Genomic DNA, 107,399 nt, shown 5'->3' on the forward strand with positions numbered 1-107,399 from the left:
GGGGGCCGGCCCCCCTTCCTCCTCTCTCTCCTCTTCCTCCCCCCCCCTCCGCGAATCCTATTCCAACTAGGAAAGGGGGGAGTCCTACTCCCGGAGGGAGTAGGACTCCTCCTGGCGCGCCTCCTCTTGGCCGGTCGGCCCCTCCCTTTTGAACCTTTATATACGGAGGCAAGGGGCACCCCTAAGGACACAAGTTGATCCACGTGATCATATTCTTAGCCGTGTGCGGTGCCCCCTTCCACCATAGTCCTCGGTAATATTGTAGCGGTGCTTAGGCGAAGCCCTGCGACAGTAGTACATCAAGATCGTCACCACGCCGTCATGCTGACGGAACTCTTCCCTGACACTTTGCTGGATCGGAGTCCGGGGATCGTCATCGAGCTGAACGTGTGCTAGAACTCGGAGGTGCCGTAGTTTCGGTGCTTGATCGGTCGGGCCATGAAGATGTACGACTACATCAACCAAGTTAACGCTTCCGTTGTCGATCTACAAGGGTACGTAGATCACACTCTCCCCTCTCGTTGCTATGCATCACCATGATCTTGCGTGTGCGTAGGAAATTTTTTGAAATTACTACGTTCCCCAACACTATGTACCTTTACCCCTTTTATCTATTTACATGGGTTGTTGTGAAGATTACCTTACTTGCGACATTGCTTTCAATGCGGTTATGCCTCTAAGTCGTGCTTCGACACGTAGGAGATATAGCCGCATCGAGGGTGTTACACTTATACATGTTCCTATGACTATGAGATTATGCAACTCTCGTTTACCAGAGGAACGCTTTGTGTGCCACCAAACGTCACAACATAACTGGGTGATTATAAAGGTGCTCTACAGGTGCAAAAGGAGTTTTGCGGAGGCCAGGGGGCCAAACGTCGGAGACCCTGGTGTCTTGCCCTGGGCGAGACGCCGAGGCCCATGGCGTCTGGGCCAGACGCCAAGGATTGTGGCGTTTGGTCCTGGAGTCTGAGTGGGACTCTTGCCTTTCGGGCAAAACCGACTTTGAGGAGGCTTTTGCTCCAAGTTTCGACCCCAGGGCTCAACATATAAATAGAGGGGCAGGGCTAGCACCAAAGAAACATCAAGAAACACTAAGCCGTGTGCTGGCTACCCCGTTCCCTCTAGTTTATCCTCCGTCATAGTTTTCGTAGTGCTTAGGCGAAGCCCTGCGGAGATTGTTCTTCACCAACACCGTCATCACGCCGTCGTGCTGCCGGAACTCATCTACTACTTTGCCCCTCTTGCTGGATCGAGAAGGCGAGGACGTCACCGAGTCGATCGTGTGCAGAACTCGAAGGTGTCGTGCTTTTGGTACTTGGATCAGTCGGATCGTGAAGACGTACGACTACATCAACCGTGTCGATATAACGCTTCCGCGAACGGTCTACGAGGGTATGTAGACAACACTCTTCCCTCTCGTTTCTATGCATCACCATGATCCTGCGTGTGCGTAGGAATTTTTTGAAATTACTACGTTACCCAACACTTTGATAACTAGATGATGCCCCGCAGGTTGTTGCGTGAATATTTTGCAACATATTTCAATGTGATTCATTGTATGAATAATGAATAACTGAAGTAATAATATAAAAAGCTAAAACTGAAAATACATATAATTTATTATGTTTGATTACTATATAATTGTAATTTTTTTTATTAACAATAAATAGCATAGTAGAATGAAAATTCTTTTGGATGTTTGCATGTTGAGATGAGTCTTTTTTTCATGCATGTTTAATGATGAAGTGACATGCTTGCATGATGGGAGACATATGATAGTGGAGGTGGGCATTTTCTCATGCATGCTATGGGATGATGTGGCATGCTTGCATGTTGAGAGAAATAGTTAGTGGGGGCTAGCTATTTAGATATAAAAGATTTGGTATGTGGGTGGACCGGTGCTTGGGTATTGTCCTTACTTGGACAAGCATCCCACTTATGATTAACCTCTATTGCAAGCATCCGCAACTACAACAAAAGTATTAAAAGTATTAAGGTAAACCTAACCATAGCATGAAACATATGGATCCAAATCACCTCCTTGCGAAGCAACGCATAAACTAGGGTTTAAACTTCTGTCACTCTAGCAACCCATCATCTACTTATTACTTCCCAATGCCTTCCTCTAGGCCCAAATAATGATGAAGTGCCATGTATTCGACGTTCACATAACACCACTAGAGGAGAGACAACATACATCTCATCAAAATATCGAACGAATACCAAATTCACATGACTACTAATAGCAAGACTTCTCCCATGCCCTCAGGAACAAACATAACTACTCACAAAGCATAATCATGTTCATAATCAGAGGGGTATTAATATGCATATAGGATCTGAATATATGATTTTCCACCAAATAAACCAACTAGCATTAACTACAAGGAGTAATTAACACTACTAGCAACCTACTAGCACCAATCCCGGACTTGGAGACAAGAATTGGATACAAGAGATGAACTAGGGTTTTGAGAGGAGATGGTGCTGATGAAGATGTTGATGGAGATTGCCCTCTCCCGATGAGAGGAGCGTTGGTGATGACGATGGCGATGATTTCCCCCTCCCGGAGAGAAGTTTCCCCGGCAGAACAGCTCTGCCGGAGCCCTAGATTCGTTCCGCCAAGGCTCCGCCTCCTGGCGGCGGAGTTTCGTCCGAGAAGATGGCTTATGATTTTTTTCTCATCGAAAGACTTTATATAGCAGAAGATGGACATCGGAGGGCCACCAGGAGGCCCACGAGGTAGGGGGGCGCGCCCAGGGGGTAGGGCGCGCCCCCCACCCTCGTGGGCAGGGTGTGGCCCCCTGGTGAACTTCTTGCGCTCGGTATTTTTTATATATTTTGAAAATGTCTTTCGTGAAGTTTCAGAACTTTTGGAGCTGTGCAGAATAGGTCTCAAATATTTGCTCATTTTCCAGCCCAAAATCCCATCTGTCGGCATTCTCTCTCTTTATGTAAACCTTATAAAATAAAAGAAAATATGCATAAGTATTGTGACATAATGTGTAATAACAGCCCATAATGCAATAAATATTGATATAAAAGCATGATGCAAAATGGACGTATCACACCCTCACTTGTTGGATCAAGGAGAGGACACCGCCGAGCCGTACGTGTGCTAAACTCGAAGGTGCTGCACGTGCGGTACTTGGATCGGATTGGATCGCGACACGAGTACGACTACACCAACCATAGTCTCTAGATCGTTAACGCTTTCGGCGTACAAGGGTATGTAGACACCACTCCCCTCTCATAGCTTTACATCTCATCTTGGGTGTTTCATAGATTTTTTTTTTTGATTTTCATCTTTGTTCCCCTTCAAAAAGTTCCTCAAATATTCAACATGGCTCCTTCAGAATCTCTTCCCTATTCATCATCTTAATTGAGGCACTCGTAATTGGTATTGAATAAATAAAACATGTCCGCCTCCATTGCAACACATGGACAATTAGGTTGCTAATAATAATATATACTCCATACTTGACGAACAAAAAGAGAAATGTATATATTACTATATCATAATGGTTTTTTTCTCTTCTTGGGTTGAGATTTGTTTTAGCTTACAAATTATTATATTTTCAAATAATATTTTACAGACTCATTGTGAACACGAACAAGTTCTCACAAATATATTTTTTTGCAACTTTGAAGTATGCTTTTTGATTATTTTTTCTCTACTACTTCCTCCGTAAAGAAATATAAGAGTATTTAGATCACTGAAGCAGTGATCTAAACGCTTTTATATTTCTTTATAGAGGGAGTACTTATTTAAAACGAATGTAAGGTTTCGTCTTTTATTTTTGTTCCCACGACCCCTTCGTCCAATGTTTTCATCTAATAATCAATCATCTTAATTTATTTACCTTCTGAGCAAATTTCACTTTAATTTACTTTACCATATTTATATCTCGTTGCACGTGTGGGCATTGTCCTAGTACTTTTTTTGAAAAAACAGCGAGCCCGTCCTCAGTAACTTTGCATTCACGTATTGCCGTCTTAATTATTGACGAACGGGCGGGGGCTAAATCGAGCTGGGGTGTATCAGTACCTGGCCATGGGCCGGGCCGGGCCAGGCTTGGGCCAGGCCTTAAAAAGCCCATGGCAGAAAACTAAGGCCCGGGCCCTCCCATGCCCTATCACCAGGCCTACTATTCAAGCCCAAGCCCGGCCCATTTGGTAAAAAGCCTTAAAAAGCCCTTAGGGCTTAGGGCCATGGGCCGGGCCTCTTCCTTAAAATGCCAATATCCCAAGCCCAAGCCCGTCCAAGCCCTGCTGGTGGGCTAAAAACTCAGGCCCAAGCCCGTCCCATGGGCAAGCCCATTGGGCCTAGGCCCTGGATTTTAGGGCCGGGCCTGAGTGGGCCGACAGGGTTGGGCCGAAGATGGCCAAGACTAGGCGTATGCATGAGCTCTTTCCGTAATTTTCGTTTAACATGAGACGATCTTTTTTTTCGTTTGAGATGAGACGAGCACGAGACGATCTTAAAACCTAACACTTTTTTTGGAAGCTTCTTAAAACCTAACACCGGATTATTACTTCCAACTAGTAAGCGTGCACATGCAACGCACGTAATTCTTTAGCAAGGATGTATACAACTTTGTTTTCACAAGGTTACTTTAAAACCAACATTTCACAAATGATATGCTTTTTTATTGAGAACACATCTTATCTTGTTTCAGCATGCAAGGTTCCAGCAACAGATGTGCCTGGGTTAACTGTTAAAGTTGTGTAAATTCTCACTGCATTATCATACATTGTGTTATCTCTATAAGCTGGACATTAGTCTATAACCCATGTACTCTTTAATATATAAGCGTGCAAGTTACATTCAGAGTGAACATAGCCCAGCTGAACAAGAAAGGGGGCACTTAGCCTACCGAAAGAGTGCTATGTGTTTCAGCACTTATTGAATGCAAAAACCGTCTGCATAATTTGCAGACCATAGCACAAAACAAGATCAAATCTTTGAAAGGACTTAAATTTAGGAACGGATGGAGTATATTTTGCACTGCTGTTTTTAGAGAAGAATATAAAATAGGATTAAAGGAGACATGCAAGTAATGGAGCAGGGAAATGATCTTGTCCTATTCTATACAGCTTTGCATTGCAAGTGTAGACCGTACATAGTAGGAAAATGACCACAGTGCAAACACATATTCACAAAGGACACTAAACACATAATTCAAATACGTCGTTTGGATTAAAATATGCAAGTTCACATCATGATAGCCAACTTTCACTACAACTCTCTTTCAAATTGTTTGTCCTGTGATGTGGCAAAGATATTCTCATACGCTTGCAAGGATCATAAACCACCATGATTTCCCATCATCGATTAAAAAGTTCCTCTACAGTATTTGGTCATCCTGTGCACAAATCATATATATGTAAATCTCAAATGAATGATTGAGATGGAACTATAACATCAAAACTATAATTGTCGAATGATTGATAATGTGAATCGCACAATCAGAATAACAAAGGAGATAAAAAAAACATTCGACACTCGATACCCTTTAGGTACAAATGCCACCCGCTCATCACCCAAGTTCACAAGAACAGCTCCAATGTGTGACCAAACGCGACTCGGCTCCAGCCTGCAGGCATCCAAAGTGAGATGGTGTGACAGCTTCATGTTGCGGAAAGTAGTGGCTACTCTCGGGTGTAGTACACCCAAGTTAGCAAAAGATTGAAAAAATGTGATCAAACATTGTCCAAAAAATCTAAACTTTTGGGACATAAAACATTATCAGATGTGTGAGGTCCTTGCAAAATTTCATCTAAATATAACATCTGAGGAGCTCTCACCAAAAATAACAAAATCACTGCTCAAACAGTGCACAAAACTTTCAGCAGCGATTTTGTTTTTTTCGGTGAGAGCTCCTCGGATGTTATTTTTCGATGAAACTTGACACGAACCTCAAACATATGATAAAGTTTGATGTAGCAAAATTTCAGATTTTTTGGATTTCGTTTGATAAACTTTTTTCAAAGTTTTTGCTAACTCGGGTGTAGTACACCCGAGAGTAGAAAATCCAGTCTCTTCATGTTGCTGTAACTCTTCATAGTATACAACAAAATCTGATTCAAGCTTAACCACAACAATAGAAAACAATTGCTAGACAAAATATATCTTTTGCATAACCAGCAGGCACACCTCAAATTACCCAACTTTAATCAAAGTGATATATATGGTTCACGCTCAGCTCCCATAGCCATTCTTGTGCAGAAGAATGTTGGGCACATCACCTGGAAGGCACGGACATGCATGACTCACGGTAGTCTTGGTATATCAGTTTTTAATACTTTTGCATATAAACATCTTACTACAGTAAAGTGTGCTACCAAGTTATATTTGTATAGCTACAGAGGTTTCCGGTATACCTGAATATTTGCTTGGCCATTAGCATGTTTAGATGACGGAACATCTTCAATTAACTGTGCTAAGTCATGCTGAAAAAAAATTACAGGGATCCTGAAGGGAAGAACACTGAATATGTCGAAGATAAGAACACTGAAGACTTGGAAAATTTCCTATGATACAAAGTATTGTCCCAGGTTACATTGTCCATCTTGGTCAGATCCAGAAAAAACTTCACCATCATAGAAGTGTTTACTATAAAATTTAATTGTATATTATGAAAAATATTCATGTGCACACAATCGCCTATACAAACCGGGGACTTCCTTCGCCATAAGAACACTGAAGACAACGAAGAAACTGACTCCAATGCTGAAACTATTTCAGGGTCATTACAAAAAGGAAGAAAAGACTTGGAAAAAAATATTAGTGATTCGCACAAGGAGATGTGGAAACAGTAGCACACCTTCTGTTACACTTAAGTGCGCAGCAAACTGCTTCTGATAGAATATTGACAAATATGCAGGCATGTGCGTGCACCATGCTTGTTGTGCAGCAAATCCTAATGAGAATTATCGGTGGTATAATCCTATGCTACCTAGACAAAATGAGGAGCAAAATAATAATATTAAAAAATTGTCTTGCACTGAAACAAAAATCAATAGCTCACCCAAGAATGCTACCTGAATATGAGCATCTAAATCATGTTCATGCTTAACTACAAAAAGGATAATGCCAAGGAGGCGGAGATGCAAGATAAATTAACAACATCGGCAGTGAGTTGTGAAAGAAAGCCCTAGTGGATAACATCACCAATTACTTGTTTATAGTTTGGATCCTTTCCAATGTAGACATTAGCAATAATTTTCTATGATACCGTGCATATAGGCTAATAATTAAAATGCAAAATGTCAAGATTTGGAAAGTAAAAGGAATCTAATTAGAGTTTTCTGCGAGAGGATTGTTACCAATCAAACAATCAGGAGTATCGTGTTTTGGGTGCATCTCTGTTAGCAAGTGCAGACTCAAGATCGAGTGTTGCAGAAATGATTTCTTCAGTAATATCAGTGCCTTCTCAAATTACAGCAATCACACCTGCAAGAAATTTAGCAGTAAGCATGTTGGTTTCTAGCCACACTGAACATATAGAAACACAACACCATACTGATTCCTTTGGAGTTGTTGCCTCTGCAGCTTTATGTGCTCCCTTTCAGTGGTTCAACCTGGACAGGATTTGAACAAATGTCAGTGTTAAATCTAGCAAAAAACCGAAACAAAAAAAGATCATATATGGATGAACAAAGGCGTGGAATATATGAACACAGAGAGACTGAAATAGAGAGAGGGCTAGCTATATAGAGAAATCAATTAGGGGAACTCATCGAACATGTGGTGGGTATCCAGACGCTACATGGTGCAGTCCCTACCAGTGTGCCTCCCTGTAGGAACGGGCGCAGGGGCATTATGCATCCCTGGTGCGAGTTCGAGGAACAGATTTGCGGAGTCGATTGCCTAGCCGGAGAAATCCATCTTCACGGCCGAGCCCGGGGTGTCCCACGGCGTCGCTGATCGACGGAGAAGATAGACCCCGCCGCCGCCGACGCAATCTGAGCCCGCTGCCGACCGCCGCTTGTGCAGCCCACCTGGCCGAGATCAGCCGCCTCGATGCCCGGGCGCGCCGCCCCCTCCGACAACCGCCAGGCGCTCTCAGGAGAAGCGCCGCACACCAGCACCTCATCCACAATCCCGCGGCCGTGCTCCGCCTCCCTGTGCGCACCTCACCGCCCGCCGCGCCACCCGCCTCCACACCGGAGAGACCACCGCGTCGCCCGCATGACGCCACTCCCCCGCGCGTGGGAGGCCCGTCGGGGCGCACCGACTTCGCCCGCCGCCTACGACGGCCGGGCGCCGCCACCGCCGCCGGCGTCGACAGCCAGGGGAGCTCGGGGAGGGAGGCACTCACGGGGCTAGGGTTAGCGCCTTCAGAGCCGCCCACGCGAGCGGCACAGGAGGAAGGGGAAAAATCGGTCCTTGTCGATCCGGAAATTCAGGGTGTCGCACGCGAGGACCAGGACGCGGAGGACAAAAAGTGGCAGACCATCTGCTCGGCAGAACATTTGATCTCGGACGTTGATTTGGATGGCTCACTGTTGATGCAATATGGACAGTAGGATGAGTTTAAGTTGATTTGATTAGAGGGTTCTGATTATCCTGTGTACAATTTATTGTGTGGAGTTAGGGGAAATTATGTTTGTTCTTTTAATAGTAGTATAGATATAGATTAATAGTAGTATAGATATAGATATAGATGTGCCTGCAGACGACGACGACGACGACTATATAGCCGCCGATGCGGAGACATTGACAAGACTTTACGAGCCGATCATGGTCGCATCAAAGTTCGCCGTCGGCAAGGTACGAGATGAGGTGCACGCCGTCGCCACGTCGACCTTCGCACCGAGCAACGGCCACGCGCACGCAGATGGGGAAAGGGCAGATGCGATCGAGGCCTCGCTGAGCATCGACGTTGGGGCCGGCACTGGCAGGCACACCGGCGCGCTGGTTGGTGCGGCGGCGGAAGAGGAGGCGTCACAGAGCAATGTCTTCGACCCTGTCAACGTCTCGGCCGACAAACACGCACGCGCCTCGCCCGGCGTGGCGGCGAAAAAGAAGGTGCCGGCTGGTGCGGCGATGGAGGCGCGGACCAAAGCTCCCGACGCCATCGCCGCCGTGGAGGCCATCCTGGGTTACACCTTCGCGGACAAGGCCCTGGTAGAGGCGGCACTCACGCACGGCTCCTTCAGCAGGTTGCGGGCCGGCGGCGCGGGCGCGACGTACGAGCGGCTCGAGTTCCTGGGCGACCGCGCCATCAACGTGGTGGTGGCGAGCCACCTGTACAGTGCGCACCCGGCGCTGCGCCCGGGCCCGCTCACCCGCCTCCACAGCCTCAACGTCGACCGCGAGAAGCTCGCTCGCGCCGCCGTCGCGCACGGCCTCCATCTCTTCCTCCGCCACGCGACGCCCTTCCTCAAGCAGCACGCCAAGGACTTCGCGGCGGAAATCGCCGCCTACCCGGTCCACTCCAACGGGCAAGTCAGGGCGCCCAAGTGCCTCTCCGACATCGTCGAGTCGCTCATCGGTGCCGTGTTCGTCGACTCCGACGGCGACAACGAGCAGGTCTGGCGGGCGTTCAGGCGTCTTGCAGACCCGCTGATCGGGCCGGAGATGGTGGGGAAGCAGCCGATGATGGAATTCAACGAGCTATGCCGGGGCAAGATGCAGGCCAAGATCGTGAACAAAGACTGGGCCAAGAGCCACACTGTGAAGGTGGTCATCGACGGGGAGACGGTGGCGGTCGCGACATACGGCAAGAACAAGCACGCCGCGCGGAACCGGGCCGTCAAGTCGGCGCTGGACATTATCAAAGCTAGGAAGGAGAAGGACTCGATGGACACACTTACGTCGGCGCCGCATGATAAAGACAACAAGTCGGTGGGCGACCATTGCCCTCCGACGAATGAGCAGCCGGTGCTTCTGAGGAAGAGGACGGCGATGACAGAGGCTAGACAAGAGTGGAAGCCGCCAACCTTGGAGGAATTGCTCAATCGAGTCTTTAATTTCACTGGATAATTGCTCATGCGTTGCACGTGGACATACATATTTTAGAGGATCAACATCAATCGTGTTTGACATATATCTTGCATCCATCATATTCTAGATTTTGTTAAGATTTGATTTCATTATGGGTAGAGTAAGGTAATGAAAGTTTTGAATTAGTTGATATTTCGGTAAATGAGTATGAATAGGAGAACACAAGGAAAGTTTTGGTTTAATTAACATTTTGAAAGATTTTATTTGATATGATTGAGTTAGTGCAAAACATGATTTTGATAGGGTGTGTCTAGGGCACATCTAGATGTGCTCTAGTTATTGCACATCTAAATGAGTGAATCAAGTATAAAGAGGAAAAGAAAAAAGAAAAAGAAAAATATCCACACGAATCTCAACGCAAGATCAATGACATAGGACTTAGATGTGCAATACTTATGGCACATCTAGATGTGCTTTAGCAAAACTGATTTTGATAAGATTTGATTGAGTTGATGTAGAACTTAGTTTTCAAGAAAAGTACAGATTCAGTTTAGATTATTCTAAACCAAAGAAAGGGGAGGCGGCGAAACCAAATTTGGTTTGGTTTGATTATATGAGTAGGGGAAAGCAAAGAAAGTTTTCATTTAGTTCAGGTTTTGATATGATTTGGGTATGGATAGGGAAGGAAAGGAAAGTTTGATATAGTTCATGTTTTGAGAATATTTGATTTGATTTGATTGAGTTATTAATGTAGGACATGGTTTGATAAGATTCAGTTGAGTTAATGCTGAACATGATTTTTAAGTAACTAGCAAAAATACCCGTGTGTTGCAGCGAGAGAAAATTTAACTTCCCTAGCATAGACTAAAATATAAACCATTATTTAATTTATGATCCACGACAATTATTCCCAAGATGAAAAAGAATTATGCTTTCAATCATACAGTCTTTGCAAAATGATCATAGTTCAGTTTGCCGCTTCATAGTTTCATTCTCACCTCCATGCCACAATCAAATGGGAAGAACGAAAAGATTGTTTCGGAATAAGCCCATCTTGGCCGACTTAGGGGAGAAATAGAAACATATTATTTTTCGCCCCTCCACAATTGAATCGAAGAAAAAAAAGAGTGGAGCAGCCTAGCTTAGCCCACGTGTCTGAGAAATATAAACGGTGTGTGGTACATTCGTATATAGATGACGGCCGAAACTATAATTGGACGGAAGAATCCTTCCTTCCTTTAATATTAATATATAATAATTAGTATACATAAAATAGGATTAGGGCAAAAAAGTGACAGGAATTTTAAATCGGGGAAAATTTTCGAGGACCTCATCGAGGAGATGACGGAGTTTGCAACATCTGGTTCATGACCATGGAGGGCACGGATCATGTTGCGTGCAGCCAACAACAAAAATTAAACCATCAACAAAATATAGGAGGTTGACGGCATCTCGATGAATATTGTTGTCAGTAATTGGAGAATTTTCGTACAGAGCACGATGATTATTTTTTGAATGGATGAACATTTTTTATAACTCGTGAACATTTTTTTAAATAGGTACACATTTTTGGAATGGGAGAACATTTTTTGAAATTAATGAACATTTTTATTTGACAAAGATTATTTTTTAATGCATGAATATTTTAAATCAGCGAACATTTTTTGAATCGATAAACTTTTTTCTGAAATTCACGATCATTTTTTATTTTTGTGAACATTTTTTTAAAAATTCATGAACATGTTTTGAATTTGCAGAACTTTTGTTAAAATTCATAAACATTTTGCTACTTATGAGACATTTTTCAAAATTCAAAATTTATTTTAGAACTTTTCTGAAATCGCAAATTATTTAAAGAAGAAAAAAGGGGAAGTTCCTCCCTGCTAATGGGCCGGCCCAATAGGGCGCGCGGGAGGGTAGCATATAACATAATATTCCTCTATCCTGTTAAAAACGTTGTGGGTAGATGGGAATGTATCTGGTGCACCCGCACTTGTGGTGCTACCGGTGCACCGGATGCCATAGAATATTTTTTAAAATCTGAAAAAAAATTCTACCATGTTAACACAACATCAATGTATGATGTCACAAAATTTCGGATAAAAATTTGAAATGTTTTTTGAGATACAAAAATAACAAATTTGACACCAGTGTGATAATGGGCCAAATCTAAAGCCCAAGTTATGTTGTGTACTATTCAGTGTTGAATTTATCATTTTTGTTTTCCGAGTTATGTTTAGAATTTTGACTTGAAATTTTGTTACAACCTACATTAATGTTGTATGACTATGCTAATTTTTTTCAGAATTTTTTGAACATTTTAAAAGCACAATATGAGTCTGGTGCACCGGTAGCACCACAAGCTCCGGTGCACCAGATATTTCCCCGTGGGTAGATAGATTGGTTGTTGTGTTGTGGCTGAAAATAAGAGGGCTGGGGTTCGAGTCCCAGCAAAAGCATTTTTTTACTTTTAACATAAAACGGCAACGGACGGACGGACAAGATAGTGGGAAAACAATCCGTCCTTTAATATTATTAGGTATTAGGTATAAGTATAGATAGATAGATAGATAGATAGATATAGATATAGATATAGAAGTATCAATTTAGTTTGGATTGTTCAAAACCATGGAGGGGAGGAGAGGAGCGAAACCAAATTCGATGACGTTCAAACAGCAACTCTCCTTTGATAATAGAGAAGATTAGATGATCCGTTACATCCATGGTACAAGAACCCATTATTAGAAAAAAGTTATTTAATTATTGTAGTAATGTATGGTATTGGTAGCCCCAATGAAATGAAACAATAAGCACTATCGTGCCATTCATATAACATATAATCAAAGGCCACTACTAAGTGCCGACACTTTCGGCCGGTCGCCTGCCAGCCGCGTGATATAAGTCATGTGGGTCACACGATTCTTGTGTCATCCTTGTTTTACAACTGTTTCGCAGGCAAAAAAAACAAGCAAAACTGCCCCCGACCTCGTCAAACTGCCGCAAATCTGGGCTCGCGCGTGTTCCTCGCCGCCGCCTGCTTCCAGCACGTAGTGCGCCCTTATCGGCGCCGCACTTTTAGGCTCCACCATGCGTCGCTGAATCCGGTTGTAGCGCTTCGTGGCCCTCGCCGAGCTAGCACTATGCTGCTGGCGAGCTCGTTGCTCCACGCTGCCCCGGTCGCAGCACCCGCCATCGAGCCGGACGTACTCCATGGATCATCACCGTCCTGCTCCATTAAATGCATGCAGCAAAAAAGCTCATTAGTCCCAGCAAAAAAATTGTTAGCCGTCGCGGGTCAGAGCTGGGACATGAATGGTTGAAGCTTTCTTCATCCCCGGTTGTAGCTTTTGTCATCGACAGTTACAACTTTTCATCGTCATTCATAACTTGTGTGATCTATGGTTAAAGCTTTTCTCGTCACCGCTTGAAGCTTTTCCCATCACCGTTTCTAGCAAAAAAAAGCATTGTAGCATTTTCTTCTCCCCCACCCCAGTCATCGGTGGCAACTTTTTCGCCGCGGGTTGCAGCTTTTCATGTCGCCAATCGCAGCTTTCGCCATGCCGACTATAGCATTTGCGATCACCGGTATTGCTTTCCCCAGGTTGCCATTGCAACTTCCCAACGCCGATGAACGCTTCTGCCATCACCGATTGCAGCACCCTATGATGCCGCTTCCTGCAAATGTGCAGCTCGTGATCACCGCCGATGTAGCTCGTGGTCACCGCCAATGCACCCCATGACGTCAGTTGAAGCTGTTCTGTTTGTTGGTTGTAACTTTTCCCCTAGCCGGTTCCATCTTTTTTCGTGGCAGCAGCTTCCGCAATTCTCCGACGCAACAAAAATACTAGCCGGTCCCAGCAAAAATTCTTGCCGGTTGTAGCCCCGTGTTATGCCGGTTGAAGCACATCGGCTCGCTGCCTGTGCCATACAGCGTTCACGCTCCAGTCATCTACGGGTGCCCCTGTTTTGCAACTGCCAGCGGTCATCGTTCCCAGCTCCGGCGGGTGCTGGTCATCGTGTGCCCCCTGTTTTAGGATCTCCGGCTGACGGCCATGTCGTCCATAGCAAGGAGCAGCGCGAGGTGTGCGGGATGGGCACTGGATAGAGAGATTTGTGGAGGGGAAGACGAGACAGAGGTGGGAGAAGATAAGGCAAATCCGTCATTGTGTGGGCCTCCCCAGGGCCCCGCATGGGTGCAACCAATCAGGCGTGTGCGAGCGGGAGCGTCTGGCCGAGTGTTCCGCCGGCGCTCCGTTCCCAAACGTTTTCCATAATCAAATGAGAAACAAAATATATTTTTAGATAGCCCTTCTATATATTCAAAGTTAAGCTACCTTGGAGCATAAATTGATGCGTGCCTTAAAATTTTAAAGTTGTACTTCAATGTGGAATGTAAATAGGGCAAATCAAATAAAAGTATGCCTATCCTATTCGACAACAAAGAAAAAATAAAAGCAGCCAACCAAAAAATTAGTCTTGATGCGGTGGAAGCTATATTCTGACAAGCAACCATCAAAGTAGAACAAATTAAGATTTTTATGGGTAGAAACATAACATAGTACTCCCTCTGTTTCTTTTAGTTTGCAAGTAAAATTTGGTCAAAATTAAACTTTGTACAGTTTGAGTTTGACTGAGTTTGTAGAAAGAAAATATCAACATTTATAATACTAAAAGTATATTTTATTACTGATTTCATATTGTGAAAGTTGATATATTTTTCTATAAACCTAGTCAAAGTTGATAAAGTTTGACTTTGACCAAATTTTGTATGCAAACTAAAAAAACAGATGGAATACTACCTTTGTAAAACCAATTCAAACGAGATGGGCGCTTAGTAGTACCCTATACCTGTTCGACACTAATAAGAAAGCGTTGTATGTGTATATCATTGCCTTTATCATTATTTGTAAAAAGAAGATTATTGTCTAATTAATCATGAAAATTGGGCGAAAATCATGTAACTTTTTTTGGAGACAACGAAAAATCGTATAACTAGAGCCAAGCTCACATAAAACCTCAAACACTTGGGCTGAAGCCCACGACAAACATAAACATGAGACGTCCAACCAAATACACACACAAATCAAAAGGAACCCATACCGCCAAACTAGCCATCTATCCACTACCACCAAAAAGAGAAGTTGTGACTTCTATGGAAGAAGCAGCCCTGAAACACTCCCACAGAGGTGAAGAAGTCAACACTCCATCAGAGGCAGCGTCCAAAGCAACGCTTGATATGTCGACGATCAACATCAAGGACAACCTTGCTGCTCCACGACGCAAGGCGAAGTCCAACAATGCTGCCAAAGCCTTAAGCTGACGGAAGCGGATCCTCTAACATCCTCAAAGGATGTCACGAAGCTACAATGAAGTGCGTGTGTAAAGCGAAGAAGGGATGTCAGGTTACTATAGCAACTACTGTGTGGATTTATTGTAGCATGTAAAAAATAAATTAAAAAATAATTTTATTGCACCATAATTTTGTTTGTATGTAATTTTTGTAAATGTATACAATAGATTTGCAATTTGCAAATTAATTATAATCATTTTAGGCTTAACCATATGGATGCGAAAAAGGGATGTCACGGTTATTGTAGCTTACGTGACATCCCTTGAGGATGTTAGAGGATCTGGTTCCTACGCTGACACCCCTACTTCCAACCACCATATGCTTGTGCGTAGCCCACCGACACCACTTTATGCCGCCCTGACATACCACCACCCATCCTCGAGCTGCAACACCGCACAAGCAGTGACAAAGCCAGGAAATATAAGCGAGGGGAGCCGAGTATTCTTAATTCTTATTGGGGAGGGCCAGACCACTAAATTACACTATTTAGCTTGCTACGTAATAATCATCTATTCACATGTATAGTAGCCCTAACTCAGTGTTGTTAGGAGGGGCCAGTCCCCTGCCGATCCCCCACTGTCTCCACCACTGTGCACGACTCAGTTACCCGCAGTCCAAGCTACATAAGACCACGACCCTCAGACCATGGCGGTCGCACCACTTTTAGTGCCATCGCTCGACGTGTCGTCTGGCCGTTCCTGCTGGGATGTTTCGACGAGACACAACCTCACAGCCCTCGCTGCTCACGGTCACCACCCAAACCGTGCCGAGCAGAAGCCCTGCCCCATGGAGTTGTTCTCACGCGACAAATCCAAGACCGCTGCCTCGGTGCACATCAAACATCCCAGGCCGCTATCCTGACGCCCACCGACCATGACCGTAGAGGAAACCCACGCAACAACCACAAGTTGCCTCTCCAAAACGACGCCTTCAAGAAGGTCACGACGTAGACGTCGTCATGACCCACTGCAGAAAAAATGGTTCTTGCCCGACCAGCTTGTCTTAAACGAGTACTAATGAATCAAAAGCTTTAGAGGCACGACTTGACCTGCGAGAATTAAGAAAAGAACAAGTTGATCGTGAGAAAGAGACGGGAGATACAGCAGGTCGCCATCGCTCACTGAATGATTGCAGTAGTAGCTCCATTGCTCGCATCTTGTTCCACCTCTCATCTCGCTCTCCCCTCGCCCACCACCACCAGCCGCCACCGCTGCCACCGATGAAGCTCCAACCATCGCCCAATATGCCGTGTACAGCTCCGTCCCTGGCATGAATCAGTTTCACAACCCGGTTCAGTCTTGCTCTCGTCCACTGCAGATCAAGCTGCTCCCTCGACTCCGCTGCAGATCCCGTAGTTTCCATCAGGTACTCTGTTCTGAGCCAGAGAGTTCAATCACACGTACAGTAGTAGTTTCTCGTAATCCCACGGCTTCATGTCTTCCAAATAAGCTTTAGCTTTGGATGCTTGCCTGCAGTTTTGCTAGAGAAAAGGTTTCGCCTGTCATGCGTTCGACAGATTGTCCCACCGCCAACTAGAGGCCGAGACCGGCTGCCAAAATGGTCAATCTTATTGTACTACTAGTAGTATGCACAGTAGAGTGATCTCACCCTGTTCTTGCCTCTAGTGAATCTTGTGCATCTTAAAAGTCGAAGCTCTTAACTGCGCCTGCTTATGTGTCCTTGCCTGCATAGTCTGATGTTCGACTTCTCTCTTCTTATGCTGCAGAATTGATCGCACTGGTCGTTCATTCGGCATGTAAGCGCCGTCCTGCTCCATAGGCCACACACTACAAGTCTCTACAAGGTGAGTATTGGTTAGCTGATGATGTGAACCACCGGCATCAAAAGTTACCCTTTCGAAAGATAACTCTTGCCCTCTAGTTTATCAAATGTGATAAATTGGATCGGAGGGAATAGACAAATGGGTTAATTGGATTCATGCCACTACAGCTTTCATGACTTGGAAATATGCCATTACAAAAACCAAACTTGGAAATATGCCACTACAACTTTCCTATACCTCTACATATGCCATTTTCTTCAATACGTGACCAAATACTGCCCATATACCTGACTGATGCTCTGCCCAAATTATCCCCTCCTCTGCTGCCTACTCTCTCTCCTCGGCCTCGCCTACCCAACGCCGCCGCGAGCTCCGCTCAGCCTAGATGCGCACGCACCACTCGCCAGCTAGCTAGATGTACCTCACCGACAAGCATGAGCCAAGGGGCCAAGGGGTATAAACTACTTTTTGTTCATGCATGAGCTAATTCGGTTAATTCTAGATGGTTTTTCTACTCTGTCATGTAACATGCACTATCTTTGCTGAACAGCTCAAATGGCCGAGGCTGTACTTCTTGCTGTGACGAAGATTGGTTGCATTTTAGGAGATGAAGTCATCAAGGCCATCATATCTGAGCTCTCCGTAAAAGTTACTAATCTGAAGGAACTGCCGGTAAAGGTTGAGCAAATAAGAAAGCAACTGACTATGATGAGTAATGTAATAATGCAGATAGATACTGTATACCTCATTGACAAAGGTGTCAAGAATTGGATTGGGGAAGTCCGCAACGACGTGGCCTACCATGTTGAAGATGTAATGGATAAATATTCATACCATGTACTTAAACATAAGGAACAAAGTCGCCTGAAGAAAATATTTAAAGGAAAAGATTATGCAGTTTTCAGTCAAATTGCGGATGAGGTAGTTGTGGTAGAGGAGGAGATTGAGCAAGTTATAAAGTTGAAAGAACGGTGGTTGCAACCCTTCCAGCTTGTCCCTGACCCACTTACTGAGATGGAAAGACGGTGGTCCCAGGACAGCTTCCCTGAATTTGTCAAAGATCAAGATCTAGTAGGAATTGAAGAAAACAGGATATTGCTGACCAGATGGCTGGACACCGAAGAGACGGAGAACAATGTGATAACAGTATCAGGCATGGGCGGGTTAATTTCTTGATTTGGAAGCTGATCGTGCGGTAGACATGATCCGGCACATTGCTGCTGTTAAACCTATGAACGACTCGGAGATAGATGCGCTTGGGGTTAGGGTTCTTGATGGCTTGTGTGCCGATCTTGACCCTGCACTACACGAGACGGAGGAGGACACCATTCCTGAGGTGTCTCTTCATGTAGACGAGCCCGAGGCACTAGAAGCAGAGAATGACTGTGCTGATCGGGCTGATGGTCTCCCTAAGCCAAAACGGACGTGGAAACGGAAGGTTTATCCCGTCTCGGCAGCACGTAGGAGTGCTAGGATCCGCACTGCAAAAAAATTTCATGATGAATTATGAGAGGCATTTTCTGGAATAGCAGAGGTCTTAGGGACTTGGCTAAAAGAAGATTTCTAGCAGAGGCTTCTCTCGAACATCATTTGGATTTTATTGCATTGTCGGAAACCGGAAGAAGCAACTTCACTTCACAATTTCTTGCCACTTTGTCCGGGGGGGTAGATTTTGACTGGCATTGCCTCCCCCCTCGAGGAAGATCCGGTGGGGTTTTACTTGGGGTTAAGTGCGAAACGTTGGAAGTTCGGAGTGTAGTTTTGGGGGATTTTGCTGTCAAGTTTCGAGTTAGAACTAAGGCAGATGGGTTTGATTGGGCTTTGGTGGCGGTGTACGGAGCTGCGCAACCAGATCTCAAGCGAGACTTTTTGGCGGATTTGGTTCGTATTTGTGGTAAGGAACAGCTCCCCCTCTTAGTAGGGGGGGATTTCAACATTATCCATTGGCAGCATGTTGTCTTCAAGACAAAAATTAGATGTTTATAAACAAACGTACAATCAGCTTGGACACGAGTTGTCAAACAATGATCATGTCCGAGCAATTTTAAATCTGAGCTACCATGACCTTTCAGACGATCTCAGAAACTGCTTCTTGTACTGCAGTCTCTTCCCTGAAGACTACCCCATGTCACGTGACAGCCTTGTGAGGCTGTGGGTTGCAGAAGGCTTTGTGCCGAGTAAGGGAAAGAACACGCCAGAGATGGTAGCTGAGGGAAATCTCATGGAGCTGGTCCACCGCAATATGCTTGAGGTGGTGGAGTATGATGAGCTTGGCAGGGTCAGCTTCTGTAAGATGCATGATATTATGCGTGAACTGGCTAGTTCTGTTGCTAAAGAAGAGAGATTTGCTTCAACAGATGATTACGACACGATGATGGATATTCGTCGTCTGTCATCATGTGAATGGAAAGAGGACACTGCACGGAAAGCTGAACTTTCACATCTTCGAACAGTAGTGTCAGTAATTCCATCCTCGCCTGACATGCTATCATCAATTTTATCTGCATCGAACTACCTTACTGTTCTTGAGCTGCAAGACTCTGAAATAACTGAAGTGCCAAAATCGATTGGGTCTCAGTTCAATCTGCGTTACATCGGGTTACGGCGCACCAAGGTCAAGGCACTTCCGGACTCTATTGAGCATTTGTCTCGCCTCCACACCCTCGACATCAAGCAAACCAAAATAGAGAAGCTACCACGAGGGCTTTTCAAGATCAAGAAGCTGCAGCATCTTTTCGCCGATAGATATGTTGATGAGAAGCAGGTGGAGTTTCGGTACTTTAATGGAATGCAAGCACCTAAAGAGCTGTCGAACTTGCAAGAACTGCAAACTCTTGAGACCGTGGAATCCAGCAATGACCTGGCCGAACAGCTGCAGAAATTGATGCAACTAAGAAGTCTGTGGATTGATAACATTAGTGCCGCTGAGTGTGCAAATCTGTTTGTTACCCTTTCAAATATGCCGCTTCTTTCAAGCTTGCTTCTTTGTGCAAGGGATGAGAATGAGGCACTTTGCTTTCAGGCTCTCCAGCCAAGGTCTACAGATCTACACAAGTTGATTATCAGAGGGAAATGGGCCAAGGGGACACTAAATTGCCCGATATTTCTGAAGCATGGGACACATCTCAAGTATCTAGCTCTAAGCTGGTGTCACCTTGTGGAAGATCCACTGGAGATACTTGCGCGGCACATGCCGAACCTCACGTATCTGAGACTTAACAACATGCATGGTGCAAATACTCTGGCTCTTTCTGCAAATTCCTTTCCAAACCTGAAGACACTTATCTTAACGTGCATGCATGATGTCAGTGAGCTAAACATCAGTGACGGCGCTCTTCCATGCGTTGAAGGTCTGTATATCATCTCGCTACCGAAGCTTGACAAGGTCCCTCAAGGCATTGAATCCCTTCGCGCCCTTAAGAAGCTCACGCTGCAGTGCTTGCACAAGGATTTCAGAAGTCAATGGGACACCAACGGAATGCATCAGAAGAACTGCATGTTCCAGAGGTTCGTGTCTAGATGCAGCAGGTCGGTTCTACCTGCAATGTTTGTCTTGGATGGTGCATCTGTCATTCACAGTCGTGTGGTACATTTAATCATTCCAGTAAAATTTGTGATTATTCATACCATCAGCAACATTTTACGGTGCTTATATGTGTAACATATTTACTCAAAGTTTGGTTTCCATTGCCTTCTAGTGGCCCCCATCTGGTTTTATGTTGTTACAGTCATATGTGCTAGTACTGATTTCATGTAATGATATGTATCATTCTTATAGAACACCTTCTGTGAATAATCCTGTCAAACATTTCATCTTATATGTGGATATATCTTGATCTTTGTCACTGTATGACCCTATGGTTTGATTCACCAAGAGGTATTGCACTGTCATTTCAGCAGCTGATGCATGTGTGTGTTTTCCTGATTAGGTGCTCAAATTTCAGATTAACAAGATCTAGAGTTAGTATCATTTTTTAGCAGCACTTATGTGTCTTCCACGGGAGTTTGGGTCCTCCTGTTTGAAGGAGACAGACTGGTATCATTTTGGTTCATCTTGATATGATGTCGGATACTTTAGGGAGAAGTAACACAAAGTGGTATATGCATTTTATGAACATGTCCTCTATGTTGACAATATGATGCGGAAAACGGTTTTCCTGGACATGAATACCTCATCTTGTGAGATTAATTGATATCAGGGGAAATTGCAGTCGGAAATGTCAATGTGGGTATGTTGTTTCCTGCCCCGGTTAAGTCCCTGCTTCAGAGGCCAAGAGCCAGAGCTTGGTCGAAGTAGAGCAAGTGTGTTTTGCTGCCATATTTTAGAGGATACAAGGATCGAAAACTTGCAATAGCAATGCAATATCTGTCTTTTCATGACAGTTATGGTGGTCTGCATTTGATCATCTTGGTATTGTTTGAGTAAATCGGTTGAATTACACGAAACCGTGTGGCACAGTTAGTGGTTGGGGACAGTTATTCGCAACACCTGGTGAACCGAACCGAACCTATTAATCCACACCCTTTCTTGCTCTTTTGCCTTTCTTCTTTGGATGATAGGGTAGCTTGCAGTTTTGTTCATGCTGCAGTCAGTGGCTACTCACATGTTGCATTGATCCACAGCAGAACAGCCTGCATGCAGTTGGCTCCGGCCACTGCCGACGTCTGCGATTTTTCTTCAGCTTGTAAGTTATGTACCATAGTACCAGTGCCAACGGGGCGACCGCCGTTCCCACTCCAACTGAGTATCATTAGAACTTTGCCAGACGCGTGAAGTGGTCGTTCGACCGAAAACCCGCATTATGGCCAGCGCACGGCCTGTCGTCGGCCACCACGACCGCTGAAACCGAGAGAAGCAAAATCAAGCATCAGCTACAGCTAGTATAACAAGAAGCCAAAACTCATGTTGTATCCCTACCTGAACCCGCCATAAGGAGAACCACAAGCAGAAGCTAGTTAAGTTGATAAGTCAGGGGGCTATTGCCCCCCCCTGCTCCTCCCCAATTGTATATCTTCGACATTTTTTTATGTTTCAGCATTTAAATAGTAAGAAAAGGACACATTTCAATCTCGAATTAATCACTCGGTTTGAATTATAACCCTTATCTTCGAAACCGGGCGTATTGCACCCTCCACTTACCACAACGTTTAAAAGACAACCCTAGTACCGTTTTTGGGCTGGTCAACCAGTCTTGACTAAAGCCAAAGCTGACTGGTGGGTCAGAGCAGCTCGGGGCTGGAGATGGCTTGGGGGTGCAGCGCGTGCGGCCGGTCTACGGTCATCGCCGGCGGCGGTGGGCCTTGGCGATGGAGGAGTCCCAGGCAGCGGCGACAGGGGACTGGGGGTCGGGCTCGGAGTTGACTCAATCGTGATGAGAGAGAGGGGTGGGTTTAGATACTGCTTCACGTGAACCGGTTTAGCCCAGGCATGCGCATCTACTTTTATTTGGTCTATGCTGGTGGAGTGAGATGGTTGGGTGCCCTTGAAGACGCATGTGTTACGATTTCCAGATTGTCCAAGCTGTAAGCGCGATGATAGAGCACACACCAATCTACGGACTGGTTGGTGACGTGTGAGAAGCAGCAACCCACTAGTCGATGAACCCAACAGTGCCGCCGGGTGAAGCAATGGTGAGGCGCCACCAGTATAATATCTCGTGCCAAACAATACGAGAAGCAACACATCCAGAGACTAGATGGTTGATGGTTTCGTCCTCTTGGTCAGATAGGATGCAAGACTAAATGTGAGGTAGTCCATGGTGAGCAAGCCTCTCAGCTGTCCAACACCTGTCTAGGCTCACTAGATAGAGGAAGAACTTGACGCTCAGGGGAGCCCAAGGGTTCCATATGAATTGTTAGTGAGGCGTCATAGTGGAGCCATGAAACAATGCAAGGTAGCAAGACTTGACAGTGCAGGAAGTGTTGTCTGTCCATCTTCATTAGATGTTGTCAGAAGTTAGGGATAGAAAGTAGCCTCGTAGGCGTCACCAAATGTCGACGTATTGGACCCTAGCAGCCTGGCGGACCCATGCCACCATTGATGTCTTGAATCCACACTAGGCGGTGCTTGCACTGCCGCTTCAGCACCAAGTTAACCAGGTCAGGTGCGAGCTCGGTGATGAATTGGCTATCAAGCCAATGGTCTGTCCAGAAGTGGCAGGTGCGGCTGTCCCCAAGGGTCCACGTGATGAAAGCACGGAAAATTTGTCGCACCTTGGGGTCGGGGGAGGGATTGGTTAATAAAATATTGTTAATTTATTTGAATTTACGTCAACTTTGGTTAATAGTATGATGTTGACCGAAAATACAAAAATAATATATTGTATGTATGCCGTATTTACCGAGAGCCATACTACTTTACCGAGCCGAATTAACTTTTTTTTAGGCAACTGAACCGAATGCAAGACGGCACTACAACCAGCCCACCCCCAGCCAAGTGGGGCCACGAATAATAGAAGATGCCACTCTTCCCCACTCCACTCCGAGCCCTGTTCTCCCCCGGCACCGCCGCCTCCTCCACCTCCGCGCTGCCGCCGCCCCGTCGACCGCCGCTCGCGGGAGCCCTCCTCTTCCTCAGCCTAGGAGCCGTAGCGGGTTGCGCCCTCTCCACCCGCCGTCTCCCCTTCCTCCGGTAATCCACACCCCTCTCTCTTCCCCCCTCCCTCTGCCCTCAACTAACAATTCGTGCCTAGATTCATAGGATTTCGCAAAAAAGGCTGCGCCGGTTGGTTGTGAGCGTGTAGCGTATTTAGCTCCTCTGTTTGCTAGCTCGTAGGCTAGTTGTGTAGCTGCAACCCCGTCGATGAGCCTGGAAATAACCAATCAGGCAATCACGCGCGCTTCAATTTTACAATCCTTCATGGATTGCTGTTACCTAAAAGTCTGAAACCTGTGTCCCGCTCTGCTTGGCTGGATAAAACAATGCTTGTCTATGAAAGATAACACGGAGAACCAATGGACTGCAGCGTTACTTCAGTGAACTGGTACTCCCATATGTTTCCAACCATTAGTTCTGGTCCATACTTCTGCAAAATCATCGCACAGATTTTCAGATAAAAATTATGTGTTTCTGTGCTTGACTAATGCTAATAATTTGATAATCTAGAAGTAGTACTACATTAATATTTACAACACTGTGATTTCTATGTGAGCCTGTGGTTATTTTGTTTCTCCTAATGTAGAATGTTTTTTTTTTGACCCGTAATGTGGAATAGTTGGTATAATCAATCATCAGTTCTGAAACTTTACAGGGCAATAAGCTCTGCTCGAATGGAGTCTACTTCCACGACCGTACCTTCCATTGTTGTGTATGTGACAGTTCCGAATCGGGAAGCAGGTACTTTACCCATGCTGTTGGTCTTTTTTTATTACCTTTGCATGCTACCATTGCCATTAATTAATCACAGATACACGCCATACTATCAGTTGACCAACTGAACTTACTTCCACATCTGATAGTGCATTTGAGTTACATTTGAGCTATGTTGTTCAATGGTCCAATTATAGATGGCTGTATGGTATTGTTTTGGCGAGATTGATCTCTTTCTTTAAGCAGCACTAAGAAATCTAAAATGGCTGTTTTTTTTCTTTTCAATAATCTTATTATTATTTTTCCTTTGCTGCAGGCAAAAAGCTATCAGCAAGCATTATCAGTGAGAAGCTTGCTGCTTGTGTGAACATAGTGCCTGGTAGGAACTGTGTTCTCTCTCTCTCTCTGTTTATTCTGTGCTGCTAGACACTCAAATGTAGTAGATTCTTTTTTTGTTTTTTGCGTGGAATAGTTGATTCCTGTCAACTGACCATCTTCTACAGTAGTTTTCAGTTATCATTTGAACCTCGTCATCTCTTCCAGTTTCCATACATATCCCATGTTGTGCACTTTAGCAAATTGGCTTCTCTACCCCTTGCCTTGAATCAAATGTCACCACTCATCAGTGGACCAGGATGACCATTAAACATCTGAGTTTTCCAAAATGTGACACGGCTAGTCATGTGGCTGTGTACATCATCATTTGGCCTGTCAGGTGCAGCATCGTGAAATCACCACTGTTGGAACTAAACTTGATGAAAGGTATTCAATTGACGAAACTTATGGGGTCTCAACTGTCAAGTGAAAATCATGGTGAAAATGAAGGGCTGAAGGGAACTATCTTAATAATTATAGAAGTAGGGATTAGCGATGGTATTAGAGATGGAGTATAAACTATAAACATGTTATGCTTGATAGCCAACTCTACCTGGTCAATGATAAAAAATATTTATATGATAGAGCAACTTTCTGTAGAGGTTCAACATAATTACTGTTTGAGATTTTCTACTTGAATTAACCACAAACGTCTGACCATCATCAAGATCTTCAAGATCCCTTTAACAGTAGACTATAGTGAACTGGACTAGTTGTGGACATAGTGATGTGTGGGCAAGTTGACACATGGGTGACTTTCTTGTTTGTGTAGAACATATGGGTGCAATGATTACGAAATCTTTTATCAAATTGTACTCTTTACTAACAATAAAAATATGCATTAAACTGATGGATATGCATTTGGCCATCAACAGGTAAGCTACCTCATCTTCTCACACTCCTTCAACACCCACGTCCTTCATGCTCTCTCCTCTTCCCTCTCCGACCATTGTCCGCTACTACTTGCCGATGATAAGGGACCAAGGAAGCCTCGGGTCTTTAAATTCGAAAACTTCTGGGCATCCATGCCCGGGTTCCATGAGTTGGTCCAAAGGGCGTGGAACGAGAGGGTGGATCACACTGAGCCATATCAAATCCTATACTACAAGCTCAAGAAGACGGCTCTCCGCCTCGCAGAATGGAGTAGGAGACTTTTCTCAAAGGCCAAAATTCACCACCATGCCGCTCTTTTGGTGATCCTTCGCCTCGACATCGCCCAAGAGGACAGGCTCCTCTCCACCGAGGAGCTCGACCTTCGGGCCAGGCTTAAGAGAAGGGTCATCGCCTTGGCTGTGCTAGAAAGATCGCGCAAGAAACAATGTGCAAGAATTTCAAATCTTAAAGAAGGGGACGCCAATACAAAATTCTTCCACCGCCGAGTCACCGCTAGGAGGAGAAAAAACCATATTCACAGGATCAAGAACGATCATGGTTGGGTCACCGAGCACGGTGCCAAAGAGAAACTAATCCAAGACCACTTCTCCAATGTCCTAAAGAGAGGCCCCCTGAGCCGCAAAGATTTCAACTGGGACGAGCTAAACCTGGAACCTCTTGATTTGCACAACCTTGACTCCCCGATAGTCGAGAGTGAGGTCCTCGAAGCAATCAATGACCTGCCCAGTGACAAGGCTCCGGGTCCAGATGGCTTCACGGGCCTCTTTTTCAAGAAGTGTTGGGATATCGTTAAGCCGGACCTCATGCGGGTCATTAATCATTTTGACTCCCTTCACACCGCGAATCTACAGTGGCTCAACTCCGCGAATGTGGTGCTCCTGCCTAAAAAGGAAGGGGCGGAGGGGATCACCGACTATAGGCCCATTAGCCTCATCCACGCGGTCGCGAAAATTATTGCGAAGGTGCTCTCCACTCGGCTGGGCCCCCACATGACAAGCCTCGTCTCCAACGTCCAAAGCGCCTTCATTAAAACAAGAAGCATCCATGACAACTTCTTGTATGTTCGCAATCGCGCTCGGCGCTTGCACAAGAGCAAGACCCCGTCCCTTCTTTTCAAGCTTGATATTCGCAAGGCCTTCGACACCGTCAAGTGGGAGTATTTGCTTGATCTTCTCCAACGGCGAGGGTTCCCTCCCAAATTCAGGGATTGGATCGCTGCCCTCCTTTGCTCTTCATCTTCGAGGATCATCCTCAATGGTATTGCCGGTGGTCCAATTAAGCATGGCCAAGGCCTCCGGCAGGGTGACCCCATCTCCCCACTCCTATTCGTCATCGCCATTGACCCGCTCCAAAGAATCCTAGATGTGGCCACGAGGAAGGGGCTCCTACACAAGCTCAGGGGAAGGGGGGCAATGCTGAGGACTTCTCTTTATGCGGATGACGCGGTGGTTTTCTTGGCCCCGATCAAAAGAGATGTGGAAAATCTTGCATGCATCTTGAGAGGCTTTGGTGAGGTCACGGGCCTCTGCACCAACTTCCTCAAGAGCTCAATGGTGCCCATCCATTGCAACCACCTCGATCTGGGTTGTTTGACCCAAAGCCTGCCAGCAGCAAGAGCTTCTTTCCCTCTGCGGTACCTAGGACTCCCCCTCTCCGTATGGCAGCTGAAGTTGGTGGACCTGCAATTCCTCGTGGACAAGGTGGCGAGCAAGCTAACAACATACGAGGGTCAGAATATCACCACCATCGGGCGTACGACTCTTGTCAAGTCTGTGATCACCTCCCAACTAGTCTACCCCGCCACTCCGTTGGTCATACCGCCCTCCATCCTACACACCGTCAACAAACTTGAGAGAGCCTTCCTATGGTCTGGAACAGACAAAACGACAGGGGCGAAATGCAAAGTAAACTGGGAGATTGTTTGCCGGCCACTCGAATATGGGGGACTTGGGGTCCTCAACACCAACAAGTTTACACGCGCCCTCCGGCTGCGGTGGCCTTGGTACGAATGGAAGGATCCTACCAAGATGTGGGTCGGATTGGGAAACCCTTGTGACGAGGAGGACCTTAACTTTTTCTATGCTTCCACCACCATCTCCATTGGTAACGGCGCGAAGACCCCCTTTTGGGACTCCCCTTGGCTCCTTGGGCGCAAGCCTAAGGATATTGCCCCGCTCATTCATGAAGCTTCCATGCGTAAGAATTGGAAGGTGCGGGAGGCCCTCAAGCACAACGCATGGATCCTCAAGATCAATCCATCCACCTCTATCTCCGCCGAGCATGTCACGCAATTCTTCACACTTTGGATGCTCCTTCATGAGGTCCATCTTGACGAACTCTCCGAGGATGACATCCTTTGGAAGCACTCGGTCTCGGGGCATTACTCGGCGGCCTCTGCATATAAGGCACAATTTTTAGGATTGGTTCTCTCCCCCATGGACAAGATGGTTTGGAAAGTTTGGGCTCCCCCAAAAGTCAAGTTCTTTGCTTGGTTGGCTCTCCAAGACAGGATTTGGACCGCGGATAGATTGGCAAAGCGTGGGTGGCCGAACTGTGATCTTTGCCCCCTTTGCAAGAGGGAACAAGAGAGTGGGAGTCACCTATTCTTCAAATGCCGCTTCTCTAGAAGGCTTTGGTCCTTGGTCATTGACAAGTACCACGTCCCCGACTTCGTCATTTCCACCTGGCCCCTATTCGACTCGGTCCAATCTTGGTGGGCAAGTACTTGCGACGACGGCTATCCGCACAGACAAGCCAAGGCATCCCTCACCATGCTTGTTTCATGGACAATTTGGAATGAACGAAACGCGCGAGTTTTCAGGCATAAGTGTGCCCCTCCGACAGTGCTGCTTTCCTCCATCGCCACCGAGGCTAACCTTTGGATCATCGCCGGTGCTAAAAAACTAGGGTCTTTGTTATTGCGCGAGTAATCCGCATGCCGTATACTCGGGTTGTTTGCAACTAACTCTATTCTCTCTTATTTAATGGATGAGGCAAAGCTTTTGCCTCCGTTTCAAAAAAAAAAAAAACCTCATCTTCTCACGATTTCTGTTGTATGTGGCTTACTGAGAAATCTTCTTTTCAGTCATCATCATATCATATCATCTTATTTGATGATCGTTTCTGTTTCCAGGAATTGAATCTGTTTACTGGTGGGAGGAAAAGGTACATTTCTACTGATGCTTTCCTGGCCTGGCTAAGTTGCAGTGCCTGTTATTCATTCAACGCTTTTCACCATGAAACGAGAGAATTTCTGGACCATGGTCCACCCACACCTATGCTCGGCGTCGTTAGATGTAACACTACTACCATGTGGATACTAGATACGGGTCAGGTTAGGATTCAAGATTTGTAGATTATGCTAATTCGGACATCCGGTCCACCACCAGCTCCATGTGTAGGTCTGTGCACACTCGCCCTTTTTTGAACTACGTGGCTGGCACAGTGCGCTAAACTACTCTAGCATATGAGCCCAACCCTGAGATTGTTTAAAAACAATCTTATCACCAGCTCCTTGTCCTGCGCTAATGCCGACATTTTTAAAGTTTGTCTGCGAGGGTCACCAGAGGTCAAACGTTTTAGACACTGCATCACATGGCGAAACATTGAAAGTGCATTTAGGTACTTACATACATGCTTTTCAACAAGATAACAACAAAAAACAGACACCTTAAACAAACTGCTTAGGTCCCAATATACTAAAAATGATGGCATGCAAGCCATAGTGCCCTGGTTGTTGTGCATAAGGCGTGCAACAAAAATCTTAAATGGTCATACCGCATGGGGGACAGGATTGTGCACAACGACGCATCCCTCCTATTTTATTCCCCTATACGGAGTATCTCTCACCATGTAGTAGGTTGATTAAAAAAACCAGAGACCTGATAATCAGTGGTTGATGATTCCTGCCATATGCTAGGAGGGCAGAATGTCACATATCTCAAGAAATGGTGTGAGGCGATGAATGGTACCGAGCGTGGGTGCCGGTGGACCATGGTCTAGAGCCACATTTCTAACCATGAAACTCCTTTACATGGGATGTCTTACCAATCCATTACAAAAGTACATATATTTAGTAGCTCTCCACAACCTGTTGATTCCTCAGGTGCAAACCGATGCTGAAGAGCTGCTCATCATCAAGACCAGAGAATCTCTTCTAAACGCCTTGACTGAACATGTGAAAGCAAACCATGAGTATGAGTAAGTTCTGTCCTTTTTTATCAAGCTTGGTCTATTTGTTGGTACAGAGTATGGACCAGCAAGTTATAATCAAACATGTTGTCTGTCCTGAACGGAGGTTTGTACTGTCTGATCTTTCCATGCAGTGTTCCTGAAGTCATCGCGCTGCCCATCAGCGGAGGTAACCTCAAGTACCTGGAGTGGCTCAAGAACAGCACCAGGGAGAAGTGATCTGGCTAGAGCTTTCCATGGACCTCATCTGTGAGTAGAGTACCTAGTGGTGTGGATTGTGGAGTGTCTGTTCTGGTTTGAGACGCCGAGCTTGTTCATAAAGACTTTAGTAGCCTCTCTGCCTCGATGGCGTTGCCGTGACAAATCGGTCGATCTGTACTGTCTCCTAGGGTCAAATAAAATTCAGAAGCGTGTAGCGTCGAGACGATTGCACATGAAATCCTCACTTGGCGCCTGCGGATTATCTCATCATTCTTTTCATCTAATCTCTTAAAAAAACATACGTACTAGGTATTTTTTTGTCATGAAACTGTACTTGTGTTCCAAAGGGGGAATAGGAGCTGAAGGACATGGGCGTCATTTGAGCTGAAGGAGTAACAGTCAAGTATGATTGAGAAGGGAAGTTAAAGAAGCTACAGTACCCTAACTTCCCTTCTTTCTATTCATATGATTAAGGCTAAAATGAGTCAAATTAATTTGTAAATTGATGATCTACTGTGTACATTTATTGTAGTAATTACACACAAATAAGTTGATGGTGAAATAAAATTAATTTTAAACTATTATATCTACAGTAAATATCAACAGTAAACAAGTTGCTAACTACCTACTAACAGTCTCTAACTTTATTTTTTTATTTTACACTGGGCTAGCACTGTAGCACCATGACTTTCTTCTCTATGCTAGAGGATCCAGTTCGTAGTACTTGGCGTAAGTTGGAAAAAGAAGAGAGAAACGATGTGCGCTTTACCTCGTCGCTAAGCTACGAGAGTTCCATGTAAAAAGAGTAGAGATCTATCAGTAATCAGTAGGGTAGGCAACTGACACGAGTTTGCCGACCACTCCTACTACTGATGATTGCCTGATGGCTAGGCAGTAGGCACGGCAAGAGAGTTATCGATGCTGAGGACACCGTCACTGTGTGGTGTGTACCACAGTTATAAAAAGTCTCTCCAATAATGTATCCTCTTTTGGCTTTCTCTAATATAAGCCCTTTTACTTTGGAATGATAGTACTAGAGTATCTGCAGGCTGCACCACTGAGCTGAATCCGACATGTGGCTCGTCTGGTCTGGAGATCTGGTCACATGATGCGCTGGGCCAGCAACAGGCTTGCAGTTTTGTTCATTCCAAGGTGGTTAGGTTCAGTGGGAATCTGCCTACTGATTCAGATGCACCCCTACATTAAAATACTGATTCAGATGCACTTGTACCAACACCGAGATCGATAATATGATCCTACCTACCCACCCACATTGGCACATAGCTAACAAGATAGCAGTAGCAGCTGCTTAAATAATAAATAATCAGAGAAAGTTCAGTATAATAACCAAATCATCTGGGTATCTGCACTTTTGTGGTGCCGCAGAGATCACCCCAGAGAGAAGAACTCTCAGCTCACTGGTAACAAGGGGAGCAAAGAAGAGCAAGCACCTGTCAGACAGTCCCACACACACAACTGTATTAACGGGCAAGCGTGCGCACAATACACTGAACCATCATATTTTCAACCCAAAAACAAGCACACACGCATGTACTACTAATCGACAACAATTAACCTTAGCCAGTAGCCAAGTCACACGCCCTACTCCCCTCTAGCGGGAAGGGGCACACACATCAGATCAGATCGGATCAGATTCAGAGTCACACACACACCGGAACCGAGCGAACAGCACTCGGAGAAGATTCAGAGACGGCAAAACCGCTATTTTTCGATGACTATGTCAGGGAGAGTGGTGACAGCAGAGCCGAGCGAATCGTCGTCGGAGGCGTCCACCATCTTGTGGAGCTCGTCCGGGTTGGCGCCGACGATCTTCTTCACCACCTCCTTGCCCTTGATGAGGAAGAAGGTGGGCATGGCCTTCACCCCCAGCTTGGAAGACACGCCCTGCATATACGCCCAGCACACATCGTTGAGGCTTTAGCTTAAAGTAGGCCACATGTTCAGAACAGATTACAAACTTGAGTAATTCTTGTTTATAGAGAAACGAGTATGCCATAATCTTTTGAGATAATTGACAAAACGTCAAGTCAATTTATCATTTGATTGAGTGAGTAGGTAGCCCCTCTCTGTTTCTCTGAAGAAAGTTGAGTCTAAATCTTGTTGTCGAAGAATGATGTGATACTATAAACAATAATAAGCCATGAGGGGAGAATAATTAGGGGAATGAATGAATGATTGGTTACCGGGACATCATCGACGTCGACGAAGAGGAAGAGCATGTCTGGGTGGGTCTGGGCGAGCTCCTCGAACTTGTAGTTCATGGACAGGGACGTGACGCACCACGACGCCCCAAAGTGAGCGGCGACCTGCACAACATGGAGGGATAATGTAACCAAAGCCACCTTTTAAGTCTACGTAAAAGAAAGGCAATTTGAGTGCAGAACACAGTAATCATAAGCCCCATGCATTCCTCATCAATTTGCAGGATTTTTTGTTTTCTGTATGTAAAAGGCACACGAGCAGCAGAAGAACAGGATGGAACACGCAAAGGCAGTTAATTATGCCGCAAGATCTCCGGCTATAAATGCGGGATTTCGAGGATCCACGGCGCGAAAACGCCGAGAATCCGGGCTCAGAGAATTGAACGGAGTATGAACAAGAAATTGGGCCGAGAGAAGGGCGGCAAAGAGTTGGGGGAAGAAGGAGGAGGAGGAGGAGGAAAGATGAACCGGGGACGCACAGTGCGGCCTTCGTTGGCGGCCTGGGTGGTGAAGAGCTCCCAGGCGGCCTCCTTGTCCACCTTGACCACCCTGCAGCTGCCCACCTCCCGCGGCCGCTGGATCTCCACGTCCATGCCGCCGCCGCCTCCCTCCTCTACCTCCTCCGGCAACAAGAACAACAACAACAAGAAGGAAATCACAGGCTGTCTGTCCCGAGAGAGAAAAGGCAAGGAGGCAAGGAAGGAAGTGGCAATCCACTACGGCCTACGGGCTGCGCTCACATCAGATAAGCCGCACCGCGCAGCGCACAGGATTATATTCCGCGGCTGCGCGCCGGGTCCGGCCCGGTCCCGCCTCGCTTTGTCCGCTTCCGATATTTATTTGTTTGAGGCCTCTATTTGTTTTACTACCAACTAGCAGGAACAATGACCCCAGTACTAGTATAGCAGCTACGCAGATCGTGAAAGGGCGTCCCAACTCCAACACACGACCTCAAAAACGTCCGTTTTGTCTGAATTTTATCCGTTTGAATAGGACAATGAAATGGCGTCCAATCGTTTTTTTAAATGCACTGGCCGTGCGCCTAACACGCCAACACATCTCGTCCGGTCGCCTGGAATATTTTGCAAATGAAATTTTACCACCACGGCGTAGTTCATGCCAGTGGCCGTCATACATATGCGAGCCTGCAAACTGATCAACCCATCGAGTTTCCGCGTCGGCAACAAATCCAGAGGCCGGCACACCTGCCAGCCTTCAAAATGAACAACCTCCAAGTTTTCTCGCCGGCAACAAAGTTAGCGGCCGGCATACTTGCCGGCCTTCAAAAAGAGCGGTCATAGTCCATGGCCGAGTCCTCCCTAGTTCATGGCGTCTCGGTCAAACATCTTCTTTTGCCGGCTCTCGAACCAACTTCTTCTCTTCGGGGACATGTTGGTCACATCAACGCTCATGGTTACTAGCGCCACCTCTTTTGCCTTGGTGTCGCATTGGTGGCCTCGGTCGCGAGCTTCTTTGTTTGGACGACCTCCTCCATGTCGAGCTTCCTCCTCTTGGTGGCCTCCTCCATGTCAAGCTTCTTCGTTTGGAGCTCCAAGTATATCTTTCATTTGCTCCTCCTTTCCTTGTCGCTTCCTCTCGCCCCTTACTTCCTTTTGAGTCATCATGTCGTGCAAAGTTTCTTGCAAGGCGATAGATGCCGCATCACGCTTCTCGACCTTCGAGTTGGTCTGGCCCCTCGGCCTCTTCAACACATCTCCAATCCCAGCCACGGCCGCCGGCCCTCCTTTCTTCTTTGGAGCAACATATTGATCTTTGAACTTGGGGCAATCTTTGATGAGCGACCAACAATGGGTGTGAGTGAATGGCTTGTTTTTATGCCGGGCCTTGAAGGCTTCCAAAGATTGGAATGCCTGCACAATCAAAGAGAAGGCCACAAATGTAATAGCAAAGGACACAAGATGCAACAAATATGAACATGGCATAGCAACAAAATAGGAGAGGTCATATCAAGTCACCCACGCCAAGACCACTCACGGGACGATGCTCTCAAGCACAACACAATGCTGTTGCATTCTTTTTGAATGAACCCCCATCTCTTTTGGATTGACTTGATGCCACGGTCGCTCGCAAACTTGTAGGACGCAAACTTCCTCCGCTCATGAAAGGTTGTATGAACTCTCGTCCAAAAAACGGATCCTTTTTGCTCGGCACCGGTCTTGGGATCTTGGCCTATCTCCATCCAACTCTCGCAAATCAATATGTCCTCTTGTTTGGTGTATGACCCCGTGCGAATGATTTGATTCCTTATTTGTGCGTCTGCTCTTTGGGTGAGCTCATCGATAAACAATGGCTTCTCCGCAATGTTGACCTCTTCTTCCTCATCTTCGCAATACATGCCCTCATCTTCATGCCATGAGTTGCCATGGTCGTCGGTCTCTTCTTCTTCATGGACACTGTAGTGGTCGGCACCATCTTGGCCGCGGGCGTCTTGGCCTTGGGTCTCTTCGGGATCGAAGCCTTGGTCTTGCCCCTCGGTGTGGATGGCTTGGCCACGACCCTCGTAGATGAGTTCTTCATGGACGAGTTGTAGTCGGGGCCATCAGCCGCCGGCGTCAGGATTAGCATTTCGTCGAACAGGTTGCACGCGCCGGGAAGGTTGGTCGTAGGAATCGACTGGGGATGCTTCCTTTGCATCCCGTCGGATGACTGGCCAGCGCCACTGTACCCAAGCGTGGTGTTATACCTGGGCATATCTCGGCTGGGCCGAGCCAAAAAATAGCCCGGTGCTAAAAACCCAGGCCCGAGCCCGGCCCGGCCTGACCGCCAGGCCTACTAAATCGGGCATGAGCCCGGCCCAAGCCCAAGCCCAAAAAAGCCCGACATGATCTGGTCGGCTCGGCCCGACTACGGCTAAAAATTCTATTTTTCACAAGCCCGAGCCCGGCCTGATCTGCCCGTCGGGCTCAACTTCCAGGCCCGAGCCCAGACTAGTGGCAGGCTCGGGTTTCGCCCGGCCTGGGATTTTCGGGCCGGGTCGGGTCGAGCCATCCGGGCCGGGCTTCTCATTGCCAGGTATAGGTGAGGTCGATGACGACCGGGTGGACGTAGGTGTGGCCGGCGTGATCACGCTGCCGTCCGACGACGTGGAGAACTAGGTTTGAGCGTGCTGCGGCGGCAGATGAAAACCGGGCGTCTTCGATGTTATGGAGAGCTCGACGACTGGTACTGCGGAGGGCGAACGACCGGCGAGCCTGTGCTCGTCGCGGCCATGGTGGCGGCGAAGAGAATGGCTGGCTCGGGTCGGCACAACCCTAACATGATGAGGGCATGCGTTGCCACTGCCTGCATGGCCTTGGCGATGATGGCCTCGTTGTGGTGGACAATGGCCTTTGTGCGGCGCGGCTTGCTGCGCGGCCGCGGCGTCGGCGACATAGTCGGTATCGTCTTTCTTCTCTGCCGCAACGGTCCGTCCGGCCCTCCTCTTGGCCGATTCAATGTCGAGACGCGCGACCTTGGTCGTTGTCCGTTATTCTCAAACGAACGCGGTCGAATCATTTAGAGCCGTGCCTTGGAGTTGGAGTTGGCCTTATGTGTGTCGACCACACAAAAGATATGGCGGTAGAAAACAAAACCTGTGACTTAGGGAGGGTGGCAATGGCATGTCGACGGAGATGGCTGTCTCATTCGCGGAGAGGGAAAAAGGAATGGCTATCAGGTGAGAAGTAGCTTTAAAATAGCACCAGCAGCAGCGTCACATGGCCTTTGGCTGGCCAAATAGCAGGAGAGAACGGGCAGCTTGGGAGATCCGCGTCACGGTGCACCGGTTAGTGGTGACGCTAGGTAGCCTCTGGAATCTAGCTCGCTCGCTCGCTCGCTCGCCGCTTGATTTGGAGCTGGCCAAACTGCTGGCCGAGGCCCGAGAGGGTATGCTAGATTGTTTGTTTGTTTGCCACAACACTCTTATAGTTAGCCTCTCTCCGCTGTTATTTCTAGACTCTTCTAATGGGATACTGCTAGCACATGGTTTTGTGCGCTTCTTCTTCTTCTTCCCTTGTCGTCACCATCAGGCAATGCGTGTGCGTGCTTGCTGTATTCTCCTATGCACCAATACTTTGGGCTGTCATATACTTTTATAGAAAAACCTGGAATTTACCCAATTAATATGAACCATCCATTTCGTGTCATCTGATGGTTAGTACTACTCCCATTATCTCTTGAAAGGCAAGATATGGAGAACAATCTTGCAGGAGATATATGAACCTTTTGTTTCCGGATCTGTCTAGGACACATCTAGATGTGACATAGTTATGTCACATCTAAACTGACGTCCACTTTGTTTGTGGTTTATTTATTTTTTGTCCTAGTTTTTTTATTTCTTGTTGCTGCATTATATATTTATGGGAGTTTAGATGTGACATCCTTAAAAAACATCTAGATGTGAATTAGACAAACTGTTTCCTTTATATGCAAATACAGAAATAAATCATTTCGGCATTGAAACATGGTGCGAAACTAGAGAATATATCATGCATAGTGCAACAGTTTTCATGCCATTTGTCTATGTGCCACGTCTCCGCCATTAATACCCACGAGGTGCCACCCCTCCCTCACTCGTAACATAGTACTAGATCATGACACACGCTTTGCTGCGTGGTTCTTCCGGCGTGAGTGAAGTCTCGTCTATTTATTTTCTATGTGGTTTTATTACAGTATTAGTTAATTATCTTTCATAGTATTGTTGATCATAGGTTAAATTGTTACTACATAATGAAATGTGTCGACCAATCAAGTTAGATGAGCTATCTGTCATCAGCCTCTTGCATGCATTGCAAAGGACAAAGCCATCATCTTTTGGTATAAATTCAAATACTCCTTCTGTTCCATAATATAGTGTATATAATTTTTTTAAAGTGAAAGTTTGTGAACTTTGACCAAGTTTATAGAGAAAACTATCTATATCTATAACCCCAAATATCTAAAATATGAAAATACTTCTTATAATGAATCTAATGATATATGCTTGGCATTATAGATGTAAATGTTTTTCTAAAAAAACTTGGTCAAAGTTTGTTTCATTTGACTTAAAAAATATGCACTACATTATGAAATGGCGAGAGTACTCAATTCCGCTCTAGGGAGCATTTGGTCATGTTTACCGATTATTTTTTGTAATGATAAAAATTATTAAAAAAAATCAAACATGCACATATTCATGTATAAAATGCCAAAGTATTTCAATCTGTGTAAAAAAAAACCAAGTTGGATGACTAATTTTTGACATTTCTCAACTACTTAGCTTTATTTTTTCATGATGAAAAACTATTGTTCCATCTCTCGTGAAAATTTTCATGCATGTTTTCAACACTAACATGGACATGAAAAGAAAACTAACATTTTCTAAAGTGGTTTGCTATTTGTTTTTAATTTACTATCATCAACAAATGCTCCCTAGAGCGAAAACGCCATGCCCATCTCCAGTTCAGCTATACAGTAGGTTGCCCTTCCTTTTAAGGCATGTGATGTTGTGGGTAGCTAGCAGGAAAATAAGAATCAAATTGATGTTCTTATATACTGCATTTGTTTATTTTTACTCTGTATTAGATTTCTCTGAAGTCAAACTTTGTAAAGTCTAATTGAGTTTATATTTAGCAATATATTCCGCGATATATCTAACGATATTGTTTTCGTATTGTGCATGTTAATATTTTCTGAAAACTTGATCAAACTTACACTGAGTTTGACTTAAGACAAAGTGTATATACGGAGGAAAAGGAAATAAGAGTATAATATACATATACTTTTCATTTGAGAGATACAATAACATGTACTAATATACATTCACATTTAAGCAATGGACGCATATTGAAAAATGGGCCAACAACTCTCCCCTCAGCCCTGAGCCACAAGAGGCAATAAATTCAAGGGAGCTTAGTAACTAGAAAGATTTCTTGAGACAGATAGAAACAAGTCTGATAGGGCTCATGCTGATGCTCAAACCAAGAACAACCCAAGCAATTACCAATCACCTATATTCTCCACGTTTCTCCTTTAATCCATCCATAACAATAAATAAATAAAAGGGTATCTTTGTGAGTTTGAGGAACATGCTCATCGTATTTTTGTGCCACATTATATTAGATTACTTTATATAAATGACAACACTGACAATAGTTTTGACAAACAAATATATTACAATCAGTTCAGACTTAGACACTATACACGCTTGACTGCTTTGGTGAGGTGAATACATGGAACCTTTACCACAGTACATAGTTCACAATATCAACACACACCTACACACACAATCATAAAACGAGTCCGGTAGTCACATAGTACATAGGAATAATATAGCATGGTAAAGCATACCATTTTAGCTCATGATTGTCATTTTGAGTTGTCCATCAGATGTCAACACTTCCCCTTTTCAGAAGATCAACCAAATAGTCTTCTTATGATCGACGTTTTCCTTTCAACAATTTCCTTTTTGAGATCAACCATAAAATTCTTCTTATTATCTGTGTTTTCCTTAATAAAGAGACAATAATATTCACCATAGTGGGAGTGAATATCCAACTCTTTGAGTTTTGGAAGCGCATTGTTTGCCTCGACTCTCTTCAGTTCTTCCACATCCATCATGAGTTTCTTCAGGCAACGAAATCCACCAGCAGAGAAGACAAGATGGTCATCCTTGCAGGAGTTGGAATACAAGGAAAGGGTGGCAAGAAAGGGCAGCTCAGCCAACTTGTCAATGAATTCTTGAGATATACTTGTTTTCACCAGTGAAAGAGTAACGAGATTAGGAAGGAAAAAGACACCATCCAACTTAGATGGCAAATCCAGCTTTCCTTCTAGCACTATGAACTTGAGGCGGCGATGGGTGTAGCTAGTGAACACACTTGATGGAATATTGTCACCTTTTATGATCAGAGTCCTAAGGTTCTCAAGCCTATTTAGAGCATTTGAGAGAGACGCCACATTGACTTTTGGAGAATACCCAACCCTTAAGTACTCAAGATGGATCATCTCACCTAATGTCCCAACCAATTCTTCCTCCAATGTATCAATTTGTATGGAGTCAAGTGTCTGTAGGTGCTTCAACCTGCCAATTTTCTTAGGAAATTTCAGGAAACTACCAAAAACATGCCTTAGTGTCTTAATCATCCAGAAGGCCAATGGGAGCTCCCGAACTTTAGTTTCCCTCACATCTAGTGTTTGAAGACTAGTGAGCCTTCCAATGGATCGTGGGATTTCCTCTAATGAACAAGATGTAATTCCAAGGTAATGCACATGCACAACATTTCCTATTTCATCTGGCAACCTCTTACCAATCTCAATGCCTTGTAGATTGATGACACGAAGGAACTCAGATCTATGCAATAATCCTTGTATATGAGATTTGATGTCTTTGTTCCTCTTCCACTTAGAGATTTCCCTAATTTGAGGCGAGCAACATAAATAAGTTTTATTCTCTTTGGGATCTTTGGCATCTTGTTCAAAATGTGAGAAGATGGATCGTAGCTTCGGCAAAGAACTGGCTAGGACAGCATATTTATCTGTGGAATTCTGCAGAGAGAGGCGACGAGCACTTGTCAATGTGGGGATGTCATCACCGCTGTGGACTTCCACAAAACTTGCCTCTTGTGCTTCAAACTGCAAAAATTCATGGACTTTGTTCTGGATGGTGACAAAGATACTCCCAGCACTAGATGTATCTTCCTCATCCATATGCACAGGCTTAACTAGATTTCTTGCAATCAACTCATTCAAGTAGATGTATCCCACCTTCTCCATTGTCTTCCCCGCTCTTGGTCTTAGGAATCCCTCTGCCATCCACATGCACACCAATCTATGGGACTCAATCTTGATGTTGGCCGGCAATGCAGCAAAGTAGAGGAAGCAACATTTCAGCTCATGTGGAAGATCATCAAAGCACACAGATAGTATCATGTGTAGTCGCTTTGATTGGCTGGACTTAAGATAGTCAAATACATTGGTCCACTCACTAGGAAATTCCTTTGTTTGTACAAGACCTGATAAAAGAACAATACCAAGTGGCAACCCTTCGGTGATATTGTGGATTTCTTGGTGGTGCTCATGCAATTTTTCATCTTGTACTTCAATATGGAGTAGCCTCTTATGGAACAGTTCTATAGCAGTCTTCTGTCCAAGAGATTCTAACTTGATGATTTCATGATGATAGCTGACAGGTGGCTCTTCTGGTTTATGTTGTGTGATATGTAGTATTCTACTGCCTTCAGCACCAACTTTGAGGTTATGCAGAATGTTCTTCCAGTCAGTGCTGCTAACTTCACCATCTATCACTAGCAAGTATTTTTTTCCTCTTAGTTGATCTTTAAAAATTTTGTCGACATCACTTCTAGTGCAATTATCATCATCCTTTGCCAGCTTTTGAACGATTTGCCACATGATATTGCTAGCCGTCATATAGGGTGCAAAACTCTCCATAGCATGAACAGGGAAAATTTTCTTCTTAGCTATTTTATCATATACTTCTCTCACGAGAGTTGTCTTGCCAACACCGCTTTTTCCAAACACTGAGATCACGACCGGATGGTGATGTTGACTCTGTAGTTTCTCATGAACAGTGGGAGTAAGAAGAACATTCTCCAGTTGCTTTTGGTAACCTTCGTGTATTGGCACATGTGGTGGCAGTAAATCATCCCTTCAATTCAACCATTGTTACTTGTTAGTAATTTGTAGTAGTTAGGAAGTTAAATTTAATGGATCATTTTACATCTCAATATTATTGTAGTGCGATATAAATCATATCTACGGACTTGTAACATTCAAGGTTGAACCTAGGTAACTTTCCTTTCCAATAACCTACTCGTAATTCATATTGTGTATGGAAAAACCATGATTCGAATAATTATTAAGTATTTAATTTATGTACTTATAACGAGCATTTGTGGAATTTCAGATTTTCTCTTGATCACGTGCCTAATAAATAACTACTTCTTAGTAATGATTGCAACATTTTTTCAAGGCCCTCATACTACCACTTGGATCTCAAACATTACGTATGGTAATAATCCAAAGGAAAGGTAGAACAAATTATCAATATGAATTTACCGATAATTTGGATTGAGTTAAAAATGCTAATATTTTCTTCAACGTTATCAACAATATAACAAATCATCATATGTTTGCAACATATCCAACCTTTGGTCACAACAAAATCAAAATAGTATTGCACCAAAATTGAGTGCGGGATTGTAGCGTAATTGTCAAAGTGAATTACTATTACACATTTGAATGGCGTGTTGCTACACATATGATAAACCATATTAATCTTCATTCAGTATACTACATGGGATAAGTGTTGAAGATATGATGTCGTTGGTTCCATCTTAAGGTAAATGACCTTATATGTATCAGTTCTCCACATGGTTTGTGGATGTTTGGATTTGCCTAAGAGGCTAAGATCGTACTGGGGTATTGAGGACACATTTCCGTTGAAAGATATGGCTTGAGAATTTTCAAGTAGAAAAATAGATATGAGAAGGTAATGCCTTCAATTAACTATAATTACACAATTGTATGTGTGTTGTATGCTTGTATTATAATGTGTTTCCATATGGGTTGTTATCTATATTTTTTCAATGCATAATGGCACTCTGCTATGACGAGGACAATGCTCTGCTTCACACTAGCCTACATAAGCTTTGGGTGGTTACACAAGGAAACAAAAAAAATGATGTATCAAAGATGGTTTCACTATAAAAACCACTATAATAAATGTATCACATGCTAGAATTTGAATAACCGATGATGATAAGTCAACCACTTCACTAATCGCTACATCTCAGAAAATGTGTGTGTAATATGGTTTTAGAACCGACTGGATGTATATATGGGTGAGGGGAGGGGGTTGTACAAGCATTGGTGGAATGTCAGTCCTCATTAGGGTCACCTCGAAGGTTACATTTCACTCAACACGATACACCATGGACGAAAGCACACACCACGCAGGCACCACCACCATATGCAGCGGCAACCAACGAACCCATACCGGTCAAGGAGACTAGATCTGGCCGATAGCACCCTTCCCCATCTGCCTCCATCCTGCAACCCAAGCATGTGTGGTCACTCCGGTGGCACTCCAGCGCCAGCGAGGAGAGGAGACAACCGCGTCATGTCCACTACCTCCTAGGGATATGAAGATCCACAATGCTAGTAATCCAAACCGCGACATGCCACTTGATCCAGATGCCACAACCTCCCATGGAGAAGTAGCCTGTCGCGAGAACAACTCGCGCCGCCGGCCACTAGGATGGCTGGATCTCGTGTTCAACCAGCTGGATCCATGCATAGGTCGAGTAGAAGAACGCTAGAGAAGGATGGATGAGGGTATCGTGGCCGCCCGATCTATCAAGCCTGCCATGACACGCATCGTTGTTGCCCACAACTCCTCATGTTGCCAAGATAAAACCGCGACTCTTCCGCTAGCTCCTGAGGCCGCGCCGCCCTGCCCCATACTCAGTGGCATGCTGCCATCCGATGGCCTCGGCCCGCGCAAATCCACACCAAATGGAGGAAGAGGGGAGACCCTGCCAATGATGGCGTTGGCCGGGCTTTGCCTGCCAGCGCCAAGGCGGCTATGAGGGGAGAGCTAGGGGATATGATCGGCTGGCTAGGGGTTCCTCCCGCCAAGCACTCACGGGAGCGCCTAGAATAGACCCATGACATTATAGTCCTCGCTCTGATCATGAAACCTCAGTAGGCAGTACTTAGGCTTGCTACCCATCTGGGGAAATGACTTGGTAAAACCATCGTGTCACCACCATCAACATCAAGATCCCTTAGGGCACCACCCGTCCCTCTACTCTCTTCCATGACCTCTAGTAAACGGTACATTAATCATCGATACATGGTCAATGATTGCTATTGATGACCGGTTGATCACGATCTTACATATACCCTTGTGTATGTCACTGAGTGTGTGAGGTGTCGTGTTTGGAATATGTCGATGAAGACTCGAGACACAATGTATACATGTTTGAGCCTTCTTGAGGAGCATCTATATTATAGACATATCAAAATGGGTGTACTGTACGAGGCATGAATCTATTACCTAGGAGTTGAGAGGTGTTTTCCCATCCAACCTATATAGATCTAGGCTTATGAAGGTAGCTAGGGAAGAAGATAAATTAGATGATAAAGCCTAATGGTGTTGCTTGATGTGAGATCTTCCCCGGAGGATGCAAAACTCGTTGGCCTTTGCAGAGTTTATTGGACTCCTTATATAAGGTCAAAGTGTCATCAATAGTGGTAGGCACAAACTCCTCTAGAGCATGTCTCCTTTTTCCATAGTCGTAGGGACACCTTCCCTTATCCTTGTAGAGTCTAGATATCTATTTGGATCAACCTTACAGAGAATTTCCTGAGTAAACCCAACTAAATTATTGGCCATCAAAAAATATCCTTAGGCATTCTATATCAATATGGTCATCGTATAGTGGTAGTTACATGGTAGATACACATCACATAACGACAACATGCGAACAGGGTATCTAGAAAAAGGGGTGTGCCGCAATGATTATTTTGAGACAATCATTTTGGGCCATCTTATAGTCATAAATGTCATATATCTAGGGTGATAGCACAGTATGACAATGATACTTTAGTAAAATTTGTGGTGAGAGTCTGAAAGGACATGCGGTGCCCCCATGTGTGGTTTTGGTAATTGATGACAATCTCTATGGACTAACGGTTGCCTTGAGTTATATTTGAAGCATTTGTCCATAGGATTGTCTTGAAGTCCATGTGTTGGTTTCAAGGAGTTTATGAGATGGCCAAAGTGCTTTTCAAGGAATTATCCAAAGATTGGTCATGTGTGAGTTGAGATGGCCAAAGTGCTTTTCAAGGAATTATCCAAAGATTGGTCATGTGTGAGTTGAGCTTATTGCAAGCATGTCTTGAAGAAGAAGATTGTGTGATCATTCATGTTTACCTTCAAGATATCATCCAAATGAAGAGAGTTGGAAAGATTCAATGTTGATCAAGACTAAGTCAAGAGTGAATCAAGTTGATCAACTCACAAAGCGTAGAAGAAGTACCGAGAGGGATCAAGTGATCCCATGGTATGGTAAGCATTGTCCATTACGCTTTGTGTACTAACCCATGGTCTACATGAGAGTTCTTTGTGGGGTTAGGTATGTTTCCATGGTCTTGCGTCAAGAGGAAGATCTCATACAACCCATGGAGGATGACATCAAGTGGTGATCGTCATCAAGTTTGAAGTGTGCAAGTTCAAGTGGAGCAACTCGAAGAGTGGCTCACCCATAATGGAGTATGGGGGAGCAATCAAGCTTGAAGCTTGCCGTCCATTGTGGTGTCAATGGAATTGTGAAGATGTGCCAAAGAGTGTCTCACCCATAGTGGAGTATGGGGGAGCAATCAACTAGTCTTCATCGAGCCAACACAATCAAGAAAGGTGGTCCAACTTGAGGAAGTCAAGATCGTCATCATCTAGCTCAAGTGGACTATGTGCAAGGCAAAGGTTTGCCCTTGATAGGTTTTCAATTTTACCGGTCTCATAGTGGTAGTTGGGAGACCGGGTTGTAGGATCGATTGCCGTACTATCAAGGGGGGCTCTCTAGGGAGTAGCTTGATCGTATCATTAGTCGAGAGCTCAAACCATTGCATCCTTGCATCATCTTTCTTGGTTCTTGTTTGGTTCCATTTGTGAGTCTTAGAGCTTATGGTCATCTTCATGACAAGTTTGAGTTCATCGAAAACGGAGTTTGCATGCATCTTCTATGATGTTTTCGGTGTTGGAGGTTTTACCGGTCTTTTCCGAGGAAGGGTTCTCACCATTTTATTATGGTCCTTTTCTCATTTGCTTCTTATTGATATTTCTCTCAATATTGTGTTAGCCCTTGTCGTTAGCTTTCCAACAAACTTGGTTTCGTTGAATTCGGAGCTCATATGCAAAAGTTGTGGCTATTTTGATATTGCCTGTTTTACACAGAGAGGTTGTACCGCCCCATGGAGAGGTTGTACCGCTTGACCGGTACAACCGGTGTTTGGAGCGGTTGTACCGTTCCAGAATTGGTCCGGAGGTTGTACCGGTCATGTACCACTCTACCACCGGACTGGTCTTTGTTGTGGTGCGGTTGTGGACCGGTTGTGGGCCGGTTGTACCGCTTATTGCCTGTTACCGGTTGTACCGATGCTCATAGAGGTTGTACCGCTCCTATGTTATTCTGTACATAACGGGCAGATTCGTGGGGACCTATTTAAGAGGGTCTTCTTCCCCAATGGTTCCCCATCTCTTGAGCTCGTTTTTGCCCCCATTGTTGACCTTCTTTGAGCTTGCTAACTCTCAATCCCTCCATGGATTCTTGCTAGTTTTTGAGGGAAAAGAGAGAGGAGATCTAGATCCACATTTCCACCAATCACTTTCTCCTCTATGTGAGGGGAACCCCTTGGATCTAGATCTTGGAGTTCTTGGTGTTCTCCTTCTTGTTCTTCCTCTCATTTTCCTCCCTAGCATTAGTTGCTCTGGTGGGATTTGAGAGAGGACTTGGGCACTCCGTGTGCCCTTGCCATTGCATTTGGTGCATCGGTTTGAGTTCTCCACGGTGATACGTGGAAGTGAAGTTTGAGAAGCTTATTACTCTTGGGTGTTTGGGCACCCTAGAGCTTGTTCCTCTTGGGTGCCTTGGCGCCCTAGACGGTTGGTGTTGTTCGGAGCTTAATCATTGTGGTGTAAAGCTCCAGGCAAGCGTCGGGGTCTCCAATTAGGTTGTGGAGATCGCCCCGAGCAATTTGACGGGTACCGGTGACCGCCCCCAAGGGTTGCCAAAGTGTACGGGTTCGGTGACCGCCCCCAAGGGTTGCCATTTGTACGGGTTCGGTGACCGCCCTCAAGGGTCCCTTAGTGAAATCACGGCATCTTGCATTGTGCGAGGGCGTGAGGAGATTACGGTGGCCCTAGTGGCTTCTTGGGGAGCATTGTGGCTCCACACCGCTCCAAACGGAGATTAGCATCCGCAAGGGTGTGAACTTCGGGATACATCGTCGTCTCCGCGTGCCTCGGTTATCTCTTACCCGAGCTCTTTACTTATGCACTTACTTTGTGATAGCCATATTGTTTCTTGTCATATATCTTGCTATCACATAGTTGCTTATCTTGCTTAGCATAAGTTGTTGGTGCACATAGGTGAGCCTAGTTGTTTTAGGTTTTGTGCTTGACAAATTAACCGCTAGGTTTATTCCGCATTTGTTCTAGCCTAAATCGTAATTATTTTAAAATTCTTATTCACCCCCCTCTAGGCGACATCCACGATCTTTCAATTGGTATCAGAGCCTCGTCTCTCTTTATTAGGCTTTACCGCCTAGAGAGTAAAGATGTCGACTAGGGGATTAGGATTCTCTGACACTCTTAGTTTCGATGGCACAAATTTTGATGTTTGGGTAATTCGCATGCTTAATCTCTTTAGGGTCATGGACCCAAATTTAGAGCGAACTATAGATATGGGTTTTTCTCCTCCAAAGGATCCCCAAAGATTATCTTTAGAGGATGATAAAAACTCTTATCTCAATGCTTAAGCTTCTAATGTGCTTTTCGATGCTTTGAGCAATGTAGTTATATTTCAACTCATGCCGTTCTGGGATGCTCATGAGTTGTGGACAAAGCTTCAAGATAAATATGGCGTGTCCAAGTTTTGTGGGGATGATTGTTCTCCCTCCACATCTGGCCGTATAGTCTACTCAACTTCTTCTACTTCACCTACATGTGGTTTGCCACAAGGTAATGATATGGTGAGTAGTGTTGGTCATTGCAATGATGATAGTATGTTTATTGTGGATAATCCTTCATCACTATCTTATTGCAATGCTCATTCTTTGGGCTTTAACACTTCGAGCACTCCAAATGTTTCACATGCTTGTGTTGATAGTCCTTGCATATCATGTAGAAATTTCTTGACTAAATCTCATGATGATATGTTTACTATGTCTTGTTGCCATGATAAAAATGCATATATGTCCTCGAATTGTTGTGCTAACAATGTAGAGGAAACCCAACACCCCATGGAACAAGATGTGGTCTTGAATGGTGCTTCAACGGATCCTACATCATCATCTATTGCATTTTTCCTTATGGCAAGGCTTCAAAGGTATCTCCCACTTTGAATCCCAATATATCTTGTGATGATGGCAAGAGTGATGATGATGTTGATTATGATGAAGAGAATGATAATGTTGCCTCCTTAAAAACTAAGGGGGAAATGATTTTTAAAGCTCTTCACAAAAATAAACTTGCTCATCCCAACTTCATGGAAATCATGTCTATTGCCATTGAAGGCAAGAAATACATTGAGGAGTTGGAATCTCATCTAGAGGAGCATGAGGTCACCATTGAGAAAATGGAAGCTCATGAGCATGATTACGCAAATGAGATCGTGGAGCTATCTCAAGCTCTTGAACATGAACAAACCTCATCTGAATCTCTTGACAAGACCTTTGCTATAGAATTATCTAGAATAAAGGAATCTCATGATAGAGCACTCGAGGTGGCCAATGATTTCAAAAATAAAAATGCTAAGCTTGAAGTTGCTTATGCTAGACTCCTTGAGGATTTTGAGCACCTCGAAAATGGCTCAAGAGTCATCAAGGGTGAGCTCATCAAACTCACCGAGTCTCATGCTCAACTTGAAGCTTCTTACTTAAAAGAGCTTGCCAAGGTGTCCTCTCCTATTGTTGTTAATGATGATTCTTGGGATACTAACTCTATTACTTGTGAAGCATCCATTTTTAAGGAGAATGTCGAGCTTCGGGCTCAACTTGAGTTGCTATCTAGCAATTATGGGAAATTGGAAGAAAACCATGAAAAGCTCTCATGATGATCTTCTAGTATCCCATAATGAGCTAAAGATATCTCATGAGGCCATGATTTCTAAGGTAACAACTAGTGAGCCTCATGTGGATACTAGCACTAATTCTAGTCAAAATGCTATATTGCCATGTGCTAGTCCTTGTAATTCATCTACTCACAATGTTGGTACATCTTGTGACGAATTGCTTTCCTTGCCTTATTGCTCTAACGATGAAGTTTATACTTCCTCTAGTACTTGTGTTGAGACTAACCATGTAGAGGAAATCAAAGAGCTCAAGGCCCAAGTCACTTCTTTAAAGAAAGACTTGGAAAAGAGTCATGAAGGGAAATCCACCCTCAACAATATCTTGAGTGTGCAAAAATCCCCCAATGACAAAGGTGGACTTGGATTCAACTCCAACAAGAAGAAGAAGTCCAAGGTGAACAAAAGGAAGGGCCAAGAACAAGTCAAGAATTTGGCCAAGATTGTTTGCTTCAAGTGCAAAGTAGAAGGGCATCATGTTAGATCTTGCCCATTGAAGAAGAAGCCCATTAGTGACAAGCAACAAGGGAAGCGGCCACAAGTACACTCTCATTCTCAACCTCAAGTTGAAGAAAAGCCTCTTCCCAAGAAGACTCAAGTTTATGCTTCTCAAGTTGAGAAATCAAGTGAGAAGAAAGTGAAGAGTAGACGTTGCTACCTATGTCACGAGAAAGGTCACCTCGCCTCTTCAGGCACTAGTGGTAACTTATCCAACCCAATTATTATTGATGATGTCTATTCTCTTGGGAAGGATAAGGTTGGCAATGTGGTTGCCAAGTTTGTTGGTACTCAAAGTGGGTTGAAGCAAAGAACCATTTGGGTAGCCAAGCCTATTGTGACTAACCTCTTAGGACCCAACTTGGTTGGGGACCAACAAGCTCAAACTTGATCAATAGGTGATGTTGGAGGTCATTGGAGACTTGGCTACATTATGAAGAATTAAGGGTACTTCATCATTCTTATTGTCTCAAGCCAAGTCAATTGAATCATCAAGATTATATCTTATATCCAATGTGCCTCCTTGCGGTAACTTGTACCTCAATTGCATACATTGAAAGTTACTTGCCCACTTGCACGTTTTGGTTTTGTTCCTTGCATGTGTTTGTATATGTTGTGCTTCCAACTTGATTATCTTGAGCAATCAAGTATGTGTGTGTTGGTTTGCACATCATGTACGTGTGTGTCATGCGTTGAGCCTTTTGCATCTTGTTTATTTCTTAGTTGGCTCTTGTGAGAGATTAATGGAATATCCCATTATGGGGGAGTGATGTGCTTTGTGCACTTCACAATCCTATAAAGGTGGGTACATGGGGAATACCACTTAGTATTGATATTGCAAGCTTATCTAGTCACTATGTGGTATGTCTTCTCATGAGAAATTCAAATTCTTAATAGTCCATTAATTATCTCTTGTTGGATCCTTTAATTGCCTGTTGTCTATCTTTAATTGGTATCACATTATGGGGGAGTAATATGCTATGTGTATATTACTAGCCTAAAAATGTGCACATTTGAGATATTGTCATCTAGAGTTGATATTGTAAATTATCTTGTTCCTAGGTGGCATGTTAGCTCTACAAGTTGCAATTTGCTTTTTGTATGGTGTGAAGATGATGTCGGATATCCTTGCTATCTACCACCGGGAATTATTTACATTTACTTCTTGTCTTTTGACAATTGGTAGTCACTTTTGTGGTAGAATTTATTGATCATCTTTACATTGGCTTTTGTTTTTTATTTGCCTTTTCTCTTGCCAAGGATTGTATCATCTCCCTTTGTCTTCCATACCACTTGTGGATCTTGTTTAGTGTTTTCTAGATATAGTGAAAGTGGTGATCCCACCTTGTGCATTTTGTATTCAAATGCAAATTCTCTCAATGTACTAGTCTTGGGGGAGCTATCCTATTTTCTATAAAACACTCGTCTTGTGATCCTTATCAAGTGTGTGTTGGTGGAAGGCAAGCCATTTTCATTTTGGTACTTTGTGCCATCATGGAACTTTGTAGAGAGCTTGGTTTGTTTGGAACCATCCTCTCTTTTGGGAGTTTGATACCTTTTTTTTGAGTGTATCAATGGATATCTCATTCCTTGATGTATCTTTTATGGATATCCTCCAAGTGATGTTTTATTCATTTGGTATCTTTTCTTCACTTGGTTTTTCTTTTTCATTTGGTATCGGTTCTTGAAAGTCTTGAGCATGCATATTAACTTTATGTAGTATCTTTGGCATGCTTTCTTTCTTCGACCCAATATATAGGGGAAACTCCACCAAGTCTCAAATTGGATGAGATGTGCATGAATTTCATTTCCTTTTCTATATGCACATATTTATGTGGAGTTTGTCCTATGTATTGTTGGTGTTTCTAACTCTTTGGTCCCAATGAGTTTGGGTACCATTTTGTTTGTGTTGTTGTTCTAGGAACAATTGAAGATACATTGGATGCTCGGCTCACTCACAAGGAAGATGTTGTCATCATGTGCTTATTGGAGTCGAGCTAGGATGATCAATGAACTACTATATACCTTCAATTGGTATCTACTACATCCTTCCAATGTTAACTCGGTAACAAGTATCTTCATATTCTTCATGCACACATTTCTTGCATCAACCTTGTGTAGGTTGTATCATGGCATGTTATTCATTCTTTCTTGTGATACTTGTTTCCTTTCTCAAAGCATCCCAACAATGATCTCTTGTTGCTAGTTGTGATGTCTTTGTTGTTCGTGTGTGGACTTCATTTATATACAATAAGACCATATCTAGCCATGTGATATGCTCCCAAGCAAATATCTTATTGGTATATGTATGACCTCCCTTTGGATATCTTGTTCCTCATGTTGTAACTATTTCGGGTGTACATCCTTCTTTGTAGATATATATCATCATGATTTCGTCTACGTAGAATCTTATACACTTGAGATAAGTTGCATGTCTAGTTGATATCCTTTCTTTCACGTCCACCTTGTCTTTCTTATGTTATTTCCTTGGTGGCTCCGTGAAAACTTTTGCCTTGAGTGCGTGTCTTCTATCGTTGCATCTTGATGCACTCTTGTGTGGTGAAGATTATTTCCTCATGCTTATCTTTATGAGGCTTTTGCCATCTTAATTGGTATCCCTCGTGTTGATGAGGCTTTCATCTTCTATCTTCACGATGGGTTGTCACAAGCATAGGTTCTTTATATGCTTATTAGTAAGCTTGTGAACCCATTTGCTAGTTGTGTGTGGGAATGATAGGCCTTGCACCGTGTGCCTCATTCTTTCAAGACTTTATTGATGCTTAATACTCATCCGTACTTTAGTCTTCTCAAGTGTTTTGCCTTGACTCACACACATCATTTTGGTTGAGCCCTTTCTTAAGTTGCCTCTTTTACTTGTTTCTCAACCATGTGTTTGTTGCAAGTACTAGGTTTTGTTTCCTATATGCTCACTTACACTTGTTGTAAGTTTTTATTGATTTTGGGGGAGCTATGATCCTATTTTGTGCACTTTGTATCCAAATACAAAAATTATTGATGTGCACAAATCATGGGGAGCTTCTCTAGTTTCTTTAGCACAATCCTCTGCTCATATCATATTATCTTTATTCTTGTGGCACGTAGGATGTTTGGTCTAGTTGGTTCAATTGATATCCGTTGATTACTTGCTTCAATTGGTATCTTCTGATTGCTTGTGTCTCTCTTTGTTATGTTTTTGTGGCATATCTTCCTTTAGCAATCTTGGTGCCTTAATATAGTTGGTCTTCCTCCAAGTATTATCTTTGGATATGTGTATGACATTCCACTCTCTTGTTGAGAAATACACAACTTATGGAGGAACACAATTTATATGGGCCTTCTAAGCTTTTCGCCCATTTTGGCAATCGATGCCAATGGGGGAGAAGTTTCAGAGAGTTTTGTGGATAAGTTTAGAGAGTTTTTTCTTCTTGCTTTGGTTTTGTACCTAAGCATTTGCATCTCATACACATGCATTATTAGTTGTTGCATTGCATGGTTATAAATAATTCCTTATATAAACTCTCTTGAAAGTGATTGTCATCAATTACCAAAATGGGGGAGATTGAAAGGACATGCGGTGCCCCCATGTGTGGTTTTGGTAATTGATGACAATCTCTATGGACTAACGGTTGCCTTGAGTTATATTTGAAGCATTTGTCCATAGGATTGTCTTGAAGTCCATGTGTTGGTTTCAAGGAGTTTATGAGATGGCCAAAGTGTTTTTCAAGGAATTATCCAAAGATTGGTCATGTGTGAGTTGAGATGGCCAAAGTGCTTTTCAAGGAATTATCCAAAGATTGGTCATGTGTGAGTTGAGCTTATTGCAAGCATGTCTTGAAGAAAAAGATTGTGTGATCATTCATGTTTACCTTCAAGACATCATCCAAATGAAGAGAGTTGGAAAGATTCAATGTTGATCAAGACTAAGTCAAGAGTGAATCAAGTTGATCAACTCACAAAGCGTAGAAGAAGTACCGAGAGGGAGAAAGTGATCCCATGGTATGGTAAGCATTGTCCATTACGCTTTGTGTACTAACCCATGATCTATGTGAGAGTTCTTTGTGGGGTTAGGTATGTTTCCATGGTCTTGCGTCAAGAGGAAGATCTCATACAACCCATGGAGGATGACATCAATTGGTGATCGTCATCAAGTTTGAAGTGTGCAAGTTCAAGTGGAGCAACTCGAAGAGTGGCTCACCCATAATGGAGTATGGGGGAGCAATCAAGCTTAAAGCTTTCCGTCCATTGTGGTGTCAATGGAATTGTGAAGATGTGCCAAAGAGTGTCTCACCCATAGTGGAGTATGGGGGAGCAATCAACTAGTCTTCATCAAGCCAACACAATCAAGAAAGGTGGTCCAACTTGAGGAAGTCAAGATCGTCATCATCTAGCTCAAGTGGACTATGTTCAAGGCAAAGGTTTGCCCTTGATAGGTTTTCAATTTTACCGGTATCATAGTGGTAGTTGGGAGACCGGGTTGTAGGATTGATTGCCGTACAATCAAGGGGGCTCTCTAGGGAGTAGCTTGATCGTATCATTAGTCGAGAGCTCAAACCATTGCATCCTTGCATCATCTTTCTTGGTTCTTGTTTGGTTCCATTTGTGAGTCTTAGAGCTTATGGTCATCTTGATGACAAGTTTGAGTTCATTGAAAACGGAGTTCGCATGCAACTTCTATGATGTTTTCGGTGTTGGAGGTTTTACCGGTCTTTTCCGAGGAAGGGTTCTCACCATTTTATTATGGTCCTTTTCTCATTTGCTTCTTATTGATATTTCTCTCAATATTGTGTTAGCCCTTGTCGTTAGCTTTCCAACAAACTTGGTTTCGTTGAATTCGAAGCTCGTATGCAAAAGTTGTGACTATTTTGATATAGCCTGTTTTACACAGAGAGGTTGTACCGCCCCATAGAGAGGTTATATCGCTTGACCGGTACAACCGGTGTTTGGAGCGGTTGTACCGTTCCAGAATTGGTCCGGAGGTTGTACCGGTCATGTACCACTCTACCACCGGACTGGTCTCTGTTGTGGTGCGGTTGTGGATCGGTTGTGGGCTGGTTGTACCGCTTATTGCCTGTTACCGGTTGTACCGATGCTCATAGAGGTTGTACTGCTCCTATGTTATTCTGTACATAACGGGCAGATTCGTGGAGACCTATTTAAGAGGGTCTTCTTCCCCAATGGTTCCCCATCTCTTGAGCTCGTTTTTGCCCCCATTGTTGACCTTCTTTGAGCTTGCTAACTCTCAATCCCTCCATGGATTCTTGCTAGTTTTTGAGGGAAAAGAGAGAGGAGATCTAGATCCACATTTCCACCAATCACTTTCTCCTCTATGTGAGGGGAACCCCTTGGATCTAGATCTTGGAGTTCTTGGTGTTCTCCTTCTTGTTCTTCCTCTCATTTTCCTCCCTAGCATTAGTTGCTCCGGTGGGATTTGAGAGAGGACTTGGGCACTCCGTGTGCCCTTGCCATTGCATTTGGTGCATTGATTTGAGTTCTCCACGGTGATACGTGGAAGTGAAGTTTGAGAAGCTTATTACTCTTGGGTGTTTGGGCACCCTAGAGCTTGTTCCTCTTGGGTGCCTTGGCGCCCTAGACGGTTGGTGTTGTTCGGAGCTCAATCATTATGGTGTAAAGCTCCAGGCAAGCGTCGGGGTCTCCAATTAGGTTGTGGAGATCGCCCCGAGCAATTTGACGGGTACCGGTGACCGCCCCCAAGGGTTGCCAAAGTGTACGGGTTCGGTGACCGCCCCCAAGGGTTGCCATTTGTACGGGTTCGGTGACCGCCCTCAAGGGTCCCTTAGTGGAATCACAGCATCTTGCATTGTGCGAGGGCGTGAGGAGATTACGGTGGCCCTAGTGGCTTCTTGGGGAGCATTGTGGCTCCACACCGCTCCAAACGGAGATTAGCATCCGCAAGGGTGTGAACTTCGGGATACATCATCGTCTCCGCATACCTCGTTTATCTCTTACCCGAGCTCTTTACTTATGCACTTTACTTTGTGATAGCCATATTGTTTCTTGTCATATATCTTGCTATCACATAGTTGCTTATATTGCTTAGCATAAGTTGTTGGTGCACATAGGTGAGCCTAGTTGTTTTAGGTTTTGTGCTTGACAAATTAACCGCTAGGTTTATTCTGCATTTGTTCTAGCCTAAATCATAATTATTTTAAAACGCCTATTCACCCCCTCTAGGCGACATCCACGATCTTTCAGAGTCCATACTCCATATAAAGGAAATAGTCGCACATGGGTGTAGAATAAGTTATATTGCAAGCCACGTATTTTTATGCGTGTTTGAGTTTAAATTTATGGTTTATATATATATATATATATATATATATATATATATATATATATATATATATATATATATATATATATATTTCATGATCTTGTTACACTTGCATCAAAACATAACTGGACTTTTCTACATAAAAATTTAAACATGGAATCAAATTTTATTTATTCGTAATCGTTTAGTTCTCCTTTTTATCGTTTAAAGCCATCATAATCCAATGTCATTTACTTGATTCCTCCATATGTTCTTTGATAAGTGTAGATTTAAGTACTTGTGCTCTTTCTTTGAACAAGCTACAAGCATGGAACCAAATCTACTTCTCATGGCTAACATGACTAAACTCTGCTTAATTGATATTGTAGATCAATATAAGATATCATAACTCGGTCCTACTAAATTAATGTTTTGCCTTTTTGTCTTCACTTATTAGTGTCATAATTTTGTCATAATATCTCATACTTATATAATATAGAAAGATAGACATATAGGTAGATAAATATGCTACATACTCAAACATATACTCCCTCCAATTCTAAAGTCAAAATTTGTAAACTGTTACCAAGTTTATAGAAAATTTATCACCGTCTATTAGCAAACCAATACAATTAGATTCATTATGACATATATTTTCATAGGGTATACATTTAGTATTGCATATATAGTTACTTTCTCTCTAGACATTGTCGAGAAGCTTAAATTTTGAGAAAACTGATAAACACTACATTACAAAATGGAAGGTTTACTTTTAAGCATCTAATTTAACATACACACACACAACCATTGAGAGAATACCATAATGATGAGATATATGACCTCTGTATAAAATATAAGACGTTTTTGCAGGCTAAACTAGCCTACATAAACGTCTTCTATTTTGGTACGGAGGTAGTATATGATAAATGATAATCAAGCCTGAATTTTCAAACCTAACGGGAAGAGGTTATAATCACCACACTAACCACCAGCAAACTAATCATAGAAATTATAATTAAATGAAGGTTCAATTGCACTTACATATTTCTATGGGCATAGGATATTGATGTAGAAGCTTTCCATGTTAATTCCGACTTTGTGTTATTGAGCTCCATTTTGTATCTGTCTTTGTTTTCAATGATGTCCTCGAGCCTCGAGTTGATATCCTTTACTTTTGCAGATAGCTTGTGTCGCATGCTTACTTGTGTTGTAAAGGTTGCAACATATCTCATACTTGGACGAGCCCACCATGGATACCTTTACACAAAAATTTGCAACCAAAAATATTAGATTATATGTGAAAATTAGACAATTACTTTACGTTTACAACTTGTAGAGCCTATAAGCACTACACAAATATTAATTGTAATCCTAACATGGTAAAAATCTACATGGTGAAAGTAAACTAAAAGCGGAAATCTAAAGCATCATGCGTCTATATCAGCACTCCATAGCCACCGGTCATGATTCGGGCAAGTGTTCTCCTGTTATGTAATAATGGAAATGAGCGGTGTGCTATTCAACCCTAGAAAATAAGATGCATGTGACAATCCATAGTATAATGGGCCCGCACCACCACCACGCTTTCATTTCTCTTTCGGCCACTCTCCCTCCCTTAGCCATCTCTCCCATTTTCTTGATGCTTTGTGGTCTCCAGAGGTGGCGTAGATGGGCGACACGTAGCATACACACCGATGTGTACCTTCCCTACTAATGTGCAGTACAATAGTACAATACACATTATTGAGGAAAGTCTGCCAAGGAAAAGGGCACCTTGTGCAGCATGCACTAGATCACCATCACATGTTCCTTGTTCAATGTGATCAAGGTTTGCCAATATGCTATCTAATTTGATAGTTGTGTATAGTGTACTCTTCTTACCCACAAGTACACTCTAATTCTCCAATGGCATCGACCCCTCTCGTGCATTCCTTTTCATAGTATACATTGAACAATAGTACTATATATAGGTGCCCCTCCGAGTGTAGATTTTCTATCGTACTATGCATCTACACCTTCTATCTAGGCCATCTAGTTTCCATCAAGATCTGTGTTATCTTTATAAAGAAATTCTCTTTTTTGTTTCTTCCAAGAAAAAGAACATTTGAGCTTGAAACTTTGTAGGTTGAAGATACACAAGTGCCACTCTGTGCATATAATGTTCTTGACGAAACATAAATTTGTCAAATTACAAATTTTGAATAAATTGCATCATTTAAAATACTTTGTAGAGCCAAAAAACCTGGAAAAAATGGCACATGGTAGTGCTTGTGTGATATTGATATGCAAAGTTTTGTATCCAAATGGTTTTTCATTTGGGAGAAACAAAAAATAGAAACTTGTACACATGAACTTTGATGCAAAAACGGATGTTGAGGATAGAAGGTGCACATGTATGATAGTAGAGAGATAACTTTCCTTTCAAGGGGAAGAGTAGCACATGGTTGCTTTGGCTGTGTGGAGGCAAGAATTCAGGCGTGGCATCTAATAGGCATGGGGGCGTCAAGCTAGGCGCGATGTTGGCAGGCGTGGGCATGCGCCGCGTGGTGCTGATCATCACGCGCGTGAGCTAATCTCTGGGCGACCAGTGGTGTGATGGTGCAGCCATGGTGTCAGACTACATGTGGAGCTGCAGATGTGCAGTTTGGTGGGAATCACCTATGGCTGTTGGCCAGATGTGGAGCCAAGAAATTCATGGCATCTGAGCATATTTGGTGGTATAGGCTACTAGGTCCTTCTGTTTCACACATGACTATCCTCGACCAGACGGTTGTGTGGCAACAACCAGAAAAGATGGGATGGTGTATTCACTTCTAACAAACTTTTCTTCGGTCGGCAACTTCAATGTGAGCAGATTCGCATAGATGGGATGGTACTTGGTCATTGACATCTAGATTGTATTGTCTTCCATTGGAAATCCATGATTTAGCCTTTTGGAAAGATGGGGAAGCTCGATGTATGCATTTGTTTCCTTGTTCAAGGTGTAGTCTTGAATGATGGATTTTACGGATGATTATAGACGGGCTGACATGAGTTGTTTTGATCGGGAATTAGGAGGGAAGCCGGCCCACCCTGAATTCAGGGAGGAAGAGATTAGTGGAGGGAGAGTGCTGTTACTTCTGTAAATACTATGCGTAAGTCTAGCTTTTTTTGTCTCGAAGTTCTAATTTGACATGATTTCCTAAGGTTTGCCTTTGGTTGGAGCATCCAATGTTGACGTGTGAGTAATGATGCTTTCTTGAAGGTTTTATTTTGTAGTTTTGTGACTGTTGTGATCTCACATGTATCTCCACAAAAAGATTATTGTCCATGGTCTTCGGGTTTGTGGTTGGACTATGGAGTTTTTGCTGCGATGCAAATCCAATGTGTATGGTCTCAAGTTTTTTCTTTCTCCTCTATCTATCTCACAGAAATTGACATAAATTCATGTATGGAGTTCCGTTCTCCTAGGAGGACAATTCATAGATCCATGCATGGATCCTCTGTGGACATGTGAGGGATCTAGCTGAGCAAGAGGCTCCACCACTTTCCCCTCCCGATTCACCAGTTACTTTGGTGGCGTGATTGGGGGACTCCAGATCGAGACAGGCAACCTCTCCGGTGGCGCGTCTGGGACGCGTTCCTAAGGTCCATGCGTTGAACGTAGTTGGTCGACCTGGCCTGCTGGTGGGGTTGGAGCTGATACGTCTCCAATAAATCTATCTTTTTTATTGTTAAATGCTATTATATTATCATTTTTACATGCTTTGGCCATCATTTTACATTATTTTTCTGAACTAACATTAATCCAGTGCCTAGAGCCAGTTGTTGTTTTCTGCTTATTTTTGGTTTTATATAAAATTGATACCTACGAAGGTCCAAACACGACGAAACTCTTTGACAATTTTTTTATGGAACACAAGAGACCTAGAAGCTTCGGGGAGAGAACAGAAGACCCATGAGGGGCCACAAGCCAGGGTGCACGTCCTAGTGGGTAGGGTGCACTGGGGTGGCTTGTGGGCCCCTTGATGCTCCATTTGCCCTAACCTTTGGCCTACAAATTCACATATATTCCAAAACCCTCGGAGCGAGACCTGAATTTTTTTATTGCCACCGCAAGCCTCTGTTCTATCATGATCCCATCTAGAGTCCTACTGTGGCACTCGGCCAGAGGGGGAATCATTCGGGAGGCCATCTTTATCGACCTTACTACCTCCATGATGATGTGTGAGTAGTTGTTTAAGGACCTATGAGTCCATAGTAGTAGCTCTCTCTCTCTCTCTCTCTCTCTCTCTCTCTCTCTCTCTCTCTCTCTCTCTCTCGCGCGCGCGCGCGATCTTCAACACAATGATCTCGTCAGAGATCCATCCAATGTAATTCTTCTGGTGTGTTTGTTGGGATCCGATGAAATGTGTATTTATGATTAGAGTGTTCATTGAATTTATATGAACCTTTTGAAGTTTCTTTGTTGCTTAATTTTATAGCATTGTATTTCTCTCTGATCTATCTATCTACTTTGGCCAAGTTTGATTGATTTATCTTTAATGGGAGAGGTGCTTTGTAGTGGGTTCAATCTGGCGGCGATTTGTATATCCGAGTGACAGAAAGGGACAAGACACATCTTTGTATTGTTGCCACTAAGGATAAAACGATGAGGTCAATCTTATTGCTAGGTTTTCTTCTGTCTACATAATGTCATCTTGCTTATCGCGTTACTCTATTTTTTGTCAACTTAATACTTTGAGATGCATGCTAGATATCGATCTTGGGGTGGAATAATAGTAGTAGATGCAGTTGGATTAATGTCCTACTTATCACGGATGTAATGCCTATGTGAGATTATGTCATGAACGATCATAGTTATAATTTGCGCTATTTCGTCAATTGCCGATCAGTAATTTGCGCTATTCTGTCAATTACCCAACATCCTTCCGAGAGAGATGCCTCTAGTGAACATATGCCCCCCGGGGTCTATTTTCCAGCAGTAGAAAAACTCCTACAATTGCTTTTTTACTTTCTTGCCACTTTGCCCTGTCACTATTTGCTTTTAATTTTGTGGCTAGCAAGAACTAGGGGATTGATAACCCCCTTGCCATTGTTGGGTGCAAGTAATTTATTTGTTTGTGCATAGGTACTGCTAAACTTGTTAGATTAGTGACTCCTACTAGTTCGATAAACCTTGGCTCTTAACTGAGGGAAATACTTTCTATTGTTGTGCTACATCACCCTCCTCTCCGGGGAAATAACAACTCCTAGGAGAGTAGCAAGAGCCGAGGCCCGAGGCCTCCCTCTCATCATCCCCGGGTTAGACTCCTAGACTGTCTCTTGCTATACCGGCCTATGCTATGCCAATTGTTGTGGTTGCTTCACCGACACGTGCTACTTGGCCAGCCCCTATACTGATGGGTAATGCTGCTAGGCCGATAGCTGGTTCGGCTGCTACTCCTATGAAGATGACAACCAAAACAATGAAGACTTCAGGGCGCGTCGGCTTATTGGTGCACCAGCAGTTACAGAGGGTGTTGTGTGTGCGTCAGAACTAGTGGTATCACTAGTCTTGTCATAGATTGGTGCTTCTCCAGTCACCGTGTAGGAGGCAGATGTGGTGGCTTTTGGCAGGATCCCGGATCCACGTTCAGTAGAAAGGCGTGTGAGTCAATGGATTCAAGCGCAACCTGATGCTGACGCGCTACAAATGGCATGGGCCATGCAGGCGACCAAACTTCATGACATTGAAACCACCATAGGTATATCGGTCCATACAAAGTTTTCTGTTTTAAAGTTTTCAGAGGAGGAGCTTTTTCATAATGGAGTGTCTATTGGGGTTTCTCTTGGGTCTAACGGTCAAGAGGATGTGATGTATATTAATGAGTTATTAGATTCCGAGGCTGGTCAAGTTATGCTCATGCTAAAAAATATAGCGACAACGAAGCTCTTGCAGGAGAGTGAAGTTAGTGAGCTAGGTATTCAAGCTATTGAGTATTTATGTGAGGATCTTGTACCTAAGAGTCTTCAGCAGTTTTTAAGATCATGTGGATCTTTCCCACACTCATGGGGACACTAGTGATAATGACGGTCATGCAGACTTCCGTTTCGTGCATCGTAGTCAACACCTGTGCATACGCAAACATTCAAGGTTTATGATCTTTCCGTGGTACGGCGTAGTAACATGATTAAGTTCAAAAAGAAACCCCATGATGAAAATGAGAGGAATCTTTTGGAATATCAGATATCTTCTCAACTTGGCTAAACGTAGGCTAATAGCTGATACTTCTAGAGAGTAAAAGTTGGATTTTATGGCTCTGTTAGAGATCGGTAGATCTAACTTTACTTCTTGGTTCTCGAGTACTATTTTGGGAGGCCTAGATTATATTTGGTACCGCCTCCTTCGTCGAGGAACACAGGCGGAGGATGCGGCAGGGAGAGGTGAGGCGCTCGCCCTACCTTGATTTCTCGTAATTTTTATCTAGGTGTACGTATACGATCTGTCGATCGCTAAAAATCACAGTGAAACACTTTATTGGACCATGAAGGCATGAATCCTATAAATCTTATTGGGCCATAGCAACCAACAGGTCACGTTATTTCCCCCAAAAAACTAGCAGGTCACGTCATGGACTGGGTCACGCACAACCTTATGCCCCCGCAGATTTCTCAAAAAGAAAAAGAAACCTTATGCCCCCGCTCGATCCAATCGTTCATCAAGGAAACAACAACGCCATGCCAGTCTCCTGACTCTTGCTCGACACGAACCCTAGCGGCAGCCAGCATAGGCATTAAAGCTTCCTTATTGAGATCATATAAAAAATATTGGTGTGCAGTATTGGTGTCTACCTTGGTTTTGCATAAAAAATATTTTGCTTTATAGTTTGCCCCACCTCAAAAAAGTTTTGTCCTCCACCACTGTCGAGGAAGATCTGTCGGGATCTTACTTGGGGTCCATAAGGGTTTTCTTGATGTTCAAAAGATGGTGGTGGGCGAGTTTGCAAGCAAGTAAAATGTGCGTTTGAAAATTGATGGTTTTCAATTGCGTTGGTTGTGGTTTATGGGGTAGCACAACTTGAGCACAAACCCAACTTCCTTGCAAATTTGCCAGGGAATGGGTTATCATGGTTGAAAGGGAGGATTTCCTGGAAATGGTGGCCAGGGAACGGGGCAAAGAAACTAGAGGGGAGACTAATGTGGAAAGATGGCAATTTAAAATTAGGCATCTTAGACAATTTTTGCGGGGTTGGGCTAAGAGTGCAAGTGGTATTTATAAGATGGAAAAAGAAAGAATTCTCCTCCTGATCGATGAACTTGATATTAAATCTAAGACAAATCCTCTCCATATGGCCAACAACGCGGCCAACTGAGAAGCTGAAGAGAGTGTAGCTAAGCTTGTTAGAGAGGAAGATATTAAATGGGCACTACAAGGAAAGCTTAAATGAGTTACAGGAGGTGACAAGAACACTCATTTTTTCCATCTTATTGCGAATAAAAATATAGGAAAAGGAGGATTTTCCAACTTGAACAAGATAAAGGTACAATTGTAGGTCAAGAGAACCTTAAATTGTACATCTCCAATTATTATATGAAACTTTTTGGTGCTCCGGTGGATAATTTTGCTTCTTTGTATGAGAAATCAGTGGAGGATATACTGTAGTTAAGCTTGGAAGAGAATTAGGTGTTGAGTGTCCCTTTTATCGAAAAGGAGGTACACGAGGCCATTTTGCAGATGAAGAATAATAAGGCACCTGGGCCGGTGGATTCCCTGTGGAATTCTATCGGCGGGGTTGGGCCACTATCAAGGAACTTGATGCCTATGTTTCATGACTTATTTAATGGTGAGCTCCAGTTGTTCAAGCTTAATGGGATAACTACTATGTTGCCTAAGAAAGAAGAGGTCGTTAGAATTGTGCAATTCAGACCAAAAGTGTTACTCTAATATCAAGAACAAATGCACCCGCATGAATAGTAAATTTGGAAAAATAGTGAAAACAAATCTATATTTTGGACAGACATCAACAAGTTTTATAACATCCTACAAAATTCTGCCCTGAATAAAAACATCCGTAGAGGTGTATGCCAAAAAAACAAAAAATGGGTGCTCGAAAATGAGTCTTTTTTAGTCCAAAATTTTGAATATTTGTATAGAACCCACAGATGTCTTTTCAAAGTGATTCGCAAAAAAAGATGTATTTCCAAAGTGAAATTTCTGCAGGATGTTAGAACTTTTGTTGATGTTAATACACTAAAAACTTCAGATTTTGTTTTGATTTTTACTACTTTTTTCTTGAGAATTTATTGTTCATATATAGGGGTGCATTTGTGCTTGAGATTAGATACTCCATGTCCAATTCAGACCCATTTGTATTCCTAGTGTTTTATTTAGATTTTTACCAAAGTCAGTATGGATCGCCTAACGACGGTTGCGCATACTGTGGTTCAGCCGAATCAAATTGCTTTCATGCATGGACGCCACATACTAGAGGGTGTTGTGGTTTTACATGAAACTTAACATGAAATTCACTCGAAGAAACTTGACAGAGTTATTTTCAAAGTGGATTTTAAGAAGGCCTATGATAAGGTTAAATGCTCACTCCTTCATACAAGGAGGTAGCGTTGGAGTTAAGATTAATGATGACATGGCTCACTTCTTCCAGAAGGGACTGCATCAGGGAGATTCGTTACCCCCGGTCCCGCTTATTGTGGCTGATATGCTAGCGGTTCTAATTGGTAGAGCAAAAGAGAATGAACATGTAGGAGGGTGAATCCCACATCTTGTGGATTAGGGAGTCTCGATCCTACACTATGCTAGGGATACTATTATTTTTATGGAACATCATATGGACAAGGTGATAAATATGAAGATGGTCTTGTGTCTATTTGAGCAACTATCAGGACTCAAAACTAATTTCCACAAAAGTGATTTATTCTACTTTGGACACGCCAAAGAGGAAAAGAATAATTATAGATAGTTGTACGGGTGTGAGATTGGGTCTCTCCCGTTTAGTTATCTGGGGATACTGATCCATCACCACAAATTAACGAATAAAGAGTGGAAATGCATTGACGATAGGTTTGAAATGAAGCTGAGTTGTTGGAAAGGCAAACTTATGTCCTATGGAGGTAGGCTGGTCCTTGCACTCGGTTGCTTACGAGTCTGCCTGTGTTCATGCTTTCTTTCTTTGAAGTACCCGTAGAAGTCCGGAAAAGATTGGATTTTTATAGATCATGGTTTTTTTTGGCAGAGTGATGAGCATGAGACAAAGTATAGGTTAGCAGGGTGGGATATTTTGTTTACGAAAGACCAAGGAGGTTTGCGCATAGGGAATATGGAAATGAAAAACAAATGTCTACTTAGTAAATGAGTATACCATTTATCCTTTAAGGAAGATGAAGTGTGGATACAGTTATTGCATAACTAATACCTACACTCCAAGACTTTGCCTCAAGTTTCAGCTCAGATGAAACTTTCGCCCTTTTGGAAGGGCTTAATGAAGACTAAGGCTACTTTCTCTAATATAGTAAAGTTTATTATTGGAGATGGACGCACCACTAGATTTTGTGAGGATACTTGGTTTGGGATACACCTCTAGCTATACAATGTTCAATGCTTTGTAATATTGTACAACCTAAGAACTCTTATGAGAGCACAATATTGGGCTCGGTTCCCTTGAACACCTAGTTCAGACGAGCTCTCTGGTTGGGGACAGATGAGTTGCGTGGCTTAGTTTAGTTCGAAGGTTGATGGAGGTCACCTTATCTAACAAGCCTGGTTATTTCCGATGGAGATTAACTTCCTCGGGGTGTGTTCTCTATTAAATTAATGTACACGGAATTGATTAACACTGGACCTGTTGTCCGATCCCTGCGTTTATATAGGGAAAATCAAAGTCCCTTTAAAGATAAGAAATTTCATGTGGTTTGTGCATAAGGATGTGATTCTCATCAAGGACAGTTTGGCTAAGCGTAGATGGCAAGGTAGTAAACAATGTTGTTTCCGTAACCAAGAGGAAACAATTCATCATCTACTTCTAGCATGCCCGCTCGCCAAACTTGCCTGGTGTACTGTTCATGTGTCTTTTAATGTTTCTCCGCTGGCTAGCATATCAAATTTATTTTGGTAACTGGCTAGGTGGGATAGAGTCCAATATTTAACTTACAAAAAATTGCAGGTTATTTACAAAGCGTCTGGATGGATTCGTACATGGTCATTACTTTGATATGCAGACCTGAGGGCTTGTGGGTGCAACCACTGGGAGAGGAGACGGTAGCACGGGATACGTATAACCGGTTTGGATGGTTATTTTGTCCGGTTGTGTCTTTTGGACTTTTGTAGTTTTTTTTTTGTTGAAGCTTGCTACTACTCAGTATTTACTAAAAAATTGGACGTGTGCGTTAAATGATGCAGAGCTTGGGGGTATTTCTTATTTTTTTAAAGGAAAGGAAAATTCAGACCACATGAAGAGCGGAGGAGGCCTTCACTATATCTACGTAAATATCCTTACGAAACTTAAGTACGTAGGCGCTAATCTGGCTTGTTTTAGTTGGAAGAAAAAAGGGCTCAGACCCACCTCGTGAAATTTAGGGGGATAATTTGTGTAGGAAGGAAAGAAGTGTAGGAAGGAAAGAAATGTAACATTACGTAGCAGGTTATATAGGTGTAGCATTTTTGAAAGCAGAGTGTGTACGGACAGTGAAAATCACTATAAGTACATGCAGTATAACTGACACACTCTTTATATTCATAACGGAGGAAGAATTTACCTTGACATGTCGACCTGGAGGTAGTAGTGGTCGACCGCGTCCTCGGCGTCGAAGACGGCGTCGCGCGTCTGCTGCAGCCACACCCTGGTGATCTCGTCGGAGAAGAGGTGGCGCTTGGCGTCAGCCTCCCGGAGGAAGGCCTGCAGGAACATGAGCTTGTCGCGGAGCCTCCGGATGTCCTTGTTCACCGCCACCAGCGCCCGCGCCTGGCTCAGCGCCAGCTCCTGGAGCCTCCCCACCAGCGGCCCGATCAGCGCGTCCGCCATGGCCACAGCTTTAGTTTGGCGTGCGTGCTTCGTTTCCCCGTGATCTGTGAAGGATAAATATTATATTACGATGGAGAATCATGTGTGTTTCGCTATATGTAGGTGTAGGGCGAGCTGATGGGTCGCTTTGAGTGGCGCCGCAGCGAAGGATCTGCTCCTCTGCCACGCAAAAGAGAAGCAACGTCATGTGTTTATTCTTCACCTCTTCCTTGTCTCCATGCATATGTGCCGGTGCTTTCCCTTTCGTCGACACAGATCACTTTCGTAGCGCACGCAGGGTGGATGCTCACACCGTCGCACGTTATGTCCGTCCGAAAATACTTATCGAAGAAATGAATAATCCGAATGAAGGGAATGCATATCTTTTTATTACATCTTTATTTGCATAACATATTTGGCCCAGCCCATCAGGGATCCAGAATTGCAAGGGGCGGGGGTCGTGTGACTTGTAACAATCGATCTGCTGCGTGCCCTATACCCGATCAGATTTAGCCCAAAGGCACGCGCCGCTGCCGGCGATGGACTCACGGACGACATCCTCCGCGACGTTTTCAAGCGTCTGCCGGATTTCCAGGACCTCCTCCGCTGTGCAGCGACGTGCAAGCAGTGGCGTCAGCTCCTCACCGACCCGCTCTTCCTCCGGCGCCTCGGCATCTGGCCGGAGACGGCGGGCCGCCCCTTCGTCCTCGTCGGGGTTTTCTACCAACAGTAGTATCTGTAGAGAATTATGCAACTCACGATATATTGATCGGGTACAATATGCACATATATATAAGTACAAGAGGTAGCCACGTCCTCAACTATACATGAAAGAAAGATGGCTTGTTGTATAAGAAATACACATATATTATCTACATCTCAACACCCCCCCAGTCGAAGCGGCACCATGGTCGACGCAAAGACTGGATCGGAACTCCTCGAAGGACGCGGTAGACAAGCCCTTGGTCATGATGTCAACAAACTGTTGGGACGTAGGGACATGTAATACGCGTACATGACCAAGAGCTACCTGTTCCCGAACAAAGTGAATATCAATCTCAATATGCTTGGTGCGTCGATGATGAACCGGGTTGGCGGAGAGGTAGACCGCAGAAACGTTGTCACAGTAGACAATCGTGGCCTTGTCAACCGGAGACAAGAGCTCATGCAAAAGCTGATGAAGCCAGGAACACTCGGCGACAACGTTGGCAACGGCGCAGTACTTCGCTTCAGCACTGGAGCGGTTGACAACAGGCTGCCGCTTGGACGACCAGGAGATGAGTGATGGTCCAAGGTAGACGCAATAACCAGAAGTCGAGCGGCGCGTGTCAGGACAGCCGGCCCAATCGGCGTCAGAATAAGCCGTCAGGTCGAGAGAGGACGAAGCCTGAAGTGACAACCCAAGATCCAAGGTGCCACAGATATAACGCAGAATGCGCTTGACCGTGGTCCAGTGAGCATCACAAGGAGCATGCATATGGAGGCACACCTGCTGCACAGCGTACTGGAGCTCCGGACGAGTAAGAGTGAGATACTGAAGAGCACAAACAATCAACCTGTAGAACGGAGCATCTGAAGCAGGAGAACAATCTGTGGCAGGGAGCTTGGCCTTCGTATCGACAGGTGTGGCAGCTGGTTTGCAGTTAAGCATCCCGACACGGTCCAGAAGCTCATGAGCATACTTCCGCTGATGAAGAAAAAAACCATCTGCTCGACGAATAACCTCGATCCCGAGAAAATAGTGTAGAGGACCTAAGTCCTTAATGGCAAACTCAGCACGAAGACGATCAGTGAGCTGTCGAAGAAGGGCAGTCGAGCATGCTATCAAGATGATGTCATCGACATAGAGCAGCAGAAAATCAGTAGCATCACCCTGGTGGTAGACAAACAGTGAAGCATCGGAGCGAGTGGAGTGGAAGCCAAGTTGAGTAAGAAATGCTGCGATGTGCTGGTACCACGCGCGAGGAGCTTGCTTGAGCCCGTACAAAGACCGAGAGAGCAAGCACACATGATCCGGAGAAGACTCATCAACGAACCCAGTCGGCTGCTGACAGAACACCTGTTCCTCAAGATGACCATGAAGAAAAGCATTCGAAACATCCATCTGGTGCATAGGCCAGGAGCGAGAGACCGCTATCTGAAGAACAGTCCGAATCATCTCGGGTTTGACAACCGGGGCGAAAGTGTCGGTGAAGTCAACACCTGCTCGTTGACAAAAGCCCCGAACGACCCAACGAGCCTTGTGTCGGTCAAGACTACCATCCGGATGAAACTTGTGCTTGAACACCCACTTCCCGGTAATGATGTTAGCCTGAGGCGGACGAGGAACGAGCTGCCAAGTGTGATTGCGCTGCAATGCGTCAAATTCCTCCTTCATTGCGACGAACCACATGGGGTCGCGAAGCGCGGAACGGGCGGAGGTTGGCAGGGGTGACGGTGACGAGGGAGACGTCGAAGCCATGCAGGTGTACTCATCCGGAGGGTAGCGAGTGCTCGACCCATGGACACCCAGGCACGAGCGAGTGATAGGGCCAGCGGGCGGTGGCACCACAGCAGCCACCGGTGCCGGCGCCAAGCCCGGCGGCGAAGAAGCCAGCGACATGCCCAGCTGCGAAGAGGCCGTCGACACGCCTGGGGCAGAAGCTGGCGATCCTGTCGAGAAAGCCGGCGTAGCAGTCGGCGAGGCCGGCAGAAACCGGCGAAGAAGGGGCCGGGGAGGCCGGCTCGGAGGCCAGTGCATGACCCGGCGATTAAGCAGCCGGAGAGGCCGGTGCAGTGGCCGGCTCAAAGGCCGGCGCGGTGGCCGGCTCGGAGGTCGGCTCGGAGGCGGGTGAGCCTGGCGAAGCAGCGGGCAGGAGCCGAAGGGCCGCGCGTCCAGGGGCGCCCTACGTCGTTGGGCGAAGCCAGGGAAGACAGGGTCGGCCAGAGAGGGGCCGAGCGCCGATGTAGAAGCCTTTTGCTATTCCTGTTTAAAAGGAAAACACAACTCGTCGAAATAAACATGCCGGAATGTGATGACATGGTGGGAAACCGGATCATAGCATCTATAGCCCTTGATGTTAGCCGAGTAACCGAGGAAGACAGACGGAAGGGAACAAGGAGCGAATTTATGCGGAGAGGTGGCGGCAATACTAGGATAACAAAGACAACCAAAAATACGAAGACCGTCGTATGAAGGAGGAGGCCCAAAGAGGAGGTGGTGAGGTGTAAAGTTCCACCGGGTGCGACAGGGACGGAGGTTAAAGAGGAGGGTGGCAGTAGCAGAGCGTCGGGCCAGAAGCGAGGTGGCATGTATGCGTGGAAGAGGAGGGTACGGACGCAATCGTTAAGAGTGCGAAGAATGCGTTCCACCTGACCGTTCTGCTGTGAAGTGTATGGACATGTAAGGCGGAAAACAGTGCCATGTGTGGAGAGAAGATTGCGGATGGTGGTGGTATCGAATTCTTTCCCGTTGTCAGTTTGCAAAGCTAGAATGGACGACCGAATTGTGTAGACACGTAAGAGTAGAAGGCGCAAGAGTGGCAGAAACCTCGAACTTCTTATGAAATGGAAAGGTCCACACAAAGTGAGAATAGTCATCCAAGATAACGAGATAATATGAAAAATCAGTGTTACTAGCAACAGGAGAGGTCCAGACATTACTATGAATTAACTCAAAAGGTAATTGTTGTTGTCAAAACCAGCGGATCTCGGGTAGGGGGTCCTGAACTGTCCATCTAAGGCGGATGGTAACAGGAGGCAGGGGACACGATGTTTACCCAGGTTCGGGCCCTCTTGATGGAGGTAAAACCCTACGTCCTGCTTGATTGATCTTGATGATATGAGTATTATAAGAGTTGATCTACCACGAGATCATAGAGGTTAAACCCTAGAAGCTAGCCTATGGTATGATTATATGTTGTCCTACGGACTAAACCCTCCGGTTTCTATAGACACCGGAGGGGGCTAGCGTTACACAAAGTTGGTTACAAGGAAGGAGATCTACACATCTGTATCGCCAAGCTTGCCTTCCACGCCAAGGAAAGTCCCATCCGGACACGGGACGAAGTCTTCAATCTTGTATCTTCATAGTCCAACAGTCCAGCCAAAGGATATAGTCCGGCTGTCCGGAGACCCCCTAATCCAGGACTCCCTCAGTAGCCCCTGAACCAGGCTTCAATGACGATGAGTCCAGCGCGCAGTTTTGTCTTCGGCATTGCAAGGCGGGTTCTTCTTCCGAATACTCCATAGAAGATTTTGAACACAAGGATAATGTCCGGCTCTGCAAAACAAGTTCCACATACCATCGTAGAGAGAATAATATTTCCACAAATCCAATCTGCTGACACGTTTGACAGCATGACATCATGTCATGGTTCGGTCATTATTCGAACCGTTTTTCTCAACCAGCACCACACATATCGCGAAGCGGTTTTCTTGACACGTCTTGTCAAAGTAGAGATCGTGTCCCCCTTATTACGGGATTCTCATCAATACGGATGTGGGTAACCCAACTGTGCCATCAATTACGGTTCTTGGGGAATAAGCGATTTTACCAGGCAAGTGGGGAGGCGCATCGTCTCTTCCACCCTTATAAAGGGACAAGGATTCACCCCTTTTTCCCACGCCTTCTACCTCCTTGCTTATCCATTCTCACGCACTCGAGCTCCAGCACCCAAGTTCGCGTCTTTCTTCTCAAACCACTCCAAGCATGTCCGGAGCAGGAGGCAAGTGGATGGTCTCCTCCGTCACGGAGGAGCACATCGCAAAGTTATGGGAAGCCGGATATCTAGCCGCGGATATCGCGCACCGGCTGCCATATGCGGGGCAGATCATCCCTACGCCCGAACCCCATGAGAGGGTAGTTTTTCTTACCCACTTCGTCTGCAGACTGGGATTTCCCCTCCACCTGTTTGTCCGTGGGCTCATGTTTTACTATGGGCTGGATTTTCATGATCTGGCCTCCAATTTCATCCTCAACATCTCGGCGTTTATCATCGTGTGTGAGGCCTTCCTCCGCATCAGGCCCCACTTCGGCCTATGGCTAAAAACCTTCGATATTAAACCGAAGGTGGTGGTCAGCCAGCAAGCAGAGTGCGGAGGCGCCATGGTGGTCAAAATGCCTAATGTCACCTGGCTCGAGGGCTCCTATGTGGAGACCATAAAGGGGTGGCAATCGGGGTGGTTCTACATCACCGAGCCGCGCGACACCAACTGGGTGGCGGCCCACAAATTTCGTTCCGGAATCCCCACGCGGCTCACCTCCTGAAAAAAGAAGGGCTTGTCCTGGGGTTCTCTGATAGAGCTGATCGGACTCCAGACCTGCATCAGGAACATGATGAGCAAGAAAATCAAGCTCGTCAATGTGGTCCAGGTCATGCTCTTCCGCTGGATCCTCCCGTATCAACGACGGGCATTCAATTTGTGGGAGTTCGACCCGACCCAGCACCAAATGCTGCGAGAGCTCTTCGACACGACACACAAGGACGTCTGGAAGGTGTTGTTCAAGGGCTCCGAGGTACCTCCTCCCCTTACTGAGGACTGCGGACTCAGCGCAAAGCGCTATGCCAATCCGGTAAGTTTTCATATCTCACAGGATATTTATTTGCCCCAGTTTAATCATATGCGGGATCTAAGCTTCCACGCCATTAACAGGACTGGGTAAAGACAGCGGAGCAGCTTGATTGCCCAGCCCCCCTGCTTGAAGATCCTGCAGATGCTCTCTTAACGGAGATGCTGGCTTCAGCACCTTATGAGGTGCCGGCAAAGAAGAGCAAGAAGAAGGCCCCGGGGACCCAAAAGGGTCTCCGGCGCAAGGCTATATCGGACTCATCATCCGATCACTCCGACGTGCACTCCTCCCACGAAAACGAGGAGGAGGAGGAGGAGGAGGAAAGTTCCCCCCCCCCCCAGCTGGGGGAGACAAGAAAAGGAAGGCCGACCCAACCGGGGAGGCCGAAGGGTCCAAGAAGGGAAGGGCCCTCCTTCCGGACTGCTCCACGACGGCCGACTACAGCGGCGACGAGTGGTTACCCAGGGAGAAGCCCCTGGCGAAGTTAGTATTCGGACACCATAGTAATTCATGGTATGTTTTATTGCACTGTTTCTCATTATGCTGCATATGATTATGCAGTCTGTCTCGAGCTCATCTCGACGTAGATTCGTCGGACGGTTCATTGGACTCATTGGATATGAATAGTGATTCACTTCCGACCGCCTCCACCCCTTGCCCTACGGACAACGTCGAGGTTTTGTCCCGAAAGGCACCGAGCCGAGGGGAGGTAGTCCTGGGGGCGCCTCGAGGCGACCTTCCAGACCCTAGGCGCAAAGGGAGCAAGACTCCCACGGGCTCCAAGTTCGGCCCCCAGCCGAATACTGCCCCAGAACCTTCGGTGGTTCCGGACTCCGGCAGGTGATCCCCCGTTAAGGGGGCAAGCCGCCTGTGCCGGTGCCCTCTGTCCATCTAGAGGCACCGAACAACTTGCTGGAAGCGCTTCGCGGTGCTTCCATCGACGAAGAGCACCGCACTATTATGAGTGCGGTGATCGAGAAAGTTCAGTCCGCCAAAAACGGACTGACCGAAGCTTGCGCCAGCCTCCTAACAGGCTTTGAGGTAAGCAATCAAAATATAAGAAAATATTACCGCATAGACAGTAGCCCCTGATGCTCTGTTCGGCGTTCGCAAAGAAAGGTCGAATAGAGGATCAAATGATGACTCAGGAGTCTAATCAGAATATGTCTATGTGTATGTGCAGGCTTCACTGCTGGCCGCTGCCGCACGTACTGCAGAGGTCTCTGCACTGAAGCAGGACCTGGAGCGGTCCAAGGACGAGATCGGCCTTACCAAGAGGCAGCTCAAGGAGAGCAAAGGTAAGCAATACCTTGTCCATATATTTAAAAATAAGTTCGGGTGTAAAGTAATAGGATCATCATGAATTTGCCAGGGGCCACGACCGAAGTGGCGACCCTGAAGAAGGCGTTGTCCGAGGCTGAAGACAAAGCAGGCAAGGAGCGCATTGAGCGGGAAAAGCAAGAAGCCCGGGTAAGCGAGGTGCAACAAGAGCTTGAGGCTCTCGCCAAAAAATACGAGTCCTTGGAGCTTGACTCTAAGACGCAAGAGTCCGAGCTTGCGAAGGCGCTCAAAAGCGCCCGGAGCGCCAAGGCTGAAGCCCACAAGGCCCTCCAGGAGATTGATGCGGTGAAGAAGATAGCAGCGGGTAAGGCATTCATTATGCAAAGAAAGCATGTGAAGGAAACTATCCTTTTACTTACCCGAGTTCGGAGCTCTCCAGGAGCGTTCGCAGATCTTCCCTGTAGTGTACTGGATACCACGGAGTTTTACCTAGCTGAGGAGGGGAGCTCGACGGAAAATTTGTTCTGGTCTCAGTATACTGGGACCAAACACCAATGCCCTTGAGCGACCAGCGGAAGCAATTGGTCGAGCTTCACAAGGCGGCCGAACGGGCCTTGAGGGGTCTAATAGTCCGGATGTGGCCTGGTGAGCCCCTGTCCGGCAGCTACTTCGGTCTGGTGAGGCGGCTTGTGGATGCCTGCCCATGGCTTGAAGTCATAGGGCGGTCCGTCTGCATCGAGGGGGCGCGCAGGGCTTTTGCCCGGGTGAAGGTGCACTGGGCGAAGCTGGACGCCGTGAAGCTGGTGAAGGAGGGGCCGCCGGAGGGCAAGGAGCATCGCTGCCCCGAAATGTATTATGACAGTGTGCTGAAGGGTTCCCGCCTTGTGGCGGATGAATGTGCCAGAGATGTAATTTTTGAATGAACATGCTCATGTGATCCTATAATGTGAAACGAGTTCATTTGCGCTATGCAACACTTTTTTTAATTTAAAATATTACCTTTTGTGCAACCGTTTATAAAATCTGAGAGTTGGCCAGTCGTCGGCTTCTGCCCCCATGTAACTAGTACTGGGGTGTTCGGGATAAACCTGATCACTCTTTATCCAAATTTTGGGTCCTTAGAGGGAGGTGTTCAGCACAACGAACCAGGCAATCGGACTATACGGCTTTATCACTCTCACTTAGCCATAGAAGTCTACAATTTTAAATTTTGGCGAAGCCCCTAGTATTCAGAAGACCGAATTTGGGGTGCGATACACGCCTAAGTCGGGCAAGGCCGACTCCTCGCCCGAAGCGAAAAAAGTCTTTAAGGACTTGAGACCTCTCGAACAGCGACCAGCTTTCGCCTTATCATGACAGTCAGTTTTCGGCTTTCTCTACTGAGGTGCTCGTCTGGAAGAACCGGGACACAATCGTAGTAGTTCTCCCAGCGCTAGCTTAGCCGATATAGCGGAACGTAAGGTACCAAAGCATGGGAGCCGGGCAAACCCAACTATTAACCCAAGACATGATTCGGAGCTGATGCATATAATGCTATAAGTTCAGGGTGCCGCACTATCGAAAGTGTTCGGACTTCTCACACCGTATTATGGGGTAAACGAAAGCCCCTGGCGTACTGACCGTACCAGAGTGTACGGGTGCAAGTTGTCGTAAATGAACATATAGGAAAAAGGGGATGAATAGTGCGATAATAGACTAATGCTATGCATTGTTATTTAAATAATACGTCGAAGCCGCGTACTGATACTATTAGTGCAATAAGCAGAAAATAGGACTATTTTGACATGTCCTATCCAAGGGCAAGCTGCGTATGGATAGTAGAAAGCGGGTATATCGATTATTATTAGAGACCACCTGGGGGTTCCCGTGTACATCTTAGCTTCTTGCCTCCTTGGTTGTTCCTTCCCGTAATGTGTCCGGCAATCATACTGCCGGAAAGGGCTTCCAGAGAGTTAGGTCCTGAAAGAGAAAAAATGATAAAGGTATACAGCCCCTAGGGCGGTTAAGCCGCATTGTCGGTGTCAAAACCGGCGGATCTCGGGTAGGGGGTCCCAAACTGTGCGTCTAAGGCGGATGGTAATAGGAGGCAGGGGACACGATGTTTACCCAGATTCAGGCCCTCTTGATGGAGGTAAAACCCTACGTCCTGCTTGATTATACTTGATGATATGAGTATTACAAGAGTTGATCTACCACGATATCAGAGAGGCTAAACCCTACAAGCTAGCCTATGGTATGATTGTATATTTTCCTATGGACTAAAACCCTCCAATTTATATAGACACTGGAGGGGGCTAGGGTTACACAAGGTCGGTTACAAAGGAGGAGATATCCATATCCATATCGCCTAGCTTGCCTTCCACGCCAAGTAGAGTCCCATCCGGACATGAGACGAAGTCCTCAATCTTGTATCTTCATAGTCCAACAGTCCGGCCAAAGGATACAGTCCGGCTGTCCGGAGACCCCCTAATCCAGGACTCCCTCAGTAGCCCCTGAACCAGGCTTCAATGACGATGAGTCCGGTGCACAGTGTTGTCTTCGGCATTGCAAGGCGGGTTCCTCCTTCGAATACACCATGGAAGAGTTTGAATGCAAGGATAGTGTCCGACCCTGCAAAATAAGTTCCACATACCACCGTAGAGAGAATAATACTTCCACAAATCTAATCCGCTGGCACGTTTTGATAGTATGACATCACTTCATGGCCCGGTTACTATTCGAACCGCTTTTCTCAACCAGCTCCGCACATATCGCGAGGCGGTTTTCCTGATACGTCTTGTCAAAGCAGAGATCGTGTTCCCCTTATCACGGGATTCTCATCAATACGGACGTGGGTAACCCAACCGCGCCATCAATTGCGGCGCCTGGGGAATAAGCGGTTTTGCCAGGCAAGTGGGGAGACTCGTCGCCTCCTCCGCCCTTATAAAGGGACAAAGATTTACTTTTTACACCCACGCCTTCTTCCTTCTCGCTTATCCATTCCCGCCCACTCGAGCTCTAGCGCCCAAGCTCGCATTCTTCTTCTCAAACCACTCCAAGCATGTCTAGAGCAGGAGGCAAGTGGATGGTTTCCTCCGTCACGGGGGAAAACATCAAAAAGTTACGGGGAGCCGGATACCTAGCTGCAAATATCGTCCGCGGGGCAGATCGTCCCCACGCCCGAACCCCATGAGAGGGTAGTTTTTCTTACCCATTTCGTCCGCGGACTGGGATTTCCTCTCCACCAGTTTATCCGCGGGCTCATGTTCTACTATGGGCTGGATTTTCATGATCTGGCCCCCAACTTCATCCTCAACATCTTGGCGTTTATCGTCGTGTGCGAGGCCTTCCTCCGCATCAGGCCCCACTTTGGCCTATGGCTGAAAACCTTCAATGTCAAACCGAAGGTGGTGGGTGGCCAGCAAGCAGAGTGCGGAGGCGCCATGGTGGACAAGATGCCTAATGTCACCTGGCTCGAGGGTACCTACGTGGATACCATAAAGGGGTGGCAATCAGGGTGGTTCTACGTCACCGAGCCGCGTGACTCCAACTGGGTGGCGGCCCCCAAATTTCGATCCGGAATCCCCACGCGGCTCACCTCCTAGAAAAAGAAGGGCCTGTCCTGGGGTTCTTCGGTAGAGCTGACCGGACTCCAGACCTCCATCCAGAACATGACAAACAAGAAAATTAAGCTCGTCAACATGGTCTAGTGTAGCGACCCGACCTCAGATGGTCAAGTCTCTGTGCTTCAGTGTCATCCCTGGATCGGTAATGCTGACACACACAGTACTCGAAGGATTTATAACAGAGTAGCAATCACACACTTATTACATCGAATGTCTCAAGAGAGAACTTATTACAATAATATGGCATAAGGCCATCTAATACGATAACAGCGGAAGGCTTGGAAGATAAAGTGAGTCCATCAACTCCAACGGCATAACTTTGCTGCACGGCAACGACCTAACGAACCTTACTCCTCGTCTGAAAAGTCTGCAACATAATACGTTGCAGCCCGAAACGGGTCAGCACATGGAATATGCTGGCAAAGTAACACAGTAGAGCAAGAACAGAATAATGTTATCACTACATGCATATTTGGCTGGTGGAAAGCTCTATGGTCACAGTTTTGCAAAAAGCCAATTTTTCCCTACAACAAAGGAATAGAATTTGACTTTTACTATCATGGTAGTTGAAACATCATTGGGAAGGTTCCTCCAACTCAATCCCAATTAAAGTGATTAACAACCCAACAATATTAATTAAACATGATGAGATACATGTGATAACCCAAGTACTAGATACTCAAGAATTGTCCATAACCGGGGTCACGGCTAACCATGATTAGATTGTACACTCTGTAGAGGTTTGCGCACTTTTCCCCACAAGACCCGATCTCCTCCGTTGGATTTCTCGCACTACAGGGTGTTCGAGAAACGGATGACCGAGACACAGTCTTTCAGAAACATTAACTCTCTGTTGGGGAAGGTAGCAGAATTTTAAAATTTTCTATGCATCACCAAGATCAATCTATGGAGTCATCTAGCAACGAGCGAGAGAGGAGTGCATCTACATACCCCTGTAGATCACGAGCGGAAGCGTTCAGAGAACGGGGATGATGGAGTCGTACTCGCCGTGATCCAAATCACCGATGACCAAGTGCCGAACGGACGGCACCTCCGCGTTCAACACAGGTACGGAGTGGATGACGTCTCCTCCTTCTTGATCCAGCAAGGGGGAAGGAGAGGTTGATGAAGATCCAGCAGCACGACGGCGTGATGGTGGATGCAGCAGTGACCGCAGTAGGGCTTCGCCGAGCTTCTGTGAGAGGGAGAGGTGTAGCAGGGGAGAGGGAGGCGCCAAGGCTTGGGGTGCGGCTGCCCTCCCTCCCTCCTCCTTTATATAGGCCCCTTGGGGGGGCGCCGGCCCTAGAGATGGGATCTCCCAAGGGGGCGGCGGCCAAGGGGGGGTGGAGTGCCCCCCAAGGCAAGTGGAGGCGCCCCCCACCCTAGGGTTTCCAACCTTAGGCTCAGGGGGGCCCAAGGGGGGAGGCGCACCAGCCCACTATGGGCTGGTTCCCCTCCCCACTTCAGCCCATGGGGCCCTCCAGGATAGGTGGCCCCACCAGGTGGACCCCCCGAGACCCATCCGGTGGTCCCGGTACAATACCGGTGACCCCGAACCTTTCCCGATGGCCGAAACTACACTTCCTATATATAATTCTTCACCTCCGGACCATTCCGGAACTCCTCGTGACGTCCAGGATCTCATCCGGGACTCCGAACAACTTTCGGATTACTGCATACTCATATCTCTACAACCCTAGCGTCACCGAACCTTAAGTGTGTAGACCATATGGGTTCGGGAGACAAGCAGACATGACCGAGACGACTCTCCGGTCAATAACCAACAGCGGGATCTGGATACCCATGTTGGCTCCCACATGCTCCTCGATGATCTCATTGGATGAACCACAATGTCGAGGACTTAATCAATCCCGTATTCAATTCCCTTTGTCAATCGGTACGTTACTTGCCCGAGACTCGATCGTCGGTATCCCAATACCTTGTTCAGTCTCGTTACCGGCAAGTCACTTTACTCGTACCGTAATGCATGATCCCGTGACCAACCACTTGATCACATTGAGCTCATTATGATGATGCATTACTGAGTGGGCCCAGAGATACCTCTCCGTCATACGGAGTGACAAATCCCAATCTCGATTCGTGCCAACCCAACAGACACTTTCGGAGATACCTGTAATGTACCTTTATAGTCACCCAGTTACGTTGTGACACTTGGCACACCCAAGGCACTCATACGGTATCCGGGAGTTGCACAATCTCATGGTCTAAGGAAATGATACTTGACATTCAGAAAAGCTACAGCAAACGAACTACACGATCTTTGTGCTATGCTTAGGTTTGGGTCTTGTCCATCACATCATTCTCCTAATGATGTGATCCCGTTATCAATGACATCCCCATGTCCATAGCCAGGAAACCATGACTATCTGTTGATCAACAAGCTAGTCAACTAGAGGCTCACTAGGGACACATTGTGGTCTATGTATTCACACATGTATTACGATTTCTGGATAATACAATTATAGCATGAATAATAGACAATTATCATGAACAAGGAAATATAATAATCATTTTATTATTGCCTCTAGGGCATATTTCCAACAGTCTCCCACTTGCACTAGAGTCAATCATCTAGTTACATTGTGATGAATGGAACACCCATGGAATTCTGGTGTTGATCATGTTTTGCTCTAGGGAGAGGTTTAGTCAACGGATCTGCTACATTTAGGTCCATATGTACTTTACAAATTTCTATGTCTCCATTTTGAACACTTTCACGAATAGAGTTGAAGCGACGCTTGATATGCCTGGTCTTCCTGTGAAACCTGGGCTCCTTGGCAAGGGCAATAGCTCCAGTGTTGTCACAGAAGAGAGTCATCGGCCCCAACACATTGGGTATGACTCCTAGGTCGGTGATGAACTCCTTCACCCAGATTGCTTCTTGTGCTGCCTCCGAGGCTGCCATGTACTCCGCTTCACATGAAGATCCCGCCACAACGCTTTGCTTTCAACTGCACCAGCTTACTGCCCCACCATTCAAAATATACACGTATCCGGTCTGTGACTTAGAGTCATCCAGATCTGTGTCAAAGCTAGCATCGACGTAACCCTTTACGACGAGCTCTTCGTCACCTCCATAAACGAGAAACATTTCCATAGTCCTTTTCAGGTACTTCAGGATATTCTTGACCGCTGTCCAGTGTTCCGTGCCGGGATTACTTTGGTACCTTCCTACCAAACTTACGGCAAGGTTTACATCAGGTCTGGTACACAGCATAACATACATGATAGACCCTATGGCTGAGGCATAGGGGACGACACTCATCTTCTCTCTATCTTCTGCCGCGGTCGGGCTTTGAGCCGTGCTCAATCTCGTACCTTGCAATACAGGCAAGAACCCCTTCTTTAACTGATCCATTTTGAACTTCTTCAATATTTTGTCAAGGTACGTACTCTGTGAAAGACCAATGAGGCGTCTCGATCTATCTCTATAGATCTTGATGCCTAATATATAAGGAGCTTCTCCAAGGTCCTTCATTGAAAAACACTTGTTCAAGTAGGCCTTTATGCTTTCCAAGAATTCTATATCATTTCCCATCAACAGTATGTCATCCACATACAATATGAGAAATGCTACAGAGCTCCCACTCACTTTCTTGTAAATGCAGGCTTCTCCATAAGTCTGCATAAATCCAAACGCTTTGATCATCTCATCAAAGCGAATGTTCCAACTCCGAGATGCTTGCACCAGCCCATAAATCGAGCGTTGGAGCTTGCACACCTTGTCAGCATTCTTAGGATCGACAAAACCTTCCGGCTGCATCATATACAATTCTTCCTTAAGGAAACCATTAAGGAATTCCTTTTGACGTCCATTTGCCATATTTCATAATCATAGAATGCGGCAATTGCTAACATGATTCGGACGGACTTCAGCTTCGCTACAGGTGAGAAAGTCTCATCGTAGTCAACCCCTTGAACTTGTTGATAACCCTTAGCGACAAGCCGAGCTTTATAGATGGTCACATTACCATCCGCGTCTGTCTACTTCTTAAAGATCCATCTATTTTCTATGGCTCGCCGATCATCGGGCAAGTCAGTCAAAGTCCATACTTCGTTTTCATACATGGATCCTATCTCGGATTTCATGGCTTCCAGCCATTTGTCGGAATCCGGGCCCGCCATCGCTTCTTCATAGTTCGAAGGTTCACCGTTGTCTAACAACATGATTTCCAAGACAGGGTTGTCGTACCACTCTGGTGCGGAACGTGTCCTTGTGGACCTACGAAGTTCAGTAGCAACTTGATCTGACATTTCATGATCATCATCATTAACTTCCTCTCTAGTCGGTGCAGGCACCTCAGGAACATTTTCCTGTGTTGCGCCACTTTCCGGTTCAAGAGGTAATACTTCATCAAGTTCTACTTTCCTCCTACTTACTTCTTTCGAGAGAAACTCTTTCTCTAGAAAGGATCCATTCTTGGCAACAAAGATCTTGCCTTCGGATCTAAGGTAGAAGGTATACCCAATAGTTTCTTTAGGGTATCCTATGAAGACGCATTTTTCCGACTTGGGTTCGAGCTTTTCAGGTTGAAGTTTCTTGACATAAGCATCGCATCCCCAAACTTTTAGAAACAACACCTTAGGTTTCTTCCCAAACCAAAATTCATACGGTAAGAGACATCATAGATCGCACCATATCCAATAGAGTGCGATTACGACGTTCGGACACACCATTACGCTGAGGTGTTCCAGGCGGCGTGAGTTGTGAAACTATTCCACATTTTCTTAAGTGTGTGCGAAATTCGTGACTCAAGTATTCTCCCCCACGATCTGATCGCAAGGACTTGATTTTCCAGACACGTTGATTCTCAACCTCACTCTGAAATTCCTTGAACTTTTCAAAGGTCTCAGACTTGTGTTTCATTAAGTAGACATACCCATATCTACTCAAGTCATCAGTGAGGGTGAGAACATAACGATAACCACCGCGAGCCTCAACACTCATTGGACCGCACACATTTGTATGTATGATTTCCAATAAGTTGGTTGCTCGCTCCATTGTTCCTGAGAACGGAGTCTTGGTCATCTTACCCATGAGGCATGATTCGCACGTGTCAAATGATTCGTAATCAAGAGACTCTAAAAGTCCATCTGCATGGAGCTTCTTCATGCGTTTGACACCTATGTGACCAAGGCGGCAGTGCCACAAGTATGTGGGACTATCATTATCAACCTTACATCTTTTGGTATTCACACTATGAATATGTGTAGCATTACGCTCGAGATTCATTAAGAATAAACCATTCACCATCGGAGCATGACCATAAAACATATCTCTCATATAAATAGAACAACCATTATTCTCGGATTTAAATGAGTAGCCATCTCGTATTAAACGAGATCCTGATACAATGTTCATGCTCAAAGCTGGTACTAAATAACAATTATTGAGGTTTAAAACTAATCCCGTAGGTAAATGTAGAGGTAGCGTGCCGACGACGATCACATCGACCTTGGAACCATTCCCGACGCGCATCGTCACCTCGTCCTTCGCCAGTCTCCGCTTATTCCGTAGCTCCTGCTTTGAGTTACAAATGTGAGCAACCGCACCGGTATCAAATACCCAGGAGCTACTACGAGTACTGGTAAGGTACACATCAATTACATGTATATCACATATACCTTTCGTGATGCTGGCCTTCTTGTCCGCTAAGTATTTGGGGCAGTTCCGCTTCCAGTGACCACTTCCCTTGCAATAAAAGCACTCAGTCTCGGGCTTGGGTCCATTCTTTGGCTTCTTCCCGGCAGCTTGCTTACCGGGCACGGCAACTCCCTTGCCGTCCTTCTTGAAGTTCTTCTTACCCTTGCCTTTCTTAAACTTAGTGGTTTTATTCACCATCAACACTTGATGTTCCTTTTTGATTTCTACCTCCGCTGATTTCAGCATTGAATATACCCCAGGAATGGTCTTTTCCATCCCCTGCATATTGAAGTTCATCACAAAGCTCTTGTAGCTCGGTGGAAGCGACTGGAGGATTCTGTCAATGACCGCGTCATCTGGGAGATTAACTCCCAGCTGAGTCAAGCGGTTATGTAACCCAGACATTGTGAGTATGTGCTCACTGACTGAACTATTTTCCTCCATTTTACAGCTGAAGAACTTGTCGGATACTTCATATCTCTCGACCCGGGCATGAGCTTGAAAAACCATTTTCAGCTCTTCGAACATCTCATATGCTCCGTGTTTCTCAAAACGCTTTTGGAGCCCCGGTTCTTAACTGTAAAGCATGCCGCACTGAACGAGGGAGTAATCATCAGCACACTGCTGCCAAGCGTTCATAACGTCTTGGTTCTCTGGGATGGGTGCGTCACCTAGCGGTGCTTCTAGGACATAATCTTTTTTGGCATCTATGAGGATGATCCTCAGGTTTCGGACCCAGTCCGTATAGTTGCTGCCATCATCTTTCAGCTTGGTTTCTCTAGGAACGCGTTGAAGTTGAGGACAACGTGGGCCATTTGAAATACAAGACATATTGTAAAGATTTTATACTAAGTTCATGATAATTGAGTTCATCTAATCAAATTATTCAATGAACTCCCACTCAGATAGACATCCCTACAGTCATCTAAGTATAACACAATCCGAGTTAACTAGGCCGTGTCCGATCATCACGTGAGACGGACTAGTCAACATCGGTGAACATCTTCATGTTGATCATATCTTCTATACGACTCATGCTCGACTGACGGTGTCCTGGACTAGGGGGTACTCATCACATCGTCTTCCGTTCAGTTGGATTGGGCCGAGGACCCCCATGGCCGCATACTCATGGGCCAGTTCGGACAGCTTCTGCATACAAGGAAGATTCCACAAGACTTGGCGATCAAGACAAGGACTCCACCCCACCGGCGTATTCGGCTAGGACTCTTGTTATCCTAGGCCTCTGGTGCATTATATAAACCGAGGCCAGGCTAGTCGATAAACATACATAACAATCATACCATAGGCTAGCTTCTAGGGTTTAGCCTCTCTAATCTCGTGGTAGATCTACTCTTGTACTACCCATGTCATCAATATTAATCAAGCAGGACGTAGGGTTTTACCTCCATCAAGAGGGCCCGAACCTGGGTAAAACATCGTGTCCCCTGTCTCCTGTTACCCATCGATCCTAGACGCACAGTTCGGGACCCCCTACCCGAGATCCTCCTGTTTTTACACTGACATTGGTGCTTTCATTGAGAGTTCCGCTGTGTGATCGGCAAAAGGATCGATGGCTCGTCTGCAGGTCAACTGCGGTGTCGGCGTCTTCATCGCCGGCTCGACTGGTCACCTTGGCTCGACCAAGGACCGTGCTCCATCTCCGATCGTCATGTTCGGACGAGGTCCTTCATCAACATCAACTCCGATCTCTATCAAGATCATGGAGGAATCATCCATGGAGCTCGGGGCTCAACGTCAACATTGCCCTCGGGCGACCGTGCTGTTTTTCCGAACAGCAAACTTGTATCCGCTGCCATCACCTCTTAGAGCATCGCTTTGACGATCCCTTTGGTGGAATTGTGCGGAATTGAGTCTACAACAACCATGCAAAATTTCGTCGAGTTCCGATGGAGGAATCTCCGACAATCTACGATATACAGGAACCCTGTCAAATCTGGACGGGAATCTGGATGAGTTTAGGGCGTGGTGTCTAGCTTCTAGCTCGGACGTCCTTTGAAAGATCCAACCGTTGATCGGCAGCGGAAATCCCAAATCTACCACCCCTCCAAATTTCAGCTCGGTCCAACAGTTAAAACTCCGGGAAACTTCCGATGAGTGGACCAATTTTTGGATATGTTTTCTGCGCGAATATGGATCCGACCCGAATTCATGTTTCTTTATGAACGTGATATTGGACAACCTTTTTTAAGGAATTTTCTTCTATGGTATTGTGCGTTGTTTTTAAACACGTACCCATAAAATTTTAAGACTCCTTCGAGGTAATCTTCACCATCACGCTGGTGTCAAACCAGTCCGGCGGTATTGCTCCACGGCTGCTGACCTGCGCTACACACGTCACCGCTTTATTGAGCCGAGCTCAATTCCTTCGATCATCATCTCGGCAAGCCGAACAAGAGTTCGGCATCATGAAGGATAAATCATCACCAACATCGCCACCCCATGGATTACACGGAGCGGGCATACCGGCATCGCCCCACGGTCACTTCATCAAGCCGGCATCGACCACGTCACGACCTACATCGGCAGCGCCGCACTACGGTTTCTTCAAGCTGGTGTCCATCACGCCGACCTACTTCGACTCATCGGCTGACGTCGAGGCTTCGACATCTCGGCTGGACCGGGGGCTTCGCCATCTCTTCACCAACCTACTCCCGACACTTCGGCGTCACTAGCCGACCAGCTCCGTCACGTTAGCTGGGCCGAGGGCTTTGCCTCGGCAAGTCAACCTTTACCAGCATTGCCATGCCATCGTTTTATCGCCCATCAGGCAATGGGTGTGCGGAGCGAGTCCCAATTTCGGGAATCACCTTCGTTCGGATTGCTACAACAAATAAACCAGGTGCTATTAATCCCTGTATTTTTTGCTTGTGTGGGTTCATTTTTCCCAAGGAATTATTACTCTGATTTGTCCATGATATGTACATAGGTCTATCAAATGGTGACCGCATTAACGACGGTTGCGTGGTGGTTCGATCAGTTTTCGTACATAGTCCGGCGAACGCCACATCCGGAGCTTGGACCGACCTGTGAATTCAGGCTTTGTCACGCCTTTACTACATCACGCCGACGCCCTGCATCGACATTGACTTCGGCGCCAGGCCATATTTCTTCTATTCCTCACTTTGCATAAATTATTTATTATGCAACCTTTTTTTAATTATCATTATTACTATTATCTCCGGTTTGCACTATTTTTTGTGCACAGGAAAATGATCCGGGGACTTCCGCGTCACTCTGCCGGTCTGCATTGACCGTGCTATGTCACCACTTCGGCGTGTCGAGCTCTCCGCTCCGCCACCTCAGGACCAGCTTGGGGGATGGAACCTTGCCCCGCATCAAGCTCGGACCGCGTCATCAATACTGAACACATTAACCAGCTAAGTCGCTTTCATGCTCAAAGCTTTAATTTCTAACTTGTGTTCGGTTCGACCAAGCATTATACTTTTTTGGAAAAAAGTTGCTTGTAAAAAATTTCCTTGTCCAAATTTTGTTTGTGACACATAAATTCAAATACGCAATTCATTTGGGGGCTTCCTTCATGAAGCTTTTTCACTTGCATATGATTATACTTGTACGGCTTCGTTCCTTGTTCGTGTATTACGCCACAATATGCACCTTATTGACTTAAGCGATTTGCAAGCTGGGTTGCCTCGCTCCTGTGTTTACCCCTACGTTCCCGATTGTTCGGCTAGGGAGTACAGGGAGCACCTCTGCGATTGTCACGATCAGGTCGCCCGAGCCGGACCTCAGACTGGGTGAAGCCAAAAGCTAGCGCTCTTATAGTTTTCAATGATGGTCGGCACACAATGAAACTCATGAGTACAAAAAATCTATTGCACAAGTCTCATAATAACAATGAGCACCGAAGAAAGGTATCGGTGGGGGTACTATTTTCTTCGAAGATGCTTCTTACACTTCACGGTAATATAGCATAGGTTACCTGAGCGCGCTTTGTCTATTACAGCCTTATGGCCTGATTGCCTGGTTATTGGAAACACCGTCGATATTCTCGACCGATGGAGTACATAACACTTTTCGGTCCTTGACCGAAGAGGGAGAAGCTGACGGTCGGTTAAGACGTGTTTAAAGTTCGGTTGAACATAGATATGATATAAGTAGTTCGGTACATGCAATCATTCTTCTACCCAAGTCACTTGGGGGCTCTTAAAATTTCTATGAGCTATTTTATATTAAATGTGTTTTCTTCTTGGTCGTTGCAAAGTCTTTTTCTATCGCTCCTTTTTCGACGTGAGTGTGTGGTCAATAGCCAGATAACCCATTTTCTCGCTAGTGACCGCTCGAGTTTAGTTCGCTAAACTGGTCTAACGAGAAGCACTCCGCCTTCGGGATAGGAGGCTGCAGCCGTAGGCTGACCCGCTTGAAGTCTTGAGATCGGATGTGTAATGTTAAAGCACGACAGAAGCACTTTTTTTTCTAAGTCCAATTTTCGGATTGGCACCGAACACTTGATATTGTTCGGACGTCATGTTTTCACTGACGTTTCTTGGTTTTCCAAGCTTTTTGGCACTTTTAAACTATTTTTGCTTTTCCAGCATTAGTCTCGCAGTGCAAGGCCGGACACCTTTAGGGATTCGGCAAAAACATTCTCAGATATTGCTATATATGCATCGGTTTCGAATTGTGTCTTCGGTCAATAGTTGAGTTGCCCGGCTCCTGCACTTGCTTCCTATGTTCCGTTTTGTTCGGCTAGGCGTGCAAAGGGAGAACCACTGCGATTGTGCTTCTAGCTCACATGGTTAAGCACCTCAGTGGAGAAAGCCGAAAACTGACTTTCACAATAAGCGTAAACTGGTCAGCGATCCGATGACTATGTTAAATGATGGGCCATTCATAACATTGGCCGAAGTGTTTACGGCTTGACCCCGACTGTCGCCGAACACTACCGGGGGCTATTAACTGGCCTCCCAAACTAAATCCTCAATATTTTGCTCTTACATTAGAGCTGAGCTTTAATGATCATGCTTAGCATGACAACCCAAAGAAAGGAACCGTTAGCGGGACTATTTTCTTTGGAAGACATTTCTTCTGTTAAACAGTAATATAACTCTCTGCGTGCCTTTGTTTATAAAACCGTATGGCCAGATTGCCTTGTTTGTTGTAAATCTTTGCCCTCATAAAGGCTTCATAAAGTAGGACAAACACTCCTCGGCTACTGGCCGAGGAGGTGGAAGCCGATGGTCGGTCAAAAAAGTTTTGTACAATGCGGATCTGAGCATTAATGACGTAAAGTACTTGGATACATAGAGTCATTACATATAATTTGTGATTTTACTATGGATATTGATCCTTAATTCGGCCACCCGTGCCTGCATTAAGGCTCGGGGGCTACTGGGCTTCGGGCTTATTATTTACAAATATTAAAGGGGCACATTGATCCCCTGATCTGGTGTTACCACCCGATCAGTGTCTCGTGGGCTACTGCATTGCTTGTCCAATGCAGAAAATTTTAAGTGCAATATAGTTGCTGAGGAGATTTTGATCCTCAGGTTGGTCGGCCACACCCAACCTGGGTCTCAAGGACTAAGCACGCCACTTTTTGTGTCCCGAAGTATTCTGCCGAGCTAAGACTTGATCCTCAGGCCGATTTTGCAAATCAACCCGAGTCTCAGCGGCTACTGGGATCAGCGGTCTTACGTCATCCTTCAGGTGCATCTCGGGTTTTAGACCGATACACACCTTGAGGGCTACTGGCCATATATCTCGGCAGAGAATAAATTGCAATAATAATAAATATTGACAAAAAAACGTCCCACAGTCGGGGTGGTGCACCACCTCGGAAGCAGTCCGGCATAAAGCTCAGGAGCTAGTAGCTGGCTCCGTAGAGGGCATTTCCGGCATTAAGCTCGGCTAAACTCCTTCAACTTTTTTGAACCAAGGTGATATGACAGCTCGGATATAGTCCGGCGTTGGAGCTGGGATACTGTCCGGCGTTGGAGCTCGGATATAGTCCGACATTGGAGCTTGGACATAGTCCGGCTTTGGAGCTCGGATACATTCCGGCGTTGGAGCTCGGAAGCGGTCCGACATTGGTGCTCGGCCGCAAAAGATACCTCGAATGCAGTCCGGCGTTAGAGCTCGGACGCAAGAGGACATTGCCTCCCGGGAACAACTTCAAACCCGAGGTGTGGCATAAAAATAACAAGGCATTGATAAAGGCCGGAAACTTAAAGGGACTCCTCGGATACCCGACGTGTAAACTCGCCGAATGCATTTCGGCGATCCTCAAGATCGAAGATGAGAAGATTTTTTGAACCAGTTTTCAAGACCGTCAACTGAAGATGAAGAACAGTTTGGAAGAATCGAGGAGCGTCCCTAACTTGAAGACCGGTTCAGGGGGCTACTGACGGTGTCTTGGACTAGGGGGTACTCATCACATCGTCTCCCGATCAGTTGGATTGGGCCGAGGACCCCCATGGCCGCATACTCATGGGCCAGTTCGGACAGCTGCCGCATACAAGGAAGATTCCACAAGACTTGGCGATCAAGACAAGGACTCCACCCCACCGGCATATTCGGCTAGGACTCTTGTTATCCTAGGCCTCTGGTGCATTATATAAACCGAGGCCAGACTAGTCGATAAACATACATAACAATCATACCATAGGCTAGCTTCTAGGGTTTAGCCTCTCTGATCTCGTGGTAGATCTACTCTTGTACTACCCATATCATCAATATTAATCAAGCAGGACGTAGGGTTTTACCTCCATCAAGAGGGCCCGAACCTGGGTAAAACATCGTGTCCCCTGTCTCCTGTTACCCATCGATCCTAGACGCACAGTTCGGGACCCCCTACCCGAGATCCGCCGGTTTTGACACCGACATCAACCTTTCGATCTTCTGTCTTCTGAGGCCATGTCTGTATATGCTAGGGTCGTCAAGTCAACCTAAGTGTATCGCGTGTGTAAATCTGGCTTACACCCGTTGTATTCGAACGTTAGAATCTATCACACCCGATCATCACATGGTGCTTCGAAACAACGAACCTTCGCAACAGTGCACAGTTAGGGGGGACACTTTCTTGAAATTATTTTGAGGGATCATCTTATTTAAGCTACCGTCATTCTAAGCAAATAAGATGGAAAACATGATAAACATCACATGCAGTCAAACAGTGACATGATATGGCCAATATCATTTGCTCCTTTGATCTCCATCTTCGGGGCTCCATGATCATCGTTGTCACCGGCATGACACCATGATCTCCATCATCATGATCTCCATCATCGTGTCTTCTTGAAGTTGTCTCGTCGTCTATTACTTCTACTACTATGGCTAACGCGTTAGCAATAAAGTAAAGTAATTAGATGACGTTTATGTTGACACGCAGGTCATAAATAAATAAAGACAACTCCTATGGCTCCTGCCGGTTGTCATACTCATCGACATGCAAGTCATGATTCCTATTACAAGAACATGATCAATCTCATACATCACATATATCATTCATCATTCATCACAACCTTTGGCCATATCACATCACAAAACACTTGCTGCAAAAACAAGTTAGACGTCCTCTAATTGTTGTTGCAAGTTTTTACGTGGCTGCTATAGGTTTCAAGCAAGAACGTTTCTTACCTACGCCAAAACCACAACGTGAATTGCCAATTTCTATTTATCCTTCATAAGGACCCTGTTCATCGAATCCGATCCGACTAAAGTGGAAGAGACAGACACCCGCCAGCCACCTTATGCAACTAGTGCATGTCAGTCGGTGTAACCGGTCTCACGTAAGCGTACGTGTAAGGTTGGTCCGGGCCGCTTCATCCCACGATGCCGCCGAATCAAGATAAGACTAGTAACGGCAAGCAAATTGACAATATCGACGCCCACAACTACTTTGTGTTCTACTCGTGCATAGTAACTACGCATAGACCTAGCTCTGATACCACTGTTGGGGAACGTAGCAGAATTTTAAAATTTTCTACGCATCACCAAGATCAATCTATGGAGTCATCTAGCAATGAGGAAGAGAGGAGTGCATCTACATAGCCTTGTAGATCACGAGCGGAAGCGTTTAGAGAATAGGGATGATGGAGTCGTACTCGCTGACGGTGTCCTGGACTAGGGGGTACTCATCACATTGTCTCCCGATCAGTTGGATTGGGCCGAGGACCCCCATGGCTGCATACTCATGGGCCAGTTTGGACAGCTGCCGCATACAAGGAAGATTCCACAAGACTTGGCGATCAAGAAAAGGACTCCACCCCACTGGCGTATTCGGCTAGGACTCTTGTTATCCTAGGCCTCTGGTGCATTATATAAACCGAGGCCAGGCTAGTCGATAAACATACATAACAATCATACCATAGGCTAGCTTCTAGGGTTTAGCCTCTCTGATCTCGTGGTAGATCTACTCTTGTACTACCCATATCATCAATATTAATCAAGCAGGACGTAGGGTTTTACCTCCATCAAGAGGGCCCGAATCTGGGTAAAACATCATGTCCCATGTCTCCTGTTACCCATCGATCCTAGACGCACAGTTCGGGACCCCCTACCCGAGATCCGCCAGTTTTTACACCGACATTGGTGCTTTCATTGAGAGTTCCGCTGTGTGATCGGCAAAAGGATCGATGGCTTGTCTGCAGGTCAACTGCGGTGTCGGCATCTTCGTCGCCGGCTCGACTGGTCACCTTGGCTCGACCAAGGACCGTGCTCCATCTCCGATCATCATGTTCGAACGAGGTCCTTCATCAACATCAACTACGATCTCTATCAAGATCATGGAGGAATCATCCATGGAGCTCGGGGGCTCAACGTCAACATTGCCCTCGGGCGACCGTGCTGTTTTTCCGAACAACAAACTTGTATACGCTGCCATCACCTCTTAGAGCATCTCTTTGACGATCCCTTTGGTGGAATTGTGCGGAATTGAGTCTACAACAACCGTGCAAAATTTCGTCGAGTTCCGATGGAGGAATCTCCGACAATCTACAATATACAGGAACCCTGTCAAATTTGGACGGGAATCTGGATGAGTTTAGGGCGTGGTGTCCAGCTTCTAGCTCGGACGTCCTTTGAAAGATCCAACCGTTGATCGGCTGCGGAAATCCCATGTCTACCACCCCTCCAAATTTCAGCTCGATCCAACGGTTAAAACTACGGGAAATTTCCGATGAGTGGACCAATTTTCGGATCTGTTTTCTGCGCGAATACGGATCCGACCCGAATTCATGTTTCTTTATGAACGTGATATTGGACAACCTTTTTTAAGGAATTTTCTTCTATGGTATTGTGCGTTGTTTTTAAACACGTACCCATAAAATTTTAAGACTGCTTCGAGGTAATCTTCACCATCACGCTGGTGTCAAACCAGTCCGGCGGTATTGCTCCACGGCTGCCGACCTGCGCTACACACGTCGCCGCTTTATTGAGCCGAGCTCAATTCCTTCGATCATCATCTCGGCAAGCCGAACAAGAGTTCGGCATCACGAAGGATAAATCTTCACCAACATCACCGCCCCATGGATTACACGGAACGGGCAAAGCAGCATCGCCCCACGGTCACTTCATCAAGCCGGCATCGACCACGTCACGACCTGCATCAGCAGCGCCGCACTACGGTTTCTTCAAGCTGGTGTCCATCACGCTGACCTACTTCGACTCATCGGCTGACGTCGAGGCTTCGACATCTCGGCTGGACCGGGGGCTTCGCCATCTCTTCATCAACCTACTCCGGACACTTCGGCGTCAGTAGCCGACCAGCTCCGTCACGTTAGCTGGGCCGAGGGCTTTGCCTCGGCAAGTCAACCTTTACCAGTATTGCCATGCCGTCGTTTTATCGCCCATCAGGCAATGGGTGTGCAGAGCGAGTCCCAATTTTGGGAATCACCTTCCTTCGGATTGCTACAACAAATAAACCAGGTGCTATTAATCCCTGTATTTTTTGCTTGTTTGGGTTCATTTTTCCCAAGGAATTATTACTCTGGTTTGTCCATGATATGTACACAGGTCTATCAAATGGTGACCGCATTAACGAGGTCGCGTGGTGGTTCGATCAGTTTTCATACATAGTCCGGCGAACGCCACATCCGGAGCTCGGACCGACCTGTGAATTCTGTTGGGGAACGTTGCAGAAAACAAAAAATTTCCTACGGTTTCAACAAGATCCATCTATGAGTTCATCTAGCAACGAGTGATCGGATTGCATCTACATAGCTTTGTAGATCACGCGCGGAAGCGTTCAAAGAACGGTGATGAGGAAGTCGTACTCGACGTGATCCAAATCACCGAAGATCCTAGCGCCGAACGGACGGCACCTCCGTGTTCAACACACGTACGGTCAGCATGACGTCTCCTCCTTCTTGATCCAGCAAGGGGGGAGGAGAGGTTGATGAATATCCAGCAGCACGACGGCGTGGTGGTGGATGCAGGGCGTCACCGCAGCAGGGCTTCGCCGTTATACTGCGAGAGGGAGAGGTGTAGCAGGGGAGAGGGAGGCGCCAAGACTCAAGGGTGTCCTTGCCCCTCCCTCCCCCCCTTTATATAGGCCCCTAGGGGGGTGCGCCGGCCCTAGGAGATGGGAACTCCTAGGGAGGGCGGCGGCCAAGGGGTGGAGTGCCCCCCAAGCCAGGTGGGGCGCCCCCACCCTAGGGTTCCCAACCCTAGGCGCATCGGGTGGTCCTAGGGGGCGCACCAGCCCACTATGGGCTGGTTCCCCTCCCCACTTTGGCCCATGGGGCCCTCCGGGATGGGTGGCCCCACCCGGTGGACCACCGGGACCCTTCCGGTGGTCCCGGTACAATACTGATGACTCCAAAACTCTCCCGATGGCCGAAACTGCACTTCCTATATATGATTCTTCACCTCCGGACCATTCCGGAACTCCTCGTGACGTCCAGGATCTCATCCAGGACTCCGAACAACTTTCGGGTTACTGCATATTCATATCTCTACAACCCTAGCGTCACCGAACCTTAAGTGTGTAGACCCTACGGGTTCGGGAGACATGTAGACATGACCAAGACGGCTCTCCGGTCAATAACCAACAGTGGGATCTGGATACCCATGTTAGCTCCCACATGCTCCTCGACGATCTCATCGGTTGAACCACGATGTCGAGGATTCAAGCAACCCTGTATACAATTCCCTTTGTCAATCGGTACATTACTTGCCCAAGATTCAATCGTCGGTATCCCAATACCTCGTTCAATCTCGTTGCCAGCAAGTCACTTTACTTGTACCGTAATGCATGATCCCGTGACCAGACACTTGGTCACTTTGAGCTCATTCTGATGATGCATTACCGAGTGGGCCCAGAGGTACCTCTCCATCATACGGAGTGACAAATCCCAGTCTTGATCCGTGTCAACCCAACAGACACTTTCGGAGATACCCGTAGTATACCTTTATAGTCACCCAGTTACGTTGTGACATTTGGTACACCCAGTGCACTCCTACGGTATCCGGGAGTTACACGATCTCATGGTCTAAGGAAAAGATACTTGACATTGGAAAAACTCTAGCAAACGAACTATACGATCTTGTGGTATGTTTAGGATTGGGTCTTGTCCATCACATCATTCTCCTAATGATGTGATCCCGTTATCACTGACATCCCCATGTCCATAGCCAGGAAACCATGACTATCTGTTGATTAACGAGCTAGTCAACTAGAGGCTCACTAGGGACACATTGTGGTCTATGTATTCACACATGTATTACGATTTCCGGATAATACAATTAAAGCATGAATAATAGACAATTATCATGAACAAGGAAATATAATAATCATTTTATTATTGCCTCTAGGGCATATTTCCAACAGTCTCCCACTTGCACTAGAGTCAATCATCTAGTTACATTGTGATGAATCGAACACCCATGGAATTCTGGTGTTGATCATGTTTTGCTCTAGGGAGAGGTTTAGTCAACGGATCTGCTACATTCAGGTCCGTATGTACTTTACAAATCTCTATGTCTCCATTTTGAACACTTTCACGAATGGAGTTGAAGTGACGCTTGATATGCCTGGTCTTCCTGTGAAACCTGGGCTCCTTGGCAAGGGCAATAGCTCCAGTGTTGTCATAGAAGAGAGTCATCGTGCCCGACGCATTGGGTATGACTCCTAGGTCGGTAATGAACTCCTTCATCCAGACTGCTTCGTGTGCTGCCTCCGAGGCTGCCATGTACTCCGCTTCACATGTAGATCCCGCCACAATGCTTTGCTTGCAACTGCACCAGCTTACTGCCCCACCATTCAAAATATACACATATCCGGTTTGTGACTTAGAGTCATCCAGATCTGTGTCAAAGCTAGCGTCGACGTAACCCTTTACGACGAGCTCTTCGTCACCTCCATAAACGAGAAACATTTCCTTAGTCCTTTTCAGGTACTTCAGGATATTCTTGACCGCTGTCAAGTGTTCCTTGCCGGGCTTACTTTGGTACCTACCTACCAAACTTACGGCAAGGTTTACATCAGGTCTGGTACACAGCATGGCATACATAATAGAACCTATGGCTGAGGCATAGGGGATGACACTCATCTCTTCTATATCTTCTGCCGTGGTCGGACATTGAGCTGAGCTCAATTTCACACCTTGCAACACAGGCAAGAACCCCTTCTTTGACTGATCCATATTGAACTTCTTCAATATCTTATCAAGGTATGTGCTTTGTGAAAGACCTATGAGGTGTCTTGATCTATCTATATAGATCTTGATGCCTAATATATAAGCAGCTTCTCCAAGGTCCTTCATTGAAAAACTCTTATTCAAGTAGGCCTTAATGCTGTCCAAAAGCTCTATATCATTTCCCATCAAAAGTATGTCATCTACATATAATATGAGAAATGCTACAGAGCTCCCACTCACTTTCTTGTAAACGCAGGCTTCTCCATAAGTCTGCATAAACCCAAACGCTTTGATCATCTCATCAAAGCGAATGTTCCAACTCCGAGATGCTTGCACCAGCCCATAAATCGAGCGTTGTAGCTTGCACACCTTGTCAGCATTCTTAGGATCGACAAAACCTTCTGGCTGCATCCTATACAATTCTTCCTTAAGATGACCATTAAGGAATGTCGTTTTGACGTCCATTTGCCATATCTCATAATCATAGTATGCGGCAATTGCTAACATGATTCGGACGGACTTCAGCTTTGCTACGAGAGAGAATGTCTCATCGTAGTCAACCCCTTGAACTTGTCGATAACCCTTAGCGACAAGCCTAGCTTTATAGATGGTCACATTACCATCTGCGTATGTCTTCTTCTTAAAGATCCATTTATTTTCTATGGCTCGCCGATCATCGGGCAAGTCAGTCAAAGTCCATACTTCGTTTTCATACATGGATCCTATCTCGGATTTCATGGCTTCCAGCCATTTGTCGGAATCCAGGCCCGCCATCGCTTCTTCATAGTTCGAAGGTTCACCGTTGTCTAACAACATGATTTCCAAGACAGGGTTGCCGTACCACTCTGGTGTGGAACGTGTCCTTGTGGACCTTCGAAGTTCAGTAGGAGCTTGATCAGAAGTATCTTGATCATCATCATTAACTTCCTCTCTAATTGGTGCACGCACCACAGGAACATTTTCCTGAGTTGCGCCACTTTCCGGTTCAAGAGGTAATACTTCATCAAGTTCTACTTTCCTCCCACTTACTTCTTTCGAGAGAAACTCCTTCTCTAGAAAGGATCCATTCTTGGCAACAAAGATCTTGCCTTCGGATCTGAGGTAGAAGGTATACCCAATAGTTTCTTTAGGGTATCCTATGAAGACGCATTTTTCCGACTTGGGTTCGAGCTTTTCAGTTTGAAGTTTCTTGACATAAGCATCGCATCCCCAAACTTTTAGAAACGACAGCTTAGGCTTCTTCCCAAACCATAATTCTTACGGTGTCATCTCAACGGATTTCGACGGAGCCCTATTTAAAGTGAATGCGGCAGTATCTAAAGCATAGCCCCAAAATGACAGTGGTAAATCGATAAGAGACATCATAGATCGCACCATATCCAATAGAGTGCGATTACGACGTTCGGGCACAACATTACGCTGAGGTGTTCCAGGCGGCGTGAGTTGTGAAACTATTCCACATTTTCTTAAGTGTGTACCAAATTCGTGACTCAAGTATTCTCCTCCACGATCTGATCGCAAAAACTTGATTTTTCTGTCACGTTGATTCTCAACCTCACTCTGAAATTCCTTGAACTTTTCAAAGGTTTCAGACTTGTGTTTCATTAAGTAGATATACCCATATCTACTCAAGTCATCAGTGAGGGTGAGAACATAACGATAGCCACCACGAGCCTCAACACTCATTGGACCACACACATCAGTATGTATGATTTCCAATAGGTTGGTTGCTCGCTCCATTGTTCCTGAGAATGGAGTCTTGGTCATCTTACCCATGAGGCATGGTTCGCACGTGTCAAATGATTCATAATCAAGAGACTCTAAAAGTCCATCTGCATGGAGCTTCTTCATGTGTTTGACACCTATGTGACCAAGGTGGCAGTGCCACAAGTATGTGGGACTATCATTATCAACCTTACATCTTTTGGTATTCACACTATGAATATGTGTAGCATTACGCTCGAGATTCATTAAGAATAAACCATTCACCATAGGAGCATGACCATAAAACATATCTCTCATATAAATAGAACAACTATTATTCTCGGATTTAAATGAGTAGCCATCTCGTATTAAACGAGATCCTGATACAATGTTCATGCTCAAAGCTGGTACTAAATAACAATTATTGAGGTTTAAAACTAATCCCGTGGGTAAATGTAGAGGTAGCGTGCCGACGGCGATCACATCGACCTTGGAACCATTCCCGACGCGCATCATCACCTCGTCCTTCGCCAGTCTCCATTTATTCCGCAGCTCCTGCTTTGAGTTACAAATGTGAGCAACTGCACCGATATCAAATACCCAGGAGCTACTACGAGTATTGGTAAGGTACACATCAATTACATGTATATCACATATACCTTTTGTTTCGTCGACCTTCTTGTCCGCTAAGTATTTGGGGCAGTTCCGCTTCCAGTGACCACTTCCCTTGCAATAAAAGCACTCAGTCTCGGGCTTGGGTCCATTCTTTGGCTTCTTCCCGATAGCTTGCTTACCGGGCGCGGCAACTCCCTTGCCGTCCTTCTTGAAGTTCTTCTTACCCTTGCCTTTCTTGAACTTAGTGGTTTTATTCACCATCAACACTTGATGGTCCTTTTTGACTTCTACCTCTGCTGATTTCAGCATTGCAAATACTTCAGGATTGGTCTTTTCCATCCCCTGCAAACTGAAGTTCATCACAAAGCTCTTGTAGCTTGCTGGAAGTGACTGGAGGATTTTGTCAATGATCGCGTCATCCGGGAGATTAACTCCCAGCTGAGTCAAGCTGTTATGTAACCCAGACATTGTGAGTATGTGCTCACTGACAGAACTATTTTCCTCCATCTTACAGCTGAAGAACTTGTCGGAGACTTCATATCTCTCGACCCGGGCATGAGCTTGGAAAACCATCTTCAGCTCTTCGAACATCTCATATGCTCCGTGTCACTCAAAACGCTTTTGGAGCCCCGGTTCTAAACTGTAAAGCATGCCGCACTGAACAGGGAGTAATCATCAGCACGTGTCTGCCAAGCGTTCATAACATCTTGGTTCTGTGGGACGGGTGCATCACCTAGCGGTGCTAGTAGGACATAATCTTTCTTGGCAGCTATGAGGATGATCCTCAGGTTCCAGACCCAGTCCGTATAGTTGCTGCCATCGTATTTCATCTTGGTTTTCTCTAGGAACGCGTTGAAGTTGAGGACAACATTGGCCATTTGATCTACAAGACATATTGTAAAGATTTTAGACTAAGTTCATGATAATTAAGTTCATCTAATCAAATTATATAATGAACTCCCACTTAGATAGACATCCCTCCAGTCATCTAAGTATAACATGATCCGAGTTAACTAGGCCGTGTCCGATCATCACGTGAGACGGACTAGTCAACATCGGTGAACATCTTCATGTTGATCATATCTTCTATACGACTCATGCTCGACCTTTCGGTCTTCTGTGTTCCAAGGCCATGTCTGTACAAGCTAGGCTCATCAAGTCAACCTAAGTGTTTGCGTGTGTAAATCTGTCTTACACCCGTTGTATGTGAACGTTGGAATCTATCACACCCGATCATCACGTGGTGCTTCGAAAAAACAAACTGTCGCAACGGTGCACAGTTAGGGGGAACACTTTCTTGAAATTAATATGAGGGATCATCTTATTCACTACTGTCGTTCTAAGTAAACAAGATGCAAAAACATGATAAACATCACATGCAATCAAATAATAATAGTGACATGATACGGCCAATATCACATAGCTCCTTTGATCTCCATCTTGGGGCTCCATGATCATCTTGTCACCGGCATGACACCATGATCTCCATCATCATGATCTCCATCATCGTGTCTCCATGAAGTTGCTCGCCAACTATTACTTCTACTACTATGGCTAACACGTTTAGCAATAAAGTAAAGTAATTTACATGGCGTTTCTCAATGACACGCAGGTCATACAAAAAATAAAGACAACTCCTATGGCTCCTGCCGGTTGTCATACTCATCGACATGCAAGTCGTGATTCCTATTACAAGAACATGATCTCATACATCACATATATATCATTCATCATTCATCACAACTTTGGCCATATCACATCACAAAGCACTTGCTGCAAAAACAAGTTAGATGTCCTCTAATTGTTGTTCCAAGTTTTTACGTGGCTGCAAAAGGGTTCTAGCAAGAACGTTTTCTTACCTACGTAATAGCCACAACGTGATTTGTCAACTTCTATTTACCCTTCATAAGGACCCTTTTCATCAAATCCGCTCCAACTAAAGTGGGAGAGACAGACACCCGCTAGCCACCTTATGCAACTAGTGCATGTCAGTCGGTGGAACCTGTCTCACGTAAGCGTAGGTTGTAAGGTCGGTCTGGGCCGCTTCATCCCACAATACCGCTGAAGCAAGATAAGACTAGTAGCGGCAAGAAAGTTGACAACATCTACGCCCACAACAAATTGTGTTCTACTCGTGCAAGGAGAACTACGCATAGACCTAGCTCATGATGCCACTGTTGGGGAACGTTGCAGAAAACAAAAATTTTCCTACGGTTTCACCAAGATCCATCTATGAGTTCATCTAGCAACGAGTGATCGGATTGCATCTACATACCTTTGTAGATCACGCGCGGAAGCGTTCAAAGAACGGTGATGAGGAAGTCGTACTCGACGTGATCCAAATCACCGGAGATCCTAGCGCTGAACGGACGGCACCTCCGTGTTCAACACACGTACGGTCAGCGTGACGTCTCCTCCTTCTTGATCCAGCAAGGGGGAGGAGAGGTTGATGAAGATCCAGCAGCACGACGGCGTGGTGGTGGATGCAGGGCGTCACCGCAGCAGGGCTTCGCCGTTATACTGCGAGAGGGAGAGGGAGGCGCCAAGACTCAAGGGTGTCCTTGCCCCTCCCTCCCCCCCTTTATATAGGCCCCCTAGGGGGGTGCACCGGCCCTAGGAGATGGGAACTCCTACGGGGGCGGCGGCCAAGGGGTGGAGTGCCCCCCAAGCCAGGTGGGGCGCCCCCCCACCCTAGGGTTCCCAACCCTAGGCGCATGGGGTGGGTCTAGGGGGCGCACCAGCCCACTATGGGCTGGTTCCCCTCCCCACTTTGGCCCATGGGGCCCTCCGGGATGGGTGTCCCCACCCGGTGGACCCCCGGGACCCTTCTGGTGGTCCCAGTACAATACCGATGACCCCGAAACTCTCCCGATGGCCGAAACTGCACTTCCTATATATAATTCTTCACCTCCGGACCATTCCGGAACTCCTCGTGACGTCCAGGATCTCATCCGGGACTCCGAACAACTTTCGGGTTACTGCATATTCATATCTCTACAACCCTAGCATCACCGAACCTTAAGTGTGTAGACCCTACGGGTTCGGGAGACATGTAGACATGACCGAGACGGCTCTCCGGTCAATAACCAACAGCGGGATCTGGATACCCATGTTGGCTCCCACATGCTCCTCGACGATCTCATAGGATGAACCACGATGTCGAGGATTCAAGCAACCCCGTATACAATTCCCTTTGTCAATCGGTACGTTACTTGCCCAAGATTCGATCGTCGGTATCCCAATACCTCGTTCAATCTCGTTGCCGGCAAGTCACTTTACTCGTACCGTAATGCATGATCCCGTGACCAGACACTTGGTCACTTTGAGCTCATTCTGATGATGCATTACCGAGTGGGCCCAGAGATACCTCTCTGTCATACGGAGTGACAAATCCCAGTCTTGATCCGTGTCAACCCAACAGACACTTTCGGAGATACCCGTAGTATACCTTTGTAGTCACCCAGTTACGTTGTGACGTTTGGTACGCCCAGAGCACTCCTACGGTATCCGGGAGTTACACGATCTCATGGTTTAAGGAAAAGATACTTGACATTGGAAAAACTCTAGCAAACGAACTATACGATCTTGTGCTATGTTTAGGATTGGGTCTTGTCCATCACATCATTCTCCTAATGATGTGATCCCGTTATCAATGACATCCCCATGTCCATAGCCAGGAAACCATGACTATCTGTTGATTAACGAGCTAGTCAACTAGAGGCTCACTAGGGACACATTGTGGTCTATGTATTCACACATGTATTACGATTTCCGGATAATACAATTAAAGCATGAATAATAGACAATTATCATAAACAAGGAAATATAATAATCATTTTATTATTGCCTCTAGGGCATATTTCCAACAAATTCAGGCTTTGCCACGCCTTTACTACATCACGCCGACGCCCTGCATCGACATTGACTTCGGCGCCAGGCCATATTTCTTCTATTCCTCACTTTGCATAAATTATTTATTATGCAACCTTTTTTTAATTATCATTATTACTATTATCTCCGGTTTGCACTATTTTTTGTGCACAGGAAAATGATTCGGGGACTTTGGCGTCACTCTGCCGGTCTGCATTGACCGTGCTATGTCACCACTTCGGCGTGTCGAGCTCTCCGCTCCGCCACCTCGGGACCAGCTTGGGGGATGGAACCTTGCCCCGCATCAAGCTCGGACCGCGTCATCAATACCGAACACATTAACCAGCTAAGTCACTTTCATGCTCAAAGCTTTAATTTCTAACTTGTGTTCGGTTCGACCAAGCATTATACTTTTTTGGAAAAAGTTGCTTGTAAAAAATTTCCTTGTCCAAACTTTGTTTGTGACACATAAATTCAAATACGCAATTCATTTGGGGGGCTTCCTTCATGAAGCTTTTCCACTTGCATATGATTATACTTGTACGGCTTCGTTCCTTGTTCGTGTATTACGCCACAATATGCACCATATTGACTTAAGCGATTTGCAAGCTGGCTTGCCTTGCTCCTGTGTTTACCCCTACGTTCCCGATTGTTCGGCTAGGGAGTAAAGGGAGCACCTATGCGATTGTCACGATCGGGTCGCTCGAGCCGGACCTCAGACTTGGTGAAGCCGAAAGCTAGCGCTCTTATAGTTTTCAATGATGGTCGGCACACAACGGAACTCATGAGTACAAAAAATCTATTGCACAAGTCTCATAATAACAATGAGCACCGAAGAAAGGTATCGGTGGGGGTACTATTTTCTTCGAAGATGCTTCTTACACTTCACGGTAATATAGCATAAGTTCCCTGAGTGCGCTTTGTCTGTTACAGCCTTATGGCTTGATTGCCTGGTTATTGGAAACACCGTCGATATTCTCGACCGATGGAGTACATAACACTTTTTGGTCCTTGACCAAAGAGGGAGAAGCTGACGGTCGGTTAAGACGCTTTTAAAGTTCGGTTGAACATAGATATGATATAAGTACTTCGGTACATGCAATCATTCTTCTACCCAAGTCACTTAGGGGCTCTTAAAATTTCTATGAGCTATTTTATAGTAAATGTGTTTTCTTCTTGGTCGTTGCAAAGACTTTTTCTATCGCTCCTTTTTCGACATGAGTGTGTGGTCAATAGCCAGATAACCCATTTTCTCGCTAGTGACCGCTCGAGTTTAGTTCGCTAAACTGGTCTAACGAGAAGCACTCCGCCTTCGGGATAGGAGGCTGCAGCCGTAGGCTGACCCATTGAAGTCTTGAGATCGGATGTGTAATGTTAAAGCACGACAGAAGCACTCTTTTTTTTTCTAAGACCAATTTTCGGATTGGCACCGAACACTTGAAATTGTTCGGACGTCATGTTTTCACTGACGTTTCTTGGTTTTCCAAGCTTTTTGGCACTTTTAAACTATTTGTGTTTTTCCAGCATTAGTCTCGCAGTGCAACGCCGGACACCTTTAGGGATTCGGCAAAAACATTCTCAGATATTGCTATATATGCATCGGTTTCGAATTGTGTCTTCGGTCAATAGTTGGGTTGCCCGGCTCCTACACTTGCTTCCTATGTTCCGTTTTGTTCGGCTAGGCGTGCAAAGGGAGAACCACTGTGATTGTGCTTCCAGCTCACATGGTTAAGCACCTCAGTGGAGAAAGCCGAAAACTGACTTTCACAATAAGCGTAAATTGGTCAGCGATCCGATGACTATGTTAAATGATGGGCCATTCATAACATTGGCCGAAGTGTTTACGGCTTGACCCCGACTGTCGCCGAACACTACCGGGGGCTATTAACTGGCCTCCCAAACTAAATCCTCAATATTTTGCTCTTACATTAGAGCTGAGGTTTAATGACCATGCTTAGCATGACAACCCAAAGAAAGGAACCGTTAGCGGGACTATTTTCTCCGGAAGACATTTCTTCTGTTAAACAGTAATATAACTCTCTGCGTACCTTTGTTTATAAAACCATATGGCCAGATTGCCTTGTTTGTTGTAAATCTTTGCCCTCATAAAGGCTTCATAAAGTAGGACAAACACTCCTCGGCTACTGGCCGAGGAGGTGGAAGCCGATGGTCGGTCAAAAAAGTTTTGTACAATGCGGATCCGAGCATTAATGACGTAAAGTACTTGGATACATAGAGTCATTACACATAATTTGTGATTTTACTATCGATATTGATCCTTAATTCGGCCACCTGTGCCCGCATTAAGGCTCGGGGGCTACTGGGCTTCGGGCTTATTATTTACAAATATTAAAGGGGCACATTGATCCCCTGATCTGGTGTTACCACCCGACCAGTGTCTCGGGGGCTACTGCATTGCTTGTCCAATGCAGAAAATTTTAAGTGCAATATAGTTGCCGAGGAGATTTTGATCCTCAGATTGGTCGGCCACACCCAACCTGGGTCTCGAGGACTAAGCACGCCGCTTTTTGTGTCCCGAAGTATTCTGCCGAGCTAGGACTTGATCCTCAGGCCGATTTTGCACATCAACCTGAGTCTCAGCGGCTACTGGGATCAGCGGTCTTACGTCATCCTTCAGGTGCATCTCGGGTTTTAGACCGATACACACCTTGAGGGCTACTTGCCATATATCTCGGCAGAGAATAAATTGCAATAATAATAAATATTGACAAAAAATCGGCCCACAGTCGGGGTGGTGCACCACCTCGGAAGCAGTCCGGCATAAAGCTCGGGCGCTAGTGGCTGGCTCCATAGAGGGCATTTCCGGCATTAAGCTCGGCTAAACTCCTTCAACTTTTTTGAACCAAGGTGATATGACACCTCGGATATAATCCGGCGTTGGAGCTAGGACACTGTCCGGCGTTGGAGCTCGGATATAGTCCGGCGTTGGAGCTTGGACATAGTCCGGCGTTGGAGCTCGGATACATTCCGGCGTTGGAGCTCGGAAGCGGTCCGGCATTGGTGCTCGGCTGCAAAAGATACCTCGAATGCAGTCCGGCGTTAGAGCTCGGACGCAAGAGGACATTGCCTCCCGGAACAACTTCAAACCCGAGGTGTGGCATAAAAATAAAAAGGCATTGATAAAGGCCGGAAACTTAAAGGGGCTCCTCGGATACCCGACGTGTAAACTCGCCGAATGTATTTCGGCGATCCTCAAGATCGAAGATGAGAAGATTTGTTGAACCAGTTTTCAAGACCATCAACCGAAGATGAAGAACAGTTCAGAAGAATCGAGGAGCGTCCCTAACTTGAAGACCGGTTCAGGGGGCTACTGACGGTGTCCTAGACTAGGGGGTACTCATCACATCGTCTCCTGATCAGTTGGATTGGGCCGAGGACCCCCATGGCCGCATACTCATGGGCCAGTTCGGACAGCTGCCGCATACAAGGAAGATTCCACAAGACTTGGCGATCAAGACAAGGACTCCACCCCACCGGCGTATTCGGCTAGGACTCTTGTTATCCTAGGCCTCTGGTGCATTATATAAACCGAGGCCGGGCTAGTCGATAAACATACATAACAATCATACCATAGGCTAGCTTCTAGGGTTTAGCCTCTCTGATCTCGTGGTAGATATACTCTTGTACTACCCATATCATCAATATTAATCAAGCAGGACGTAGGGTTTTACCTTCATCAAGAGGGCCCGAACCTGGGTAAAACATCATGTCCCCTGTCTCCTGTTACCCATCGATCCTAGACGCACAGTTCGGGACCCCCTACCCGAGATCCGCCGGTTTTGACACCGACACTCGTCGTGATCCAAATCACCGATGACCAAGTGCCGAACGGACGGCACCTCCGCGTTCAACACACGTACGGAGCGGATGACGTCTCCTCCTTCTTGATCCAGCAATGGGGAAGGAGAGGTTGATGAAGATCTAGCAGCACGACGGCGTGGTGGTGGATACAGCAGTGATCACAGCAGGGCTTCGCCGAGCTTGTGTGAGAGGGAGAGGTGTAGCAGGGGAGAGGGAGGCGCCAAGGCTTGGGGTGCGGCTGCCCTCCCTCCCCCCTCCTTTATATAGGCCCCCTGGGGGGGCGCCGGCCCTGGAGTTGGGATCTCCCAAGGGGGTGGCAGCCAAGGGGGGTGGAGTGCCCCCCAAGGCAAGTGGAGGCGCCCCCCACCCTAGGGTTTCCAACCCTAGGCGCAGGGGGGGCCCGAGGGGGGGCGCACCAGCCCACTATGGGCTGGTCCCCCCCCCCCCCACTTCAGCCCATGGGGCCCTCCGGGATGGGTGGCCCCAACCGGTGGACCCCCCGGGACCCATCCCGTGGTCCTGGTACAATACCGGTGACCCCGAATCTTTCCCGATGGCCGAAACTACACTTCCTATATATAATTCTTCACCTCCGGACCATTCCAGAACTCCTCGTGACGTCCAGGATCTCATCCGGGACTCCGAACAACTTTTGGATTACTGCACACTCATATCTCTACAACCCTAGCGTCACCGAACCTTAAGTGTGTAGACCCTACGGGTTCGGGAGACAAGCAGACATGACCGAGACGACTCTCCGGTCAATAAGCAACAGCGGGATCTGGATACCCATGTTGGCTCCCACATGCTCCTCGATGATCTCATCGGATGAACCACGATGTCGAGGACTTAATCAATCTCGTATTCAATTCCCTTTGTCAATCGGTACGTTACTTGCCCGAGACTCGATCGTCGGTATCCCAATACCTTGTTCAGTCTCGTTACCGGCAAGTCACTTTACTCGTATCGTAATGCATGATCCCGTGATCAACCACTTGATCACATTGAGCTCATTATCATGATGCATTACCGAGTGGGCCCAGAGATACCTCTCCATCATACGGAGTGACAAATCCCAGTCTCGATTCGTGCCAACCCAACAGATACTTTCGGAGATACCTGTAATGTACCTTTATAGTCACCCAGTTACGTTGTGATGTTTGGCACACCCAAGGCACTCATACGGTATTCGGGAGTTGCACAATCTCATGGTCTAAGAAAATGATACTTGACATTCAGAAAAGCTACAGCAAACGAACTACACGATCTTTGTGCTATGCTTAGGTTTGGGTCTTGTCCATCACATCATTCTCCTAATGATGTGATCCCGTTATCAATGACATCCCCATGTCCATAGCCAAGAAACCATGACTATCTGTTGATCAATAAGCTAGTCAACTAGAGGCTCACTAGGGACACATTGTGGTCTATGTATTCACACATGTATTACAATTTCCGGATAATACAATTATAGCATGAATAATAGACAATTATCATGAACAAGGAAATATAATGATCATTTTATTATTGCCTCTAGGGCATATTTCCAACACTCTCTACTCCGGACAGACCATACTAAACCTACATCCCACTACCTGCTGATCTGCCTCTTCAAGAGCTTCACATAACTTACTCAACTATGCTAGAGCCCATAATAGCTTGTGGCTACACACGGAAGTTTCTAGCATGAATCATCTCAGTTCCCTTTGAGCCTGGGTGGCGGTCCATAGGAAGATCACACGGGTACTCCGGGATTTCCAAAAAAATACAGGCAACACTGGGTACTCCAGGTGCCTCAATCCACCCAGTTGTTTGATTAAGTTGCAACCTTAAGTTGAACCATTGATTTAACAATCTCACATCTATCATGGATTTCACTCAAACCCAAACCCCGTCTACGAGCATAGCATAGCATAGTAATATAAGCAACACGTAGAGTAACTCCCAGGGGTTTGAATGTAACAGGGCAATAGGTTCTACCTCATCAAGTACTTCCCAACCCACAAGTTAATGACGTCCTAATCATGCAATGTTTGAGGATTGGAATTAATGCATAAAAACTGGGTGAACAGGGGTATGATCAAAGTGTTACTTGCCTTGCTGACGATCTGCGAAACCTAGGGACTCGTAGTAGCACGCTTCGCACTCTGGGTGTTTTATCGCAAGCAAACAATAGCATACATAAGTAACAAGCAACGATGCACAAGCAAAACTCAAATAAAAGAGGTTGACTAGAAAGTTCAAATTAAGAACTCTGGTTCGCAAAAAGAATCAAATCAAACGGAGCAACGAAACTCAAATGGCGAAAGAGAGAAGCTTCGTTTACTAATCTGAAACTAGGTCAAATTTTACAGTAGAGAAAACTTGTTTGAGTTGGTTAAACGGAAAGAGGGTTTCGAGACAAAACTTCAGGCGCTTGAATCGCTTGATTCCGACTAACGAGCGAAAAGATAAACAGAAACTAAGATCGGATCAGAAATCGCGATCAGAGAAAATCACGGATTAAATCTGATAAAAGAAAACTGACGAACAGACTAACGAACGAGCGTTCATTAGTTGTATCTAATGGGCGAAGAACCATTCATTAAAATGAACGTTCGGACGAACATCCGCTAACTAGAAGAACCAAGAAAAACCGGCGGTCCGAAAAAAATGAATCTAGGGTTTTCAAGAAAAACCGAACGATTTTAGAAAGGAAAACCGGCGGCGGATCCGGCGACTACCTCCGGCGAGGGGCTTCGGCGGGGCGGGGTGCGGGCGGCGGGGCGGCGGCTCGCGGGGCGGCGGCGGCAGCGG

The 107,399-nt window shown here is 45.6% G+C and overlaps 3 protein-coding genes, 1 long non-coding RNA gene and 1 pseudogene across 11 annotated transcripts; 2 read left to right on the forward strand and 3 right to left on the reverse strand.

Annotated features, from left to right (window-relative positions):
- Positions 1-5,040: 5,040 nt before the first annotated feature.
- LOC119356597 lies at positions 5,041-8,412 on the reverse strand. 7 transcript variants are annotated; one of them, XR_005171986.1, is made up of 4 exons: positions 7,792-8,410; positions 7,530-7,587; positions 5,517-7,459; positions 5,041-5,369 (listed from the first exon to the last, which is right to left on the reverse strand). It is a non-coding gene; the product is annotated as an uncharacterized LOC119356597 (long non-coding RNA). The 7 variants fall into 7 exon arrangements; XR_005171990.1 differs by having other exon boundaries at positions 5,065-6,736; positions 6,831-7,459; positions 7,792-8,412; XR_005171989.1 differs by having other exon boundaries at positions 5,065-6,742; positions 6,831-7,459; positions 7,792-8,412.
- An 8,060-nt stretch (positions 8,413-16,472) lies between these two features.
- On the forward strand, positions 16,473-20,739 carry LOC119356598 (annotated as a pseudogene).
- A 2,784-nt stretch (positions 20,740-23,523) lies between these two features.
- LOC119356599 (protein CutA 1, chloroplastic-like) lies at positions 23,524-30,337 on the forward strand. 2 transcript variants are annotated; one of them, XM_037623577.1, is made up of 6 exons: positions 23,524-23,719; positions 24,339-24,424; positions 24,714-24,776; positions 28,800-28,831; positions 29,772-29,866; positions 29,992-30,337. In XM_037623577.1, exons 1-6 carry the CDS (start codon positions 23,547-23,549, stop codon positions 30,074-30,076), a joined length of 534 nt encoding a protein of 177 aa, XP_037479474.1. In that variant the 5' UTR covers positions 23,524-23,546; the 3' UTR covers positions 30,077-30,337. The 2 variants fall into 2 exon arrangements, with proteins under 2 accessions (XP_037479474.1, XP_037479475.1); XM_037623578.1 differs by having other exon boundaries at positions 23,585-23,719; positions 24,323-24,424.
- Positions 30,338-31,510: 1,173 nt separating this feature from the next.
- Positions 31,511-33,026, reverse strand: LOC119356600 (thioredoxin-like protein CXXS1). Its single transcript, XM_037623579.1, has 3 exons — positions 32,760-33,026; positions 32,263-32,385; positions 31,511-31,963 (listed from the first exon to the last, which is right to left on the reverse strand). Exons 1-3 carry the CDS (start codon positions 32,871-32,873, stop codon positions 31,781-31,783), a joined length of 420 nt encoding a protein of 139 aa, XP_037479476.1. The 5' UTR covers positions 32,874-33,026; the 3' UTR covers positions 31,511-31,780.
- A 5,395-nt stretch (positions 33,027-38,421) lies between these two features.
- Positions 38,422-65,894, reverse strand: LOC119352075 (putative disease resistance RPP13-like protein 2). The gene is made up of 3 exons (XM_037618813.1): positions 65,629-65,894; positions 55,939-56,154; positions 38,422-40,924 (listed from the first exon to the last, which is right to left on the reverse strand). The coding sequence occupies exons 1-3, from the start codon at positions 65,892-65,894 to the stop codon at positions 38,674-38,676; spliced, it is 2,733 nt and encodes a 910-aa protein (XP_037474710.1). The 3' UTR covers positions 38,422-38,673.
- Positions 65,895-107,399: the final 41,505 nt, after the last annotated feature.

The sequence above is a fragment of the Triticum dicoccoides genome, chromosome 2A (genome assembly GCF_002162155.2).
Source record: "Triticum dicoccoides isolate Atlit2015 ecotype Zavitan chromosome 2A, WEW_v2.0, whole genome shotgun sequence".
Lineage (NCBI taxonomy): Eukaryota > Viridiplantae > Streptophyta > Magnoliopsida > Poales > Poaceae > Triticum > Triticum dicoccoides.

Excerpts from the sequence above, each read along its gene's own strand:
- LOC119356599 (XM_037623577.1), top strand. The coding sequence starts at position 23,547 with ATGCCACTCTTCCCCACTCCACTCCGAGCCCTGTTCTCCCCCGGCACC. Across the intron at positions 24,777-28,799 it reads TTGTGTGAACATAGTGCCTG|GAATTGAATCTGTTTACTGG; the intron begins GTAGGAACTGTG and ends TTCTGTTTCCAG. Across the intron at positions 29,867-29,991 it reads AAAGCAAACCATGAGTATGA|TGTTCCTGAAGTCATCGCGC; the intron begins GTAAGTTCTGTC and ends CTTTCCATGCAG.
- LOC119356600 (XM_037623579.1), bottom strand. The coding sequence starts at position 32,873 with ATGGACGTGGAGATCCAGCGGCCGCGGGAGGTGGGCAGCTGCAGGGTG. Across the intron at positions 32,386-32,759 it reads CCGCCAACGAAGGCCGCACT|GTCGCCGCTCACTTTGGGGC; the intron begins GTGCGTCCCCGG and ends CATGTTGTGCAG. Across the intron at positions 31,964-32,262 it reads TCGACGTCGATGATGTCCCG|GGCGTGTCTTCCAAGCTGGG; the intron begins GTAACCAATCAT and ends GCGTATATGCAG.
- LOC119352075 (XM_037618813.1), bottom strand. The coding sequence starts at position 65,894 with ATGGCGGACGCGCTGATCGGGCCGCTGGTGGGGAGGCTCCAGGAGCTG. Across the intron at positions 56,155-65,628 it reads CTCCAGGTCGACATGTCAAG|GTATCCATGGTGGGCTCGTC; the intron begins GTAAATTCTTCC and ends TTTTGTGTAAAG. Across the intron at positions 40,925-55,938 it reads TCCTATGCCCATAGAAATAT|GGATGATTTACTGCCACCAC; the intron begins GTAAGTGCAATT and ends GTTGAATTGAAG.